Below are 143,466 nucleotides of genomic sequence, written 5' to 3'. Positions count from 1 at the left end.
TCCTGCAAAGAAGTGCCACGAGTCTCTCTTTACATGCTAGAGCTCTGTTCCTATAAACATGTCTATGTCAGAAAAGAATGCCTATTACTTTTCTCCTTTAGTGGATTGGTTACTTTAGTACAGGCTCTCCATGGTAACTGCCTGTGTACTGAAGCTGTTTGTTATTTGCTTCTATTCAAATAGTAAACCTCTTGTTGTCCTTTCTACTTCCATCAGCTCATCCCTGATTAAATTTTAGTAGACCCAACACATTCTTAGATTTGTGCATAACATCCATTGTACATTGTTGCTTAATTGTGACAGACTATTAATGTCCACCTTTTAACTTAAACTTTTTTCACCTTTTTATGTAACCTAATCAACTAAGTTCATCTTCTGGGGTGAAATGTGAATGGACATACTAAATGAGGCTGCACACTTACGAAATGGCCTTTGGATGAGCCTTCCTACTTTGAACCTGAACCAGTTTACATGATCAATTATCTAGTAGGCTAAGGTGTTCTGAGAAGGCCATCACTTGATTAATACCATTAATCATTAACCGCTATGCCGAGCTGACAAACCCCACAATAGCTAGAAGGCCCTTAAAATGACCAGGCCTCTTGAAGTAAACCTGTCAAGATTGTATTATCAAGTTTCTTTCAGGCAGACAAAAAAGTTTCTTTCAGGTACAATAGGGCTAATTCATTATGAAGGCAGACACTAACACAGAGACGTCAAACCCTGGAGGGCTGCAGTGCCTGCAGGTTTTTGTGGTTTCTTTTCAATCAGCTGCTGATTTATGCCTTGGAATCTCTTTTGCCAATCAATGACTTAAATTAGTCACTTAAAGGACCATACCAGTATTTTGGATGTTAAAGCCCATTTTCTACAATTTTCCTATTAACAATCACATCGAGGTTAAAAAGTCATAGATGTTTGAATTTTATTCACAAGTCTTTTCTCCATGAACTATTATCTGGTAGAGAAACATTCTGTTATAAATTTGTTGTGACTAGCAGTTAGCAAAGCGCTACATAATTACAGTGAACGATTGGCTAAAAGTTCTGTCCTGTGTTTATATTTTCATCTTCTTGCCTAGCTACTCCAATCAAGGAGTACTCCTGAGTGAGGATTTATACTGTTCCCTAGCAACGCAATTCCAGAAACATTTTTTAAATGACTTCCCTACTCAGAAGTTAGCCAGACTAGTTTTCATATAAAGCTGTGACAAAAATTAATTTGGAGATCATTTCCATGATGATGGATTACCTATCTCACGCAACTTTCAAGTCTCTGCAAGTTGATTTTCATACTGTACGGAAATGAATGGAAACCAATGGCTGCCTGGAAGGTAAACAAATCGTTAGGGAAAACAAATTCAAAAATCTAAAAAAGCTGTTGCATGATTTCCAGATTGGTTTGCAGCAATGAAAGGCAAACAAAATTTGTAGTAAATGGACTTTTACATCCAAAATACCAATATGGTCCTTTAAGTGATTGAAAATTCCCAAACCGGCTGATGCTCCAAGCGCTCAAGGATGGGGAAGTTTGAGATCCCTGCACTAAGGAGGTAACAGGTAGAAGCATTATCGGGGTCTGTATGACAAACCCAACATAAGAAATTCATACCCACTCCAGGACTTTAGCTTGCAGTTAACAGATACAGTCTCATAGTACACTATAAGCATTTGCTGTTCATGAATTGAAACTCACTTGATTTCCTGAATTGACTGACCTGAAATGGAATTGTTGCTTGCTTCCACACCTCTGTTCCACGGATGAATTCCCCTATTATACTGGGCTTCAGTGCTTCTCAAGGGTCAGGTAAACACAGGCTTTTTTCTGTGTTTCTCTCAGGCTGTGTAAATGTATAGGATGCTCAGAGAAAAGTTACACACGGTCAGAGCCTCTCTCCCATTTCTCATCCTCGTTAAGATGGCTCATTTTCAGCCCAACAACATGAAACATTTCTGCAGAGGCCGATTTTACAAATATGCAAACAAAATGCTTTGCCAGATTACCATCACTGTTTATATAGGGCACTCCTAATCTGGGCCACAGGGGAAATCCCTGTACAGTGTCAAAGTTGTAGATTATGTTACACATTGGGCCCTGCGAATGGTGCACAAAATAAAATACGATCCCACCGGCTCCAGAGGGAGACTAGCCTCTCTCCAGATGGGCTGGCACTGGAACAGACTGGTTTGTTCTCTGCCAGCTCAAGCCTGGCAAATCTACACCAACATCCTTCCTCCGTCCCTGGACATACTTCTGTAATTGCTTGTCTTCAGGTACAAGGTGCTTGCAGGAAGTCATCAATCTTTCGTGAAGCCAGTCTACCATTTCTTAATTCGGGACAATAAAAGCTCGGTGAGGGGCAAGCATACTCGTGCCATTGTGTGCTGCGGAGAGAAGGGGGAAGTTTTAATGGCAGATAAATCGATGGACCGATAGCAGAAAATAATAAACTGGCTGTGCTAAAGAGACTTAAAAGTAACAACGTGGGGGCAGTGGCAGAGACGTGATTTTTTCCACCCTCATTCTTTCTCATTTCCTCCCTCTCTGTTGCTCTCTCTCTCTCTCTCTCTCTCTCTCACACACACACACACACACACACGTGCGTACGTACGCACACACACACATGCACAGGGGGAGGCCAGATGACCTCCTCGACAGAGATGGGGTACTGCAGCTGCTGAAGATGAGCTTGCGGATCCGCGCTGCTCCAGACTGTGCCCCTCGCCCAGGTGCACGGCTCCTCTGTCCAGCTGGGGCTCTCACATGGACAGATGCCTCCAGACAAAGGCCTCCGACACAGACCACCTGTCTCTGTGCAGGGTACACAAGCAGCAACACTTTGTGTTAGGGATGTCAGATAGTTGGTCACCGGATGGCAATAATTTCAGTATCCTCTAGATTTTGAGAGCTTTTCATTAAGTGCCTCTACTACTACAAAAACTGAAATGGCATGAGCATTCTGAGACCTGTGTTTCTGTGGTATTTTTTCAGAGAGGGACGAATTGCAGGGTAGGTGTGCTGAGATCGGTCAGCCAGGTCTACTTGTTTCTTCTACTTCCATCCAGGCTCTGACTACTTCCAGTGAAAGCACACACTACACTTGCTGTAGAGCCACACAAAAGCGTCTTTATCGCACAGGTCCGTCTGAAAGCTTAGCTCTCACAGTCTTATCAAGATCTTCTGCAAGCGTGCTGTGAACTCAATCTCTAATGTAAAGAAAGGGCCCTGGATCTCAACATTCTCTCCTTCTTTCTGCACAAATACGCCTTTTTTTTACTGTTGTTACTGAACACAATGGTATTTTTCCATGGCAAATTTAGATTGTTTTTCAAGCACACCCAAGCAAAGTTAGACCATCTGATGAAAACACTGCAAGCGGGCTATTCAAGCAATTTTTTTGTCAATCATATAAAGTGGAAGGACTCTGAAATAGCCATTCAGATATAAAAAAATGATTTAAAAATCCTGTGAGCCATGTGCCTGCAAGAAAATGTATTCATGTGAAAGCATCATTTGCCAGTATACCTTGGCAGCATTAAACAATAAAGAAACATCTTTCATTGTTGAAGCAAAACAGTATTCTCTAAAAGAGAAGGGAGCTCCTCGCTGGCTAACGGAGGGGATGGAATAGCAGGCGTAATGACACATTTAGCTGTCACACATTTTCCTTTGGAGCCCGAATGGCAGGGGCCGGAGCGGCAGAGACGATCCTGGAGTAAATCACGTGTGGAAAGGTGAGATGTGGCCAGCACGAGGCGATGTAATCCATTCCAGACATGTGTGGAACACTCGGAAAGCAGGTGCAAACAATTGAAGCAGCTGTCAGTAAGCCGCAGTGATCTCCTTTGATATCTTAATTGTTAGTCAGTCCGAGTGCAACTTTGGCAACATCGCTGTCAGGCTAGACTTCCCAGCTTACATCTGTCCGCCCCGTTTTTTTTTCTTCGCTCGCCGACGGTCTCCCCATCTCCGAGTCATGAATCAGCCGGGTTACTGCATCTTGAAGAAAATTGGGCCTGATTGCTGTCATTTCCGTCTCCTCTCGCTGCCCCGGTCAGGTAGCTGACAAACGCCGCTAATTGCCGCAGTTCTACTACTGAAAGGCATCCACGGAAAGCTTCAAAGCGCGCTCATTAGCATAGGCGGGCCGGAGAGCGGAGTGTCTGTCACTCTGAGTAGCGATCTGCCGGATGAGGAACCACAGGCATGCCCCCATTGAGCAGCTCGCAGCAGCGGTGACCGGCCTTTATGTTGCCAGGGGCTCACAACGTGAGCAGCAAAAATAATTCATTTTACAAGACAAGTTATTTTCAGTGACAGTAAATGCCGCCAAAAATTCCCGATTGATAAGAACAAGGATTTAAAACAGTTCTCTTTTATTTTTTATTTTTTTTGTCGTATTATGGCTTTGATTGATTTATGAGTGCGGCGGGCTGGGGCTGTTTGAAGGCGCTGTGCGGAATGAAAGCGTTAGCGCCCAGCGTTGGAAAGGTGAACGCGCAGAGAAATATGAGGTCTCTCAGGCAGGCGGTGCGCTTGGGTTTCCGCTCTTGTTTTGATCTCGGAAGGGGAAGGGAGGATCAGTGGGCCCTGCTGGCGTGAACTCCACAGCTGAACCGCTGCCCTCGGCCATCCATCAGAGGGGTCCTGTGACGGGACAGGGGGGTCTGTGACAGAGGAGGCGGGGTCTGTGACAGAGAAGGGAGGGTCTGTGACAGAGGAAGTGGGTCTGTGACGGGACAGGGGATTCTGTGGCAGAAGAAGGGAGTTTATGACAGAGGAAGGGAGTCTGTAACAGAGGAGGGGAGTCTGTGACAGAGGAAGGGAGTCTGTAACAGAGAAGGGGGGTTTGTGATGTGGCAGGGGAGTCTGTGACAGAGAAGTGGGGTCTCTGACAGAGGAGTGGAGTCTGTGACAGAGGAGGGGGGTCTGTGACAGAGGAAGGGGGTCTGTAACGAGAGGGGATGGCAGGGAGTCTGTAACAGAGGAGGGGAGTCTGTAACAGAGGAGGGGGTCTGTGACAGAGGAGGGGGGTCTGTGACAGAGGAAGGGAGTCTGTGACAGAGGAGGGGAGTCTGTAACAGAGAAGGGGAAGGGGGGTCTGTGAAGGGGTTAACAGAGGAGGGGTCGTGACAGAAGGGTCTGTGAAGGGGGTCTGTGATGGAACAGGAGAGTATCTGACAGGGGTAGGGTGTCTGTGACAGGACAGGGAAGTCTGTGACAGAGAGGCGAGAGTCTGTGATAAAGGAACGAGGCTTGTCACAGGAGCGGAGGGATTATGATAGGCCATAAAGACCAGGAAGGCGTGTCGTTGAAAGTGAAGGGGGTCTGCTAAAAAGGACTGGTCGATCCGTTGTGGCTAGTGCAGCCCCGGAGCCTGCTCCAGCAATGGCAGATCCCACAGAGCACAGCGCTCCGAGAAGAACAATGAAACCAAACACCTCAGATTAAAAATAAAGCATGCTTTTCACACATTCAGACAAGTACTGTATACAGGGGGTTTTGCCTCATGCCTGGGAGTTGAATGCTGATATTGTGGGGGGAGACCTCCCCCTCGGCCCAGCGCTGCAGCTGTTCACTGTGTCTCACTGTCAGGCAGCCCGGAACATCTACTGGCCAATGATGGAGGAGGGTCCCAGTCATATCCACTGTGGAGCCTCTATTTGTGACCCATAGCAAATCAGGAGGTGACTGACCCTCAGGGTCCCGATTTACAATTGCATACGAATGGGAAAAAATACGAATTTGTCTGGGGAAAAAAGAAGCCCGTAAAGTGATTTATTTTTCTCCCTGCTAAAGATGGAATCTTCATAGCTAAAAGTGTAGTTGCAGGGGTGACAGTATGTCTGTCTGACACTCTGTAAAAGGGGGTCACAGCTTTATGTGTGATGAGGGGGGCAGGTTTTAGGCCCTGCTAAAAATCCAGCGCCACAGTGGTTCCTTCAGCTTGCACAGGCAAATCCATGAGCAAGCCAAACCACTGTTTTTAAATAGCAGGTATCTGGTGTCAGTCTACAGGGGCCTGCTCCATCAAGATGTTACTTTGCCCTTGTCTGCTCCCGATATCTTTATCTGGCCAGGCAATGTCCTGTATTTCTCACCTCAGTGGCTTTCGTCTGGGCTCACTTCGGTCCCTGCAGATGGGAATGTGTAGTCCGCCCAAGGCCTTTAAACCCTGAGAAAAATGGAGCTAATTGTAGACACTCCTTATGTCACCCACGACTCTTCTGGAGGTTCACTGCTTTATGAACGCTTAACGGTTTCCCTATACCCTCCTAAATGGTTTGGTGGGTCTAATATCCTGATGTGAACATTGTCGTCCCATGTTTTGGCTGAAATTAGCTTAATTAGTATTTGCTCACTTCCAATCAAAATTAAACGGAACTGCGGGTTTCACTCGGTAAAAATGCCCCGTGTTCGAAGGAAAGTTTGTTTTGTAGCAAAATGCAGGGACAAAGATATTTTGGATATTTTGCGGTGGTCAAAAAAAAATCTACTACAAATATCACATTCAAAATGTGAGATTATCTTGTTTTACTCTTCAAATGCACTAAAACATGCCACTGGCCTTCTCTCCCACACGTTGGAAACAATTATAGAAGTTATCATCATTGTACCAGCAGAAGACTGGGGCAGAGGAGGCCTCTGCACTCTGGATACAATTACTCCACAGCTGTAATCGCCACTCAACCTTTCCTGTAATTTCGAGACGGCAAATGATGAAAATGACAGTGCCACACTCGGTATTTTCCCTTTTTTAAGAATCAAAGGAGGGGGCATCCACTAAATAAAACAAGGCGAACGGCGGAAGAATGGCATGTGGCTGAGGGAGGAAGACGTCTGACGGGGTCAAACGGCGGTTTCGCACGCCCGGCGAGGAAGAAGCTCGCCCGGGGAGATGCGCAGGCCCGCTGGATGACAGGGTCACTGAAGGCTGCAGATGCCCCAGATGGAGCAGGGCTGGCTCTCATTGTCACAAGGAGCAGAAACCTGCCCTAGATTTTATTTTTATTTTATTTTTTTGCACGGCCTGCTTTTGTTGGACGTGAGGCTTTGTGTTCTCCTGGCGTCTGTTGGGGAGAATATTTCTTGAAGTTTTTTTCCCCCTTCTCTCTCTCTTTTTTTTCATTCTATGTGAGTGTACTCAGAGCATGAGTCATGAAGCAGACTGAGGTTTTTAATAGCTGTCAGTTACCTGTTCACATCGGATACTCTTCCAGGCAGCTGAAGCAGATGGCTATCGCTTTCCAGTTGTGAAAATCAAGCTTATATAAACACAGGCCAAGTCATCGTGTCTTTAATATCCTTTTATATATTTGGTTAGTGGTGAATGCAAACGGTGTGGATGGGGGCACCTTCTCTGGCAGTCATGGTCCAGTGGTCCTGTGAAAATCATTAAAAAGGCGCATTAAGCCATCACTTCCTGATAGAGCGCCAGGTGAAAACTTTGACTGAATAAATTGGGATGTGCGTTTCTTTCGTCACCCAGCAACAGAAATGTGGATAAAACGAATTTACATAGTTGTTATAGATGCTATGAAAATACCAGTCAGATGAAAAGGGTTTCAGGCATCGGCGAAAAAAAAGATATATTTGGCATTCACAATTTATTTAATTCATTTTATATAAATTAAGTAGTTTTTTTGGAAAGGTCATTTATTATTTTTTTTAAAATGAATTTTTATGAAGCGATAACTAAACGCAAATATTTAATATAGACATCTGTTGACAGGAAAAACAAAGCTCTGCATTCAAATGCATTGATTAATTTGGAGACAGATAAAGAACATTATGCCAAAATACTAAAACCAAACACAAATTACATCTGGTGCGGACATTTTTCTTTATAATTAATGAGCGATAAAATTATTTAATTAATTGTGGTTTAATTCGTTTTTAAAGGCTTAGACATACTTGTGCTTATTTTAGATATTTTTTAATACATCGTGTCTCTTTGCATCTCGCGGTTATTCTTACCGAATTTGCCGTTATGTGATCTGCTTAGTTTGTCCAGAGTGACTATTGATCATAAGCTAAAATTCTGCTGCAGGAACACTGAAAACGTTGTACATATACACGACTACGAGACCGCAGGGCGGAACATCCTCATAATAAAGTACCAGCGATATATCACTATATATGTTGGAGAAAATCAAAGGATTTATAGAACACATAGTTACATTTATTATATGCAGCAATGATTTATGAAACAAACGGTCACAAAAGAGCATGCGCAATTGTCGTTCTCTTTGGTGGTTGTATATGTTGGCTATGCATAAATTAAATGTCTTTCCATGCACATTAAAGATTCAGAACTGGGTTTATGTTCCGATGTTTTTCTTTTCTTTTTCTTTTCTTTTTTTTTTGAATTACGATAGGCTCATTCGCAGGGCAGAGAATAAACGTAAGCGTGACACTTGAAGTAGTACCGTTAAGACAAAACTGTATTTTAAGGGCTACGTGGCTGAACTTGTTACACGTACTAGGCTATAGCCCATCTTATTGCAGAAATAGGCATATGAAAATGTGTCATTCTTCTTGATGTACACATTTTTTTTTAAATGTATTGAGATAATCTGGTCTTCTAATCAACACCAAGTCCGCTTTGCACAACTAACTAACGTTATAATAGGAAACCGAATGAATTCAAGTCCAGTTGGGAAATAATTCAAATTGAATCTAATCATCATCAAACTTATATGAGAAAAAAAATCAAATCTTCCTGTTCCAATCTAGCAAGAAGGTATGTTACCTGATCCCGTGTCTCTGCAATTAAGTCACTGGCGTGTCGGTGAACTGCTTTTAATCGTACGTGGGACACAGACAGGCCATTTGAGACTGCATCAACGACATGCCAGCCTTATTCTTCTTTATCTATATTCCTCGAACCAATCAATTAACGTCTTGTATTTAAAAATGCCGTAATACTGAGGCTGGAAAATATAAATCATTCATTGAAATGTTCAGAGGACACACGATGGTCTTTACAAAGGCAACCTCTTTTTGCTTCTATTAAACACTGTTCAGTAATACTGGTTTATTTTTCAATGAGCCAAAGAGTAAATTAATACAATTTTGTTCATATGTTTTGTCAGTTCTTGTATTAGCCTATGTTTAGGCATTGCTCAAGATGTGAATTTAGTATGCTACCAAGTATAAAATATTAATCCATAGCTAAAATGCCAGAAACTTTATCATTTCATTTTCCTTATAATGTAACACACATACCTAAAAATCTACTGTAAATGCTGTGTAGTCTCACGTGTCCAGCCATTTAAAAATACAGGAATCAACTTGGTTCAGAATCTCTGTGTGTGTGTGTGTGTGTGTGTGAATCTTAAACATGTGTCCCAGCATTATAGACCTTGATACTGTAAGTATACAAAAACCAAGTATAAAAAATGACTATAAGAATGTATATGCAAATATGAACACTTAAAACGACATATATGGAACTGGAACTCATGTAGAACTCTCAGGACTTTTTTGTCATTTCAGGACAAATAAACATTATTTCAAATGATTCCATTTACACATGAAAGAGTAAGCTTTAAATTGTGCTAAACTGGATGGTTTAAAAGAATGCACCATAGAGGTCCCTTGACTGGTAATTAGCAAGGAGTGGTTATTACTGTAATGAGCCTGTATTGTGTTTCACCGCTTTGTGTTTATAACAAAAGGAGTGAGCTTCAGTTTCACCTCTGCCCACCTTTCATGCAGACGCATCGCCATCTGCTGGAAGTGCACAGAACATCCACAGACATTTTCAGTTCAGTGCTGAGTCCGGGTTTCTACATTTTGACCGAGTATACACAGCAGAACTGGAGTGAAACGGGAAAAGAGCTTCCACCACCAAGCTAAGATATCTCTGGTGCTGTGAACAGTGTTCAACAAAAGTGCGAAAAGCTTGCGAAAAATGTGACTTCTGTGTGTATTTCAAAATGGCTTCTCACGTGAGCTGCGGAGGCACGGTAATCACCAGAGTAACTTCTCACCGCGCGGAGCTCCAGGAAAGGTGGGGTGTATTGGTGTTAGCACGGATTGTGTTTCCTTTGTTTAATGAGCTGAGAGCCATTCATAAAAACGGGGCCACGGAGGATTCCTGGGAACCGTCCCTTTCGGTAATGCCTGCCGCTCTGACCCAAGCTCACCGTGGCGCGGGCTCCTCAAAGCCACATAAATAACTAAGGGGCCCTGAGGGGTCCTCAGGAGTGTGCAGGTGCTGTGGGAGCCTGGGTAATAACGCACCGCCTGTGGGGCTGGGTTACTGCCACGGGAGCCCTGGGGTCCCTGCTTCTAGTACAGGGGAGCGAACGGTGGGCCCGGGGGCGCCATTAATGATGCACGAGCCTCAGGAGGTCCATAATTGATAAATAATAATCATAAATCATACAGCGGCTCTATTAGTGGCATTCTATCGCGGGCTAATTTGTTAATATAGGGGCCCTTGAGAAAACTAACAGGATCCTTGGGACCTGGTGAATAGCAAGTGCTTTATCAACACGAACGAACGTCTGCGAGACTCGGATTCCCTGAGTCAGGGCGCGGCCACGGTGCACAGGCCCTATCAAGGCCTGAACTCAACCCTCTTCTAAGAAATTCCAGGGTTCTGTTTTAAAAATATATATATATATTTTTTGCCTGAACATTAAAGAATCCTGCGTCTGCCTCTTGTCAGAGTGCTGCAGTAAGAGGATGGGGGGGTGGGGGGGTGGGGGTGTCTGGGGCGGTTTGTAGAAGAGTGCGCGCTGACACGTGTGGACAAGCCCCGGAGCTGCTGTCTGCTGCCTGCTGCTGCTTCTCTTGCTCCCCCCGGTGGGTAATGGAGACCAGTAGCTCAGGAGCGGGAGTGTGAACTCGGTGCAGCCGCGCATGCAGCCGCGCATGCGGCAAGGCATGCGGCAGCGCACGCAGCCCGTCTCCAGAAACAGAGCCTTGTGGGTGAAGGCGCCGTCGGGGTCCCGTTGCCTCTCTTCCAATGCCTTCCCTCCCGCGTCCAGCAGTACACATTCAAGCATCTATGTTAAATTACAGCCTGGAACCCTCCGGCATTTGTAACATATGAGCAAAGTCATTTAATCGTGGCCCCTAAACCATCTTTCTTCTGACTGTTATTTTGCTTGGCTGCAGAGGGTTAGCGGTCGACGATTAAATGCCTGTTGCGGGAGAAAAAACACAATATTATTTTGATTGCCCCATATACCGATCATGCTAATAAGGGTACATTTTGGAATTTTTCAAAGAAATGATGTCATCCCAACATTTTATCTTATCATGGATCAATGCCACTACATTTCCTTCAAGGCTGGGGTAATGATTTTAAGTCCAGCTTAATTCTAAACTCTCTGTTATTATAGGAGTCTTCTTTGTGGATTACTGAAGCGGAGCATCTTTGTTGCATTACATTCCTGAATAGCAACGACTTGCAGAAATCCCACTGAGACCCTGCATCGACAGACTCAACTTTCCAAAAGAGCTCAGAATGTAAACCTTGGTGTTTAACGACAGACAGACAGGAAAATACTATTTTTTCATATACGTTCAAAGTTCTAATCCAGCAGACTTTCACTGTCTGTATATTTTTACTTGTAATATGATATGGAGGGCTCTTGTTATATGCATGCTAATATTTGTTTGACATTGACCTGACACCTAAAGCGATCCTTTAGTTGTATTTCTGTTTTAATTTGGTTAAAATTGTACTCTTTCTAATGTTTTTCTTGCACCAAGCCAAATGTCCCTAAAAATATGTAAAGCACTAAAAACATTTTTGATTAGTTTGCAACATAATGTGTAATGGAGAGCAAATCTCCAGGTACACTGCTGAAACTATTATCTCCTCCTGCGATAAGTCACACCCTTGACTCAGAAAACAACGTACACAGAGTGGCGTTTCAGCCCTGTGAAAAAAGGCGGCAGGCCAGCCAGGATGGTGAGAATGTTTCACACTAATGCCACTAATTGTACCAGTCCCCAGGCACCCAAAGTTCTCAAGCACCATGTTCAAGTTTTGAGGATTTGGTCAATCAATTGACTAATCAATCTAATTAATCAACCAAAATTTATTTTGGATATTGCAAGTGATCAGGCCAACTAGACAAAAATCCTTCTCTTACTCTCTCTGCTTGACGAGATCTACATCATTTTTCACCACAACATTCCATTCTGAGAGCAAGAGTGTAATTATGATCACTTATTTTGGGCAATTTTAAAGGCTAACCATTCAAGCAAAACATCACTCATATACACAGACACACACATACACAAAACACTTGGTACATGTTCAGCTGATCAGTTACAACACATGACCTTAAATTTAACAGTCAAAAGGATGAGATTTGATTTCAACATTTGCCATATCAATTGAACACTATCAGTCATAAGCATGATATGTGTATTTAAAATTCAGTTTGTCAAATCATTTTTTCCAACGTTTTATGAAAAATTAACCGATACAATGTTCACTGCATGTCTGAAACCACAATGGAAGTCTGTTAGTGAATGATTACATATCACAGTCAAGATTGTGTCTATTTATTTATAAACCAAAAAGCAGAACTGGTTATTTGTATATCTGAGACATGTACTATAAGAATGTAAACATCAGACTATTGTTTTCTAGCTGTTCTCATACATGTATGCAATGTTTTCATTGCAGTGAAAACAAAAGCCTTGGTAGACGCATGCAGTTAATCAAAAAGCTTCATTGACATTCACATAAAAAGTGAATAAAGCATGCACTGGTTACCTGACACAGGAAACAAAAGGACAGCAGGCTTTTCCCTCCTTTGAAAAACAGATTTTTTTTTTTTTTTAGGAACAGGCATTCCCTGGCGGGACACCGAGGTTTGGGTTTTATGGCCCGATAAAAACCACACCAAGGTAACAGCAGCGCCCGGTCCCCCGTTTCACGCTCTCCGCGGCGCGGGACAAGAGGGAAAATCACACATCTCATTTCTCACACTGCCCCTCTCCCCGCACCAAAACGCATTTTATCCGCCTTTTCCCCCAAATGCAGACGGGTCAGATATTACATCAAAGAGGCTTTAATGTTTCACAGTACTTCTCATGTTTCTCTTAAGTATCAAGTTTAAAACAAGAGCATGGTCCATTTTTACAGTAGATTTAATGGATCACAGTCCATAATCAGATTAGCACTGGCTTAATGTATAACAAATTTCCTCAAACCAACATCAAAGACTGGCTTTATATTGTAATTCTGCATGGCATCTTTTTCATAATTCAATAATTTACTGATATTGAGGCCGGGGAAAGCATTGTGATGTCTTGAATAAGCATAACGCACGGTGAAGATCAGTCAAGGATACAGCAGGCACATCTTTTAAATGCTTCCATGTGTATTGTTTCCTTTGCTGACCTTCAAATGCATTCCTCGCCCCAAAATTTATAATTTCACTCTATTTCATAGATGTTTTCCCTTTGGAGTCAGCCATAATTCAGATGCCCTGCAAATCTTTGGGGAATAATGTCATAAATTAAAGGAGACCAATGTAATGTAATAAAATCCATTTTTAGTGGGCATAAAATCATTTATGGCTTGTTTTACCAGTGTTTAGGTTCATCAGAGATCTCAAAATTTGACACTCCTCATAGCAGGGCTTGATTATTAGCAAACAGTCCTTCTCATTTGCTGAAACCCTGCATTGCTATTAATATGGTTGTTATTTCTTTATGAAAATTGTTATTTAATATTATTTATATGTAAATATGTATAGTGCAGTTCATAAGTATTTTGACAATGACACAACGTTTGTTGTTTTGCCTCTGTATTCAAGCACACTGGATTAGAAATGAAACTGTGCATATGAGATTAAAGTGAAAATTGTAATTTAGGGATATTTGCATTCATATCAAGTGAACATTGTAGGAATTACAGCCCTTTTTATTTATAGTTTTCCCATTTTAGGGCACCAAAATTAACTGGACAGTTGGCTGCCTTGTGTCATTGCATCATTAGTTCATGCACAAGAAAGCTTACAAAGGTCTAGAGTTTATTCTAGGACTGGCATTTACATTCTGTTACTATTGTCTCTCAACATGAGGACAAAATAAAGAAGTGTCAATGCCAGTAAAGTAGGTCATCATAAGGCTGAAAAATAAGAATAAATCAGAGACAGTCAAAATTTTCAGTGTGTCAAAATCAATTGTTAGGAAGCAAGAAATTGCAACTTATTGGTGAACTTAGAAATAGCAAATGACCAGGTAGACCGCGGAAGACCACTGCAGTGGATGACCAAACAATACTTTTAATTATGAATATAAGCCCCTTTTCAACTGTCAAATAGGTCAAGGGCTTATGGACAGATGAGACTAGTGTTAACCAATACCAAAGTCATGGATGGAGAATGAACAGGACTGCTCATGATCCAAAGCACCCCCCCCCCTACCCCCCCAATATGAGAAACTTGGTGGAGGTAGTGTTTTGGCTGCAAATGGGACTGGCTGTCTTGTCCTCATTGATGATGGCAGCAGCAGGATGAATTCTTAAGAGTAGTGAAAAATCAGCTCAGAACCAACCAAATTCCTCAAAACTCATTGGACAGCACTTACAAATACAAATACAATACAGATACAGTTAAAGCAACCAAGGAGTTTTTCTGGGCCAAAAAGTAGAACGTTGCCCAATTATGAATCCAGCTGAACAATCGTTTCACTTATTGAAGACAAGACTGAAGGCAAACCCAATAATGGCACATTAATGTTTTAAAACCACAGGCAATTGGTTCAAGAGCCATTTTATATTGTCAATATAAAGATTATATTTATTTATTTATTTATTTATTTATTTATTTATTTATTTATTTATTTATTTATTTATTTTATAATTTGTATTTATATAACTACAGCATAATAGTCAGCTTTCATCATAGTTATACTTCAGGAATGAATCCAAAATCTGCAGTGTAAATTCAAAACAAAAAGCGTGCAATTTCCACCATTGGAATTCTGGAAACCGTTTGCGACAGAAGAACAAAAAATACCTTGGCCTTAGCAGCCAGGTTAATCAAGCCGAGCTTCCTCTTTTGGGAGATGGAGAGCGTTGTTCACTTGCCAGCCTTTGCTTATCCATAATTTATAATCTTCTTTTGTTGCTGATTGCCTACTTGTGTAGGATTTATGCATGAAATTGTGCCATATCCCTCAGACTAGCCCTAAGGAAAATAAACAAGAATGTTCCACAATCCATCACTCCCTCTGCAGTGAGAGCCTACCCAGCTAACACATGGCTTCTGTTTTCTATCTGTGAGAGGAGACTGGGCAAGACCCTTAAACAGCGGAATGTGTCACATCCACCTGGAGTCGATGTGCGCGTGTTGTCCGCGAGGAAACGCGAAACCCCGCCCCCTCCTTAGTCCAACTGTAAAAGTTTGGTTCTCATTTTACGATGGAATTTTTTCTATTTGTTTTCTTTTGGTGAAATTGCAGCAGTTTTACAGTATTTTGGTTGCTACCAAAATACACATTCCGATGTGATGGCAGACCAATAGTAAGCAAGACAGTGCGAGAGAATTGGCTATAACAAACATTTAAGGGGCTTGCGATAAATCCTAAGAAAAGATTCTTAATTTACTTTTTAAAAATGTTTTCTTCTATATGCCTGTGAGATACTGTGATGGAATTTTATGAACTCATGCGTGGTTGTGTAGCTTGTCTGGTCTGTAATGTGACTGAATGTAAATCATCAGTTGCCCACCTGTTTAATTTCCCAAAACTCTTAAAGGCTTCCCATCATCCTCTGTGGGTTTCATAGTCAGTGCTGCTCTGACGTTGCCACCATAATTCCTTTCCTTGACAGCTCCACCCACGAGAGTTCCTTCCTACCCAATCACGGTCATCTCCATTAGATCACACTCCCACCCCCCTCAAGGGAGGGCTTTTGTTTCTTTAGATTTCCTCGTACAATAAGTGCAAGCTGGGGAAGGATTGAGTTTCATCTCTATTCTGGAGCACACTGTCACGTCTGAGACATCTTCAGCAAGGCAGCCCGGCCAGACATTTCCGCCCCGTTCTGGCTTTTACCCTGCAGCCAGTGCCCTGATACAGACAAAATTATCGCAGGCTTTTACAGGGGTGGAAAATCCCCAGCCCCATGGGAGAGCCACCACTCATGTTTGTAGGCATTTATATGGGAACCATGCACTGACCAAAGGGCTAGTTTGCAGTGGTATTTTGGATTTTAAACATTCTGCTTCCACAAGCTTCAATGTGTGAAAAACCTGAAAACTGGATGAGATAAATGCAACTCTTTTGATATTTGTGAAAAAACAAACAAACAAATTTAAAACAAATTATGTGAATGTCCATCAACTAAAGCATGATAGGATACAACATTGTTATGCCATAGCAATATCAATAATTTAATGATATTAAAATTCTATATTCTACTGTAATTTTTCCCTTTTGGGGTAAGGGGTAATACACAGTAAAATGTTCAGTGTTAATTCAACTCCTACAGAGCACAAATGGTCCCTATTGGACCCAAATGTTAGATCCAAACTAGCACTGGACAATTTACTGTATACCTTGCAGAAAATGTGCTTGTATGTAATGAACAACAGTAAACATAAACATATGCAAGTACACTGCTGTACCCCTACTGCAGTTTTAGGCCATTGACTGGCCTAAATGTGCACAGAAAGACCTTCTGGCCCTATAATTCAAGCTGCAGTCTAGCCAGGACATTGAAGCATAAAATAAACACTTCTTTACAAAATTCTGATAGATTAGTCAATCGCTATGTATAAAGATATTTTTTCATAAACTAAAATAAATATGGAAGAACTAAGTCAAGAGTTTGGCTTTTTGAACAGAGCCTGAGATCAGCCATGGGCAGAATGGGATTGCTTTTTCATTCACTGATTCATTTATTCATAGAAGTCATTAGATTACAAAGTTGATTAATTGATTCATTAGACTACAAAGTGTTACAAAATTTATTATTTAGTAAAATAAAGCTTACAAAAACAAGCTTTGCTTGGTCATTTTATATACAGAATATTTATCATTCGTTATATCATGGTTCTTAATTATCTCTATGCTCTCATTGTCCTGCAAGGGATCCAATGAAAACGTTACTCAGTAGTGCAAAATAATATAGTATTATAGAGTAAGAGTAAATTATGATGTCTGCTATTTCGATGCCCAATGTCTTCATAAAATAAAGGTTGTAAGTAAATAGATTGGACAGAAAGTGTACTCTTCACCAAACCAAAAGATTATTTCCAGAGGAAGGCATGTGAAGTTGTTATACTTCAATTGCCATGGCATGGTTGAGTGCACTCCTGCTATTGAAAAAAATAGATCTTTGCCAAAATAAAACTAAAGTGCTTCAGTACATAATTGCACTGAGGAACTTACCTATTCACTTATTAACCAGATGTTGTCCTTTGAGGCACATGTGAAATGAAATTCATTAATTAATATATAACTTACCAGCCCCGTGTTGTTGTTTGTGTGTCATTTGTGACAGTGACAGCCTTCGTTCATATAATATTTTTAAATAAAATACCCCCACCCCAACCCCCAGTGTATCAATAACAATTACTCTTTGTTAAAGGTTAACTTTAATAAGACATTACTGATATACTGGAAGAGTGCTGAAAATTATATAAGAACTCCTGCAGTCCCTTCAGAAGAAAATTGTGAATTAAAATGTCCACTGATCTCTAATATCCAAAAGCAACAGTAGCACATTTTGAGTCACTGACTCAAGTGGAACAGAAGGAACTCTGTGGGGTGGCTTTGAGCGATGACAGCTGAGATTTTTTCGGGTAAAAAGACTTAAACATAGATGACATCACTGCAGTTAAAGACACCCTGCTCCTTGGACATTGCTTCACAGTGTTCCTTTCTTAGTGTTACATCCTTGTAGAGTAACTGTACACCCGACTATGCTATGCATCTGACTGCAGCCTTGAAAGAGTGCTGACTCGGTTGTACCCTGACAATTCTGAGCACGCAGTAGCCTTTGCGTCTCGCACGCTGTCACTTTCTGAAATGGAATACTCCGGAGCTGAAAAATAGGCTTGGCTTACGCCCTGGGCCAAGTGATAAAAATGGAGAGTGTATCATCAGGGCATCTCGTGGCAAACTGTGAACCATGGAAGGCTTTTCAGAATACAGTAGCTGTGTGAGGCTCCTCCTCCCCGATATTGAGAGAAGAAATAAAAAATAACCTAATCGAGAATGGAATTCAGTGGATTGGAAAGCAGATTTCTTTCTGGTATCAAATAATAGCCCTTGATTTCCCCCACAATGCAGGAAATCTAGAAAATTATGGGAAGAGTAGGCCTATATGTGTAAACTGTTTAATTATTTATAATGAACTGTTAGATTATCTTTTTTCTTAATGACTAAATCAATTTGGCACAATCCATTTGCTTAGATGATGGCAAAACATCAACCGTGGGCTTTGTTAAACCAATTTAGTTTATCTTGGCTACCTGTTTTCTCTACTGGTCTGTTTTCTCTACTGAGATGCACTTCTGTGTTTATAAGGTAGGCTATTTTGATTTGCTTTGTTGTAGCTAAGAGTCCTTTTTGCCATCTTCCTTCCTAGCTAATAGCTGACATTCAAATTTCACCACCAAAACTGGCAGTTGCATCATTCTGCATCATCACATTAGGCTATAAAAACAGACACTTGACATTAACACACAAAGGCATATTTCCCAGCAATGTTTTCATATCAGAAAAGAAACCAATACTGCTGCCAAAGAGAATTGTCTGCCACAGATATTTTAGTTGATTGTAGTGGCAATATATTTTCTCCATGTATTTGACATGTTCGGTGGCTATTGTATGCCACAATAGTTCAGATACTGTGTTCTTCATTTTCTCTCCATATCACATTTGGTTGTGAAAGTCAGACAGTGAAAGTAATAACAGTTTGCCTTTACTATGTCTGTAGTCTGGGGGGAAGGGGCAGGGTTCTGCAGAACAGTGAGAGAGGGTGGAAGGATAAGTAGTTCTTATTTGACCATGCTATTGACTTGATAGCATGCAAATTAGGAGGCCACATACTGAGTATGAAGTGCTGCTTTTGATCATAACTGTTCATTTGTCTGCTGTGAGCTTGCAGTGGGTAATGTGCACCTGGTATGTGGACACTGTTTGATAGGACCTGTTGCATATGAAGGTAACTAAAACAAGAAAGCCACCAAGGAATGCATTAGGAATGCAAGGAGCAGTACCAAGTAAAAACAGGTTTGTTCAGTCACTTGTTTTTCCCCAGTCACTGAAACTAAGAATACATGCACTGCCCTTGTCCACCCAAAGTAATTGCCAGATGATCCTCAGTACCAAATAGCCAGGAACACAGCCAGTTCATAGCAGGGCTCCGGAACTGTCATTATCTCTTTACCCCTGGTTAGTTACAACAGTACACGGTGCAAGGTGGATTTCATTTCTAGTGCTGTAGCTGAGCTAGACAGATTTCTTCCATGCACTGAACCTGTACAAAATGATCAATAGTAGCAGTGCTAATGTCTCTTACACCATGCAGCATGCACTACCACCAAGTTGACAATGCAGTTGAGTTTCATGTGGTGCTAACCAATGCTGTGGAAATTACTGATATGGCGCAAAAGGAAGATGTCAAAAAATACCTAAAAATCACAAACCCTGAAAACAGTTACTGAATTTCTGCTAGGCTATACAACATGTTATGACAACATGTCACCTTTCCTGTTATTCCACCCATAAGCACTAATTTGAGTGTAGTCCTAGTCTTTAATTCTGAATTGCTGCTGGAGGTGAGGCATTCTTTTCAGACATGTTTAAATCCAAATGAAATGGGGGGTGGGGGGTGGGGGGGTGCAGTAAGGCCTTTAAACTTGAATTGGAAAAGTGTACACAGCTAATGATGGTGATGCGTGTCAACAAGGCAACAGTGTCAAGTGACAAATGGCTTCAGAGGAACGTGTCACGTCCTGCTTTATATCCTGAAACCATAATGTTTTTATTGAAATAGAAATTTAACAAACTCAAATGCTGTTTCAACAATGACTCAGATGAAACCACAAAACTATGTGATATGTTTCCAGAAATTAGGAAATATGATGTTTGCTGGTTGAGTAAATGACTATGATGTACTTGCTTATGCACTTAAAGCCAAATGTCAAAAAAGTAAAAGACTGTTGACGTCTGTGTCAAAAGAATATAGAAAATGTTATTCATATTACAGGGCAGTTAATTGCTGGTTTGTTTAATTTCCTCAACATTTAAGTGTGTTATTTAATATGAATTACATATGTAAGGGGGCTTAATAACTGTGCTACATGTATCACTGGTTACCTATCAGAAATAAGCAGTAGAAGTACATTCAAAGCAGACTAAGACGTGCTCCATATTTATTCAACATGAGCCCACGTAATGCATAATTACTTCACTAGATGGAGCTCTAGGCTGAGGTGGATAAACAGACAAAAATGGCGGTTGGAAACATACAGAGCAGCGAGTGCCACAGTACTGAGTCATGTCTATCTTTCTGAATACAATAGTTCCAGTAAAAAAGCAAAAAGAGTGTGTAACAGGTTTATCCACTTGGTGGACAAAGCCCAAATCAATCGCATTTCATTCTCATTTCTAGGAACACCTGCAGCATCAGAGACAAAAACGTGACCATCTGTATACATGACTGTTGACTTTCTCACTGAAAAAAATGGATGCATACTCAGAAACACAAGCTATTGTGTCTTAAGCCATCAATATATTGGTTGCTTGCATGCGTTCATCTCCTGACCTTTCACAATCATTAGACCATGCTATTGACTTTATAGCAATAATACAGCAGTCTTTTATGATTTTATATTCTTACGTCTTGTATTTAAGAACAAGTACTTGTTCAATTGTGTTTTAATTGTAATTTGTGTCACTAATTTGTTAAAATATTCAAGCAAGCTAGCTCTATTTAATATGTCAAGTCTAGACAGAACTCCACAATGACATTTAAAGTGATTAGATCTGCAATAGCAAACGAATGACTGATCAAATGGCTGATATATGTGGTAGAATAAAAAATAAATGCATCAGAGGCCATTGTGTTAGTCAATGGACATGAAATGGATTTACAACAGTAGTGTCACTCCAATTGCATTTTGTAAACAGGAAATTGCTCTTGATATAAAATCTTAATTGCTCTAAAATATTTATCTAGCATATATATGACTGAAAATGAAACTGACTAATGACACTAAGGGACACTTAAAAACAGTGTTCATGCCTGTTTTACAGGCTGGTTATCTGCTTTTGCGTGATTTCTTAGGAATGTTTCTAGAGTCAATCAATAGTAAAATGAATTAATGGCCATCCAATCGACAACATTCATTTAATGAAAAATTCACTTTGATTTTTTAACCATGAGAAAAAATAAACAGCAATAAACTAAAATATGAAAAGACAAATACACTCTGAAACATATGAAAGCTTTTGTGGTTTAACCCTGCTATAGTTGTCACACGCCAGCATGACACCCCTGGGAGGGAGATGCAGCAGTTCCGGGAAACATCGTGGGTTGCCACATAAAGAGAGAGAGAGAGAGAGCGTGCACCCACACAAAAACGAAATAAAATAAACGTCCATCTTCATCCTTCCCCCTCACGGGGTCCAGGCAAAAAGAATAAACTAAAACAACAAACTAAAATAACGAAGACAAAAGAAAGTAAAACGGCGCGGCCACTTTCCAGTATGCCATCCATAGTTGGCCTGCATTCCAGCTGGCGCCAGCTTCTCCAGCTTACCTGTGGATTACTTTCTCTTTTTTTCCTGCTCGAATAAACTCCAAAATAAAACAAAACAAAAATCATAAACGTGCGTGCTCCCGGTCTTGGCCCAAAATTGTAGAGAGCAGCACACCTTTAAGCACCTGGGCTGATTAGTTAACGCAACCCAGGTGCCTGTGCTCTCTCCACCAGCCGGCGCAGCCGAGACCAATCCGGGTCACCGCAGGACCGAATGCCAAAACTTTATAACTCTTCTTTTCTGGTTAATGAACTGGTTTTACATTTTGCTTATTTATCCAGGATGTAATATGTTTCCGATTGAGCATAGCTAGCTGATGCCCAATTGGAAACATATCGTAGTTGTGGTTTATTTTTGATGGAGCGTGTGTTTATTAAGTAGAAACGATATATATTAGTATATTAGACCTAGGCCTACTCCATTTATTGGTCTCAATATTTAATACATTTTTTAATTGGCCCAGTTGCAAATGTTAAGTGTCCAGAGCAAATGCTAAAGTTGAGCACTAAAGTGTGTGTGTGTGTGTGTGTGTGTGTGCCTGCCCGTGTGCCCATGTGTGTGTGCGTGTGTGTGTGTGTGTGTGTGCCCGTGCGCATGTGTGTGTGTGTGTGTGTGTGTGTTCATGTGTGATTGTGTGTATGTGTGTGTGTGTATGCATGTGAGAGTGTGTGTATGTGTGTGTCTGTGTGTGTGTGTGTGTGTGGTGCTGTAACTGTAGACATCTCTGTGAGGATACGTGAATGAAAACCAGGTGGGACTGTGTGGACTGTGTGACACAGCCCACCTCAGTGTTAAAGGCTGCGCCAGCACACTCCCGCGGTGGCCTGGTGTTGTCTCCAAGGGCTCCGCAGCGCACCATTTCTGCCTAATAAAAAAATGGTGATGAAGAATCCCTGTGACGACTGACCCCACAATACTTCAGTTACAGCGTAGATTACCTTTCCTCCCTGTAGGCTCGACAAGTAAGGAGACAGCAGTGGCACATTCCATTATTTTTAAACACAAAAGAACAGTCACGACCGTAATTTTCTGACAGTTCGTACAGGATTGAATACTGTGCAGATCTATTTTTGGCAATGTGCATTTTTCTCGTTTGCAATTAGACGTCTTTCATGGGGGAAAAAATAATAATAAAATCACATTTCTTCCGTCATTGCATGTGGACTTTATTTACAGAACCTCTGGGAAACACGGTGCTGTTCTCTGATCAGTAACAAATGGATTGCATTTAATTAAACTTTACTCACAGGCCAATCTGTCACTGCCAGGGCTCATTTGTTAGCGTGTGTTCTGTGATTAAAGAACCTCCGTGCCCTTCATACCACACCGAATGCACAAGCTCTCTCAATTTGGGAGAAATTCTCCTGCAATGAGGCAAAGCTCTGTGTCAGTGCTTTGCCTACAAGACGTTTACAGATTACTGGTGCCGCTAATGTATCTGAGCCTGTGCCGCTTGAGTCAAGTCATAATAATTAAAGACATGCTGCATCTTAGGCCTTCATTAATCATGGTTTTATATGGACTTTGAAGCAGTAATGAAAAACAGCCACTAAAAAGGCTGGCTGTCCAAGTTATTGTGTCTGTACAAATTGTGATGAGCGTATGCTTGTATGCCCTATTTCTGAGTGGCTTTTACAGCAAACATGATGGGAAATAAGGACTCATTGTTTCATTTAGTACTGCGCAAGCTATGGCTTTATATATTCAGTGAGCTCCATAATGTTTAGTAGAACAACATATTGTTTATTGTTCTTGATTTGGGCCTGTACTCCACAATTTTAGATTTGTAAATAAGCATTCACACGTGGTTAAAGTGCCGGTTCTTAGCTGTTATTAAAGGTTATTTTCACACATTTTGGTTTCACCATGTGAAAATTACAGCACTTTCATTGCATAGCCCTCAATTTCAGGGCAGCATAATGTTTGGGACAAATGACTTCACAGGTGACTCTGAATAGTCAGGTATGTTCGAATTCTTCCTCAGTGTAGGTATAAAAGAGCTTACAATATCTAGCGCCTAGTCTTAATTCTTGGTTTTTGATTACCTTTGGAGATTGTTATTGGTGTTTGTCAACATGAGGACAAGAACTTTGCTAAATAAAGTAAAGGAAGCCATTATGAGGCTGAGAAACAAACAAAGAAAAAAACTGTCAGAGACATAGGTAAAACTTTAGGCTAACCAAAATCAACTGTATAGAACATCATTAAGAAAGACAGCACTGATGAGCTCAGTAACCACAAAGGACCTAGTAGGCCCAGGAAAACCTCTACAGCTGATGATCAAATAATTTTCAACATAATGAAGAACAACAACCAAACACCTGTAAGACAGATCAGAAACTCTTCAGGAGGCAGGCGTGGATGTGTCAGTGACTACTGTCTGCAGAAAACTTCACAAACAGATCTACAGAGGCTACACAGCAAGATAAAAACTACTAGCTAGCCATAAAAATAGGATGGCCAGGATACAGTTTACTTAGAATTACCTAAAATAGCCTATAGAAAAAGGTATTGTGGACAGATGAGGTCATTATTATCATCCTCATCATCATCATCATCACCATTTATCATGATCATTATCAGAATTATTCAGAATTATTCTACAGAATCCATCATCCAGGTGATCTGGGCTCCCCAGCAATTTTGTCATGGTTGAATATCTGCTTGAGCTATATCAAAGTATCAAAGCCGCAAGTCCCAAAGCCAAAGACAGCTCCGCTAACCTCAAAGCTACTGGAATGGTAGGGTGGTCAGCGTGGTCTTTGCGAAGCCTCACAATCTGAAAACTGATGTCCGCTACATTGCATGGTACTGCGGCGGTTCTTCTTTGAGACTTGCTGTTTTATGGAGTGCCTCTGACGGGAGACAACTGTCCTATGAATGTATGAATGTTACATGAATGCTCTTCTAAAGAAATAAGCAAAGAAGCCCCGAACCCAGTCTGAAATTGTCGTGTTTATGTGAAAACCTACTCCTGTTTGAGGAACTTGCGGTTCGTCCGCGTGACTCACAGGTGAGCTCACCAGCCGCCACAGATGTCAGCACAGGAATCGAAGTGTTGAATACTCTCCCTTGGCTCCCACAGCATTTTTATGGTAATCAAAACACAATTTTATTAGTTTACTATCTTCAAATTATCTCAGAAAAGAACCTTCAAATGAATTTTCAGACAATTTCAGTATGTTTTCTCTGGATTCAGTGATCTCTTAGATAAAGTTCAGATGTGTGTATTTAGGCTAATCCGTAATGGTTTTTTGAGAGATTATGTTACTACACGGTGTTAATTCAACTCGAACAATGTTAATTCAACTCTTAACAGATAACATTTGGCCCCACTCTGGAATGTGGGACCAAATGTTAACTGTTGAGAGTTTAATTAACATTGTTAGAGATAAATTAACACCGGACATTTTATGCAATTCAAGCTTGTACGTAGCAAAACAGATTCGAATTGCTTACAGTGTTTATTTCTTCAATAAATAAACATTTATTGTACGGCAAAAACAACATGACCTACAAATAACTGGTCGATGAGTTATGCAGTTTACATTACTGTATTACTGTGCATCTGTACAAATAAAATCATTTTACAGACATGATTTTCGTTTCTTTATACAATGCATTTTGGAAACCAAACATGTAAACTGCTGCATGTATACAGACATCCTACAAAACAAAATATGTATACAGACTTTAGTATTGCACTGAAAAGGCTGTCTCGAACTGAGACTTTAGCAACAGCAGCTAGGATCAACCCGTACATGTCCAATATACACATGGACGAAGTTTTTCAGTGAGGACTTCCGTTATTTAGCATTACTCCATTATCGTTTGCATTTGTTCGGTATGCATAAAATAAATGCATATTACAGCATGTATATCTCTGAGATATAAACGTCCAATTCACGTGATGAAAATTTAGATGGAACAATAGCTCTACCTAGTGGTTCGCTGTGAAATCATTTAAGTGTTCATTATAAATTGAACCACGGAGCAAACAAATATATGCATATTATGTTAGTGTTATTTCTATTATTATTTTTTCCATAGCATATAATACTATACTGTTGCCAATGTTTTTCTCGCGTGTGCTTGAAGCTTAATGCCTTCTTGAATTATTGTGTATGATGTACAGAATATGTTCAGCAAGGCAAGACTACTGTACAAGACTTACAATAGGCAACTACAGTGTTCCTATATGTTTTTGTCCTTTTATGAGTCTGTGTGTTTCAGTGCTGCATAAATGCTTTCATTCGCTTCTCACAACTTCCCATGCCATTGTCCATGCCATTGTCTGGTCCAGTCCACTTTTCCTCCTGACCGTCCACCTCATCAGCTATTTGAGCTGTTCGTTCCTCGCTCCTTTGATTTAAAAATGCATAGAAGACCATAAGGCAGATTAAACCGGCTACTTGGCTTCCTACTATCACCAACGTCACCGGCAAGAAATAGCTTGAAGTGGCAGCACGTGGATTTAATAAGTAAAATAACAAGATAAATGCCAAGTTTTGAGAAGTATACAGTCCATAGTAGACAGTCATTGACGCTCTTGCGTTTTGGCCTTTAATGTTGAAAAAAGAGAAAATTAGTATGATTCCGATGATTCCCCGGTAAAACCATTCCAAACATCGTGACGTGCAGAAATCCGTTTGGAGTTTATGCGCCCACATTGTGCCACACAGCCAGAGAAACAACAAAGCTGAGATGCAGTACAGGTTTAGCACAACCAGGAGACTTAGGCTTAAGATGCGGGAACCTATAGTGAAGAGCTTGTAGAACAAGTATACAGCAGTAGGCAGACCAGAGGGCATCTCTTTTATGTGTGGCGAGGATCTACGAAAACAACGGCGGTACTCAACGGTTGCCCAGGCTATGCTTAAGAATGATCCAGCAATGCACAGATCTGTAGTGAAGAAAAAAGAAAAAAAAATGAGCGTATTAGTTTCTGCCAATCATCTTGAATTGAAAGGGTAAATGCAAGCAAAGTTGGAATATCTCTTTATCACACAAATACACTGTTTCATTGATGGGGTAGCTGTATTCAGACACAAACATGTAATGCCACAGAGAGGTCGTGAGTGCACTTACACTGTACGATGGACCTGTGGTCGCAACCCAGAATGATGTAAAGCTGGAGGAGGAGCTGAGGTGCACTCTCCAGGAACATCTCAAACAATCTGAGCATGCTCAGATCAGTGGTCATGGCAAACACCTCGAAGTCTTCCTCACGTTTGTATTCCTTCTGGAATACACTGGAACCCTTCTTCAGAAGCTGGCAATACCTAAGAAGGACCATCAATCAATCAATCAATCAATCAAATCTTATTTATAAAGTGCATTTTATAAAGGATTTGAAGGTTTACCTCAGCCTAAACCCCCTAAGAGCAAACCAGAGGCAACAGTGGCAAGAAAAAATGCACTGAATGACATGTAAGAAGAAACCTTGCAAGGCACTAAGGTCAGTGGGGGGAGTCAGGAGTGGGGGGTTCAGAAATACAAAATAAAACCAGAATGGTACATAATATATCCACTTGCAATGCCATGGTAGACGTCACTGACTAAACGGCCCTTGCATTTCCCTCTTTCAAAATATTTTAGAAGGCTTTGAATGGACACATCATAGAAAATAAATATGACCTTAAAAATATGGTTGAGGGTGGCCAGGGGGCTTTTCAACAGAGTGGAAGAGCACAATGAGAAGCAATCCAGAGAGGTAAACCAATCAAAGGGGATGAAGGAGTAGAGAATATTAATGGGACAGATTTTGGGCCATCGTGGCTACTCTAGTGGCATTGAATCCAATTGCAAATTTCCAGTTGGGACAGTGAAAAAGAATGAAAATAAAACAGTTAAGCATAATTTACAGTTCAAATGCTTGCTATGTGTTTTCTCTAAGATGCTCACTCATTGGTTTAAAAATCTATTTGCATTACCAACATGCTCTAGGAAATTTTTTTCCCTCAAGCAAAGCATGTTTGTATGTAAGTTCTGAATAAATTATGACAGACAACTCCTAGTATAGTCCAAGATACATTACATTACATTACAGGCATTTAGCAGACGCTCTTATCCAGAGTGACTTACACAACTTTTTACATAGCACTTTACATTGTATCCATTTATACAGCTGGATATATACTGAAGCAATGCAGGTTAAGTACCTTGCTCAAGGGTACAACGGCAGTGTCCTTACCCGGGAATCGAACCTGTGATCTTTCGGTTACAAGCGCAGTTCCTTACCCACTGTGCCACACTCCGTCCTACGGATACAATCGTGCTGAAAGCATTTCTGTTTTCTCCCCCTCTTTCTCTTTTCTCTCTCTCTCTCTCTCTCTCTCTCTATATATATATATACATATACAGTTGAGGCCAAAAGTTTACATACACCTAGGCTAAGGATATTCAAAACAAAAAAACAAAAACAAAAAAAAAAACAGTCTGGAAGATTCCAGAAATTAATGAAATGACTTTTTAGAAGCTACTGATTGGCTAATTGCCATAATTAGGAGTTAATTGGGAGTTAATTGGCACCTGTGGCTGCATTTAAGGGCCTACCTTTAGAGCCACTGCCTTTTTGCCCTTGATACCACGGGAAAATCCAAGCAACTCAGCAAAGACCTCAGAAAAAAAAATTGTGAACCTCCTCAAGTCCAGTTCCTCCTTAGGAGCAATTTACAAACAACTGAAGGTACCACAAGCATCTGTAGAAACGTTCACAAAAGAGTAACAAAATAACTCCTAGGGCTGAATCAACTTTGGTCCGAAAGCTTCACCTGAACCCCAGAACAGCAACATAGGAACTGGTGAAAGTGTTGGAGGCATCAGGTACCAAAGTATCTACATCCACCATTAAGAAAATCCTACATCGCCACGACCTGAAAGGTTGTCACGCAATGAAGAACTCCCTACTCCAAGAAAGGCATAAAAAAGCCAGAATGAAGTTTGCAGGTGATCACCAGGATGAAGACCTAGCCTTTTGGAGGAGTGTTCTTTGGTCAGCACTATGTATGGAGGAAAAAAGGTGAGGCTTTTAATCTGAAGAACGCCATCCCAGCTGTGAAGCTTGGGGGTGGCAGCATCATGTTGTGGCGGTGTTTTGCTGGAAAGGGGATTGGTGCACTTCAGAAAATATATGGCGTCATGACGAGGATCATCTAGAAATACTGAAGCAACACCTCAAGACATCAGCTAGAAAGTTAAAATTTGGTCGCAACTGGGTCTTCCAGCAGGACAATGATCCTAAGCACGTACTTCCAAATTTGTAACAAAATGGCTTAAAGACAACGTGAAAAGTGAAAGTGAAAGTATTGAAGCGGCCATCACAAAGCCTGACTCCAATAGAAAATCTGTGGACTGAACTGAAAAAGCGTGTCCGAGCAAGGAGGCCCACAAACCTGACTGAGATACACCAGTTCTGTCAGGGGGAATGGGCAAAAATTCTGGCAATATTGTGATAAGCTTCTGGAAGGCTACTCCAAGCATTTGATTCAAGTTAAGCCATTCAAAGGCAATGCCAAAAAATACTAACAAAGTGTAAGTAAACTTTTTGCCCACTGAAAATCTGATATAGCACATAAAAGCTGAAATAAATCTGTCTCTTAGCTATTATTTTGAAATTACCTTTTATGGAAATAAAGTAGATACCCTAATTGACTTAACACCAAAAATGTAAAGTAACATGCAACATGTGGAGTTGTGAAAAATATATGTGTGTGTTTATATATGTGTGTGTTTGTGTGTGCATATGTTCATGTGTGCGCACGTGTATTTGCGTGAGATGGCTTAATTAATGTCTGTCATATTATTGTACAAAAAAGAGTATATTAATTTGACATTGGCAACAACAAAATTATGTTGCATTTTCCGCAAGAGAATTACGTGACATTTTTGCTTTTATAAGCACAAACAATAAAATTTATTTTGCCGTAATGAAGACGTCTGTAGGTTGTCTTGGTTGCATACACTGCAACCAACAGTTGCACTGTAATTAACAATCCATCACGACACATTGACCTGGCCAGTTTGTTCTGTCGCTTAAAGAAGGAAGGATGTTTTGCTTCAGCTCTTTCTGAAATTCTTAAAATAATGTTTGTGCTGATTTTTTAAAAAGTCATATGCACTACTATGCAGGTATTTTGCTCTTTGATCAGCAGGTGACTTAAGAGATTGCCATTTCCTGGTTTTGATGGAAACAGGATAAGTTATGTAATATTATGACATCACCTGATCTGAGTCATGTACAGCAACTGGCCAGAGACTGACTTGTGTTATTCAGCACATTGTCAACAGATGGCACTGTGTCAAAGGTATATGAAGACTTTTGTCAGAATCCCTTTTTATGAAATAACTGGTTCCAGCAGGTTATGGTAATAGCGGGCGTTACCCAGGTACTGTATGACAAAATACAGGAAATTGGCTTGGTGTGAGGACTTCTTGTAATACAATGCAGAGAACTCATTACACCTTGCATTGCAGCACCCCTTATTTCAACCAAGAAGCAGTCATGGAATTGTCTTCTAGGATTGGAACCATGGTTGATGCTCTATTTCAGTGAGACTGGATCCTGGATTCAAATTTGTCCTTACCTTTGCTTAAGGCTAAATGTAAATATGCATTTTTGTTTGGCTTCACAAGCACAGTTTGGCGAGTTTTGTGAGTAATTCGAACTTTGTAAACTGAATTTGTGAAGAAAAAAAAAATGTTATGTAAAACTTTAAGTATTAAGTAATCAAGTAATCCGAACCGTATGCTAATTCATAGAATTCCTCTCCATGTTCATTCATCCCATATTAATAGAATTCATTCCAAGTGGGGAGAAAGGACATTTAATATCTGATTGATATAAAGAAAGGAGACATACCTTGTAAATATTCCCAACTGTAGGACGTGCAGAAATATATGCTGGGTCCTGGTTATTCCACTGAAAGATATCTCACTTTCACGGTCATCACTCAACCAGACATAACTAAAAATTTGAGGAACTAATGATCCAGTAAGCACAAACAAAATAGTCAGTGCAAACCAGGCATAGTGTCCACTGTTATAAAATTGCACCGCAACCCACATGTCAGTGCCAACGTCCACCATGTAAAGGAAAAACCCAACCAAGAGGTATAGGTATCGTACTTTTGTGAACTTCGTGTTTACACACAGCATTTCCTTTCCCCTTTAAGTTTTTAGGGTGAACACTAAATCATTTTTGCTGCTTGTGGGGTTGTCTCATATCTCTTCGTGTTGCACAAGTGCCTTTCCTCATTGATTCCATATTTGGTTTTGCTCAGGGCCATTTTCAAAGTATTCCACACAAGAGGGAGCTGATGTTTTCTTTTTTTTCCCTGTTAAGCATGAGTTGATCTGCCTGTGCAAATTAGAAAGACACAGCATTATTAAATGAGAGTAAATTATTTTTTCTGAAATCATTCTGAAACCAAATATTTGAAATATATACTCTTCAATTGGACTGAAATCAGCAGTATTCCTGAGTATGTTACACTACATAAGCATTACATAAATATTTTTCATAAATAGTATTTATTCAGTCATAAATATACTATAAAGACATGATAACTTATGTAGCAAGAGTCCTGCTTGAACTTTGCGAAACACCCATTCACGCATACAGTACTAAAGTCTAGAGCGCTATGAGTAGCCAACATGTTATCAGCCTTAAGTCTTCAACATTTGGATTTTTCTCAATGTTTACCAGACAAATAGTATGACAAAAAACTTACATTTATTACGAACAATCAGTTACAATCAATGTATTCTCCAATCTATGGAAAACCAAATGGCCAGTATGTCCAAACCTGTCCTCATTCTCTGCAGACGATGTTCCAAGTACAGCAACTTCTTTCGGTCTGTATTCCTTCTCTTCTCGGAATTCACCTGACAAAGCCGCTCCCTTTTTTTCTGCAGGGCTGTTACATTTTCCAAAGCCGGCGAAACCAGCTCCCTCTGCCTAACAGTGGAATCCTGCTGCTGACTGCTGTAATGCATAAATACATGCAGCCTCCCACCTTGACTCTACAGTTCACTCTCGACTTCAGCCAAAAACAAATGCATCTCACTCACAGTTCTGTCTCGTAAATATTCTTCAGCTATCGAAGGAGTCAAAGGCCATGAAAATAGCCGAAGACGCAGTACATGCATGAATGCACTTACTGAATGGAATGTAAGTGCATTCTGAACATTGCTAAGATTCTATGCTAGGTGTGCACTACCTTGGAAAATGGTATGAGGGCCAGTTGTGCGTCATATTGTGCACAAAATGGTATGCACTTATTGTACGTCTCTTTGGATAAAAGCATCTGCCAAATAAATGTAATGTAATTGTGCAATGCCACTTGTCATATTTATTTATTTATTTATTTTATTTTGAGTGGGGGGGGGGGGCTCCCTGAACTCAGTAAAGCTAATGAATATCTGTTTTATTTTATACTTAACTTTTTCAACAACTGGTACTCAACAACCTGATGTCTGGCTTATATGAAATATGACTTGGTAATGGAGAGGCCATTTATATTTCAAGGGAGTAAAGCCTTCACAGGATCTACATGTATCCAGCTATCCTAATCTGGATGGGCTGGAATCCAAGAAAACAGCTGTGTACGTGGACTAATGACACTGAATCAAGACATGATGCAAGAAGATCAAAGAACGCCAGCACAGAAAAGAGTGCATGAGGAGAGCTTCACTGGTGTACAGTAATAATTAACTACCATAGGTGATCTTCGACCTGAGGAAATGTGCCAAATGAAAAAAAAAAAAAACCTCATTGGCTTTGGGAGGTCAAACCTGCCTGTTAAGCCCAAGTTCAGTTAAAATGCCTTGAAAATATTTCTATTTTTAAAAAGGCCAACTATTTGGATGATGATAATGATGATTTTTTTTTCTTCCGCTACTTCTTCTTCTTATTATTATTGTTATTATTATTATTATTATTATTATTATTATAGTTTTATTTTTTCTTGTTTATCAGGACAGAAATACCTTCAGTCAATGTCAGGTATTAATCACTTGGTGGCACTATTGCACATACAAGGAGTGTGCTGCTATGTAGCATTTTCTGACAAGCTTTTCAGCAGACTGAGAAGCACGTACCTTTTTCAGTGATAATGATAACCTCACCGGAGTACTATAGATGTTCTGGATAGCTGTGTACACTTCCATTAATTATTTTCAATAATCTCTTGCAAAACAGAGGCCTAGTATTGACATACTTCTTACACAATTCAGTTATTAACAAATCAATTCATAGATCAAACTTTATTTTATAATTGTGCATTTTACAATAAGCTGTGATGTAAGAAGATCTGTGAAAAAGAAACAGAATGTTATTTTATTGATCAACAAATACATTTGCATGAAGCCAGTGACCAGAATTTCAGCAAATTACCTTAAGCATAACACAAAATGTCAGATAAACAGTAATTATAAAACAATATTAATGTCCATATAATCGCAAAATCAAAGAAAACTCTCAATACTAATAATACATGGTACTGGGTGTCTTTGCAATTTGGGTATGTAGAAGAATATGTAGCTGTGTGTTTTATTATAAAATCTTGTAGATTAGATGCATTTGAGATGCATCTTGTGTACCTAGCTCCATCATTAGCCCTTACATTTTAAGGCTTAAAACAAAATTAGTGTGCCCTTTCCATTCACAGTAATAAGTTCAGGAACCGGTGGTGGGAGCGTTACCATACAAACTATGTGATTCCTTTTTAACCTATTTTAATTCAGCCAGCATTTATAGAGACGATCTGTATGGACTGCATTTTTATATAGCGCTTTTATCCAAAGCACTTTACAATTGATGCCTCTCCTTCACCCATTCACACTCACACACCAACGGTGAAAGGCTGCCATGCAAGGTACGAATCAGCTCGTTGGGAGCAATTAGGGGTTAGGTGTTTTGCTCAGGGACAATTCAACACGCCCAGGGCGGGGGATCAAACTGGCAACCCTCCGACTGCCAGACGACCGTTCTTACCTCCTGAGCTATGTCACCCCTGTATCTGTCCTTTGTTTCCATGACAATTATAAATAGGTCAAGTGTACAGTATCAGAAGATAAATTCCAGAATACCCATAGGATCACACAGGAATGGGCCAATCCTTGACGTAATTAAGATTACATTGATTTTTTTTCTTTAACTAGTAAAGCCATTACTCTCACATTTTTTATATATTAAAGAGATCAAATTAGATTCTTAATATCATATTTCTAAAGTGTCATTTATAGTGGTCTAACATCTGTCCTCATTTCTCAGTAGAACTTTCATTTTACTTGTAATATTGGGCTGTTTTATACATTCTAAGCATCACTTGTGATCTGTAAATTAGTTTTTATGTAGATTTTTTATGGCTCATTACATGTAACATACCTGTAATACCTGTAATTTATAACATACCTGTAAACTCTCATACAAAGTTAAATATCCTCAATATGATTTTTCAGTCACAAAATATTATTCTACTATAAATTACATTTAAATAAATTAAAGGGAGAAATGGGTAGGTTTGGCATGAAGACCAACATCACCACTGTTGCAAGTGAGATGCATCAAAATGAATTGCCCAGTTAGGTTGCATGCTACAGTGAGTTATACAGGAGAACTGTTACAATTATCAAAATAATTATAAAGCAAGCCACAGTTTCACTATTTTGTCATGGACTCCTTTCATATCTATGAACACAGCTACTTTGCTAATGGGACTGGTGTTTCATAGGAGGTAGCACCTGAAAAGGTTATATTATACAGTAATGCCCATCACTGAGAGCTTCAGGAGTTCATTCAGCCCATTGACATGTTCATTTGCTTTGAATCTCTATTCAATAAAAGTTATCATTAAAAAACTGTTACATGAAACAGTATAGCAACTTCAGGACAATCAAATTTTTAGTTCTGGTGCACAATAATTTTAATGCATGTGCAATGAAGTATAACCTGCTTGAACCATAATAGTGACATTTATTTAGATTATTGATATCCAGTCGCAGTTTTGTTGAAGCAAAAACAGCAGGCAGCGTTCCATAAATTAGTGTGTTTTCCAATTGTTTATGGATGCTCCTTGCCATGATTTATATGGGATGTTTAGTGCACACTTTGTTGCACCACACAAAAAACATTCTCTAAAGGACAATACTGTCAAATGACAAAGCTGGATTCAGTCTACTTGTAGAAATGCGACATTCCAAAACTACATTGCAGTGCAACGCTGTCAAGGGAAATTATACATTAATATATGTTCACGTGAGACAATCTGCCTGCCCCTGGAATTTCAATAATTTTTCATTGTGTCATTTGTGATAGAAGTTAAGAATTTTCTGATAGAAGTTAAGTAGAAGTTAAGAGATCAACTGAAGATGCTTTCTTTAGCTGCCTTTAGTCCCAGTGCTATGACCTACAACACATCTTCCGTGCGTCCTTGTTCATAACAGGAACAGTTTTGAAGAATCCTGCATTGGACATTGTAACACATGGAAAAGCTCCATAGTTTATGATATCTTAAGGGCTTTAATCATTGATGTCAGACTAATTGCCTGGGTTCAGGTTCATAAATTGCTGTACCTGGATCGACTTGGTGCTACAGGGGGAAGACGCACAGACATATATTAGCGTAATAGTGTTAGGGAGCAAGAGCACTTGGACCTCCAAAGGCACCAGAATTAACAGCATAGACTTGTATTAACTCCATGTAATTGGCTTTTCATGAGCACCAAGCCCAGGTGCAGCATTGCGGAGTCCTCAATAAATACCCCAGAGAAATTAATGTTAAATAAGCACTTATTAAATGGCTGCTTGGAGAGTAGAAGATTCACAAATCACAATGAGATTAATTTGCTGCTAATTCAAGAGAGAAATTAGGACAGGCTTTTTTTTTTCTCATACTGTTGTGTGGTACCATCTGTGTCTATTGAGCTCTCATTCTGAAGCTTTTCATATAAGCTTCTAATGGAAAAAGTATTCTTTTTTCAGTTAAGTGGTACAAATGTTGGAATAAACAATGCATAATAATAATAATAATAATAATAATAATAATAATAATAATAATAATCTTGATATTTCTTCTGTTTATTTGCATCCTAGATCTTGCGTGGGATAATAATTGGATTACTCAAAAATTAAATCAAGCCTTTTTTAAAGATTTTATATGACTAGGCACATGGTTATTTAACCCAAATGCAAAAATAAGTACAACAAATAAATACAGAATACAAGAACAAGTACAAAGCTACTGACATGCTACTTCAGACAAAATCCTAGATTAAAGCATGATCATTTCCAGCTTACATGTGTGGGGGAAATATCTTTGTGTGCCTTGGTTTTAATAATGTAAAAGGTTATTACAACAGGTTTGTTAAATATTTTATTCATTAAACATGGTTTTATTGGAATCATGTTATAGAGCGTATAAACCACCTGGCCACCTTATCTGATGGGGTCCCTTCTCTAATTCGTAAATTTAACCCACGAAAACAGACTTTACGGACTTTCCGGCTGTAAATGAAGCAGTTTTTAAGTGTGTGTGTGTGTGTGTTTTACATATGGTGTGACTGCGTGAATGATACTAGATCAGGTAAGAATTAGAAATTACTATTGAAAATTATTCAGTGACATGGGGGGAAATAGAATTTTGCAAAATGTCTGAATGCATTTCTGTCTAGGATATTTTGGCTACTACACGTGTGCTGCAATCATACGCAGCCAGAATCCCATAACTGCGATTCTTACGTGGCCCGTTTTCTGAACTGTACTGTAAACCCCAAGCCTACAAGGGGCGCTAAGTAAGAAAATAATGCCGTTAAGCATCTTCTATCCCTAGAAGGGTGAAATCTTTGTCAATCGGCGTTTCTGAGCAGTAGGAGGGAGTAGTAGTTTGCTACGTACGTTGGCAGAGGAGCTACGCGCATGCCATATATCTAGACAAGCTTGTAGAATTGGAGACGTGTTCCTCATTTGCAGTTTGAGAGCCGGGGGAAAAGTTCACCCACAAATTGATAAACATGGCTATCCGAAAAAAGAGCAACAAAAACCCACCTGTACTAAGCCACGAGTTTGTCATCCAGAATCATGCAGATATCGTGTCCTGTGTTGCGATGGTGTTCCTTCTTGGGCTGATGTTTGAGGTAAGTTGAAGAAATTATTGATGCATATTTTCAGCAAGCCGACGGTTACCTTACTAGCTAACGTTACACGAAGGCTTATTTCCCGTAGAAGCAGAGTAACGTTACAAAAATATAAATAGGATTGCGGACTGGTTCAAAATGGACCCACTTCCTTTTTTAAAACATTAGCTGTCTTGCTAGATCAATAACTTTTCACAAGCTTTTTCTCCATACAGCTGTTCTAACACAGCCAGCTATCTATGTTTCATATCTATGTATGAAAATAAAGATATTCGGAGCGCTATATATACTTGTTACTTAATTACTAGATATCTAGCTAGCTATATGTTACGAAAGGAAATTGGTAGTCAATGATATAATTTAAACATGGCTAGTATTGTTCACTTAGCTGGCTAGGTTGCTTGCTAGCTAACTTGATGCTCGTTTCAATAAAGCAGACTACTAGCTAATGAGCCGGCCAACTGAGTGACCGAGACTGCGTTGACCCATGTATGCTGAACTATCTAACTAACGTTAGCTACTGCAAACGGAATATTTGCTAGTAACGTAGACAGCTAGCTTTGTGGCTAGTTAGCTATATACTGGAGCTCTCTTTCCAGCTGGATACTTTCGCTCATATCAAAGTGTTACGTGGCATTCACTGAGCGATTGAAGGAGCTGTCATCATATGCCGTTCATTTGAAAACGGAACTAAGACAATGAGACGCACGCCGAGACAGAATATATTTGTTCATTTGTTAATTCTCACACAGTAGTATTTTAGGCTGTTTTTACGATGTGTTGATGTTAAAACCAGCACCAGAACCTAGCGTAAAAAACTAGAGATGATGCATCTCGGGAGTTGGAGTTTCCCAATCCCCAGGAGCTATTAATATACGGTCTGTCAGGCACGTTAGCATAACTGTTTGTAATGTTGCATACTTGGACGTAGCCAGCGAGCCCGCGGGAATTTTTGAAACGTAGCACTAAGTTCGTCTGAACCTATATTTATACAGTCTATGATCTGAACCCAGTATGGCAATATGTATTAAAATCTCTTAAATTCTGATTTTAAAAAATCCGTACGTGTATAGTCGTCTCATTTCTCGTTGTCACATTCAGGGATAACTTAATGAAACTACAGCATTTCACTTTACTATACTTGATGTATATCTCACCATTGGGTCACTTCTGTAATACTTTGTTAATAAAATATTCAGCAAAATATTATATTATCCAACAGCATTGACTGTCATGGGTAGACTGCGTTTCTGTTTGTTATTTGTTTTGTGTTTGTTTGTTTGTTTTTATTTTATTTATTTATTTATTTATTTTGCTTCATCCTAACCACAATCTACCAATATTATGGATTGGATATTATGGTAAATCAACTTGGGTGACACTGTGTTGAAAGTTCATTGCATTTCACCATTCAGGCAAAATATTTAGACTCAGCCTCATGAATGGAATAAAAAGAGACATCCATGGCACTCTTGGACCAAAGGTCTTCTACCTTTGATGTAAAATGCCACACTTAAAATTATAGCTTGATAGTAAAGCCTAAACCAGATTAATCTCATAATTAACCCCGTTACATCTCTTGTGGCACAGGTTACTTCGAAGGTGGCTGTTCTCTTCATCACTGTCCAGTATAATGTTACCATCTCAGCAAATGGTAAGTTTCTGAACAATTGCTGAATAGCGCTCTAAAATTCAATTAAAATATACACACACCCATATATATATATATATATATAGTTTTTGGAGGGCTATTCTTTGTGGACATATTTAAATTAGGCATATTAATTTATATTATGGAATTATATTAACCCTTACCTGAAAGGAGGTGAAATTTTTTTCTAAGGTTACTGGAGTATTTTTCACAGTCAGCCTGAATCAAAGATATTATATTTACAAAGTATTGGTATAAAGTCTTTATTTTTTGGTCTCGGCAATATTCCTTTCAGTGTCCGTGATCCATGCATGACAGTTTTTTAAAGGTAAGATCTGATCACTTGGTAGCTTGAAGCTGAACATGGTACAACCGGTCTCAGTTATTTGACAAAGAATTTTGTGGTATTTGCAGAGGGCAAAAAAAAAAAAAAAATTTAAAAAAATAGAATAGCTAGTTGGCAAGAACAGGGCAGTTATTTATCTGCAGTTCATTTGCTGTTACTTTACAACTACGCAACAGCTTTGGATTTTGAGCTGTTGCCAACTTCAAACCACTACTCTTCATCACTCTTTGGACTGTTCCTCACATTCTTCTTGCATAGCTTATATTATATGTGTGCCAACTTTCCTTTAAATTTAAGGAGCCCCATTTCTAAGGATATTTCCATACCTTAACCCCTTCACACAAAACAGTGGTTGCGAAAACACAGTAGGTAAATGCACATCCAGGCAACTGTCACTGCGCATAAACTCGCTGACAACAACGTGACCATAACACAGTAATACTCAACAGCAGCAAAATGCATAAATGCATTTAGACACCTTCAGAAAACCAGTCAATGTTCCCTAACTTCTGCCCCATGCTGTTTATTTTTGGCAGCGAACTCAGGTCAAGAACAATTGTGTAATATTTCTCCCAGTGGAAGGTGAACTCAGTATTTTGACCAGGATCCATTTGAATTTGTGGGTTCTGTTTTTTTGACCGTTCAAGTGGCAAGCATCACAGCACAGAGTGCACTGGCTTTTTGGCAGCTAGCCTATATGTAGTTTGCCTGATTTTTATTTTTTAAAAGTTGGAGGGGAATAAATAGCTGATGTGTCAATGCCTGCCTCAGAAATCAGGACAGGGTGCAGTACAGGGTGTTTTACTCGGGGGTTTATCAGTGCCACCTAAACTTGCTCTATACATCATCTGTATAATTCATTGTGTAACCATCTTCACAAATGAAGCTGTATTTGAAACTTTGAAAGAACTCAGGGGCTAGGCCATGATTTAATACTAGGAAGTGCCTGTTCTGTCCTCAGACTGTGCCCATACCTAACTGTCTCTCGCTGTTAAGCTTCTCCTTCGCTGCTTGCAGCATAGATAAAGTTCAACATTTGGAATATATGTTAAGTATGGTTCAGAGTTGAATTATGGGTGCCAGTGTAGTATAATGGTTAAAGAACTGGGCTTGAAACGGAAATTGCTGGTTCAACTTGCGGGTGGGGCACTGTCATAGTACGAGTTGCTTAACTCTGAATTGCTTCAGTGTCTAGCGTTAGAAATGGATAGTATGTGAAAATGTTGGTCCGTGTAAGGTACTTTGGGAAATGGTGTTTGCTAATCAGATAAAAAGTGTAGTGTGTACTTAATGATTGCACTCAGTATTAACTTGTAGTGTTTGTTTTTCCGTCAGAGGGCCCAGAGGAGATGCCCGTGAATTACTTCCATCATGGTCTGAAGGACATGGCAACGGTGTTCTTCTACATGCTGGTGGCCATTATCATGCACGCTATCATACAAGAATATGTTCTTGATGTAAGTACAGAAAAAAAAACCACTCAGGTTTCAGTGCTTCTACCTCACCACAGTAATTGCCACCCATTGCGATGAATAATTATGGTTAGTGGAGGTTATGCATGAGCATTAGAACTTGTTGTGTTGGCTGCAGTTTCACCGAAGTGCCCACAGATGATTTGTTTTATTTTGGACCTGCGTCAAGACAAACTTGCATTATTATTAAATGGTGCGACGTAACAGCACGTTGTTATGGCGTGAACTTGTTGAGCTTGCTTTGAGTCTTTACTGAAATGAAACTAAGTGCTGTAGTCACAGCTGAGCCCTCATTAATTATGCAGCTGGATTTCAATCTGTGTGCTAAATGGGGTGCGTCTTTGAATCCGCTATTATTCGTATGGTTAATCTGAACATTAGCGCTTCTGCTAATAACATTTGTAGATTTGTTTTGTAGGGAATACATTTTGACATTGCTTACATTGGCTAACACTGAGTGTCATCAATTATTTTTGCAATGTCTGTTTGCATTTGTTTGTTTCTGCTTATTCGTACATAGAAAATCAACAGGAAGATGCACTTCTCCAAGACCAAGCACAGCAAGTTCAACGAATCTGGTCAGCTCAGTGCCTTCTACCTGTTCTCCTGTGCGTGGGGCGCAAGCATCCTGCTTTCAGTAAGGGGGCTTTTAAAGCATTTTCATTAGCAGTTCTGTATCTTGTGCAAGTAGAATAACCTACCTTTTGTTTGTTCGCCGCCTGATCTTTCTAACTGTAATCATTACGATGATGTTTTCTTGCAGGAAAACTTTCTCTCCAACCCTGTGAGTCTGTGGGAAGGCTACCCACACACTTTAATGCCGTAAGTAGTAGGAGTAACGCCACAGCAGTTGTTTTTAGAGGCATTTCTCCCGCACAATGCACAATGGGAACACACCCACATTGTAACCGAGACCTTTAATATCTGTTTTTAGTTTTGGTTTTCGTGTCAATCGATACGCCTTTCCTTTATGCTGGTGGTGAGTGTCAAGCAAGGCTAAAGAATGACCTCACAGGCCTTAACTCGCGTGGCTTCTGTAGACACAGGCAAACGCAGTTGCCATAGTAGCGAAGTAGCCATGCTGGGAGCAGAATTCTTTGTGCCAATAAAAGCAAATCATTCCATTTATCTGAACCTTGGGTATCCTTCTGCCCTCAGTGGCCGTTGAGGTTTAAGTAGCAACCCATAATAGCCCACTGATTATTGCATTTCACTGCTCGTGTACTAATCTAAATTGATAATTTTTTGTCAATGGCCCACTGTAGTACACTGTGTGTTTTTATGCGTGTGTCTCCAACGGCAGGTTTCAGATGAAGTTTTACTACATCTGCCAGCTGGGGTACTGGCTTCATGCTCTGCCTGAGCTGTATTTCCAGAAGACCAAGAAAGTGAGTTTGCAGTCTTGACATGTGCTCTTAATACAGCTTGTTTTGCGGTGATCAAACACGGGGAAGGTCGACTTCCTGCAATTGTGGCCAGACACGGTTCCTATTCCCAGAGTTGGGTGTTTGTGTCGAACGTTGTTTTCATTTTTATTTTTTTTCCTGGTACATTGTTTTCTTTCTGGAGAACTATCGCTTCAGCAGAGAATTGAACATTAGCGCTGCTAGACAGCCAGAGCCTGCTTGGAAAAAAATATTGTGCAGGAAAGATTAATGCATTTTTCTCTGATTGATAATCTGCCTTAAAGCCAGCACGCTCACAGCTTGTCTTGTTCTTGTCACGCAGGAAGACATTCCACGCCAGCTGGTTTACATCAGCCTCTACCTTGTCCACATCGGTGGAGCCTATGTCCTAAAGTACGACCTTGCCCTGTTTGCTGTCAAGTAGGGATGTGAACAAGGATTCATTTGGAAATTGCATCCTTGCTTTCTCTTCGCGAATAGAGTATTTCAGATACTTGTCGGGGGTGAGGGGTGGTGGTGAGGGTACCTTTATAAGTTGCAGACCCTCTCTGTAATTACCACAAAACACTGGAGGTCACATCTCCTCCTCTGAACTACCAGGGCCAAAGCTGACTGTTGAGATGACAGGACAGTAGGATGCTTTGCTTCCATATGATTGCCTATCCTAGCTGTCCTATGCATACATTTTAATACTTACTGTACAATTAGCAAATTACGTTCTAATTGTTTGTCTGAAATAAATTTGTGATGTACTATGAGGTGATAATATCCGGGCTTCATTCCGGCTAGCAGATAACTAAAGTAAATGTTACCGCCAATAGCCTAGCTTTGCTTACATGGGTTTTGTTAACCTCACCTCGAGCTATTTGTCTACTGTTACTCTCTCTCTTTTCAAACAACCGACACTTTAACAAGCTACAAGATTCAATGGAAATAAGAATTTTGTTGATATTAATGAAATGCGTATCATTCATTTGCATTATCCAAGCTTTACATTTCAAATGAGTACAGGAATATTCATGAATTCATTTACATAACTCCTATTGAATATGTGAGGCAGTTTTGGGGGTATCAGCAGGTATACACGGACGCAGTAATTTCTGATTTTGTGTGTGTGTGTGTGTTTTTTGTGCATGCGTGTGTGTATGTTTTGTGCATGTGTGTTTGCGTGTCTCTTGCAGTCTGAACCGCCTGGGCCTGGTGCTGTTGGTGCTGCATTACTTTGTGGAGCTGCTCTTTCACGTGTCCCGTCTGGTCTACTTCAGCAACGACGACAGGCAGACCGGGTGAGCATGACCTCAGATGGCCTGAGCGCTGGGCCAGGGCGGGGTGGGCCTCTGAGTCCACGCGTACTGTACACGTGCCCTCATTCACAAGGTCATAGCGGAGTTTTCCTGTTTCTCATCTCAGTTAAAACTTTGAAGTCTCAAAGCATCTGTTCTAGCCTGTAGAAAATGACTCCAAAACAGTGTCTTTTAGATATTTCAGTAAATTCTGGGAGTGTAAGTAAGGTTTGCCTCGTCCTTATTAGAGCTCATTTCTGGCCTGTGTAAAGGCAGGAGGCAGGAGGCAGGAGGGAGGGGCTGTTGAAGGCTGCTGAGGTGTAGGGTAATGAGCGCTAACGTGTGCGTTTCTGCGCCGCAGGTTCACGGTGTGGGCCGTCCTCTTCGTCCTGGGCCGCTTGCTCACCCTGTCTCTGTCCGTCCTCACCGTGGGCTTCGGCCTCGCCGGCGCCGAGAAGCAGGGCCTGGACCTGGCCGAGGGGAACTTCAACGTGCTGTTCGTTCGGTAAGCCGCCCGCGCCGGGCCGCCAGCCTTCGTCCGTCAGCGTCGACGAGCGACGGCCGCGCCGCGGTTTTTAGGGCTTCCCTCGCGTCGACAGGAACGGCGGCGCGTTAAAAGCGTAGGCGGGTGAACGGGATTCTCTCTTGTGTCCAGGATCACCGTGCTGGCCACCATCTGCGCGTGCCAGGCCTTCATGATGTGGAAATTCATCAACTTCCAGCTGCGCCGGTGGCGGGAGCACGCGCAGGCCCAGAACCTGAAGAAGAAGCCCGGCCCCGCCAAAAGCAAGTCCAAGAAGGACAAAGGTGGGTCAGAGGGTCCACCGCCGGTGCGGCTGTGCGCGGACACTTCGGTGCCGTTTCCACTGAGAAGTCTGTGTCCACCTTTGCTGAAACAACTGCGTGCTGTTCAGAAATGTGTATTTCAGTGGTGTCAAACTCGTGCCATGGAGGGCCGTGTGTATGCAGGTTTTCATTCCAACCAATTAATGCTGCCTTAATTGAGTCCAATTACTCATTCAGCCATATGCGTTTAACTGCATTGAAGCACAGAATATAAGAAAATTTTTATTTAGACAATGCGGGTCACCATAGACGTCGGGTCACCATTGTGCACAAACCTGCATCCCTAATTCAGCAAGTAATTTAACTAATTATACAATCAAGATCTGAGGCTGGAATGAAAACCTGCATACACACGGCCCTCCATGGCACGAGTTTGACACCACTGGTGTATTTCATTAACTGAAATGTGCATTTCTGATTTGAGTCATTGTGTTCACGTTTTACTGCTGCTCTTGGGTCAAATGGGTCAAATCAAGTGTCAGCCTGGCTTTGCACAAGTCATTTTTCTTTTTTGCAATATTTTTCTTAAAATCCAGGCATATGGGCATATGCTTTTAAGTGTAGTCGTGAAATACAGAAATTATATCACGTTCACTTGTGTAAAAATTTTATTTGATTTTTTGGAAATTCATTCATTCAAAACCAATTTTAAAGTAGCCTCTTGTTTGGTTACCATTACGGTGTATAAGAGACAGGTGCTAAAAAAAACTGGCTGCAATTATTGAGGCTATACTCATTGCAGTTGTATTACATTTACTGCCATTTGCTTGATTATCACTATGTAATTGAACCCGATGAAGTCACAAACTGTGACACAGTAGATGTGTGGTGAATATACACTGCAGTGAATATGTGGTGAATATACACTGCAGTGAATGAGGAAGTGCAGTGATTATTAGATCCATGCACAATAGAATGTCTGCATTCTTTTGTAACCACTGTGTGCCATGCAATCTTGTGCACCTAGACATTGTCTGTAAAACTGATTTCGTGATACTCTCATATAATCTCCTGCAGGTATACTGTACGTTTCAAGCTAACAGTCTGAGCCATTTATTTGGCTATCTAGGTACATGGCATGTTCCATTCTTTGTCTAGTTAGCTAGTCTCAGCCTCAGACACTCCATCTCTTATGTTGGAAAAGAAAACTGCAGTCTGTAAGATTTGTTTCCTGCACTATGATTGGTTCTAAAAGTTTTTAGCCAACACTTGTTATAGGTAAGTGGCTGAGTTGGCATAGGTTATCATTAATCAGAAGTGACTGGCTATTGGTTTATGGGCAATGCACATCCCCAGTGGTAACCTGGTCAGTCTCAAAGCACCATAAGTGTGCTTATGAGCGGTGACAATTGAGGCTATTATTTGGTCAATAATAAGACATTAAAGCTTTAGCACGGTGTTGTTAATTCACGAATACATGGAAAACATGATTTACATACCAAGTATGCTATGCCTTATACATTCCAATGTATGTTTATATTAGAGATATTAGAGGGCCATTTTACAATTTTTTTATAGACAATTATAAGTTGATTTATCCTTGCTTTTAATTAGGTTTTATGCTTAAAGCCCCTTTTTACTGTGGCAGACCCCTGATTGCAGACCACTTTGACTTACTATGGCAGTCATTTATTAAAAGATGCCAACTGTGTGTGTTTGTGTGCATATACATATATATGTGTGTGTGTGTGTGTGCGTACATGCGTGTGTATATATAAAAGATTTCTAGTTACATTCTCTTCTAAACGTTTAAGAATGTGCTGGCCAGTAAATGGTTTACTCCAGTACACGGTCCCACCCGTAACGTGCATTGAATGAATGAACTGCTATAATGACATTTTCAGAATAATTTCTCATTGGCTGTGTTTCTTTTTTCTGTGGTGATTGCAGCTAATGGTGTGAATGGAGCACTGAGCTCCAACGGAGCTGATTCGCCAAGAGCCAGAAAAGAGAAGTCGTCATAATCCCCCCGACGCCCCCCCCCCACAGCTGTCCAGACCTCGGCCAAGCCTGCCATTCCAAAAGTCATCCGTGGTGTTTCTGTTGGCAAACCCAACTCATTTGGCGTCCTTTATTCTTCAATTCTGTTATTCTGAAAGTCATGACAGAATCGTGCCATTACAGAAGGTGAAAATGTATTTAAAAGTGCCTAACAATACCTATGCTGTACTTGTGCAGATGCTGAAGACGTTTCTCTTTCAGGAATAACATTGTGAGTGTTTTAAAAACCATTTCAGATCATGTGTAAAGTTATGCTTTGTTTTTTTGCCCCGTTACATTTTTGATTCTCCTCCGTTTGGCTGTCTGGGACCATTTCTTTTTTTTTAATCTTTAAGATTAATACTACCAGGAATTCTTTCACATGCCCTCTCCCACTTTCCCTGGCTTACAATCTGTTATGTCATTTATATTACTTTAAAAATGTTGAAGTCAACCAGATCCGAGAGTAGCATGCCAAATGTGTCATTAGCCAAAGTTTATGCTCTCTTGAACATATTTCCCATTGACAGAGCGTAACATAACGTTTCTCTTGATTCAATGAGTTATTCAACATTGAATGGCCTGGCACCGTTGATATAGCTTAATGACTCCTGATCAACCCTTGGTCATGCAAGCTGCTCATGCTTGTCAAGAATTCTGCCTAAATTGCATTCCAATGCAGTACATTTGCCTTATTTGTGACTCATTGCAACCTTCTGTGACAAATATTCCAATAAATCCAATTTGTCTGATAATGAACTAGAGAAAGTGCAAGATTTCCCATCTGAGGACGTTAAGGCATCGAATGATCACCTTTACCGTTTATTTACATTTACCAGGATTAATCATTTTCAAAAGCCCTGCCTGGTTGATGCATTAGTTTTATGAATGTATATGGCTTTAGAGAGTGGTTAACAGAAACTGGAGTGTTTTTTTTTTTTTTTTTCTGGAAAGAAATAGCAGTGGATATTTCATGAAGTTGGTAATGCAACCCCTTGAATGATAAATAAGTAAATGTATAGAACTATAGGGCTGAATCTTAAAGTTTTGCTTTCATCTTAGTCTTCAGCAATCTAAAGGGAATTTCATGCGCTGTCAAGCATGCATAAGCAGACCGACAGTTTCAGTATCATCTTCATAAATGCAAGGCTTAAAATTTGTTATACAGGGATCTTCGCTTTTAAAGAAACGTCAATGAGTAATGCACATCTTGCAAAAGTACGGTTAAATTATAAATACTAAACTTACTCAAGCTATTTGTTCTTTGTATGCATATTTTGATTGCTTGTTTAAAATACTTTATTTTTTATCAATTAAATATATTGATCACTCAAAAGTAATGGCTGCTTAATATTTAGACCGTTGCATAAGATTTATGCCGGGCCCAATCTAACACAAACTTTTATTTTGCTAAATAAAAATACATATAATTTGAGGGCAGCTTTGTGCTTGCATTGCGGCAACAATCTACTCAAACTGCTTCATAAATCTGCCCATCCAGAAGGAAATGTCATTTTACATAAATGCTGTTTTGAATGTGACCGGTATAAGTGTTACTCTCAGGAATGGGGTAGAGTGGACCTGGACCATTTAGAACAGGACTGATTCAGCTGCCCTAGGGGTAAACTTCAAGCAGTGTACATGGTAGTTGCTATTTTCTAGGTGTTCTTGACTGGTCTTCGTCTAAAATGTCCCCTGTAATATAATGGAAAACTATAAAACGAACATATGGTTTGTAATTTGGAAGGTGGTGTTTTCGTATTCTTTTTTTTTTTGTTTTGTTTTAATAGCCTGTACCAGAGGGATCACAAGGGGATCTTTTCTTGAAATCCCATTAGCCTGCATCTGTCGTTTCCTCTTTTGATCCAGGACAGTTATTGCCATTAAAATCAGTTCCATCTGGAAGCAGTTAGGGTGGAGTATTTAGTTTTCATTAAATGTAATTGACCAATCCCCTGACAAATTCAAGCAGACTTTATCTATTTTTTAGGTTGATTGTAAATATTTGTTTCTCTGAATTGAGTGGCTAGATATAAAGTGAATTGAGTTTAGTTTTGTGTCATGGGGCATCTGTAATTTTGTTAAATTAATACACAAGATAAAAATGAAACAACCTTTTTGACTTCAGTATTCAGTGATCTGTTCCACCAAGCCAGCTTATTGTAAAAATAAGTTGTTTCAAGCCTGAATCAATGAATACATGCTGTGCTGTTTTTTAAATTTTAATATGTATATGTGTATATCATTCTACCAATGAGAGGAACATGCTTTACCTTATACTCCAATGCCTGGACATATTTTCAGATAGAGATCTTTATATTTATACAATCTTGAAAATAATGTTTTCTCTATACAGCTGTATGCTCACTTTAAAATATATAAATATTTTCTGTTGCCAAACATCTATACTTGTACATTCATTCTGAGAAAAAGTGATGTTTAAAATCCAAGTTCTTACATGATTTCAGACAGCAGTTGGTGAATTCTCCCCTCACTGTGGGCCTTGGGGGATGGGGGATACAAGTTACAATGCCTTCATTTGCTGACCAGCAATCCAACAACAGAAATGTTGACCCTCAGAACAGAGATGTAAATGAGAAGTTTATCAATAAAGTTCCTTTATTCATAGTTTTGTGGTATGAAGCATGTTTTGCTACACTGGATTTACATTGAAATTAAAAGATTGCTGTAGTCTGTGCCAACTGAGTGCAAGCATTACTCGTTAGCATTATAGGTTGCTTGTGTCTTGGCCAGCTACAAGCCTATTGGCATCCTTTTGCTACTTTTTACCTTCTAATTATAGATTCTGTTTTATTCTGGACGTTCAGTAGGCTATAAAGCAGGTGCTGATAGACTAAAAAGCTGATAGCCTACCTACTTAAAAGAATATTAGGAGCACCTGTCAGCTATGAATGAAATGACCTGGCAACTTTTTGTTTATTTTTTAGTTTACTTCAAAGGTAGGTGGTTTAATATAGCCTGTGTCAGACATTCGTAGAATCCAGGAAGCTCATCTCAGTGACAACGCAGCTGTAACGTTCAACATGACTGATATCCTGTTAGTTTGCTATTAGTTACTCAATTAAATTATCATATCCTCTATTTTCATCAGTGATGGACAAATTAATGAGATTATACAAGGCGATACAACTGAAATTATGATGATCCCCTTTTAAGAGCTGAAACATTTCTTCTAACGTAGTGTCACAACCTGAGCCATTTGGTGGCGCTATGTGATCGATTTGTTATCATGCTGACCATAGTAAATACACTTCTGAGCTCTGTTTATCCTTTCATTTATTTTAGGCTTGTTTAGTAAGTGTGACTTTTATTGATGTTGAGGTGCATACATTTTTATCAGAAAGAAAAATAAAAGTAGAATAAAGAAACGCGACCAGGAAAGAAATCACAGTATAGCTTAATCGCGTATGTCCATGGAAGTCCTCCAGACGAACTCTTCATGGCCGCGTTGAACGCAACCTAAATCTTGATTCTTGCGTGCTGCAAAAGCATAGGTTATGCGTTCGAGTGGTTAGTGCGCGGTTATAAAAATAATAATGAAATAAAACTACTACGCACAATTATCTATCGAAAATCAAAGTTCTATCGGATTCATCTTAATGGACCCTTACAAATAACATCTCTCGGCGTGGTCATTAGGCTAGGGTTGGTTGTCCTATCGTACGAAATGGTGAACGTTCTACTTCGTGGAATTCCAGATGAAGGTTTCCTTTAACTTTAGTGTTTTGACAGAACGTGGGAGAAAATAACTGCGAAGTAACCAAGGTAGGTTTACGTGTACATTTTATGTTTGCCACATGGAATAAATCAGCTTGTCGCGCGTCGGTTTAATACAATGGTTTATTGACATTTAATCGTTCCATAATATGCGGAGATGTCTGACGCTAATAAATTTTTCGTTGTGTTTGCGGAATGCTGTAACAGAACATTATAGATGTGTAAATAAAAAGTGTTGAAACACGAAGTTACACCGTGCCATAGAACTGGTCAGTTTAAATGGACTGTTTCTGCTTCGCTGACAGTCTAGACACCGAAAGGGATTGTTAAATAACATGCAGATCTTCGAGTTTGTTTTTCAAATTAACGTTGTAGATTTGTTGTAGAAGTGTAATGTCACGGTGAGAAAGCTTTTGATGTCTATCGGCAGATCCTTTTCCATTATAAATACAAACGTACACAGTGTGACCTACATAATGAATTGTGAACCATTGTTGATTCAGTGGTTGAAAATTTTAAGTCCCCATTTCCTACAATCACTACACCTTTTTTAATGTCACGTGAATAATGCAAAAGGTAAATACCTTTTGGATAGCACCAGAAGGTAAATACCTTCTGGATTACAAATAGTTTTGTAATCCTGGGTTCTTTAAAACCCAACGATGTAGACTTATTCATAATACAGGTGTGTCCCAGTTGTTCAAGTTGTAACATATTGGTGCAGTACTTGTGATTGATAGTTGGTCAAATTTATCATTTGTACCATCACTTTCTGGACAAAATATGAAAATAAGTTTTCAGTGCTCAGTGGTTATTCCTCTCCAGAAAACCCCCCATATTGCTTCTCTTTAATGCTTATATCTGTTGGTCAGTTGACCAATTACTATTTTGAACTTTGGTTTATAGACATAGTTTAGGTTAAGATGTGGGAAGATGGGAGAGGGTCTTTGCAGTGCAGCAGGACATGTGATGGGATGTTCTGATCTTTTCTGATGTGGAATCAAAAGTGCTTATTCCATTAGGTCATATTTGGTCTTTTCTGAGGAAATTATATTGTATCAAATCAACTGCCAGTTTGGAAGCTAGAAGTAGGCCATCTGAATGCAAAAATATTGTGTAGCTACATCATTGTAGATCTGCGTGTTATTTCCAAGGTGCATCTTTTACTTAGTGGTCTCATCAAGTGACTTACTCTGATTGCTACTTCCATCGGCTTCCAATACCTATTCTATGCCTTGTCAACTTCATGACTTATGATTTTTTGTGTAAACTTAAAATCAAAATAAATCAAATTGAAGTTGAACAGCATTCTGATTTGGCTATTACCTATGATAAGGAAAAAAAGTTTGCAGATGATCTGAACTTTGCTTAGTTAGATTATAATATCTCATGTGCGATCGTGGTTGATGCAGAAGCCGCTTTTCAGCTGTTGCGGTCATCCGACATGCCCCTCAGATTATGATATTGGTCTTATAACCTCAGTTATATGTCAGTCAAACTACTAATAAATTGATAACTGTGTGCTTGTCCATGATAATTGATGCAATGGTACGCATTTATGCTGAAACCCTTTTTCCCTAACGGAAATGGTTTGTGACACCCACATTTGCCTACTTCTCCATTATCTTATTTATTTGCCATTTATGTCCTTTCCCACTTCTTCATTTGCCACTGTTTGAGGATAGGACATTCTGGGTTATTTTGCTTTCACTATCAAATGAGAAAAGGAGGGTGTTTTATTTTGTCTATACTCAAGGTCTGCTTGGCTCTGCTAAGACGTTTGTACTTTATCAGTGAGATTTTTATTATTTAATTCTCATGCTTCATGTGCAGCTTCCTATTTAGGTTATGTTCAGGGTAGGTCATGTGTTCATTGCATGAATATCCAGCATAATTTGTAGCATTATTTGAATTCTGGTAACGTGTGTAAGATGGAAACAAGTTTGAGTGTATTTGTTTTACCCAACAGAAGTGTTGGATTCAATGAAAAGGGCATTGGGATAGAGGGTTATATTGGTTTACTAAGACTGTCCCTATTTGCATGAGTGGCTTCCTGCTACAGCAGGCAATCAGAAACCACACACAGTCTCTCTGGCACAGATTCATGAGTGAGGTTCCAGAATGTTCTGCTGGAGAATTTTGCATTCCTCCTTATTCTTTCTTTTGTTAATTTGGAGGAAAGGCATTTTTAATATTCTTTACCTTGTCTGCATTACATTTAGGCATTTCTGCGCATTGACTGACATTCATTTTATTAATACAATTGCAATTTGTTTAATGACATCTACTTCATGAATAATAAACTAATATGGGATATATAACTAGCTTTTCTGTCCCATACGATGTAAGTTTGTTGGTTTTGACTTTTTTTTTTTTAATGTTAAAGCCAAGAATCTTGAGCCAACCTGAAATTCTACAGTTCTATCCAACAGATTATATAAAGTGCAATTGGCTGTATGAATGCACATTCTCCAAAGTAGGGGGCTAAATATCTGCAAGCATTTATGTATGGCCGTATAGCTTTATAGAAGACAATGTATTTGCAAAAGGATCCGACTAAAGGAGTTATTCCTTCCTTTCTTCAGAAATAAACACCTAGCTTCATCATTGCTACCAAAGCTTCAGCTTTTGGCTTGCTAACGCAACAGAGGCGACTGCAGCACTGCTGTACAGTAGAGTGTCAATGCCCCTGGAGGGTTTTGCATTTAATATAATTTCATGCAGACACACAAGCTGCAGATATACCTATAGGTTTAACTGGGGACAGTGTAGTATTGAAATATGGTATGCATTTTATTGTAAACTACTGAGACGAGAAATAATAACTATCCCAACATCTGCATCTATATGGATGGTGACTTTGCAAATATTCTGTTTGTTTTCAAAATGTTGTATTATTTATGCATATATGGGTAAAGTGTCTGCGCGTCGGGGGGTGTAGTAATTTAAATAATGCATTGTTTTATATGGGGGGAAATACTTTTAAAACTCCCTTGTATAGTGCCTTCAGGTTCAGGATTGTTTTTCATTTTCCTAGATACTAGGAGGCTGTAGTCATGGTGACCGGTAGATTGATCCTATATATAGCAACTGACACCACAGCCACTTTGTTTGTCTGTTTTTCCCAGTGCTGTGTACAGAATTATACAGGAAATACGGTGGCCTATGCATACCCCATACCAGCCAAAACAGCGCAATTTGAAGAAGGGGAAGGGGCTGTATGCATCGCTTGATGGAAGTCGTTGTTCATGCTTTTGAGTGGTTAGTCTATTATCACATGCAACTTTCAAAAGTGTGAAGCCTGTATTTGATGACCATGTGAATTAAAGCAGTATTATTTGCGCAGGGTTTCGTGCGCTCAACACCGCGCTGACTAGCTACTGCCCATTTGGTATGTCCTAATTTAAGAGATGAAATAGCGATTCGATTGTGGCAGCTTTCAACCATTCACTGTTATTTGTGCACGAAGCCAGTTTCCAAGTTCGTCACCAATTGGCTAAATGTGACATGTTAGTAATGTGTGCTACATTGGAGAAGTAGCCTGAAAATACGATAGCCTATATCGTTTTGACACCGATGGAGAGTTGGTAATAGGTGCTGTTAAAACATCACAAGACCAACAACTTCTGACAGCCTTTATCAAAAAGAGAGGAAAAGCCGAAGATTACATTAATTTATTCTGTAGATATAAAAGTACTATTTATAATATGTCTAATAGTAGTCATCACGATAGTCAGGTTTTTAATGAGAATTTGTTTTATGTTTGCGATTTGACTAAGTAGCAGCACTGGATTTTTATTTATTTATTGTTTTTCAATTCCATACCATGTATTGTAACATTTGACGTGTACAATTGAATAAAACTAATTAAAAACATGCCTGCTTTGATACGTTTCCATCCACTGCTGACTATTATGCGAGGTGTCCTCTCCCTGATAATGCTTGCTGTATCATCAGTTTGCCTGTTTGCTCGCCGCAAGCTTGCTGTAGTAAATGAGTAGATAGACTGGTGCCCTGCGTGTGGGGGAGGATTGCTGGCGAGATAAACAAGCAGAGCCAGTCATCACCAGGCATCAGGCAGTAGGAACATGGCGGCGGCACAGTTAGCAATAGTGCTGTTTCAGAAATCCGAAGGTCAGAGCCGGACGTAGCACACTGGATTTACGAGAATACAAGTCACAGTAAGTTTTTTAATGCAACTTTTAGTGTACTCTTTCACGACGTGGATTCCTTCTGATATCTTTTTGCCATGCAATTTTCTGTAAAATCTACGAGTGGTCCTATCCGTTGTGTGGCGACAGTGTCGCTGTGCGTCTGCGTTAGCTCGCCAGCTAGCTAGGTTGCTAGTTATTTTTTTTTCCCTGTGTCACTTAGGTTTCGGAGTTAGTCATGCTAACACAGTATGGGAAATTCTGTATAATTGTACTGACAGTACGGAACCCAAAGCTTTGCGCTGACATATTAAATAACAATAACACCTGCTTTGTAATACTTTAGGTTATGTTCGCATTTATATAGCTTTCGGGAGATACATAACTTTAATTGGGTTAGCTGTGCTTGTGATTTGACTAAGCATGATTTAGGTATTTAGAGGAACACTGCAAGTACTGCAGTATTTCCATTGTGCAACACCAAAGGGGAGCAAAAAAAAAAATTCGTGAGGAGTACAGTGGAATAAAAACAGCATGTGATCATGTAGCCTAAATGGACTGTGGTCGGTGAAACCAACAGCACCGCGTCGAGCAAGTCACACAGCATTGTTCTCTGATCAATGAGTTTAACTAGAAAGCTACATTGTCGTTTCGCTGGCCAAATCTGTGGCTAGTAGGCTACTAGTGTTATATCAGTTGCTGTGCCAGTTTATCAGTCTCACCGAAAAAGTTACAAAGTAGCTAGCTACTGTGCAGTCCTGCAGCCTTTAGACTCGTGATATCATTTCAACCCCCTAACTTACTCATCAACCTTTACGGGTGACGTGAAGCTGTTTTTATTTTTTCAAAGAGAAGAAAATGACAGGAAGAAGTTGGCTCTTGATGGACGGATTTACTGTCCACTCTCTGTCGAGTTGCTATGTGATGACGCGCTTAGCGATGTTCAGTTGCTGTTTACATAAAATACAGATCTCGATCTCGGCATTTTTACGGGATGTATGCTGTTCAATATTGTAGTCATAGCCTAGAACCGACCAAGATTTCCTCACCTGTTTGTGTCACTCAGGTGGAATATATTTTGTCGACACCACTTAACCAAATTCGAAGTGGTCTTTATGGAGGAAAAACCTGCATTTGATTAATTTAACAAATATTAATTGCGTATCCTAAATTAAGGGTGTCGGAAAAATATTATAACATTCGTTGTTTTTGTAACATTTGTCTATATATTCAATTCGCTTTAACTTTCTTTGGCTAACAACTTTGGCTAAATGAATGTGTCATTTTTTGGGAAATGGCGATAAGACCCGATTTAACGCAGCACTGATTATTATTTCTGGCTCTGTTTGTTTGTCATAAATAAAATAAAAATGAATGTCTGTGCCCGAAACGATTGCGTTGTAAAATAATGGTAACGTCAACTGACCATATTGCCTCATTTGCTCCTCCCACTGCTTTGTCACTGTAGTGTGTTTTCATTTCGATGACTCCACATATGATTCAGCTGGATAAATAATGCAGTTGCTTTGAAAGTGAAGTAAGCAACAGCCAAAGGACGTTATGTGCCGATAAGACCTTTCCCTGGTGTTTACCAAATACATCTAGGCACGTTAATTTAAATCTAAGGTATTTCTTGTACATTTTAATTTAATTGTGATTATAAACCTACTTCATTTGCGGTGTTACCTAAAATGTTATTGTAAAATGTTATATAAGTTAGTCTTAATTTGTGATTCTAAATTAATGTCACCATTGGAGCCATCTCGAAAAGGCAAATATAAAACAAAATCTCTAAACAGAAGAGGGTCCAATCTGTGTAGGCACTATGTTCATATTTTTGTTTTTGTCCTAACTTTTCTTCGCTTGCCTTTGTTAATGCATGAAGAATAAGGTTATGCTGATGGCATTTAAGTGCCGTGTTTATTTTATGCAGAAGTTGAATAATGGAGTCTTACGTTTTTGAATTGAAATATAATAAGTTTTTTTATGTTTTGAGTCAAAAAAGGCACATTACTCCCTTCATAGAGGTGATCATACAAAGTGAAAGTTGTTTCTCTGCGGAAGATTAGAAGTGGCCTTCTTAATGGATTGTTTTAGGAAGGAATGGTTTGATTCGACAACGGATACACATCAGGTCACCACTGGATATGTAATGTGTACAACGCATAGCCGCTGAAAAAAGCACAGATGGTCAAAATGGAGCACATTGGATTTAGCTGGGTTAAATCTCTTGAGTATGAAGGAGGAAGCTTTTTGAAAAGGCGAGACTAAAGTATTTGCAAGAAGAACAAATCAATATGCATTTCAATGTGGCTTAAAACCATTGGAAGGTTTGACACCTGGTTGTTGAATTCTTTATTTTTATATCAATCAGCTGAACAGGCCTGAGTCAATCAGCGGGATACAATTGCTACTTGACTAGACTGCGACTCTGACAATCACCAGTGATCTGCACAATGCAGTATTTTCTTGGTTTTCATTTTCTGTTGTGTTTCTCCTCCCAATAACTTGCCACGGACAGCCAGCTGTTGTTCACCTCAGATTTGCATCCATGCTATTGTAAGATTATGTAATTGAAAATAGCCTGTTAGACCAGTAGTGTAGTTTCGTGAGAAGTTTGTGGGAGGATGTGTGGCGACATTCTAAAGTTCAGATGAGTTTTCTTGAATACTAATGTAGGGTAGCACAGCTAGATGCACAGCTATCATGGACTGTTACATTAATCATATATAATTTTTTAGTAGGGAGGTAACTCTTTGTGTATCACAGGCTTGGACAAATCACGTGAGAAAAAAAGTTATAATGCCAAGCATGAAATATCAATGGTAAAGCTTATAATGGAGTAATGAAAAAGAAACAGCTCTCAACATAATTGTAACATTATAGGTAATTTGTAAAACAAATCTTATGTGATTTCAGACCGTTCTACCAGCAACATAATGACTATTTATGACTCACTTTGTATCTCAGTATGATTAGGCTTGCCTTAAAAGTCTTTCACAGTAATGTATTGAACAATTTATGATTAAGAACAGATCATCCAAATTATTTGTGTCCAAGTAGACAAGTAGCAAGATGTTAATGAATGAAAATTGAGTGTCAGACTGGTTAAAAAACAATTGATGTCTTCTTGGACTACAATCCTGCTTTTGGCAAATTTCTCCCTGTGTCAGACATTAGCACCATCCCTTTACCCCTTTGTTGGAAACGCGTGAGACCTGGATGATTTAAGTACAGTGCCACAGACGTGTCTGTGAAAAGTAGCCTGTATTCCCCGGTGCAGAGGAATGTGTTCACTTATATGCGGTGTTCTCTGAAATGCAGACTAACCTTGGACCTAACTGAAATGTGCATATTGCGCAGCAACAGAAGCTCTTTTTTATCTTCATATTATAGCAGAAGAAACAGTGCTGGCTGAGTGCCTTGAGCTTTGCTCACATTCTGCTGTATGGTCTGTGTGCTGAGCAGGATCTGACCTTCGGATCCACTCTGGTATTTGCATTAGATTGGATTGCTCAAGCAAAATTGAGTAATGCTCTACTGTATATTGCTCAGCTCATGAAGATGCTGCTCCAGTCCCCTCTGTAAAATCTGACGGTCAACTTTTTCTCATTTTTAATTGAGATTGATGACTGTATTAACAACGCTAGCTGAGCATGTGAATGCTACAGGGGTTTAGAAGAGTTCAGACGTGTCCCTAAATCATCAGGTTATTAAGTAATCCAGAGTTTGTAAATATTACACTTTACTATATCCTCATTAACTTTGAGGACCTCCCTGAAAGAGATGCAGTGCAATTTTCAAGAGGAGACCTGTCACTGAAAACCTGAGGTGTTCTGTCAGAATATAATCTAGGCTGCCGTTAGTGCTGGGGGTTTGTGCTTTTATTTTGTGGAATTTGCGTTTCAGATCGTAATAAAAAAAAAAAACAAGGATTTTATGAGGAAACAAAGAGAAAGCACTCTGTTACGCCTGCTTTGTTGTAATGAGGCTGTGACGCCGTCGACGATATAGTCCGAGTCAGCAAAACACTCGGGGAATGGCCACAGAAACGGGAAGGTGGGTTCTGTAGTACTTTTCATTAGTGTGCTGCGTGATGAAACTGAAACATTCAAACAAAGGACAAAGATGAAAAAATTCTAGATTCAAAATTTCAAAAATTTCCATTCTGGAGTGGGCAGATTAGTGATGTAATGCAGATTCTGCGGTGATGGTGATCTGTTAATCAGTGATGTAATGCAGATTCTGTGGTGTTTCGCAGCCCTGTGATGTCACTTTCCTTTCACTGGTACCTCTGTGAGACCTTGTGAAAGACCAGCTGCAACTGTCTTGCTGAAGAGTTAGCTTGCCTGCTTCAGAAATGTTTCCCGCTTTTATAACTAGGCCTGTATTTTAACTGTTCTGATAAGATTTCATAATACCATTCAAAATACAGGAGAAAAACAGGTGTCACTCAAGAATGCTTTAGTAAATGTCAATATATTGTTAGCAAATAATTACGGATTGGAGTTCCTATGAAATTAAGTATGTTCCGGCTTCCAGGCTTCAGGCTTCTAGCATGCCGAAATGTCTTCTGGAGAACGGCATAACCCATATTAAATGAGCCATATGCTCATGCAACGCAGTGTCAGTAATGCCTGTGAAGGTTCTCCAATCCAGCTCCACCCTGCCTAATGCAGTAAGCCAAACATCCACTTTGTGGATTTCAGGGTCGGTACCTACCTGCAAATTGGTGCATAATTGCATAAGAAGTTTTATTAATTTTCTGAGACACTCGGGTAGAGCATGGGGTAGCCTGCATTTCTTCCCCGTTTTCATGAAAATGTCTTCTGTGTGATTGTGATGCACATTCTAAAGTCGTGCTGAGGAATGTCAGTGGAACTAGAGATGCCGCCGCTAGCGAAGGACGCGCTAATAATCTGGAAAGCATGCTGCATGCGTCATGAGAGCGGCGTACTGCAACAGCTTGGCACCTGCCGTGTTTACCCTCGCTTCCTCGTGCGGCTTGATATGGGGAGCGGCGACCAGCGGCGAAGCGCCCTGTCCTGCCAGCTGTCTAACTGCGAGGCAGGTTTCTGTGGCTTAGACAGGAGGATCTAAATATGGTAAATCCTCCAGTGGTTTCCATTGTCACATGACTGGGCTATTTCTCCCCGTTCCTATCAGACGAAATGGTGAGTTCAGGATTCAGAGCAAGTCAGGGAGTTGTGTGCATTTTTTGATTGCTGTAGTCGGCCTTATTTTCATGTACCTTTTTATCTACGTTCAACTTATACAGTTGCTCATTTGATAGGGACTTTTGTGTGTGTGTTTATGTGTGTGTGTGCGTGTGTGTGTGTTCTGACGAATAATTCTGAATGTTTCATTTCTCTTTCATGTTCATGGCATGAATTAGAATGGAAAGGCTAAAAAAAAACAGTCAAGTATTTCAGAAATTCTCCATCAATCTGAAAGAGAGTCTAAAGACTATGCATTAGATATAATTCATTTTCCTGCCTGAAAGTGTGAGTGAATGCAGATCTCATTGCAATGAGTCATTATTTGCACACAATGCTGGAGTTTCATATAGTAATGATGTACAGAGAGAATTAATACCATTTGCTCATTCAAGCTGCATACTTTGTGAATAACGCGTTTATTGAAATGTACACAGTGTACAAATGCACAATATTTTATGAATTTGCAGTTTTTAAAAATCTGTTCACAAACCATTTTTGCTGTGCTGTTTTTTTTTAATTTAAATACAGAACACTTTCCTACTGCTCTTCCCCTTCCAGTGACACTCTTGTTCTCCACCAGTTGCTTCTTGTGAAGAAATGCCTACCAGTAAAATACAGTTCAGCTGATAGCATCCCTGCTGTGTAGCACCAGCTGCGGTTTATTGACAGTTTTTCGTAAAGATAGCAGGTGTTGTAAAGAGGATCAAGTGTTACTAGATTGCGCTGTAATAATATTGGAGACGGCGTTTTAAGTGACAATCCGATGTGTGGCACTTATAAAATTGGTCAGATTGTTTTGGGAAATTTATTTATTTATTTTTTTGCTTTAATGCAGATCCTTGAACGTGAACTAGCCTAATTATAATGAGTTTCTGTGTGAAATTAGCCTGTTATTCACCGAAGGATCATGCTTGATTCTATATTTTTTATAAAGGCCTTGCTGTGATAATTACCTATTTATTGCAAATCATTTAACAAGAATAGCTAAGATACTGTCAGGGGGAATATTGAGTTGGCTGTGGAACCCCCCTTAAAGCACAAGAGTGAAATCTGGTAGGACAAGCCAAGTTCTTCACTGTCATAGGCATCTCAGAACTGCAGCCTGTCCCGTGATAGTGCTTCTGTGAAATGTGTAAGTTATGTCATCATTAGATAAGAATTATAGGAAATGTTGTCAGGGGCAACAGCTGGCGTTTTCACTCTTGTCTAAATGGAATCTCCCTCCCATGGACACTCACACTAGTGCACCCCCCCTAAAGGCTAGTCAGCTCAACATTTTCATGGGGAAACACTGTTTATTGCACCCTGCCTACCAGTTCCAGTAACAAGAGAGCTCTGGTTTTACGATGACATCATGTGGAAATTTGAAAGTTTTAATTACTCTTCAGCGTTGTGCTGCAGCGAGCTGGTTGAGGATCATTTTAACAAAATTAACTTGAGTAATGGAAGTGAAAGGAGAGAAGGATGACATTCTTGTCTGAAGCGGTTTGCTTTGTATGATATTGATTATGAACATGCACAGCCAGGGTGGTCTGTTTAGTGTTCACAAGGACTCATTAACCTCTCATGGCTGTAGAGGATACTTGTCAGCAAGACAATTAAAACCTGGACAGTTTTTAATCATACAAATTGTCTGCTGCTAAAAAAATAATCCAGGTAGAAATAAAAAGGTCCAGGTCCTAAAAAAAGTAAAATAAAATAAAATAAATTGACTGATGATAAAAATCCAAATGTAATTATTCTGCATATTACCCTCTTACATTTCACTTCCCTTCAAAAAAAAGAAACATTTTGGAGAGTTCATGATCATTAATGAAGAAAGAGATGGCGATCACAATAGGACTGTTTCCTGAATAAATAAAGACTAAATAAAATCAAATTTACAACATTTACGATTACTGCTGATGGCCACTTAAACACCTAATAGAGACGTAAAACGCAGCCCTGCTTGCGATCAGCGGTCTGTGCGGGGTATTCGTTGTGCTATCTGCGGCGGATTTGGCGGCCTGGAATTGGAGCAGGAGGTTCGGCGGGAGGAAACTCGAGTTTGGGAGTTGTTATGGAAACAGCGGCTTGACAGATCTCCGGTCTCGGTGACTGATGAGGCGTACTGTAATGACCAGACCCGACCCGGCGATAAGGAACTGGTAGTTGTGGCGTTTCTGCCGAAGCGCGACGTCCTTCTGCCGCGAGTGAAGTACGCCCCAGTGCTTCTGGCCTCTCCGAGCCTGTGGGCCGTCCGCCATTTCTGGCCCTGTCTGTCGGGCCTCTTTATGTAAATAAGCGTGTATTTAGTCAAGAGAAAGCAGAGCTCCCGTTAGGCTGTGGTTACAGTGAAGAGCTCTCTGAGTTCATTTACGCTGGTCGGATGTGTTTTTTTGTGTATGTGGGTGTGTGCGTGTGTGTGTGTGATATATCAGTGAGTGAGAAGTGCGTAAATACTGTGCAGGATTGATTGCCTCAAATCTATATCGGATATCCCCCTGTAAGATTCAGAAGTTTTCTGCATAGCAGGGTTTTTCCTATTATCGATTCATAATGCTCTAATCCTTACCGTGCTATTTTGAATTCCCTGTGCGCTGCCATTAAGGCTGATAATGATACTGGATATTATTGTGAGATTTCACAAAGGGTTGGAATTAGGGCTGTCAAATTTACATTCAGTATTTGAATATTCCTCAAATAGGAAATAATATTTTTTGGAACTGCTTTGAATGTGTAATTGTTTTGTGAGTGCTGAAAACCGAATACATTCCGTGTTTCAAAATGTTACCTCTTGCTTCTGAATCGCCCCCCCACCCCATGGGTGTGCATTTTTTTTTTAAACAAAACAAACAAAAACAAATTGATTAATGTTCAGCAGGAAGACATGATGTATGGAAAGTATGCACCGCTACCATTTGACCACAATCCTCTTGTGTGGTAGAAAGCCATTGCACAGCTAGCATAGAAATACCTGAGCGTTCCAGACACTTCTGTTCAAGCCCAACAGAGCGTGTTTTTGCCTCAGCAGGCAACGCTGTGCTACTCGAGTATGCTAATGCAGACTGCCAAACTGAAATTGAGATCTTTTTCATTGCCTTTACATCACAATGTGGCTTTGTTGCTCTGGTCAGTCTTACAGAATTACAATATTGTGGTCAATAAGGGTTTAATTGTTAGATTTAAATAAATGGTCTTGACTGTTATCAACTGTTATACATTATCTTGAAGAGAATGATGTGATAGTCTAGATTTTTGATCCCTTCATGTCATTGATACAAACAGTAATATTGTAAGTTATTTTCCAGATAGAAAATAAGGGTTAACCAAACCTGCTTTTACTTTCATGCCTTATATATAGTATTGATGTGGAATTGTTAAGTGGAACGTTACTCTCATTTACCTTTGTGCCCATCTTGGACCCCTTTATGGGCATAAAACGATGGGTATCCTTTACATTTTATGGCACTGCAATAGCTGTGCATATTTTACAGGAAATATTGAAATATTGGCCTCATGGAATGGCAGAACACTTAAAATGGTACAGGAACGTGATTGGGATCATATTGCTATTTTGATCTTAAACGGCACCGTACGCTAATGGAAATAAACATCAGATTCCGCAAGCTGAGACATTGCAAATGTTTCCAGTGATGAATTGGGGTGAAGTGCAGTCCTGGACCTTACCCACGTGATCTCTGTGAGTGCTGCAGCACAAGTGTGGCTGCGTTCTGCTGAGGCTCTCTCTCTCTCTCTCTCTCTCCACATGTTCACGCTTTTATCCCTCTCCAAAGTTGGCCCCGATTTAAAGAACAACAGCACATAATCAGATCTTTCACTCACGATTTCAAAAGCAGTTAAACAGATGAAATTGGCTTGTAAATTATATTGGGAGCGGGCCTAATGCGTCCCGTCCCTCTGCCGGAGAGAGAGTGCGAGCATGCTGGGATTTCCTGTGCAGCGTGTGTGGTGAGTGTGTGTGACAGTGGCAGGGCCGGGGAAAGGGGGTTGGGGGGTGTAAAGTGCTGCTCTGTGCTGCAGAGGGGGTCTAGCAGGGGTCTGGCTGCAGAGGGGGTCTGAGCGCCAGCTGCAGGGGGGTCTGAGCGCCCGGCTGCAGAGGGGGTCTGAGCGCCAGGCTGCAGAGGGGGTCTGAGCGCCCGGCTGCAGAGGGGGTCTAAGCGCCAGGCTGCAGAGGGGGTCTGAGCGCCCGGCTGCAGAGGGGGTCTAGCGCCAGGCTGCAGAGGGGGTCTGAGCGCCAGGCTGCAGAGGGGTCTGAGCGCCAGGCTGCAGGGGGTCTGAGCGCCAGGCTGCAGAGGGGGTCTGAGCGCCAGGCTGTAGAGGGGTCTGAGCACCAGGCTGCAGAGGGGTCTGAGCGCCAGGCTGCAGAGGGGTCTGAGTGCCAGGCTGCAGAGGGGGTCTGAGCGCCAGGCTGCAGGGGGTCTGACGCCGGCTGCAGAGGGGGTCTGAGCGCCAGGCTGTAAGGAGCTGGGCCAGGCTGCGAGGGGCCTGAGCGCCAGGCTCAGAGGGTCTGGCGCCAGCTCAGAGGGGTCTGAGCGCCAGGCTGCAGAGGGGGTCTGAGCGCCAGGCTGCAGAGGGGGTCTGAGCGCCAGGCTGTAGAGGGGGTCTGAGCACCAGGCTGCAGAGGGGGTCTGAGCGCCAGGCTGCAGAGGGGGTCTGAGTGCCAGGCTGCAGAGAGGGGGTCTGAGCGCCAGGCTGCAGAGGGGGTCTGAGCGCCAGGCTGCAGAGGGGGTCTGAGCGCCAGGCTGTAGAGGGGGTCTGAGCGCCAGGCTGCAGAGGGGGTCTGAGCGCCAGGCTGCAGAGGGGGTCTGAGCGCCAGGCTGCAGAGGGGGTCTGAGCGCCAGGCTGCAGAGGGGGTCTGAGCGCCAGGCTGCAGAGGGGGTCTGAGCACCAGGCTGCAGAGGGGGTCTGAGCGCCAGGCTGCAGAGGGGGTCTGAGCACCAGGCTGCAGAGGGGGTCTAAGCGCCAGGCTGCAGAGGGGGTCTGAGCACCAGGCTGCAGAGGGGGTCTACACGCCCGGCTGACTGCGGCAGTGTAGCCGTTAAGGAGCGCCTCATGCCGCTGTCTCTCATACCAGGAGCTGGGATCCTAGCGTGGGCTTGGCCGCGGGCCGAGTGTATGATCCCTGGCACAGACGGCTGGCTCCAGCTCAGAACCCTCTCTCGTATAGCAGGGGTCCGGCTCGCGGGCGCTGATCGGGGGGTGGGGGGTGGGGGGGTGGGGGGGGGAGGGAGGGGGAGGGAGGAAGGCCCGCGTGGCCGCAGCTTTAGCTGCAGGTTGGGCAGCCGAGCGAAGGTGCTGAGACTCCCTTTCACATCCTGAACGCTGCTGGAATGCGTGCGTTTGTTAGTGATTCCTGTCTGCTCCCTCGTGAGGCTCGGAGTTTGTACAGCAGACATGCAGCTCCAAGTGCACTGTGTGCAATGCCAAGGCCTGAAAGGCTAGCTGTGTACATTTAGCCTACTGCATTTGCTCGGTTTATATTTTTCACCCAAGTGTATCCACTTCAGGCTTTAGGCTGCTTGTTTAGTTTTCTTTACTTACAAAATCAATTTTTTTTTACCACTCTGTATTGTACAGGGTAGTGTGCAGAAGTGTACAGTCTTGGAAGGAAATATTTGCCATATTCCCCCATTTTGGAATGAATGCGCTGCTGTTCTGTGATGCCACCAGCACATGCAGCACTGTCTCGAGGGGCAGCAGTCCTCTGATATTCCTCCTCTCGAGCCACATAGCATGCAGCAGGATAGCTAGTGCTGATCAGGGGAGCCCTGATGAGTCCTTCAAAAAAATAATGTACCCGCTATATCCGTTAGGCCTAGATGGCCAGTGATCACCTACAGCGCATTCCCCCCCTCAAGTGTGCTTGATCACCTGATTTGTAACTTAGACTCTGAATTATACATTTTGAGCGCATATGTATGTGTGCCATTGGCTACTAGCTTTAAAATGTCTCTTTTTTATTTTTTATTGAATTATTTACGTTGTTAAATTGAATATAAAAACATAAAATTGTATTAAATGAAGTTTTAATTAAAAAAGTATTGTCTCTTATTTGTCTGATGAAACTTTGAGGAAGGCTATTGCCACTGTCCATGTGAAGGTTAAAATGGGAACTCCTCTCTGATTTTGAGATGCCATATGTACTAATGTAAGGCATGGACAAGGTTCTGCTGTGCTAACATTGCAAAATGATGATTGTATCCCTGTACGAGAACTTTTTTCTCCTGGTTCACACACAGCTCAGCTTCTGAGATCTTAGCTGCACCAAACAGAGATTTGAACAAAGTGAATTGTGAATTGATCTTGAACCGTGACTTACCCCTGTAGGCAAGTGCCAAAGGCATTATAGTTGAACCTTGCATAACCTGACCAACTTAAGCCCACCTACTCCAGTGGGACAAATCCAATTAGGTTTTGTCACTGTCAACTCCCAGTCATAGTCCACTAATGACATGGTTGAGGCCCGTACAAGTGATGGGTAGGCCGTTGAGCCAGTTGCCCTAGCGGCATTCATTTTGAGTGTGGGAGAAGTGACCACTTCCTGTGATGACCTAATAGTTTTGTAAAAAGATATTGTGCTATCACGTGTATACACTTTTCTTTTGCGCACCTAACACGAAAAGAGGTTGTAATGTGTAACCCGAGTGAATGTTTGGTTTCTTGCTCTATCCCAAGGTGTCGATTTGCAGATTCTAGCCAGGGCAGCTTGAGCAGAAATCAACCCACTCACTACGCCGTAGGTGGCGGTGCTCACAACCCTGCTATAAATCCATCAAAGGCATCACAGATGCTGGGTGACCACACTTCCTCAGTACCAGTACCCCTTGCTTCCTCCGCTCATTTGCACAACACTAATGTGTTTATATCGCCATCACAAAAATCTCTGTTGAGATTTGTGCTTGGGGGGGAAAAAGGCAGTCGCTCGAATTTTTTTCGCTTGTGTGATCTGCACAGTATGAACCAATTCATAAAAAAGCGTGTGTAATTAATATCGAATTACATTTCCCCAAAAAACGCCTTGAGTTTTAACTCTAGCGGTATTTAACCATAGAGGCCAGGCACATAGAGTAGAGGATGTACACGGTGTGATTCATAGTCTCATCACTGCCGTGTCCTCTGTGAGCCTTGCAGAGTGTAAATAAGCGCTCTCTCTCTCTGAAGCCTGTCCCGCCAGCCAGCCTCTCCTTTCCATTCAGCCCATCGGCAGCCATTACACCAGAGGTTGTGTGCTGTAGTGTAGCGTACAGGCAGAGAGCAGCGACCAGACGAACCCGAGCAGCTGCTCTTGCCCAGTGAGACGAGGACAGACCCGCTGACTGTAGCCCTCTCCCGGCGGGTTAAACTATCAGCTTAGCACCTCTCGAACAGGTTGCCAGCCTTGCTGAAGCAGTCAGGTTTCATTGCCGTACTGCCACACTGCGCTGAAAAGCAGTGTTTTAGCACTACGGTTCAGTCAGCAGCCCTGCTTTCTGTGTCAGAACTGTATCAAAATAATCCACTTGACTCTAGTGATCTGATTGCCTCCGTGTGACGGTGAAGTTGTATTACATTATGGAACAATTCCCAGTGTCATTTTGGCATGTTGTGAGCTGTGGTTCAAATAAGGAAAATCGTGCCGCTGCGTAGCTCTATTAAAGCAGCCAAATATGTTTTAACCCATTTGAATCCAAGCCAGATTCTCATTGACACATCAGAACATAACGGGCTAAATCAAATCCCAATTGTGAGAGGGCTCATAAACGCAGAAATTGATTGCGCCTCTATTTGTGCTCGCTTTATGAATACACTGAAGCTAATGTGAAGCCCAATAGAAGCGCAGCGTATTCAATAGCCTTGAGGTGGTGGATTTGCAAAAAAAAAAATTTTGAAGACCCTTCTGGCCACATGCTCTCTTCACTCCTTACAACCTAACTGCTTAGTTACACTTAGTTAAGGTTGTATGAAATTAATATGTAATAATATATCATTTTTGTGTCCTAAGTTAATTATGCTTCGAGTATAAAATAGTCAGACATGGTTAATTTATTTATTTATTTTCTCGGTTTTAATGTAGGCCCATGTTTTTAGTCGTCCCAGACGTATTTTTGTGTGGGATGACGGCTGTTTTAGAAGCTTAAAGAAGTTTCCGGTGACCTGCTGGCTTTGTACTGGCTGGCATAGGGGCTTTCACAAGTTTGTGAAGAAAATGAACTACAAGCAACTGAAAAGCAGCGTGGACAGAAATGTTTCCAGAGGCTATTCATATAAACACATAAATGCTGTAGTGTTAATTAACATTTCTAAACTTACAGTAAATATTTGGTTCATGTTGTGCCACTGGAAATGGTTCCAAAAATAAGTTTAAACATTAATAAATAGTAATAGATAAGGTCATATACACATGTACAAACCCCTGGAGGTGTAACATTGCTGTACACACTGCTATGGAGTTCCTTCTAGTGCATTGTTTTGCTTTCAAACACAAACAAGAGCCCCTGTATCACTGATTTTAAAGCCAGCGGGTGGCATGGAACCTCCTTAAGAATCAGAAAAACTGAAAAACTTGGGTGTTTGTTACGTCCATAGACCAAGATGTTTAGTAAGCTTGTTGTGGAAAGAAGGTAAGGAGAACAACGTACTATTGATTCTTTCACTATCAAGATCAGATGATCGAGGCTCCAGACAGTCCTGAACTCTCAGTTTTGAACTTGATCTTCCTGCCGACTTCACCGACCTCTTTTTTAGGTTAATGCATTAGATTTACTGGCCGTTTTAAGCCAGAACACGACGAAACTAAACAGGTTAGTTTATCTGTGAGTCATTTTTGTGATATGGAATGACTGAAGGAATGTTACACTGCCCAGATGGATAAAACGTGCTGTATTACAATTCTGCTTTCCCCTGCCTGTCTCTCCTGTGGATTTACAGGAAGTTGTGTGGATGTATTGCTAATTTCATCACCAATTAGGCTTGGTTATTTCAAAAATCTAATTATGCCATGTAGAGCTGCAGCACGTGGAGTATCATACCATGCAAGTGTGATTTTATGTAGGGCACTTGTTCTTGTCAGGAAATCTTTTTGTTTCTTACGTCTAGATGGATTCATTCCATCTTTGAAAATGTATTTGCAATAAAATGTAATCTGATATTGATACTCGTAAATGAAGGTCATAAAGTGGGTTTTCACATATTGATAATGGGCCGATGCATATTTTAGCTGCAAATCTTGTCGAAAGACATCACACGTTGTATTTTTTTTTTTTTAAACTTTTGACAGTTAAATTTTATACACAGAATAACTGAACATGGCTTTCACATATGTCCTCACTTTGATTCATTTCCATATGTAATGAAGGCCTACTGATGGGTCGGATAGGAAACTGCAGATTTGATGTGACCTAATTATAAAATGCGATGCTCTGACTAATACGGGGTCCTCAAATGCTCCCGTGTAGCAGTTCCTCACGTTTCAGACCTTCTTCCGCCGAGACTGGAATTTTCCATTGGGCGCTCGAGGTCTCCTCTGATGGCGTGGTCCACAGCTTGAGAGGCTTCCATTCTGCTGCAGATTGAACGATTTATTACCCATTTAGCTAACATGCTAAACTGGCCCGCTAATTAAATTACTCTTTTGTGCAGCGCGGTCTGCGACGGGAGAGAGATGCGGGGGAGGGCCCCACGCGTCCGCCGCCGCACGTTCGCCCCCGTACGTCCGCCCCCGCACACGCCCCACGCGCGTCCGCCCCCGCACACCCGGTTACACCTGAGCTTGAGCTCCAGTGGCCTGCGCACGCTGTGCTGCCATTTTAATTGCATGTTTTCATGCGCTTTCTTCTTTCGCTCTCTACAATGGCAACATGTAATCCGTTTTTTAACATTTTTATTTATTTTTGTGATTGAGCTGCGAGTATTGTGTGGTTGCTTGTAAGTTTTGGGACTTTAAATGGTTGTTTGGTGAAATGGTGACTACTAGACCTACGTATCTCTTAAATTTGATGTATTTGTGTATACATTATAAAGCTTTGCCTCTTTTACTTGTTGGATTCCCAGAGTCATATACATTGCAGAAAATAAATAGTTGGCTGTTTTTCCAATAATGCCCAGCTGTGGCTGACAGTTCTGTGGTAGTTGGAGCGTTCTGCACTCTGTTTATTTGAGTATGAGTCATTAGGAGATCTTGGCTTCCCTTCACAGTCTATCATTTCAGTGCTTACAAACAGATCAAATATCTAGCCAGTGCCACTGCAACTCATGGTATATTTCAAGCAAATTGGGCTTAATGACAGTCCTCAGTACCATAGCAATCAGAACAAACCCAGTTTCTACAAATAGAATCTGTCTGGATCACCTCCCCATATGGTTAGAGTTCCAGAGTGTTTGCCTGGAGGTTATAGCTGTGGATATTCATGCAGCAATAAACAAAAAGATTATTAGCAGTCTAGTAGTCATAGGTCTTAATGCGGTCTTCACTGCGACTGGAAGGTAGCATATTTGCAGACACGTGCTATTTGGACCATTTACAGTGCATCATATTGGAAGGCGCTAACTGCACTGAAACTTGTACATTTCTGTTATTTTTTGAAAGGTTAATGATTTTACGGTACGCTTGTCTATTATCGGCATGAAGCGAAGTTGAAAATGTGTTGGAGAGCCAGTCGCAGTACAGAAGAGCCGCCCTGGGGTTTTTTGCGTCGACTGAATATGGAGCGTGTAGCAGCAGAGCGCAGATAAGGAAGAAAGTCCCTGCTCAGTGCTTTGTGCGGGAGGGAATTTCCACCCCAGCAGAAAGGTAGGCGCCGCGTTGCAGCCGCGGGCCGCGGAGAGACGGCTGCGTCTCTCGGAGACCGAAGCCGCCGTCTCCGCGTCGCTCGCCTCGGCATTCCGAGCGCGCTCGCCCCGCTCTCCTCCGGCGTGTCCGATGAGCCGCGCCGCGCCGGGAGGTCACCGGATCGCGAGCCGTTTTCCCCTCCGGCCTCTCCTCGTCTTGCCCGCTCTGCCAACGCCCGCGGTTTTGGCACCTGGAATTATAGGTCGTCAAAACAAACCCGCCACTCGTTCCCGTCTGGCGCGATAATAAAAAACAAGCGCGCGCGCGGCGGAGAGGAAGAGAGAGAGAGGGGCCCGCAGGATCGCCTTGTGCGCTCGCCAGGGCCTCCGCCTCTCCATTTCATGAATCAACACCGTTTAAGTACAATCTGGCACTTTCATCTCATTTGCCATTAAATTGTGCTGATACACAATGGAGCTGCTGCAAGGTCCAATGGGCACAGTTCGGCTTAATAATCTAAAACGGTCTGAGAAATATGTTGGGGGGGCTTTTCTTTTTTCTTTTTTTTTTTTTTTTTGTCCTGCCGTTTGTTTCCAGCACGATTTCCTGTAGGCTGGAAAATCCCCAAATCAAATGATGACTCCTGTTTCTCTTGTGCCCCCCCATCCCACCACCCCCCCCCCAACCCGGTGGGAGGGGGAGAGAGCAGAGCAGTACTGTATGTGTGCACGCACATGTGTGCTTGCGCCTCTGGCGTGAGCTAATGTTGCTGCTACACAACGGCACAGTCAGCATTCCCTTAGGTCAACAGGCGATCCGGCGCGGAGGGGGAAGCACATCTTTCCGTTTGACCATCGGCTGTGCTCTGTCAGCGCGCCTCCCGGCGCACGTTGTGTTTCTCATTACGCCTCCTGCAGCTGTGGACCTGCCTCGGGCGATTCTCTCACGCACAGCTTCAATCGTCATTTCGTTCTGGAGTCGACCTCCACGCAGGGTTAAATGGTTCTGTTCTCATCGTAAGCGGTGAACTTAGTTCTGTTGATTAAAACGGTTCTATGTGGCATTGTGTCGTTAAATGAAGTTGGGTTGAGTTTTTAAGTTTGGTACATTCGTAAAACGGCAAATGCACGCACGTCTAAATAAAATGGTGTCATCAAATTACAATGTAATGTAATTTCAATTTTCATTTTTGAAACAGCATTATGCTGAGGGAACTTGAGCAGTGATTTTTAGACAGAGAGGGGACTCCATGTGATTTGCAGTTGTCCGGTTAAACGAAAGCTGGAGGCGAAGTCGGTATTTCGGTGGTCATCTGACGTCCGATTTGAAGTGCCACGCAAAGCTAGCTTTAAATCGCCGGAGTTTCTCCGGGGACGCTTTGGAGCTTCTCAACGTCTCGTCCAATTACGAGTGTTCCGGGAGACGCCGGCGCGCTCCTAATGAGGTAATGCAGGATTTACAGTTATCCCCTGAACCTGTGCCACAGGCGAACTGCTCGGTCCAGCTTTCGCATGGAGAGCAAGGCTCCTCCCCCCCCCCCTCCTTTTCACCGGCGCCTTAAATTAGTCAGCTTCTCCCTGCCAGAGGCGCCATGGCCGACCCCGTGGGCCACGGTGGGGGAAAATAATCAGATACGGAGTTTCGGCGTGGAGCCGAGAGTGAGAGCCGTGCTTGTCCGAAACGCAGAAGGAGGTTTGAGCTGCCCACGGCAGGCTGTGGATTTGAGGGACCCTGTTTAGTCGACCCCCTGTAGATGCTGAGCGATGTCTTCCTGTCCCCCAAGCAACACACTGCAGCATTAGCCTGAGGAGACCACTGAATCCCACACGTGTGTGTCTGCGAAGGCCGGGCGGAGCGAGGACGTTCCGCGTGGGTTTTTTAAAACGTGCGCTCGTTTCGTACGGCTCTGCGTTGTGACCAGAGGAAGGAAAACAGGGTCACATGGTTACCCGGAGGGTTTTTTGTTTATGGTCCAAGACAGCTGAACTGGAATGTTCCTTTGTGCCATTGAGATGCAGTTTTTCAGTGGCAGACGTTTGATTTATTTGAAAACTGGAGCCGCAGCTTGCATTCAGTTTTATATAAGGCTAGACAGGGTAAAATAACGGCAAATATACCATTTATTTTTCTTTTTTCTTTTTTTTCTTTTTGAAGTCAAGTGTGCTTCAGTCCCGATCGATCCACCTGCACACTAGAGCTTAGAGAACAGATTTCTTAGAGGTCTGGTGCACCCTAGGCCAGAGCAAAGTCCAAGGTTGCATAACATATTTGTTTGTTTATTTATATATTTTCTGAATTTCCCGCATGGGCAGCCACTTATAGAAGTAAGTAAGCAGGTGGAATTGTGGGCAGTGGCCATTTTGTTCTTTTCGGGGTCGGAGCTGGCCTTCGTCCTCAGAAAGCCGCGCTGTCCCGTGTGCCGAGGGCGGCGGCGCGACGGCGTTCGCGTGGGACGGTCACGTGACGCTAACGCCCCTCGGCTCCGCTCGCTAAGGCGATTGTGACAGAGGCAGGGCCGAAGCTAAAGCTACGGGCTCAAGTCAGCCACAGCGCGGCTCCACCAGAGGGGACGGCCCCTTACAGGGAGTCAGGGCGCTCGAGCGTTGAAACCCGCGCTTGCTAGCGCTAGCGCTCTTCCGTTGCGCGGCGGCCCTTCCGCTGGGGCGGCGTACTTTTTGGGGCCTCTGGGAAGCGTTTTTCACTCTCACCCCCCCACCCCCCCCATCCCCCCACCCCCCTTTACCGGTTGCACGTGAAATCACAAGACCGGCTGTGTGACTTTTCTTTAATGAAGGATGTTCCAGAGGTGAAGGAGTCACACTTCACTCTGAACCTCATGTCATGCTTGAGCTGTTCAGTGCTTCTGAGTTTCAGTCACCGGTGCAGTGACGTTTGGTTTCTGTGAGAAATAATTGATCAAGTTGAGTCATCTTGCTATGACTTCGCAGTTTGATTTTTGCATGCTTGGTGGGGCACATTCAGTCAGTGTCTAATTATTTCACGTCACATATTAAAAATTTCACGTTGACTTTTAGTTTCAGTTTGTGTAAAAACCATCGGACATGTCACAGAAAAGGTATTAATTATACGCCGTGTTTGGGTTGTAAGTACATTTTACAACATTCTCACACACAGACAATCTTGCTATCATGTTCAAGTTTGCTTGTGTCATAATCGGCTAACCTGTCAAAACCTTCTGCTGTGAATCAATGTGATATCAATCAACTGTGGAGAGCAGCAAATGAATTTTACTCTCTTTCTAAACATTCAGTAATTTGCCGTTGATTGATAAAGAAAATCAATATTCAGTGGAATCCACATGAAAAATCATCTAGTTGGCCTAAATGCTGAAGAAATGCTCAACAGCTCGCCAGATGCTCAGCTCTGTTGCTAGCTGGGAATAGAAGTAAAAGAATACTGGACTGGTCTCACAAACCCGCCCACTTTATGGGAGCTATCCCGTTATGCAGTGAAAAAAATGTAATTTCTACACCGTGACCATCATTTTGTGTGAATCAGTGACTGTTATGCGCAATTGGAAATGGTCATTTTTATGGTCAGAAATTGCTGTCATCATCTGACCAGACTGTGGGTGTGAGCCCGACCTGCTGTATTGCAGCTGTGGAGCTGCGGCGCTCAGCGAGCCAATGTTAACTCTTCCTTTAACAATCATTACCACTACCGTCTCCCCCGGCAATTTGGCCTGAATCTGTGTCCTTACGTTTCGTGAACTGCTTCTGTGAACTCCTGCACAGAGCTTGCTTGAGAGAGAGAGAGAGAGAGAGAGAGAGAGAGTGTGCGTGTGTGTGTGCGCGTGTGTCGCTGGGAGAGCTGTGCTAACACCCCGGCCTCTCTGTGTAACCAGCAGGGTTGCTTAGTAACATACATTAATCATAGTCTGCGTGCAGGCCTCCCTATGGCCGGGAGTGTGTCTGTGAAATAATAATGTGGGCAGAGCGCTTGGAGAGAGCCGTGGCGCGTGATTCAGGGCTCAGGTATGCACTGAAGCCGTGTAAATACGGACACAGAGGCAGAAAGGGCCAGCAGCGGGCGGGCAAGCGCACAGGAGATATGGGTTACTGGCCTGGGTGAAAATGTTGACAAGTCACTAGAATTTAGGTATTACTCGTGAGAGTAGTCTGATATCAGTGGTGCACATTCTCAGCTTGCATGCTTGTCGAGTTAATAAAGACAAAAAAAAACAAAAAAAACCGGCAAAGAAACCCTCGTCTCTGTGACTGACCTGGTGATTTTTATCCAGTTCCACGGTGTTAAATGATTGGTTGGAAGGTATAATTTGGGTCCCTGAGAAGTGATGTCATTAACTCTTAATGTCTCTTATCCATTAGCTTCATACTTTGACAAGCCCTTAGACAAGCTTGTGAGAGGGAACAGCGCCTGCCTACATTGTTAAGGGTGTAGTAGACCTGTAGCGTAAATACTGAAAGCTCAGGCTCTGCATTTAGGCTATTTTAGCTGTAGCTATGCTACCCGTTCCATTTGTATAGTGAATTGAGTTGAAAACTCGAAAGCTGTTCGAGGCACCTGTTTGGCTTTGTTTTCACTGAGGGGCTGAACAGCAATTCGATGTCCGAGTTTCATTTCCCCAAAACTCCAGGACTCAATTCGCCAGTCTCATCGTCACGAAACTTCCAACTGTTGAACCAGATGCTCTCTTGCCTTAGAGCTGCTATATTTAGCGTTGTTTAAAAGCCCTGTACCGTTCAGGTTCCTGGATATTGCTTGTATTTCTGCACCCTGGGCTTTTTAAATGGCCGTTGAGAGGGCTTTATTATTGTCTGTACTGCTCTCTCTGAACTCTCCTGTTTTGTGAAAGGAATTGTCAATAAATTGGCATGGGATGAAAAAATCCTCCAGTAGCAAGTGTTGGATCTCGTGCGAAATATGGGATTATACAAATGGGTTGCGGAAATGCTTTGAATATGACATTGCAAGCAAAGAAGATAAGCAAATTTAAGTGAAGAATTTTTTCAGTGGTTCAGTCTTGAGCATAAAAAATATATATTTTTTTTGTCATATAATTTCTGGTTGGGAATAATATAATGAGTACTTTGGTTTTCAAGGCACAAAAAATATCATGGCTACAACAAAACTGTTAAAATGTGCTTTGAGAGTAACATGAAGTTTGCCTGCTGCCAGAGGCGCGATTCGATTGGCAGGGTGCGAGGGGGAAACACTGTAAACTTTTGACCCTGTTACTGCGGCAGTGGCCAGTAGAACTTTGCAGAGCGCCTACAGATGGCAGGATTTCAAGGCCCCTCCCCCTGCCCCTCCCCCTGCGCCGTGGCGCTGATCGAGTTACACCATGAGGACCCAGGAGGGAAGTGCTGCTGCTCTTAAGGAGCGGAAACATTGAGGAGGATGCAGGCCGGCCCGGCCGTGTGTGTGTGTGTGTGTGTGTGCTGTGCGTGCATGTGTGTGTGTGTGCGCGCGTGTGTGTGCGTGAGTGTGTGTGTGCGCATGTGTGTGTGCGCGTGCTCCTGCGCACACACACTGTTTCTCTACATGCGTGAAAATGTACGTGTGTGTGTGTGTGTGTGTGTATCTGTGCGTGTGCATGCTCCTGTGCATGCACACTGTGTGTTTATCTTCAGGCGTGAAAATGTACGTGTGTGTGTGTGTGTGTGTGTGTGGATGTGTGCAAGACAAGTTTATATGTTTGTACTGTGATCTGTGTGCATAAATGTGCATTTGTGTAAATACCGTGCATAGTCTGTGTCTGTTTTGTTTAACATTTTTAATCCTCATGAAAAAATGCTATTGTCTTGTGGTGTCACTAGTAGCTACAGAGAACATATGTTGTCACCAAACAAAAACAAAAATGAAATTGAGTTTTTTTTAATCTGGTAGAGAATCGGAGGCACCCTCAGCTTACTCATAGAGACACACTCGTCACAACGGCCCTGTTACTCCCCGGAGGTGGTCTTGTGTGACTCATTTGGAGTTGCTGTCCACAGAAGTAGTTGAAATGCTGTAAAATTGACGTGTCGCCGGCTTCCGCAGTGAAGTCAGGCGGTAACACGCTTCAGAGAGCCGGGGGGACGAAACTGCAGCCGAAACGCTGGCTTTCGCTGCAGAAAGGGGAAGTTTTCTTGACAGATCAGACGCGGAGCTAAAGAGTTCAATATCCCTGCAGCCTCCAGTCTGGTGGGCAGGCTGACTGGGCAAAAGAACCCTTGTGACTCAGCAAAAAAAGCTGCAAATGAACCTATCCTGAACAAGCAGAGGGGTAAGAAAGGCTCTGATTGGTGTGAGTGGTGGGATGTGCAGTCGCATTTTCACCATAGACGGATTGTGACATCCTCGCCGTTTGTTTGCCATTGAGTAGTATGCAAATGCACGAGATCTGTTCTAAACCTGCATTATGCTTCAGTTAGAAATCTGTTAAAGATTGGAGGCAAAAGATTTGTTCAGTTTCTGTCCAATTTTGATGGTTAAAAATGGCTACTTTTGTAAGTTTCAGACTAGGGGGCAAATGTTATCCAATTAAAGGATTTGCATGTAAATTCTCTTATTCTTCAAGTTGACGTTCCGTGGCGATTTAGCTGGATTTTATGCATTTATCCTGGTATAGTCTGCCGTTCCTTCAGGTCTTGGAAGAGCACCATGTTTAATCCTGGGATCAGGCAGATGAGCAGGAGTTTTTTATCCCCTCTAATTAGGCTACTTGCTGAACGTAATTAAAAAGGCGTACCTCATGCTCTTATCTAATAAGTTTGAAAACTATCCCAGGAGGCAGTGGGGCCTGGAGGCCGGGAGCGCGTGATTGAACGCCTCACCGTACCAGGTTTGATCGACATTCCTCTTTTTTTTTCTTTCTTCTTATCTTTCATCTGTTTTTTTTATTTTTATCATTTCAGTCTCAATTTGTGCTTATTAACGTCTTGAGGAAAGTTTAGTAAAAATGTTTTCAGCGTGTGCATTCGCCCTCAGCCGGTCATGAGGGGCCGTGAGCCCGGCTTAGCGTGGGAGGATTTGCGCTGCTCCTGAATTGCGTTAACGGGACGGATTACTTGTGCAACACCGCCCGGCCTCGCGCTAGCCCCTCAAACACTGTTTGATGTCGCTCTGGCGGCGAAGGGCCCGCTGTCCCGGCTGCCGACCCTCCAGACGTACGCCGGGAGGCCGAGCGTGAAGCGTTCTCGCCGCTTGAGTGCCCAGCCCCGTATGCTTCTTCATCACCGCGGCCCGCCCCCCCAAAATCTCCCCTTTGCCTCTGTGGGCTTTTCCCTTCTGTGCGGCGGGAATTCAGAATCGCACGATTACACCGGTGGTGACGCGCACGGAATGAAATGTATTTGGTCAGGCTGATTAAGGGGGAGGGGGAGGGGTGTTGACCCCTGGGACTTTCACACATGCGGAAGCCAGGGGGCGCTGTTCTGGCCGGAGCTGTGCTTCCCGTTTCAGGTGACATTGCCAGTTCCAGCCAATGCTGTTAAGCTCTTTTCAGTGGAACCTGCATTTTATTCACGTCTTGGAAGTTGTGGAGTTTGTTTTCAATTTGTTCTTCATTCTTTTGGAATGGTAGCCTAAATCTCAGAAGAAATGGATTTTTTGGACAGCGATGTCAGCATACTGAATAAATAGTGAAAGTTTAGGCCTTCCATATTGTTGGATGTAGTGTAGACATTACAGCTGTCTTGTTTGGACTTTCTTGTAGGCCTGAGGCTAGCAGTTTTTCCTTTTTCTGATAAAGTTTGTCTTTACATATTCTCCCACAGCCTTGAAGTCCACGTGGAGAATCAGACATGGCTGTTTTTAAATGGGGTATAAAGGTGTCTAGATGCAGTCTCCTTACAAAAGAGAGTCTGTCCCTACAACACGACCTTGTCATTTAAAATGTATGTCAGTTTGACCTACAGCATGTCAGGTCTCCAAGAATCAAGGACTACCAATGAATACAATATGTTAATACAGTTTTTCTCAAAACCACAGGGCAGTTCAAGTGCTACTAGAAATGCAAAATGAAATTTCTTTCTTATAAAACAGGTGGTATTACATTTAGAGAAAGTTCATGGGGAAGTGGTCTGTATTTTAGTGCAGGTTTTACTTTAGTGTGAGTAGTTTTACTGACTCACACCTGTTAGTTTTAGTGAGTGTACTTTGACTTTTGACATGGGCTTCAAGGCTCTCCGCAACCACACAAACAGATTTTGACCCGTCCACATTTTACAGAAATACCACCAAAATGTATTTAGTAGAAGTGAAGTGTAGGGCTTTTTGAAGTGAATTTACTCTCATTAAAAAGGGATGGTTGGAGAATTTGCTGGTGACCTGTAACGTTTTTACCAACTTCAGCCTTCTTATCCTCACTACAGTTAGTGTGGATCTTTTAAGGCATTTTATCTACACACTTCAGTTTTTGAACTAAACAGAAAGTGAAAGTAAATTTTAAAGAATGTCATATTTGCAATACTCTCCGTGGTTTAGCCTAGTCGTAATGGTGAATTTTTAATTAACTTTTACCATAGAATATGAAGATGTACTCAAGATAAGAGGTTAGGCTGTCACATTTTATGAAATAATGCAAAATGTTTTAGTAGAAAGATGATAGTCTAGGGCTTTTTGCAGTGAATTTATCTCATTAAAAAGAATGGTTTGGATCTGCTGCCGTGACCTGTAATGGTTTTACCAACTTTCAGCCAATCTTTTCCTCACTACAGGTTAGTGTGGATCTTTAAGGCATTTATCTACACACTTCAGTTTTTGAACTAAACAGAAAGTGAAAGTAAATTTTAAAGAATGTCATATTTGCAATACTCTCCGTGGTTTAGCCTAGTCGTAATGGTGAATTTTTAATTAACTTTTACCATAGAATATGAAGATGTACTCAAGATAAGAGGTTAGGCTATGTCAAAAGCAGCCTTTTATGTGTCAATTAATAGGTCTGAAAATGGTGTACGACGGGAGAAAAATGAGAACAGAACAGTGATTTAGTCTCAGGAAGACCACCAGTTAATTTGCTTTAGTTAATTTGCGGATACCATATAAAATCGTACACATGGTTTTTGTCTGATGCTCGTCGACCTCTTGAGTAATGGTTATTCACCACCATCATGTGATCAGAGCTACAAGCTCACCTTTTCCGCACCCTAAACTGGATTTACCTGTTATGCAGTACATTTGAAATGTGCATTTCTTCAGGCCTTGGCATTAAACCTGACAATATAAAATGTTTTTATCATAAACGAAGGCCTCGTGGCTTTGGCGGTGTTCAGTATTTACATGTCAGTGCTGAAAGGCTTTAACAGGGCGTTTTTAACGGCAGTCGCGAGCGCTCGCGCTTCCTCTGACATCACTTCCACCGCTGCGGCAGCTGCTGCCGTGTCCCCCGCGCCCTGGGGGAGCCACAGAGGGTGGGGTGGGGTGGGGTGAGCTCTGCTCCAGCTGCGCGACGAGAGCCAGAGAGCGAGCGGGCCGACCGACCGAGCGGGCCGGGCGAGCAGGTGTCACCGCGAAGCAGCCGCCCGAGCGTCGGCTTGGTTTCGCTCCGGTAGTCAATCCGGTGGTCTTGAGAGCGGAGGCTCCTCGGCCTGCGCGGAGCTGCTCAGCTGCTGCCCTCAGCTCCGACCCCTCTGGCCTCCTGGCAGACAGGTGCGCCGGGATTCAGGAAACACACCCGGTATCGGAGGCCAAGATGGCCGCCCTTCACAAACGGTCCTCTTTGCGGGAAACGCAGGCACATGCCGCTGACAGTCATTTCCGAAACCAAACAAAAAGAGAATTCTCACGCCCGCCACCTCCCACAATTTGTGTGGAACGCGTAGTAAATCGAGCGCGAGTACAAAGAATTTTTCTGAGTTGCGCTTTTTCATAAACAGAATTTCGCTTAAGGGGGTTTTCGTAGAAATGAAAGTACAAAGCGGCGTTTTGAGTCAGGTAATATTCAGCCTGCTCTCTGAAAGCCCTGGCGTGTGTTGCCGAAGCGCTGCTTGGATGTAGGTGTTCTGTCACATCATGGCTACGTTTTCATTAGCGCGATAAGCAGCGCCGCCGAAGCGCGACTGCATTTTTATTTTCCTTTTTTTTTTTCCGTGATCGGTGATCTGACTTTTATATAGCCTGTATATAGATGATGAAACCATTCAAAAGAAGGTAAATGATAAAAGTCAGATAACAAGGAGGGGGGGAGGGAAACAAAGAAACACAGGAACTGAAGCCAGCCGGGGTCTTGGGCCTTGAGGAACGCGCCGTAACGCTGAGGGTCTCCTCTCTCCGACAGAGCGCAGCGGACGATGCCCGAAGAGAGCCGCCTGTTCCCCCGCAGCCGACATGCCTTAGGGGTGCTTCTGGACTAACGCCAAGGTGAGCTGCTCCTCCGCGTTCGCTCCGCTCCCTTCCTCCCCGCGCTCCTCCGGCAGCATCGCCGTGGCGATGTGTTGTGCAACAGTTTCCCAAACTCTTCCCCCCCCCCACCCTGGGCACAGGGTCCGGGGAGGGCCAGGTGGGCCGTGGGGGCCTGGCTCACACCACACCGTGCTTCTCAGTCCGGCCGGCACTATTGTTTTTCCACACATTACTGACATGACCTTTTACGTTCAGTTCCGGTAGTTTGATACTTATAAACACTGCGACCGAGTCTGTTTTACTTCTTTTTTTTTTTTTTGTGATTGAGCCAATTCGAGGAAAGTTTTTGTGTAATTTTGCTACATGATACAACTGGAAATACGTTTTAATGTAAGCTTGCACAGTTGTAATAAGTAAAAGTGTTCTTATATGGGATTTGGTCATTCTAGAACTTTATGTCTGAAAATTATGGTATCTGACTGCTGTAATTTTAAGCTCTCATCTACCATAGATTTTCATTAATTTGTTCAAGATCTCAACATGGAATTACTGCCTATTTGTCTAATGTTAGATGTGTTTGCAAGTATTCTTAATTAGCCTCATACATTGAAAGTTTGCCATAGGAACCGATTGATCGCCTGGTCATTTAAATGGGAAAAAGCGGTCCTCTGCAGAGAACTGTGTGTTGAATGAAGGTCTTACTTGATGTGGTTTACGTGGGAGGTCTGACATCACAGCCTTGTGGCATCTCACTAGAAAAAGATGAAAGGGGAATCTTTTTTCTTTAGAACAGGTGCGGATATCCGTGAATCTTTATCACAATGATTTTTTTCCCATTTTTTTTGCTGGTGCAAAAATGAGCGTTGGTTAACTAATTTGAAAAGTGGCATTTTTCTGATTTGAAACATGACATTTTTAAAAGGGGAACCAAGGAAGCCAAGATAACTGCCTTTTATCACCTGGTATCACGAAGAGTAGAAGTAAAGGGTAAACCCCTAGAGTGAGGTTTGTGAACAGAAACCTGTGTGCGCGTGTGTCTTTGTCTGAGTGTGCGCTACGCTACAACTGTTGCTATGAGGCAGCCTATTGTTGCCTCTGTGCCATGTGACAAAAGCGCAAGCCATTATCTTGGTTAAAAGGAAGCCACCTTTCTGAGCTAAGCGTCAGAAGCTAGAGGAATTTTCGAGTGCTCTGGTATGCTGGATTTTCCGGGGGGGGTGGTGGTTGGGCGGCCAGGGGAGGTGGGGGGGTTGTTGGGGGTGGGTGGGGGGTTTGGGGGGGGGAGGTGTGCGGGTTGTTTGGTTCTATCTCATCAGCAGCTCAAAAAGGATTTACATTGGTAGTTTGTCAGCTGTCATTAGGAGCAGATGACAGAGGAGATAAGCCGCGGTTTGCGCACGTCCTCTCCTGGCGTGCGCTGCAGTTCACACCTCCTCCGTGCGCTCCCCACCTTTCTGACGCGGCGCGCTCCCTCCCTCCCAACCGCGGACTGGGCGGGGACCCCAGGAAGCGGTCGCAGAGGAGCGTGCTCACAAAACGCTCAGCGGAAAACAGAATGCCTCTTTCTTTACACCGTGGAGGAGCTCCCCTTGGTTTTTGGGCGGCAGTGTAGTGTAATGCGTAAAGAGTTGGTCTTGTGACCTAAAGGTTGCAGGTTCGAGTCCCCGCTAGGACACTGCCATTGTACCCCTGAGCGAGGTACTTAACCTGCATTGCTTCGGTATATATCCAGCTGTATAAATGGATGCAATGCTATGTAAATAGCAAACAGTAAGTCGCTCTGGATAAGCGCGTCTGCTAAATGCCTGTAATGTAATGTGATGCTTTGGCTCCTTGTTGGCTTTGTGCAGGGTGCCTCGGAAGGTTCACCGGGCTCTGCGCTTGTGGAGCTGAAGGCCACGGAGTCGGCCGCGATGACGCACGCATTCCTGAAGAGCAGGGTGCAGTTCCCCCTTTCCGCCTGCTCCCCGGCCCTCGGCGCTGTGGAGCCGGCTGTCTTTAAAGGGCCCGTGACGGGGCAGGGGCAGGGGCGGGGCTTCCCTGCAGCCTGGGGCTTAGCGCCGAGGTTCCTCTCAGTGCCGGGTGGCAGCCTGGCCCTGCTTGTTGCTTCAGAGCGGGCCCAAAGCCTGGTTTTCTGGTTTAAAATATAACCGTGTCAGACTGAGGTCGCGGCCCCCACATCGAATAGCGGGCTTATAGTATGGGGTCGTGTGGTTGAAGCAGTTTGCTTTTCCTCCTTTGATTTTGTTTAAAAAAAAAACAAATGTTTTGTGACTGTGAAATGGGAAACGCAGGTCCTGATAACGTAATGAAGCTCGGTGCCGTACCGGTTGGACATGTTATGAATGTGCGTCTCTGCCGTGATGCAACTGAAGGATTTTCAGTGAAAGCGCTGCCGAGCTGTGATCTATAGGCTGGCAGAACGGGTGCAGTTTGTCACAGGTTGAGTTCAGCCCACAAACATTTCGTTAAGGTCGGAAGCGTTCAGGCGCCCGAGTGCTACCGCGTTTCGTCGAGGGTGTTCAGGCGGCGCTCGTTGCAGGTGGAATCGCGTCGACTGGGAACTGCGCATTCCGTGCTGCTTCTCCATTTGTTATGGCTATTGGTTGTTTAAGCCTTGTGCAGTTTGTCCCTCAGACCACACAGAAAAATGGCCGTGTAGCCTTCAGGAGCAAAACGAGGTTCACACAGATCCCCAGCACGAGTTCGGATAGCGGGTCTGTTTTGTGCATCAGAAACCCTGCTTCGTTTCTCTGGGACTCCCGTAGCGCGGGCTGCCCGGATGTAGCGTCTCTGCGTTTCGGTGGGTGAGACTGAAACGCACGGTGCATTATCTCTGGGTATATGAACTCAGACTGTAGCCTCTGTGACTCTGTGCTGCGGTTCACTGTGGGATCCATGGAAAATGCTTTGGTGTCTTGCTGAAATGCGCATTTGAATTTACATTAACCGATTGAAACATTAAAATTGTGCAGAGTAGCCAGCTCAAATAAATAAATAAATAAATAAAAATAATATATATATTTAAATCTTGTTCAGTTTGTTGTGCTATTATTACGGATGCTTGGAAATAGTGCTGAGAACAAGTTCCTTTTGTCGTACACACACACACACACACACACACACACACACACTCCCTGCAGCTGAGTATGAGAGCAGGAGAGCGGTATGGATGCGCACACTGTCTGTGTTTGATCCTGACTTTCTCACTGCTCGTTATGGAGTGCTTAGACCGACAGGGCTGGAACATTTCGCTCGGTTATTGAAACTGTTGTTTTTTCAGGTGGCTGCCGGTAATGAATGCACTTGGGGTTTTTTACTGTTCATTTGCATTGAAAGCCTGATGGTTAAAGTGAGACATTCTCCACGGGGCTCAAACTGCACTCTCGCTGCTTAGCAAACAGCGGAGGATCACAGGCGGCGCATTCCAGCACGTCCGCGTCACAAACATTTAGGGAATTAGACAAACGGGGGGAAAGCGGCGTCTGGTCTCCTTCGGTAAGGAAGAGGACGCAGCGCCAGGGAAGTTCTGCGGTGCTGCGCGCGTTAGTGAGCGAATTGACTTTTTGGAGACTTGAGAGTTCGGAGAGTTTTGCCAGAAACCTGTCGTCCGAGGGCCGGTCCAGGAGCCCGAGACTTCCACAGTCGTCCCCGCGTGCGGTTCCCCAGCACAAAAGGCTGCTCGGGGGTGCGGGCCCAAGGCCTTTGTGGTGGGCTCTTTTGTTCAGGACCGTGGCTGGCGGTGCATTTCACATGGGCCCGGCGCTTTGTGAAAGGCCGCTCTGGCCTTTAATGGCAGCGGAGAGCATATGGAAGGGGAGGCTGTGTAATATGGCTAAGGCTGGAAGGGCCCCCCCTGATTCAATTTAACCCGGAGAGCCGGGCCCTGATAATGGGCGTCTCCAGTGTGCTCACTTATCGCCTCGTGGCATCGAGGGTTTCCAGTCCGTAGCCGTAGTCAGGCTGGTTCTATACATCTCTCTGCCTGAAAAGACAGGAACAGGCTTTGGCTTTGTGTAGGTTTTAGAGTGAGAGGTTCCCCTTTTATGACGCACCGTTCTTAAAAGTCACAGCTAGTGTCTCTAGGCTGTTTGTGTAGTGTTTTCGCCTTGTGTTTTTTTTGTGTCCCATGCATACTGATTGACTCAATAGTAAGTCGTATGACTTAATAGTAAACTTGATGTGATACCAGGTTCTTTCCGCAGTCATGGTTATTCTTATGCCGTGTTCTTCAAAGGGGAAATTATAAACTTTTTATCTGAATGAATTGCTTTTTCACACAGTAAACCTTTCAGATTCATTTTGCTTTTATATCCACAGGAGTGCTATATACAGAGCGTGTATAGCCTCACAAAAACGTGCACTCTGTTTGAGAACCAGGTTTAAAAATATCTTGCTTCTAGGAAAAAAGTGAAAAAAATTCATATTTGCTGTGCACTTCATCTCTCGTGTGACCAAACTGCAGCACAAGTTCCTCATTTCTAAAGCAAATATCTGGTTAAACAAAACAAAACAAAACGTGACTGCTTTTATTTAAGCGAGAAAAATGTTGATTGCATCATGCAATGTAAGACAGGTCCCACTGAGATTATACGTCATTTGTATGCCATTTTTGGTTCTTTATTTTTCTGTGTCCCTCTTGGCAGATTGCTTCTTCCTGATTGTGAGCTTGGCTAGGTAGAAACTGATGAAAAGGCAGACTGGACTTGGCCCGATTCACACGTTTTATTTTATTAATGAGATTTACTTTTACTGTCAATCAAGTCAGACCCAACTATGTGTGAAGGAATATGTGCACAGAAATAATGACCATAAGTAAAAGTTAACTGACTGAGAAGTTGTATAAAATGCTTTTGTACTCAAACCGCAAACATGCAGCATGTCTGTGTTGGAGGTGCTGGTATGGTGTTGGTAAACTTCTCTTCGGGACCCTGGGACCTCTTCCCATTTCTTTTCTGTAATACATACAGTAAGTGGATCCCTATATCCTTATGACCGGGACTAATTAAAGCTATTTTTCAAACCTTATGAATATATATCTAATAAAAACTAGTCCTGCACATAACTAATCTGTCGTAATGAGCCAGAAACGCTTTAACGTTCTTCGTGAGTGCATTTTCAAAACGGATGTGATTTTGTTCATCGCGTAGTCGGAATACGTGTCCTGTGGCACCGTGGATGAGTTTTGGCGCTGGGGTGAATTTTATAGAAATAAATGCGTTTTTCGAGCCTCTCCGCTGGCCCCTCACGGCTTGTGCCGAGTAGCCCTGATCCGCCATTTGCAGCTTAATGTGTTTATTATACAGTTCTTCCCAGTGGCATCTCAAAGTGGCTGTCAGTTTAAAAGATTCATGAATGTGATCAGCTTTCGGTAAATGGACGTGGGCTTTCCGCTGCTGTCTGACGCTGGCACTTTAAAGCCATTACGTCCTGGTAATTGTAGAAAGAGCTCATGAACAGGAGCCCGTCTCTCTCTCTCCGCAGAGCTGCCTCGCCATCTGGGACAGTGGCTGGAGACCAGGCCTGCAGCTTGGTAGGGGAGAACACCTCCCTCTCTCTTTCTCTGTCTCTCTCTCACTCTATCATGCTCTCTCTCTCTCTCTCTGTCTCGTGGTCACTCTCGTTCTCTCTCGCTCGGTCTCTCTTGCTCTCTCGTTCTCAGGCTTGCACTCTCTTTCTTGTGCTCTCTTGCTCTTTCTCATTCCTCTTTCACTCGTTCTGCCTCCCTCGTTTTTGCTCGACCATTCATGTTCCTAAAGCAGTGATGCAGATGCACGCAGATGATATAATGAGCAAAAGCCTCCGTCCAGAAATAACAAAAACCCCAAAAAATGAGAAGTAACTGGCCTCTGTTTCTACTGTAATCACACAGCTGTTTAGCTGTAGTTTACTGTAAATGCCAGGTTTTCTGTGGTTACCTGTTTCAGTAGCAAGGCTGTGGGCCCTGAGACTGTAAATTGTGTATGTGATATGTTTCTGATAGATATTTATTAATGTTGAAACCAGAATTGTCTGCTTTTTCTGTAGAGCAGGAAAGGGAAGTAGCTCACTGTGCCCTCTGCGCCTTCTGTAGGCAGCTTGTGTGAACGTGCATGTGAACATCCCTCCTTCCCTTCCATTTTTCTTCCTCTTCCCGTCTCTGTGTTTAATCCCATCCCCCACTGGGCTCTTTCTCTTTCTGTTTTTCCTGTTCTCTCGCAGCGGACGTGGACGGAGCAGTTTTTCGCTCTGTCAGTTATCGAAGTTTAGTACCAGGTGTTTTTTTTTGGTAACATGGAGTGGCTGGAGGTTTTTTGACTGGCATTTTCTCTTGAGAATTTTTAGATATCAAATTTCCTTTTGTAGAACTTGTATTCATTGAATTTGATCCTCTGTTGTAATCGATAATATCAATTTGATAGTACAGTTTATGAGGACGGGGGAGTGGCTGCTGGAATCTTGCCGTGCCCACGCGCGTATTGTTGTGGTTTTCAGGATGTGTTTTGCTTGTAACTATTGGAAACATTTTTACTTGAAACATGGGGAGGACCAATCCTTGCTTTGAATGCCTCGAAAGTCATTACTGAAATTTGGCTACGTGGGTACGTGTGCCAGCTTGCATGCACTTGCCCAGACCCACAACAAGGGCTTATGACCAGCCCTTTTCCTTGTTCAGGAGGCTTCCGCCGCTCTGGCCAGGACATAGTTCTGTGCCACACAGATCTTCTAAAAGCTGCCTGCTCTGGCTACTCGTTCAGGAACGGCCCCGGAGTCGATTGGCACGCTCGCTGGTTGGCACGGTCGCGCCCGAGCTGTGTGTCGGCACCCCATAAACACCGTGGCGCGTCACCAGCGGCTGCCGTTTCCAGCCCACAGGATTACAGCAGTGGCAACGAGCGCTAATGGCAACAAACCCGCTTCCCCAGGGTCCCTCTGCATGGGGCCAGGAGGGGGAAGGTGGGGGGGGGGGGAGGCGCGGCAGATAAGGATCGCGGGTAGTGACTTATCAGCCCCCCCTGTGGGATCCCTGCCCTCCTGGTTGCGGAGTTTGCATTCTGATGCACCCAGACTGAGCGGCTCCTTCCATTCCACAGGAAGCGTGCTCCTGTTTCACCCCCACAGTAAACAGGAGCACGCGCATACACACGGCCTTCACACACACACACACACACGCGCACACACACACACACACACACACACACACACACCGCGGCCCTCAATGTCCATTGATTTCATCATCTTGGAAAATGTAACTTTTTAATTTTTTTTGGGTGTGAAGTAGAGAAGCGTTATTGTGTCCCTGAGCACGAGCACACCTGAATATCTGTCCGTCCCATTCCCTTTAATTAACAGAATGTCGGTGCAGTGACGTTTTTAAAGGCGCTTGGCGAAACGTTTTCTGTGGAGGGACCTCCCAGTCGGTTCCCGTTTTTCAGAGATCTCCTGATTTCAATTCGACAGAGCACCCTCTAATAAGAGACCATCACCCTCGGAGAAACGTGAGGCGGGCAGGCTCGAGCACGGAGGCTGCGCCGGGTAATTAGCTGCCAGATGATTAGCTCACGGAGGCGGGTCCGAACTGTCGTCGCTGGAGGGCGAAGACTCGCTTTGCGCGAGAGTGCGGTTTCGATGTCAAGGGGTTGACTGTTCTTAAAAATAATGCAACAGCTGAGATGTGGCTTCCCAGGCAGTGACTGAGGAGTGGACGTGGAGCAGACCTGATAATTGGCCTCACGTCTGTTCCAGCATAGCGTCTGGCGGTTTCATTACCCACTCACCCTCCAGGGCTGGTCAGCAGGGTACAATGCATTTGAGGGACAGACAGCAGAAACCACTGCTAACACTGAACTAGCTCAGCTGAGCTTTCTGCTATTTTTCACCTGTAAGTTAGATTGTTCGCTTCTCTTCTTTCATAGATTTCTTTTTTTTTTTTTTGGTTTGAAAAAGTCCTTTTTAGCATATTTTACAATCTTGAAAACACCCTTCCTGCTGCTCTTGCGCAAATGTCACATGTTCTGTCGGGAATTACTGTGCCTCTTCAGTCAGTGTGCATACTTTGCGAGCATTTACTTTGCGATTTTTAAAGGACGCGAAATATATGAGATTCTACGCTACAGCTTGACTTTAATGTCACTTTAGATGGGGAATGTGCTCAGTTGCTCGTGGAATGTATTGTTACATCGTGGTTCCATGTGGAAGTAGAAAGGCACATCCTCTGAGAATTACGTTGTGGCTAATATTGCAGAGAAAAAGATAATTCTTCAACTGTCTGTAATTTGGCTCTAGATTGATGATAAGGTTTTTTGTGAGAAGGCTGGAACTATATCTTCCCTCTTGGGAACAATTTATTTGCTTTACAAAAATCCTGTATTATCAAGCTGACATTGAAATTTCATTTGAGGAAAATCGCTGAGAAAATTAAGATCACAAATCACCAAAGAGGTATAAGGGGAAGTGCTTTTCATCTCTGAGTTGAGCTGTTCCTTGTTTTTTGTTCTGAAAGTAAATTGAGGGAAGACAGGATTAATGAACGACCAAACTGACAAAGACCAAGCAGCCTTGCCTAATTAATTTGGAGTGAATATCCAGCAGTTTAGATGCACAAATCAATTTGCAGACTAATTAATTTATGGCTCAGTTGACCTGTGAACCCTCCTCCTCTGTCCTCTGGATTTTCTTTTCCAAATTGTTCTACTTTGCAAGACATTGGACAGTACTAATTGTATTACCACTGAATTACAAGAATGGCCAGGCTTTCAAGGTAGCTTTTATGGGATACTTCATTGGTGTTAATTTATTAAAAGCATATGCCTACCGTTCACATTTAGGGCTAAGGGTTTAGCCATCTGTGCTTTTTCTAATTGAGTAATGTCATCATTTCAGGTCCTAAAATGGTCCCAGGGTTCCTGCAAGGCATTCACCACTGAAACGGTGGTGCATTTAGGCTTATGAAAGTGGTCCGGTCTTAAAATTCCTGCCGTCCATGTTACCTGAGGGATCCTGAAAACCTCTCAATGAGTGGTGTGAGAGGCCATTTGCTTGGCAACGGAAGGCGAATGCTCTTCGTACGATTCTGTGATTGAGCCACAACTCTTCATCTGCCCAAAGCTACCGGAATATTTTATTTACGGTGTCCTCTAAGTGTCTGACTGACATATTTTGAATTTATCGCTTTTCATTTTCACTGTGAAAAGCAACATGGCCTCCCTCTCTCTCCCTCTCTCTTTCATTCCTCCTCTCTTGCTGGCCAACATTTTCTTTGAGCATACTGTCCATGCTCAGCTCCCTCAGGAGCAGTCTGGGCTTTGGGGGCCTGCGTGTGGAAAGAGGTGGCCCACACAGTGCCTGCCTGGACTGTTCTCCACTCATCATCAATAATTAATAGTCCATATCATCACATCCTCTGCCTCGCTGTCTGTTCATACTCTGCTTAGAAATGGAGGCTCTGCTGGTTGGTTTACACATGGAATCAAGTCTGAAATTGAGCAGAATGATCACTGATTGGGGGGCTTCTGTTGAGGTGCAACCTGCTGTAAATGTAGATGTTTCTTCTTTTGTATTTTCAGTCTGCAGTTGAAATTGTGTTTGTTTTTGCGAGTAATGAATTTATATTCTGGTTACTCTGTGCATAAAAGGCAGGTAGCTCTAATCTCTGAGAGGCATTAAATAGCTGCCATGGAAAGGCTCAGTGTGTCACACTGCGCTTATTGCAGTGGTGCTCGCTCACAGTCCCTCATCCTGTGTTGTTAGACTGAGGGAATTATCTCACGGTTTAAATGCAGTCATATAAATGTCTTTTCCACAAGGGATCAGCGACTGAAATTACATTTAGGTTGCATCAGTGAGCCATTCGTAATTAGGGATTTATACATTGATATTGACTGCAGGACGTACCTTGGCTATCATACACCGGGTTTCTGATGAGCACTCGACATTGATGCGCATCCAGCGTCGTAAGAGAGAGAGTGGTAGTAACCTTGACCTGACCTGAAAGGAAAAGCAGCACTGAGGTTGTGGGATTCACAGGCTCCAAGGAGCTGGCCTAAATCCACAATTTCATCACACCAAAGGGCTGCTGAAATTGCACTGCCAGGTTTATTGAGCTGTGCAGAAATGGGTTTCCCCCCAGCCGAAGCCGTACTGCAGCTAGCGCTGCTTTCCCATGCCCAGCTTCCGTTAGCATGGCACGTACGCTCTGTTTTCTGCTATTACCCAAGACACTCTTTCCCCTTTTTTTTAAGTACTGTTATTATTGGAATGTGAACTACTTTAGAAATAGCTTAGTTTTGTTATGTCTACTGTACTGTATGTAGACGCTTGTTTACATTGAGACAGTTGTATTGCTGTACGTCTGGGTTGGTGATAAATGCGGACTTTTGTCAGCGATCTGAAAATCCCAGTTTTGAAGGCAAATCTCGGATCCGTTAAGCGGCCTTTTTGGGAAGGGGTAGCAGGCGCTGTCGAAAATTAAAGTGCGTTGTCGTAGCGGTGTGGCTCATTACTGGCACATTCCACTCTGGGAATTTTTAGCCTGCGGGTGAACAGTGCCCGTGCGGGTGGGGAGGGGAGTGCTCTTGACTCATGGTAAACACCAGTACACTTAATATCTCACTACTCTGCTCTTTTTCACAAGTCTGTTAAAGGCATCATGCAGTCTGCCCATTCTGGCTTCAGACCTGGAATCCTGTTCCCATTGTGTGTTAACTGCACAGGCCATGCGTTCTTTTTGGCAAGGAGAGTAGCAAAGGCTGAGCCCAGTAACCCTGCAACACTGCAAAAATGGAGTGCGGGATTTTTCGTAAAGCTGTTGTGGAACGGGCAATGTGGATGCTGTTTTCTTTTAAAATAGGTCAGGGCATTTCTCTTCACTCATTCACTCATCACTTGACACAGGAAACACGGTGATACTGTCTGACACAGCGATCAACAGCTACCCCTTACAATGATAATGTCCGTTACAGCTGCTGCTAAGGACCCCGTGGGCCAGGGGGCATGCGTCATTGGCCCTTTGACTTGTTCCCGCCTTTTTCCACCGCTGTCATAACTATGCTGTTGTGACTGTTTTTTTTTTTTTTGATTGACACTTCAAATTCATTAGCATTTACGTGCTCTGTTTAAAAAGTGTATTATACCCTGGAATAATGTATGTAATATTTTTAGGCTTTGGTGAGCTTTTATTGAACTAGCCAGCTGACTTGACAGTAATCATGTTTCTTTTCTGTGACGTCATCCTGCCTTCAAAGTGCATCCCACATTCATTGCCTTTCGAGGTTCCTTTTCAGTTAGGACGCTGTCTTCAGAGGGAGCTCACTTCTAAGGATGCAGGCAGTGAGGCAGTTACCTTCCGTTTCAGACCCAGCCATTGTGTGTGTAATCCATACTACTCAGAATACAAGGACATGGTTTTCAGATCTGTATTTTACTACTAGAGCACATTACAGTGGGTTCTCTAATAATAAGGGGGGAATATTCATTTATTGATTTACTTATATTTGGAGCAATCTGTGATGTTTAGATTTTTAGGTATTGGGAAAGTCTTTATCCTTCCTGCATTATTTATATTTCACATTTTTCCCTGCTTCACACATTTTGAAACTGTACATGTCCCCTTTCCTTTATGACAAACAGTCTTCAGCCAATCCTGCTGAAGTGAGCGGAAGCAGACACCGTTTCTTTCTCATTGAACAGCTGCCTGCTGCTTCCTGTCTGTAATTGCCATCCAATTATCTGCTCGGCGTCTTGGATTTTTACGTATCCTTTTCATTTGATCGTTTTCATTTCTGTGTTTCCGTTTATTTCTGTGATAATCCCGTGAACGTCTGCCGTTGTTTCTCGATAACAGATTTAAGCAAATGGCGTGTTGGTTTTTGACGCCTCCAGTCAGTTATAAATACACTACTCTAATGAAAGATGCAGAGTGTTGTTTCTGTGCTGTGGGAGCTAGCGCCTAACAGTCAGACATTCATCTGTTTGTCATTGAGACGTGTATGACATCAAGGTGGTTTGGTGGCTCTTATTGCAGGCGCCATTTTCTCAAGGTGACGGTGCGGGCAGCGGCAGCCAATCGGATTCAACACCTCGTAATAACTGCCTTGCATTTGCTTCATGGTTCGCTTCTCCAAAGGACTAGTGTCACAGAAACCGTAATCCCAGTATACAACACGGCTTTCCTAAGGTCATTATGACCTCCATCATGCTCCCAACCCACAGAATCGCTTGGTTCTCTTTTCTTGAAATCACGTAAAAAGCAGGCAAGAACTTTCCTCAAATGGAAAGTATACTGTACCCAATAACTGTACCCAAATGCTTCCTATAAATTGGTATCAGTCTTACACATTGCTGTGGAGGACTTTTAGACCACTCTTTCTTGCAGAACTACTTTAATTCAGACAAATTATGTTTTTGAGCATGACCTGCTCATTTCAAAGAGTCCCCATACCATCACATTACCACCATCGTGTATGTTGGTATGATGTTCTTATGCTGTATTTGCTTTTTGCCAGACCTAATGGGACCAGTGTCATCTAAAAAGTTCAGCTTTTGACTTCTCTGTCCATAGAACATTAAAAGGCTTGGGGATCATCCAGGTGCTTTTTTGCAAATAGGCAACGATGTTTCTCTTCGTTAGCAGTAGTTTCCGCATTGCTGCTCTCCCATGAATCCCATTTTTTCTCAGTTTCTTTCTTATTGCATAGTTGTGAACACTGACCATAGCTGAGGATTGGATGGTCTTCTGGGATCTTTTGTGACTTCCTGGTTGAGTTGTCGCTGCGCCCTTGGAGAAATTTTGGTAGGCTGGCCACTCCTGGGGAGATTCACTAATATTCCAAGTGTTCTCCATTTGGGGATAAAGGTTCTCACTGTGGTTTGATGCAGTCCAAGAGCCTTAGAAATGGCTTTGTAACGCTGTCTAGACTGATATGTTTCAACAGCTTTTTTTTTTTTAGAATATTATTTTGATTGTGGCATGGTGTGCTCATAGAAACTTTGGGTTGACTACTTCACTCTGGTTTAGATTCAATAGGGCTGGCTGTAGTCAAGCCTGCCAGCTGAATCTGTCAAATATATTAGGTTAATTGGCTGATTGAGTAACTAAGAGGGAAATTACTTCCTCACCTGGGTGATGTGGATGTTTGATAATGTTTTTCATGAAATGCATAATAATTTGTGTTTTCCGTTTTTTTTTTTCTAATTACATTTTGTCTAAAGATCTGAAACCATTCAGTGTGACAAATATTCAATAATAGAGGAAATCATGAAGAGGGCAAATGCTCTTTCACTGCACTGCATGTGTCTAGCCTGTACGACAGATAAGTGCATACATATTTTACTGGAACAGATTCCTTCCAGAGAGAATTAGTTAATGAAATGAATGCACCCATCCAATCTAGTGTGTTTCACTTCAGATTGAAGTGTGTCATTAGCTCAATATTTGAATCTACTTTACATAACCAACATTTTTGATTCAGGACGGCGTTTGGTATTTTTGATGAGGTACCATCTCCTCACTGCAGTGCATATTCAAGGAAACCATGGTTGCAGCATTTATCATCTTTACTTCCAGCGAAACCATGCTTTTGACATCAGTTCACTCTTTTGTCTGGCCCGATCCTTTTAGGAAGTAAATGTCAGTCATTTCCGATGCTACTGAACAGACCATAAAGTGAAACACAAATTTAGAAGCCTCGGGTATATAAAGCTTGTCTCAGGATTCGTTTTTTGCCATGTTTCATCTATCAGACCTAAAATGGAGGATTAGAACCAGCAGTCAATCTCCATCAGAGGGTAAATTAAATAGCCTGTGGAGCGTCGATCGTTAAATATGTTTGCTTTATTTATTTATTTGTTTCCCCCCGCAGCCTCGGCTGCCTTTGATTTGCGCCGCCTTGCCGGTCGGGGCTTAAATAGGCCACAGCAATCCAGCGGGGATCCCGGCCGCCGCCTCGCTGAAACGCGGTGGCGAAAGGAGGCCGCTCCGCGTTGCGTAACGCGGGACGCCGCGGCCGCCCGTCCGGCGCAACGTGCCGAAGGGAAAAACGCGGCGAGGACACGGGCGCTTAATTATCGCGCCGACGACACGACGTCACCGAACCAGCTGACGGGTCGGAACAAGACGCGGGGGCGGAGGTGACGCAGCACACGGCTGTGGCTCCCGCCCGCTCCGCGTAACGCAACGCTGCTGGAACACAGCGGCATTGTGGGAACTCACGGATGATTGTCTCTAGAAATTACGCCTTTTTTTGCCTCCTGCAGTTTTTTTTGAACCGTAAATCTTTTTTTCTAGTGGTTATTAGATGGGCTGGGCAGGGGTTGACATTGCAAAGCACGAGGAACATTTCAGCGTTTAATATCATGGAGAAAGCAAAATGGATTGTGGGGGAGTCTTTCATCTGCGTGCAGATTCCGTTAGAGGCCTCTCGTGTCCTCTGTGTTGTTTTCCTTGGAATGTCAGCTTTGCGATGTGCTCCTGCGAAGATGGATTTCACATTATAGACAGGAATGTCATTCCCTTAACTGCACTGTCCTGTCCAAAATGCAGCACGATGGATAAATAAAATAAATTTCATTTATAATGATCTGCTCAAAGCCCATTACCCATTACGCCAGTGCCTGCAGAGGGCTCCTTTTACCTTGGTGTCAATTATTAAAAAGCCATTTCCTTTGCATTAATTGATTATTGTTAATTTAATGCAGTGGAAGGTCGGCTCCCCCTGACGTGAGGGTCTTGATGATGGGTCTGCTGGGTAGCAGCGTATCCTGGGCCACTGTGGGGAATACTGTGCCGTGGCACGTGAAGAGTTATCGCTCACCCTTTCCAGCGAGGTCAAAGGTCATGCATCTCAGTCTGAAAAGGAAACTGAAAAATTGAATAATTGACAGACGTGTCTCTGGACTGTAGCATGAAACTGCTTGCTCAGCTGTTCTTTACTCAATTTGTGCTTGACGAGTGATATAAATATACGGATAAAATCTTTCAGAGAAAAGTATGTATGTCTGTGGAACTGGACACACAATCTGGGTAGCATGGAAAATGTTCACTCAGTGTATTTATTGCAGTGTAACTTGCGTGTGTCGTCTGGTATGTTCTTGTGCAGGGAGCGTTGCGAGTTGGATCTGGCCTGCTGTGCCCTCATTTCGTCCTCTCTGGAGGCCCCGTCTATCACAGAAAATAATTGAATTCTTTCCTCTGCTCCGTTTTCAGATGCCTCGTCCCCTAAATCTTACGTTTATATTTCCTGATAATGACCCTTGATGGTTTACTGAAATAACTTTCTGTGGAATCTTGCGAATGTTAAACCGCTCGCAATGAAGATTGCAGTTCAGGTCTGAACCAGGGCGACCACTGGACTGTTCCCAAAGACCAAAACGTGAAGTGTATCCGGTACATCTACACCATGTTTATTTTTATTTACACTTTCCGGTGTGCTCTGAGTGAGTAGTCCTTATAAAAGCTGTGTGTTTTCCTGTTTCCTGCAGTTGCTGATATGCGTTGAAGATGAGTGGCGTGGGTGAAAATACCTCTGACCCCGCCAGGGCGGAGTCTCGGAAGCGCAAAGAATGTCCCTCAGATCTCCTGGGACCCAGGTGAGGAGCTGCATCCTGTTCTGCAGTATAGCAGCGGCTTTGGTCTAAGGTCCAGGTCATGGCTTAGGACAGTGATCTTCATTCCTGGTCCTGGAGAGGTGTGGTCTGCTGGTTTTTGTTTTCGCCGTAATATCCCCAACCGATTCAGACCCGAGAATCGGGGTGAGGTGAGTTAACTGTGTAGTCAACTGCTTTCATTGATCAATTAAGCTCTGAGTAGAAACAGAACCAGCCGACCCTGCAGCCGACCCCCGTCGGGACCAGGAACAAAGATCACTGGCTTAGGAGATGACTGCATTCAGGCATCCCAGAGCAGGATTAGGTCTTTATTATATTATTAAGTAAGAGGGAAAAAAACAGGTAACATCGGTGTCTCTATTTGTTGAGTTAATAAATCCAAACAGAAACGCATCCATAAAGCAGTCGTCGTGTCAACAGCCACTGGCTTTAGTCGACTCGGCTTAAAAAGTGTTTGAAAGTCATTGACTAAAGCGTTGGGTACACCATGTGCAGAGCGCTGTGAGGAACATTTCTAAATAAAGCCCTCTACTTGATCACCTCGTAGGCTAGCCTAGGGACTGGAACGCCTTTGAATCGGAAAGTTTTGCGCGTCGTCCGTATCGACGCCGCTCCCCGCGAGTGCTGAGGTAGCGAGAACGAAAATGCGAGGGCGACCTTGATCCGGCAAGACCTGCAGGTGGAACCCCTTGTCCGCCTGTGTCAAGGTGACATGGCGGCACCCAGAGCCCCGTTAAATAGGTGGAGCTTGATGTAGTTCATCGGCGTCCTACCTTTTTAGGGCTCGGATACTTTCCATAAGCACGTAACGTGAATCTGAATAGTCTCACAAGGTGGGGTTCTCGCATTCAACAGCAACTCCTCATCTACATCTGATCTGCTGTCACTTGTCCTCTTTGATTGGACCTACTTACACATATAAAGCAAGAGGTTATACGCCTTGAAAATATGACATCCTGGAAGTTATATGCCTTGAAAATATGACAACCTAAAAACTGTGAAAGAATTTTACTTACCACAATATTAAGTGTGCTATTCAGAACCACCTCCTTTGCTGTATCCATGAAGTGTGTGATATATCAGTTTGCTGAGGCTAAAGAGATTGTGTCTCAAACTATGAAATGAGTAAACTCGTTTTTATGATCTTAAAATATATTGGTGCCTGTTGCCCTTGTTTTGACTTTGAGCCGCAAAACGAAGAGCGTGAAACAAGCAATCATTTTAATGGGGTACCAGCCACATGTGCCCCAGCGTCGTCTTACACAGTGATTTCCTCTGTCTCCACAGCCCTAAACGAAGCACTGAGAAACGAAACCGCGAGCATGAAAATAAATACATAGAAGAACTTGCCGAGTTGATCTTCGCAAACTTCAACGATATTGACAACTTCAATGTCAAGCCTGACAAATGTGCAATCTTAAAAGAAACTGTGAAACAGATTCGTCAAATAAAAGAGCAAGGTAAGTGCGCGCCCCCCCCCCCCCCGCCCCTTTATTTTATTTAACATGTTCTGGATCTGATCGTTTAAGCTTGCGTTGTCCTGTGACAGTGACAGAAGCGGAACACCACTTCAGTCGCTGGCTATCTGTAGTTTGGCGGTCTGAGAAACGGGCGCTCGCTCGGGTGTGGCTGGAGTCCTTTCACGAGCGCGACCCGCGACGTGACCCCGTCTCCCGCCGTCTTTCGGCCAGGTCACGGGCAGGGAGGCCTGGAAAAGGCGCTCCGCCGGTCCTCAGACCCGGGCTACATCTGAGCCTGTAAATAAAGGCCAGGACAGGCAGCGTAGCGTAGTGGGCTGCTCCGAGCCGCGGGGGCGCTGTGTTGTGTAACGCGCGGGCTCCGGTACGCCACGTTCCGCTACGCGCACGCCCCTCTCTGCGACTGCCCTTTACAGACACAGGTCACTCCTCCCGCCTTCACAGACGCTGCTGTAACAACATTCCCATTCGCCGCGGCTTTTGGCTGAGGGAAGCGTGGCTGTTGTCGTTTTGTTTGTTGTTGTTTTTTTTTCCCCCCAGCCCTTTTTGATTTCATTTGCAGTGACTCGGCGAGAACGGTAGCGTCTTCCTAGGTTTAAAATTTCCCATGAGGTGGACGTGGGGGTGGGGTGGGGTGGGGGGGGGGGTATTGGGTTTGATGTCGGCTTGCCTGGAGGCAGGGACTTGGAACACAGACGTTAAGAGATGAGTCAGGCCGGTGATGTAGGTTGTTTGTGATTCACTGGACAGGGGTTATGTAATGGTGAGCAATGCGATTCGCAGCGCGCGGAGTAGTGGCTGCTGTCTGTCGCTCGGCGACGGAGGAATTACACCCCCCCCCCCCCCCCGGCTATCCTCCGCCTCGCGCTACGCATCCGGGTGCCGTTCGGAGATCGGCATAATTGTGTTTGTACATCGACCAACTTTGGGTAAATAGGTTTGTTTGTGTGTTGTCGAACGTGACCCGTAGTGTGAATTCCACAGGGCTTGTTTATCCTCTGAAAGCTGCAAGCACATCTTGTTCCTTTCAGAAGGAGAGTCTTCAGACCATGGAGAGGACACAGACATTGTACTCTCATGCACAATAAAGGCCCTTTTTTAAGTTGATTTTGTGCCAAACATCATGATTTCAGTCGGTTTTTAATCTACAGATTTATTGTTAGTGGATCTCTGTTAATCTTGAAAGCTGTGACCGGTAATAATATGTTCGTACTGAAGGTAATTCTGGGCTTTTTCCCAAATGAATTCAGTTTCTCTGTCATACGCACATACCTTGTATGCAAACATTTAGCTTTTCCAAGTCTTGGCTGCATTATGTATGTTAATATATGAACAGTAACCTCATCTCTGCTTTAATGTCAGTGACAAGCATCTTTACATGCAGTGGAAGGTCTTATCTTCCACATTTGACCCCAATCTCATAAATATAGGATTACTTCAGACATATATCCTGAAATACAATATGTCCTGAAACTAGAGTGTTCAGCATCCTGAGCAAATTATTCTAAATACAAATGAGTTGAATGCCATTTCAGATAGCGGAGATAGACTAATTAGCACATGCAGACTCTGCATGCATATTTAAGCTGCTGAAGATGTGAAAAATTGGATGGGTGTTGTAATGAAAGGGTAGCGTTGCATATTGTAGGGAGTGTAACTGTGAATTTTAGTAAATGGCTGCACATGAGTCAGAAAGCGGTGCGCAGGAAGGCTAAATGCACTCAGTGCGTACGGGCTCGGGCCGGATTGGCTGGGAGCCGCGGCACTAGCGGGGACACGGGGCTGAGTTAGGGCTGTGTGTCGGGGGCGAGGGTGGAGGTGGGGGGGGGGGGCGGAGACATGACTCCCTGGCTCAGTGTGGGAGCAGCAGGCCTGTGCTCTCTCTCCCTCCCTCTCTCTCTGTCTCTCTCCCTCCCTCTCTCTCTTTCTCTCTCTCTCTTTCTGTGTGTGTCTCTCTCTCTCTCCCCCTCCCCCTCTCTCTCTCTCCCTCTCTCTTCCCCTTTCTCTCTCTCTCTCTCCCTCAGTCTCTCTATCTCTCAAATTCAAATTCAAATGCTTTATTGGCATGACATATTTAAAAATACATATTGCTAAAGCGTAGTGATAACAATAATCAACCACAGTAGATCTCTCTCTCTCTCTCTCTCTCTCTCTCTCTGAGCGGGTCGTGAGTGATCATGCTTATGAGAGCGCAGCTGTGCTGGTTTACCATGCGCTGCTGGAGACGGCAGAAGCCTGGTGATAAGTACAACATTAATGTTAAAAAGAAACACATTTGCAGAGCAGAGGAAGGGGCTGACCCCCTCCTTTCATACAGTCTGCACCCTGCACACACACACACACACACACACACACACACACGCAGGAGAAGGAGTGTGAGCACGCACACACACACACACAGGCGCAGATCGTGTCCTAATGAAGCGGACTGTGCCGCGCGCTCCACGCCGCGGAAGGGCCAACCTTTCCGTTGTAGCGCGGTGCGACGTGTTAGCATCGCGCCTGCGTTTCGCTCCTGCGTTTCGCTCCATCCCACAGTCTCCGGCGCATTTCACACTACCTGCTGGCACCGGGGCCCGGCTGCTCCGTGCGTACGAGTCTGTTAATTAACAAAGCACCGCTGGAGAAAGCGGCTGTCTGCTCCACTGTTTGCGGAATATATTTAGAGAATGTTGAGGTCTAGCCGTGCAAAGTGAGAACAACGCCGTTGACTGCTGTGCGAAAATTGTCTTTCTCGTGAGTCGTGACTAAGGGTTTACTAATGCATGTGACTGTTCACCCAAGTTATAAAATTATCAAAAGCAGATTGCTGTTTATTTTTATTTTACAAAAATTTCGAAAGTGTGGAGGCGTACTGATTACATACTACGCTTTTGTCACATGAAGACCAGTCCACTGTGAGCTGATGAGCTGTTTTTCCTGCCTGGGCAGATGATAGAATGACTGTTGGTCGTGTGAAGAGTCTGGTAGGGAACACAGGGTCAGGGTGGGCCCTGGCTAGAGGCCTTACGGCAGACTGCTTTCTTACAGTAGCCTCTTCCTCACCCTCCTACCACACGCCGCAAGTCCCGCAGTCAGAGGGGTGAAAGAGGACCTGCCAGAGTCCTCTGCACTATGCCTTACCCAACGGCCTTGTCATTTTATAGAATGCATTTACAAATCGCTTCCAGCCGTTTGCTTCACTTGCTTGTGGGTCTGAGGTACTGAAATGGAGTTTCCAGAAAGTTCCAAAGTGTGACTGGTCTGCTGTCCTCACGTGGGGACCGTCCCCGTGGCGACGGCGCCGTCCATCTCGCGGCCGCTGCAGGCAGGGCGGCGGTTTCGGACGGGCTCGTTCGGGGTGACCTTTCACATTGCCCGTTGCTAAGTTCTTGGGTGCGCGCCATAGCAACGCATCTTAACAATTCACAATAGAGGAGGCTTTGTCACTCAGACCCATGAAAGGAGGGAGTTTACTGCGGTGTCTTCTTACTACTATGAATACGTAGACAGTGTTTTGATTGCTGAAAATGAGTAATCTAAAATAAATCATTTGATCGGAGTAGTTTTCTGAAAGCGCTGGATTAGAAATTTAAATCATTTTTGCTGTGTGCCTATGCGATCATTATTCTTACTCAAGGACTGTGTGCCCTGCTCAAGGTAATTAAGTTAATTACATCCATTGTAGCCCTTATTTGTGTTCTTCACCATGTTAACCCTTTACCCAGTGTTTCTGTGTTCATCTAGCGAATTGGAATAAATTACCCTGGGAATTGGAGGAAGCAGTTTATTATTATTTTTATTTTTTTACTTCAGCACGTTTCTCAGCCTGTTCATCTCTGCCTCATGCGTTTGTCACGGCTGCCATTTTAATATTTTGGGAAAAGCAGCACGTCAGACGTGTGTCTACTGTTTTCGCGCAGAGAAAGCTGCTGCAGCCAATGAAGAGGAGGTGCAGAAGGCTGACGTCTCGTCGACAGGCCAAAGCGTGATTGACAAAGATGCCCTCGGACCGATGATGCTTGAGGTGGGTGCTGCTGCGTCACGGTCCTGCACTGGTGCAGCTGTAACGTGTTCTAGAAAGAGTGTGAGACAGGTACAGGCATGCACACACACACACACACATACACACACATGCACAGGGTGGACGGGGGAATCCATGCATTGCGTCCACTAGAGTCGGTTCCACGTGTGTTCTAGTGTATGTGTGTCCACATTTTCAGTGTTATTTAATTATGGAATGTGTTTGCATTCCTTCTTGGCCGCAACGTGATTCCAGATCCTTTATGAATGGAAGAGCAAACTCGACTGAAAACAATGTCGACAATGATTCATTCAAAATAGAAAAAAAAAACCCCCGTCAGGAGAATTCCGGCTAAGTTGCGCTTTGACTGCACAGGCAGTTTTCTCACTCATTCCTTTGAACTGAAAGCAGCATTTCATGCATGCTCCATTCCCCGGGAGTTAACTAAATATGGGGTGGGGGGGGTGGGGGGGGAACTCCAATTAAGGGGCGTTTGCATAATAAAACATCAAAACTGTTTATTTGCGCGGAGTGGTTGTAAATCAGAGCGCCGCGCGCTGGCTTTGTTGTTTCATTGAGGGGAAATGAAGTGCCGGCGGCTAACGGAGGCGCGGGGAGCCGAGGCCGCGGGACGAGTCCAGCCTTTCAGTCCCCGGCTCGCCGCGCTCCGCCCGTCCGCTGTCTACTCCGTCTTGTCACTGAATATTTATAGCTTCTTCAGAGGCCGACGTCACCGCGTGGACACGCAGCAGATTCTAAATATAACCCGAGTCTCGCGATTTCTTATCTCTCTGAAAATGTGAAAGGGGGGGTGGGGGGGTGGGGGGCGTCAGTTTGCGTCGCGCGCAGAAAGGCGGCGGAAGTGCTAATCTAAAAAACATTTTTTTTAAAAAGCGTCTGTAACAAAAGGCCACTACGAAGAAATGTGCCCGTCTGCCCTTTGGCCCTTTGGCTCCGGGCCTCCGTAAGCCGTCTGCTAAGTGGCCCTTTCGCAGCCGCTGAGCGGGCGAACGGACAGCCGCCGTCAAACCCCTCGTCTAAACGGCACACGGCCGCTGGCGGTGAAGAAGCCCGTTGTTTAGCCGCGCCGGAGCGGTGACGCCGGGGGGGAGCGGTTCGAGCGCGCGCGTTTGGCGCGGAGAATAACGACCTCGCCCCAGCACACTGCAATGGGGACGCCCAGGTGCCAGATAAAGTTACACTTCCTAACCGTCTGTGGACTCGGGGCCCAGCGTAACCGCGAGTGTGCGGTCCAGCCCGCGTTAATTCGTGCGGCGGTGCACGTGGGGAAGATCAGCCGGGCTTAAAGGGGGCCGCGGCGGCTAACGCCACAGCGTAAGCGCCGCTAACCAAAGGTCCGCTCGCCACGCGTGATTTCTGCCTTCGTCGCGTGCGCCTCGATTCGCCCCAGCGGATCTCCTGCGGAGAACGTTCCAGAATCCAGAGCTCGCTCCGCGCGTTTCAGGCGGCCTTCGCCCCTCCGTTTGCACTCGGGTTTCATTTCACGGAGGAGATCCGGAGAGGGTCTGTGCCTCTTAGCGGGCCGCTGCGGTATCCGGTGAGACCGGAGAGAGAGAGAGCGGGGCTTCCTTAACTCGCTTTTGGTGCCAGTTTTCGAGGCGAGTCCCCGTAACCGATACACTCTCGTTCCCTCTCGTCCCGGCGAAGGAGAGCGATTTTGGCACAAACAGCCGTGTCTTAAAACATATGTAGGCTTTTTATTGTGATTGAAAGGCCCGCAGGGAGCGGCGCCATTTGATGAGCTAATTGGCACCATCTTGTACGTAATGGCTGACTTGGGGCTGTATGCTTTCAATTAAGACTCGCAAATATTGCCCTTGTCACACGCAACCAAGCGGCGCTCTCGTAGACCAGGGTCTGTCGCGCCGCGGCGGACGGGAGACGCGGAGCTACCCAGATTTTTTACAGATACCGCTCCCGCGGTCTCTCATCTGCATTTGGAACGAGGGTGAGCAGCTGTTCCAGTTCGCCTGGCTGTCACACTAAGCAGCGGTGTTCAGCGGAGCGCTTTTTAATAGGCTGCTAACAGGCTGCGATGAGACCGCTCCTTTTCCCTTTTTTTTTTTCTTTTCCTTTTTCCTGGCGCTAATTAGTTCATGGCGGATGATGGGAACCGAGGAGTAAATTTACTGAATTGTAGTTCAAATGGAAAATAAATCGTGGCAATATAGTGGATGGGGTTTGTTCAAAAGCTTTGGAATTCAAGTGCTGTAAAAACACTTAGATAAATAAAATAAATAAAAAAGAGTATCCTTACCCTAGGTATAAGTGTCTAATGAAAGCATGATTTTATTCTGCTCTCCCTTGATTCCGTCCTCTCGCTCGTCTCTGCGGTCCCCCACGCAGGCCTTGGACGGGTTCTTCTTCGTGGTGAACATGGAGGGGAACATCGTTTTCGTGTCGGAGAACGTGACGCAGTACCTGCGGTACAACCAGGAGGAGCTGATGAACACCAGCGTGTACAGCGTCCTGCACGTGGGTGACCACGCCGAGTTCATCAAGAACCTGCTGCCCAAGTCGCTGGGTGAGACCCAACACTCCACCGATAAAGCCCCCGTGCCCACCCCCACCCTACCCTCCACCCCACCCCCCAGTCTCCACCCTCACTGTTCCCTCCTGCAGCCTCTCACCCCTCCGCCCACCTGCCGCTAACGCGTGACATGGAAAGTTCCTCCTGAGCGCGCTGTGTAGAATCGGCGAGTTCAAATTGAGGCTGTTTGTCTATCTGTCTGAAAAGCCTCTGTGGAAATAATTAGCGGGGCCCGTGTCCTAGATATGGAGGCTTATCAATGAGGAATGATGCGGCTTCTCTAGGTGGGGCGAGGGGGGGGCTGCAGGGAGAGGCCATGCTGGCGAGGGCGTTTTAAAAGGAGCTTCTCCCAGACGCCAACTGCAGCGGGTCGCAGGGAGGGATTCGGGTAAGGGGCGGGCGTTTCCCCTGTGCCGGGTCGTTTGGGCTGAAGCTCCGCCTCCCCTCTCCCTGTGCCTCCAGTGAACGGCGTGCCCTGGTCCAGCGAGAACCCCCGGCGGAACAGCCACACGTTCAACTGCCGCATGCTGGTGAACCCGCACGGCGAGGCGGACGAGGAGGCGCACGACCACGAGGCCCAGCAGAAGTACGAGACCATGCAGTGCTTCGCCGTGTCAGAACCAAAGTCCATCAAGGAAGAGGGAGAAGGTGAGGTGATACCAGGAAGTAACCGCGAGACTCCGACCCACACGAGCGGCGGTAGTGTGCCACACACAGTTGAGGCAGGGCCATATGTGAAGGTCAGAGCTAATGAGTTTACTCGCTAGTTCGGTAGGTATTAATCAAAGGTTGACCAAAGACACATGCAGTACAGGTGTGCACTTTTCTCAGGTGGTAATTGCCTTGGGTTGGTATTCATTAACATACACTTATGCATCAAGCCAAATTTTTTTTTTTTACATCTGATAGCTGGCTACCTTTTGAAGAGTACAGGACAATGGACAAATAGACATTACAACATGTATTTAGAATCCCGGTTTTCCTTGTATTTTGAATAAAGCCACTCTCAGACAATCCAACAGACAATGGAGATGTAAGCCTTACTTTTAATGGTTAAGAAATGTTTGTCAAAATTTTCATAAAAAGTAAAATAAAGAATATAGAATAAAACTTCATGCAAAGTCATTCATTTTGACTTGGACTGAAAGGCACACCAATGTCTGTTCAGTTTCACCTCTCAGTGTTGATACATCAAGCAGACTTTTTGGTTTCACGTGTCCATTAATCCCAAGTCAAAATGAATGACTTGTGGTATCTGAGAGCACAAGAGCATCAGTGTGAATGTTTGGTGTCACGGTTAAAAAAAAGTTCTGGTACGTTTTCGTTCTGGTTATCGGGAGAGAGAAAACACAAACAGGCCTTTTGTGTTAAAGCCACATTAGTGCGCCCGCTGCCCTGAAAACTGTTTCTGAACTCCGGAAGCTTCCGTCCGTCTGCGTTTCCCCAGGTCAGTGTCCTTACTCGTGTCACAGAGAGTTCAGCTGCCTAATTTTAGGACCGCTCTGCCAATGGATGGAGTTGGATTGTGACTGCGCCTTGGCGGCAGCCGCCGTGCTGTCAGACAGCCAAGGATGAGGGTGAGGACGTGGCACGGAGACCGGGCCCTCAGGTCACGTGTCCAGGTTCCCCCTCCGTCCGTCTCCCCGCCGTCCTCCGACAAGGCAGCACGTTAGCGTTCTACGAGCCTCGGTACCGGCAGAGAAAATCATTTAATGGCAGCCGGTCATTATGCCCCCCCCCCCCCTCCCCCTCTCCCCGTCACTCTGGTAGCGTAACCGAAAAAAAGACGCGGGAGTAAAGTTCTCCCTCTCTGGCCCGTCCCGCCTGTCCGCGTGCCAGGTACTCTCCCGGCCCCCGCGCCTGCCTTTGAAGCCGTTTAGGAAGAGGGCCAAGCGTCAGAGTGCTGCGATCGTGCTGACAGGCATATGGCGATCGAGCGTGGAGCGAGATTAAAAAAGGCTGCGGAAAGAGCCTCGCCTCGCGCCGGCGGGCGGGTTCGAGGCGCGGGCGGGCCGCCCGGGGGACCCAGCGTAGGTTCGCGGGAGAAGCGTGTTTCTCCGTGAGTAGGCCTCCAGGGAGAGGAGGCCTTGCGGGCTCCCAGAGTAGCCCTGGGCTTGCGCTGGGTCACATGGTGCGAGTCCCCCTGTCAGGGATGAAGGATTATCACTGTCAACCTGGGGCCTGGGATCACTCACCAGGTGAGGGGCACCGCAGGAAGTATTAGCGCTGTAACCACACCCGTTTAAGAAGGAGCCTTCCATCATCTGTCCTTCACGCCTTTGTTTTAGCTGCCTGGGGGCTAAAAGTTGGGACACCTACTGAAACTGTGCCAGTCTGAAATGACTTTTCCCCCCACAGTTGATACATGTGTGTCTTTGAATTCCCCCCTCCCGATGATCCCTGCACATCCGTAATTATCTTTTATTCATTTTTTTTTTTTTTACCAAAGTCACAATGCATACATGTACACCACTGTACATGCACTCCAGACATAAACATGAAGACTGGAGCCTATACCTACCTTTCACATTTCTCAGAAATAAATAAATAGAAAAAAAATGAAGAATAAAACAAGCACAGATGCTTAATCCCTCTAGCCTAATATAATTAATTCTCCATGAATGAGCATAGAGGTATGGAGATTTTCCAGAATTTTAAAGATTTTCGCCTTGGATGAAATGTTAGCTTTTCTAAAGGTAAAATGGGAGAAGCTTGTGTGAGCCGCATATTGACAGTAGGTACCACTAGCCTAGACCACAGAAGCAATATGCATTTTGTGATCCATGTATATGTGAGTCTGCTCTTGACCCTGCATGATCCAATGTGTGAATCCACCCCCCTTGTACCCCAGATTTCCAGTCCTGTTTGATCTGCGTGGCGCGGAGAGTTCCCATGAAAGAGAGGCCCATGCTCCCGGCCCACGAGAGCTTCACCACCAGGCAGGATCTGCAAGGTAAGGGTCGCACTGCGGTCACGTCCCGTCTCCATCTCCTTCTCCTGTTCATCCCTGGAGATTAAACTGGCCGGGGCATTTCAGAGCCTTCAGCAAGTTGCCGTTTCTGGTTAAACTTAGTTCAGAAGTAGGGAACTTCTGAAACATAAATCACCTGGCGCTATAATGTCACACGTTCATGGCGCACATTATGTCTTAGTCAGACCCCCCCGCCCCCCCTTGGATGTAGCACTTTGTGCTTTCTCTGAGGTATAAAAGCATGTTCAAAGAGCTGGCGTGCTGTGTGCTTTTCCACTGGAATGCAGCTGAACAGAAACTCGCAGGTCTGTTTGTTAACCGGGCTTTGACGCTCCGCGTGAACACAGAGGCGCTGTTTGCGCTTGAGCTCAGAGAGAATTTATCCTTTTCTCGTGTGCCATGACACCTCGTGGAGCCGTGCCAGGCCTGTGTCTGTTCAACTCCTTACGCAGGGTTTGTGCCCCACCGTTACTGTCAACGTTAGGCGGTCATGAGAGGATAGGCTTACTGCTGGCGACGACACCTCAGAGGTCTCAGCAGGGGAAAAGGGGGCGGGTCCGCGTCGTTCTCTCCGCCCACTTGTGTACGTGTCACCGTAGGCAAGATCACCTCGCTGGACACCAGCCTGCTGAGAGCCTCCATGAAGCCGGGCTGGGAGGACCTGGTGCGGAGGTGCATCCAGAGGTTCCACCTCCAGAACGACGGCGAAATGTCCTTCGCCAAGAGGCATCAGCAGGAAGGTGAGACCCGAAAAGCTTCCCAAGGCGGGGGCTGCTTCCAAGAGATGATACAGCTCCAGATAAACCTGGAAACCTCTGGGCTTTTGGAGTGTGAATGAGTGAACTTCTGCTGTAGTCAGAGTAGCATGTTTGCTCTGAGTAAATTCCATGGGAATGGAGCAATAGAGAAATATTGCATTTGGGTTTCGCTTATTGTCCGTGAGCAGTTTGTTAAATTATGGCCTGTTCAGCAGTGGAAAGAGACACACATGAGCATGTGAACTCAGGGTAGGAGTGCGATGCTCGGGAGCATGTGCTGTTTTTCTTAGGGTCTGTGCAGGTCATGCCAAATAAAGTGTGTTTTTAAAACCCTTTCACCCCGTCCTCCCCCCCCCCCCCCCCGTCCTCCCCCATCCACAGTTCTGAGGCTGGGCCAAGCCTACAGCCCCATCTACCGCTTCTCCCTGTCCGACGGCACCATCGTGTCGGCCCACACCAAGAGCAAGCTGGTGCGGTCTCCGGCCACCAACGAGCCGCAGCTGTACATGTCCCTGCACATCCTGCAGAGGTACGACGCGCGCGTTTCGCCTGCGCGAGCCTGCGCACAGCGGCGCAGGTCGCACGCGTTCACCTTCGTGCATCCGCATGCGTCCGTCACTCTTATTTGCCTGTGTTCCTTCGTGTGCACGTATACGCCTGTTTGCCTGTGTGTGCACTCCTGTGCGTGTGGGTGTCCACATTTCCTCAGCTCTTATTAATTGCCCCATGCATACTGTGCGTTATTAATTGCCCCGTACGTACAGAGCGTTATTAATTGCCCCGTACGTACAGAGCGTTATTAATTGCCCCGCGCGTACAGGGCGCCACATGCAGGCGGCACGCACAGATGAACGCATGAGCGCGCTCAGAATGCGTCTCCAGGGGAAAGGAGGAACGGGGCCGGCCTCCGTAGGACACAATGAGGGGACTGTTGGGGAAGGGAGCGCAGGGAAGTGGATAAACAGCGAGCGGCGAGCCGGTTCACTGGGGGCCCGGGTCCCGGGGCCCGCCCGTTTCTCAAAGAATAATCACACCCATTCCCTCGCTCATTGCGCACAATCGCAGCCTTTGTTTGTGGGTTTCTTTGATGCCGCCCAAGCCTCGCTTTTTTCCGGACAGCTACGCCGCGAGTCAAGTCAACGACGTCGACGTGCCGAGCGGAGAGCTTGTTCGCGCCGCTGGGGTCAGCTGGCCAAAGTTAAAATGGGGGGACCCTGAGCTTTCAGGTCGTCCTGAGATAACGGTGATCTCTAACCCAGCGTGATTTCACTTTGCCGCAGGAACGTCTGAAACGGAACGACGGCGTTCTTTTATTCAGACTGTGTACTTGTATTACCTGTGTAAACATGTGGCTTAATTCAGCTACAGGTAGCTGTCAGCAGGGTCAAACGCGTGAAAGATTTACTGCCAGGATTAGTGAAGTTTGCCAAGAAACAACCGCTCTGGTGAAAGAGAGGCCAGAACCTTAATTTGGAAACAAAGATTCAGCAGGCTGCAGCCTTCAGCTCATGTTAAGACAGCCCACACTCTCTCTCAGGGTTTGTTAGTCAGCAGTACACTGGTGTAATGCAGGGGGGCCTTAATTGTTTTTCCTTTAGATTTTCCCTTTACTGGCTGTCATTGCCTCTGGAAGGCAGGGAAGAGGAAATGGCAGCAACTTGAGTTTCTCTGCTTTGCATCGTAGCTAACAAGTCTTTGTCCAGTCGGCCCACAGTCCTGCAAATCTCTCGAGCTGATGTGTGCTAACGCCTCAGTGTGTGTGTCTGTGTGCGTGTGATTGGGCTCTCCCCAGGGAGCAGACGGTCGGCGGGATGAACCAGGAAATGGCCGGCCAGGCGATGGGGAAGCCGCTGAACGCGGTCATGTCGATGACCCCGCCCACCCAGGGCGGCATGCCCACGGGGGTCCAGGGCCAGGACACGACCGTCAGCAGCAACACCAGCTTCCCTGCCGCGGCCGGCCCCAAGGAGCCGCCGGCGGGGGTGGGCCAGGCGCAGGGCTACAGGTTCGGGTGCCAGGGGCCCATGAACCACGCCCCCGGCATGCAGCCGGCCACTCCTCAGGGTAGCAACTATGCACTCAAGATGAACAGCCCGTCTCAGAGCGGCCCGGGCCAGCCGGGCTCCATGCTGTCGCCGCGGCACCGCGTGAGCCCCGGCATGGCCGGCAGCCCGCGGGTGCCCCCGGCCCAGTTCTCCCCGGCAGGAAGCCTGCACTCCCCCGCGGGGGGCATGTGCGGCAGCACAGGAAACAGCCATACTTACACCAGCAGCTCGCTCAACGCGCTCCAGGCCCTCAGCGAGTGCCACAGAGTCACCCTGGGCCCGTCCCTGGGCTCCCCCGACAGGAAGATGATGGGCTCCCCCGGGAACGTGGCGGCCATGGCCAAGATGAACAGCTCAACAGACTTCAAGGAGTCCCTGGGGCCCTACGGGGACCAGGCGGCCCCCGAGCAGGCCCAGGACGAGGCCTGCGGGGACCAGAAGGAGGACAAGGAGAACAGCCTGGGCCAGTTCGGCGGGGGGGACCCCGGCGAGGCCCAGAGCCGCCTCCACGACAGCAAGGGCCACACCAAGCTCCTGCAGCTGCTCACCACCAAGTCGGAGCAGATGGAGCCGTCCTCGCCCGCGGCCGCCCCCGGGGGGGACCCCGGGTGCAAGGACCCGGCGGCGGCGGCGGGCGGGGCGGCGCCCAACCAGGGCCCCGGGGGGCCCGGGAGCCAGGCCACGTCGCTGAAGGAGAAGCATAAGATCTTGCACAGACTGCTGCAGAACAGCACCTCCCCGGTGGACCTGGCCAAGCTGACCGCCGAAGCCACGGGCAAGGACCCGGCCCAGGACGCGCCGGGCGGCATGACCGCCGTCGCCGAGCTGGCCGCCAAGCAGGAGCCCGCCAGCCCCAAAAAGAAGGACAACGCCCTGCTGCGCTACCTCCTGGACAAGGACGACACCAGCCTGCAGGACAAGGGCATCAAGATGGAGCCGGCGGAAAGCAAGATTGACGGCTCGAAGCTGGCCACGGTGAAGACGGAGAAGCAGGACAGCGGCTACGACAGATCGGAGCAGGTGAGCGCAAAATCCAGCTTCTCTGAATTTGTAGCAGAGGCAAGATGAGCTATGAATGTGAGTGAGAAGATGCCATATTCTAGAACTGCTCAGTACTCAAAATGAACACTTGGAAATGGATCTCACTGGAAAGATTGGTTAGTTTCTTTGTCAAATAAGAGTAAGTAGCCAAATTCCAGTTGACTACACATATCCCAAATCCCTAAATTGCTCCATTAATCGGTGCAAAGTAGCTTTGGAGCACAGCTTATTGTTGGCTTGGCTACCAAAAATGTTTTGAAGACATGATACGTTTAAATCTGTGAATGATGTCTCAATGGTTTTCTCACAATTTGCTCTATTGTTATGCAGTAATTTTCAAAAACTAGCTTGAGGACTCAACTCTTTGTTGCAGAAATTTGAAAAGAATATTTCCTGCAGAATTCTGCATTGTTTTCAGTGTGATAGTATTTTTTTTTAGCGGTTGAGTTTGGACCGGAACTCAAACTCAGATTAATATTCTGACAATTTCTCTGACTTTCTAAAAAAAAAAGGGATAGGAATTTCAGCGCGACCGCTCTCATTTAGAACATGTTTCAACAGGATCGCGGCTGTTGCGATGAGCGAATTCTGCAGTCGGTGAGACGCAGTGTAAAAAGGCTCTTAATGATTACTGAGAAACGGTCTCCAGGACACGTTGTTCCCACAGTCGGCACAGCCTTCAACTTGCTTCATAATTGCCTTTGTTACCTTCCTGTAGCTCGGGTGTTAATGAAATCATTGGCTGCTTCAGCCTCGAACCATCTGGCCAGTCAGAACTTGACAGGCAATCCAGGCCCCCTGCACTGGTCAGACCTTTTTTTTTTTTGGTGGGCTGTAATGGAGAACATTGAGACCTCTGATGTGCATAGAAATTTAGAAATGCTGTGCGTATAGAAAGCATGCATAGGGCATAGAGGATATCTGATCTCAAATGCACTGCCCAGCTTGACTATCCAGGTTTGGCACAGAGCTCAAATCAGGTCTGGCAGGAAGAGCGCATTTGGAGAACTTTGAAATTGCCAGGTAATACAAGAGTGAAGCACACCCATGTCTGAAGGACAGTGTTGGCAGATGTTGGCAGATTTTGGAATCGACCGTGCTAACACCAACAATGCTCTGGAATGAAAGAAGCTGTCTCCAGTATTGCGAGAGGCACTGGAGCAGCCTTAGAGGACAAATATTATTAAACTGTAATCAGGCTTTGTGCAGGGCGTTTAAAAACCTAGCCAAGGGCCATTTAAAAAATCTCTAGCAGCTAAAATATTGACATGATACCGAAAATGTAAATAAAGTGTAAACTGTACATATGCAACTGCAAATTACAGTTTATTGGGGTTTGTTATAAATGCATCTTTATTCAACACCAATTCCTGCTGTATTAATTATTTTATACAAATAATTAAGCAAGTTTTAAATATAGGGATATTTTTATTTTTCCAAAGCTACATTTACTAGTAAAGATTCTGTCTGTCATCAACAGAGACTTCCAAAGGACAAGCCAAATAAAACCTTTGTGTATGTCTTAAATATTTTCTGATGAATATCAAATAGTTGATCCCCTCCAACATGCTCTGATGCAGTTTGTTAACTGTTGCATAAAACCTTCATAGCTGAGGTAGCCAGTAAAAACCACTTAATCGGTTTTCATATTCAGTACTTTGCTCCCAAAACTCTTTTGTCTTCCAAAAACACGTTTGGTTATTGCATTCTGTTTAGTTATTTTCTTTCTCCAAAGTAGAACTGGCATTTGTAGCTATGAAAGCTATTCATTATTAGTATTATTATTAATCGTTTTTGATTATATTTTTATTTATTTTTAGAAAAGTGTCAAAGTTGTCAAAAATGGATATTTATTCAGTTGCCAAAATTGTGCCCCAAAAACTGCCAGTTGATGCCAAATGTTGAAACTCAGTAGAAATGCCTACAGTCAACAAATTCAGACAGTCGAGGTTTCCCTATCCAGTGCTGGGCTGGTGTTTGTTGTGGTTACCTGGGAAAAGCCAGGTCAGTGTGCCTCAATGCTAACCCACATTTCGCATGGTTGATTCTTTGTCTTGGCACTGTCAAAAGGACTGCCTGAGCTACCACTGTGGTTGGAGGTGGTGATGATGTCAGTGTTTACATAACATTTACATAACTGTTTTTGCTACACCGTTTACCTAGGAAAAAACTCCTCTCCAACGTCTAAAGGTTCTGCAGGTGGTGATACTGAATATTAAAGAAATGAGAGTCTGGAAGCAGATCTGTGCATGCCTGGCCTGGGTTTTAAGCAGGCTGAAACAGGCCATGATTAAAAAGGAAGCCCTGAACACAGCAGGGCGATGCACACTCTGTAGTCATGCAAAAATCATGAGCCATATGCCACCGCCACTGTCACCAGCACCACATGTCCACCGCTGCCAGAGCACAGGAATCTGCAATGGAGGAATGGGGACTTGAGTAGTCCAGTATAAGGGCTGAGTGCAGGGGGTTGTGGGTAGTGGATTTAGGGGCTAGAAGCCAGGAGTTGTTGACAGTATGGGACCTGGGCAGAGAGCAGGGGGTTGTGGGTAGTTGAGTATAAGTGATGAAAGTGGAGGCTTGAGTAGAGGCATGTGGTAGTGCAAGAACGAGCAGAACGATCAAATAAGCGCACGTTTTACTCCGCTTGCTATGCTTTAATTATACTAATATACTAAAAGCGGGATGTCAGGTTCTACTCTTGGATAAAGATTAAAGCATTCAAATATTTTAAGTAATGAGGCATTTACTGATACTGTTTTTAATGGCAGTGAAATGTTCCTTAAATTATCTAAATATGCTCATTTTCGCTCTGCTGCCAAAGTGGACACTAGTGAACCATTAAGTAAGCCTTAACTTAATAATAAGTGCCTTTGAAGTAGTAGGCCCTACGGACCGGCTTCGTTTTCCGGTTGTGAAATCTCTCGTTGGCGTAGTGTAAAATCCCTTGGTCGGTTTCAATTCTGCTCTTCCCTCTTTGTTTTAAGGCTGAATTATTGATAGTTTAAACAGAAATAAATGAGAAATCAAAGTGCAGCGAAAGACGCGGTCCTGGTGCGCACAGGCCCACGACTGTACCTCAGGGAGCCTGTAGTAGCAGTCTGTAAGTTTTATTAAAGACAGCAGGGCACGATCCCCACATCAGAGGCAGGGGCCGGTCGGCCGCGCCACAGCTCTTTAATAACCGCGTTTTCTCCATTCCTGGAATCCTTCTCTCCGCGGTGGCAGGGACAGGTGCGCCAGCGCGAGCAGCGTTTCATTAACGGGAAGACCTTTCCCTGTTTACCCAGCCAGCCTCCCAATTTAAGGATATTTTATTGAGCCCCCCGGTGGCTTGCAGGAATTAACGGGCCAGTAGGCTATTGAGTCAGATTGCATAGCATAGGCCTACGATAATTTGTCACTCTGCCGGAGTAACAAAAATGCAGTACAAACCTTAATTCGTATGCACAGCCAAAATAGCCTTTGCCTTCCTCAGAGGCGCGCTAAATTCCATATTTTAAGCGCTTCCAGCTTTGAAGCAATAACCAACAACCCTTAAACTGACCGCAAATGGCAGACAGTAGCTGGCAATGTTCAATTTAAAAACCTGAAGTAAATGAAATTGCTCACCCTCAAAAAGCATGAGAAATTGCACCCGATTGAAAAACGGCGGGGAATTTGCGAGACGGTCGCCCGTGTATTGGCCCACGTAGCCCGCTGGGGAAGACGAGGCCAGTTTCACTCCCTCCTTGTTTCCCAGCATTCCGCTGCTGGGCCGGGTTGAACTCTCGCTTCAGCCGGCCGGCGAATGGCTATAGTTTCCTTAGCCGCTCTTCAATTGGACAACTTTCCCCGCACAGGAAAAGTGACGCGCCGCAGGCCTGAAATAGGAGAGAGGAGCAGTAAATAATCAGCAGCAGGTCTCCCTGGCAGAGCACAGAGAGACAGACGGTGCGAGCGCTTTGTAGCCTTACATCATCCATGACCTCATTAGTGTTGTTTTCCCATTATTCATATTGCGCGTATGAACAGCGTTTCCTTACTTTTTAATCGGCATGAAAACAAACTAACAACTGAAATTTACCACTAGATACCGAAGCGTGCAGACGACGATTTTACTGAAAATGTTTTATTCTTGTTGGGTTAAATCAAGTTGGTTTAAAATGTTCTGGTTTGCATGTTAATGGTAAGGAATGTTATTCTCTAATTAATTAAAAAGGAAAAAGCTCCTAGTATGCTCCATAAGCGGTGCCCTTATTAATCCTACCCGTAATATTGCAGCATGTTGTTTTTGTTCATTTGCAACAACCCCTCTGCTGTGATCTGATACTATTGCGCAGTGTAATAGATACATCTAGTGTGCTGCCCTCCTGTGGTTGTTATCAGAATAGCCGTATTCCTACGTTTTTCCTTCGTCCCCAAGGTCTGGTTTATTCTAAGAAATTACGTAAACGTATGTAAATGTTTACTCGTGGTATAAAAGTATTGCCTTGTCAAAGGCTATTTCATTTTTATCTGGTTTAGACTCAGTAAGTACTGTTTCAAAATGGTTATCTCGTTGGATGTCACACTGAATGCGCATTTACTAATAGAAATGTATTGGAATTTGGATTCGATCTCACAAATAGGCCTACATCTCTTGATAGCGTTAATGCAAGTGCGGGCTTATTTTCGTTTCAAGTTGCAATTCTTGCTACTGCTCGTCTATACTTCGATAAGTAGATAACTACTTTTGACCTATCCATATTTGATACAAATAGGCCTATTTGTTGCAACAGAAAATGCATGGTGGCTACTGGCTTATAAGCAAGTCCCCTACATACTATTCAGTAACAGCTTTTGTTTATGTGTGCCTGACTCAAAGTGTTACAAATGAAACATGAAATCACTTGGGAATTCTATAACATTTAGTCAGGTGTATTTATCCCACATTGTGCTCACTCTGCAGAGTGCTTCTCTCAAATGTCAGGCAAAGCCTCCCAGAGATAAAGTTTCAGCTGTCCTCTGTTTCTTTAACCGGAGACCAATTCACTGAAAATGGGGAGTTCTTCTGATAACCTCCTTTTTCTCTGTGTGAAACCTGGCCTAGTTTCCGAGATTCCGTTTCTGAGAACGTGGCGCACTTCTGCGTTAAGCCGTAGAGTGCGTTAGCTGCGCAGTTATCAGAAACGTCACCCACGTGTACTGGGGTCCTTCCTACGCTGTGCGATGCGTGTGTGGTGCGCAGTCTCAAATCGCTCACCTCCGGGCTCAGGTTAAAGTCTGTCTCTGTTTGAAGAGTGCTGTTTGAGGTTGATGTCAATGATTTAACTGATTGTATTCCTATAAATTGGGAGCTGACTCTTACCGATGGTCGGTACGGGGGTGAAGACAGCCTTGCTGTGAAGTTTAGCGTAACTGGGCGGGGCTGCCGCATTGCGCATCCTGTTAAGGCGCTGTGCGAGCGCATGGACGCGTTCCATGCTCCGGTTTAGAATCTGGACCCTGCCAGTGCCCACTGCCCACACTCGCATCGCCAGGGAAGAGAGGGTTTCATTTTGCTGGGGTCATATCATTTCACTGCTTCCTAGCAACCACTGCTAGTTGATCGGGGCCTGTATGTCTGCCTGTTGAGCTGCACACGGGCAGTCCTCCTCCTCCTCAGGTCTCTCTGAGCCTGACTCGCAAACTGCAGAGTGATGAAGAGTGATGGCTGATGTCTTATACTTTGTAGGAGGGCACATGGGTGTTTGCTGTCCCCCAAATTCATGGGGGGGGGGGGGGGCTGCAGCAATGAGCTATGCTCTGCCAGTGAGTGCAGATGGGCATTCAGAAGTGTGAAAAAGAGGTGAAAAGGCATTAAAAATAACTGTGTTTGTGTCTGTGTATGTGTGCGTGCGTGTGTGTGCGCATGTGCTTGTACGCGCGTGTGTGTGTGTGTGTGTGTGTGTGTGTGTTTGTACGTGTGTGTGTGTATGTGTGTCTGTCTGTCTGTCTGTCTGTCTGTGTGTGGCTGTCTGTCTGTCTGTCTGTCTGTCTGTCTGTGTGTGTGTCTGTGTGTGTATGTGTGTGTATGTGTGTGTGTGTGTGTGTGTGTGTACAGTCCAGCGAGCTGGATGACATCCTGGACGACCTGCAGAACAGCCAGCCGCAGCTCTTCTCTCAGACGCGGCCCGTGTCGCTGCCGGCCGCCGTGGACAAGCAGTCCATCATCAACGACATCCTGCAGATGACGGGCGAGGGCGGGCCCAGCGCCGCCTCCCTGGGCTCGCAGAAGGGCTTTCCTGGGATGGGCCCTGGCAGTGAGTCCCCACGCCCAAAACCTGCACCCTTACACAAGCCATCTACACCACCCCAAACCCACACCCTTACACAAGCCATCTACACCACCCCAAACCCACACCTTACCCACACGCCAATCGATAACACATCACCACCCCAAACCGCACCCTTACACAGCCATCTACACCACCCCAAACCCACCACCACCACCTTACACAAGCCATCTACACCACCCCACACCTGCACCCTTACACAAGCTATCTACACCACCCCAAACCTGCACCCTTACACAAGCCATCTACACCACCCCAAACCTGCACCCTTACACACGCCATCTACACCACCCCAAACCTGCACCCTTACACAAGCCATCTACACCACCCCAAACCTGCACCCTTACACAAGCCATCTACAACACCCCAAACCTGCACCCTTACACAAGCTATCTACACCACCCTGCACCCACACCCTTACACATGTTATCTGCACCACCCCAAACCTGCACCCTTACACAAGCCATCTACACCACCCCAAACCTGCACCCTTACACAAGCCATCTACACCACCCCAAACCCACACCTTTACACACGTCATCTGCACCACCCCAAACCCTAAACCCACACCTTTACACACGTCATCTGCACCACCCCAAACCCTAAACCCACACCTTTACACATGACTCTGCAGACACTTGGTCTAAAGCAGATGAGGTGCTGGTAATCCCCCCGCGTCAGCATTACGTCACTCACACATATCTCTGCTGTCCATCAGGGGATACGGGGAGGGGAGAACTTTCCAGACCCTTGTCAAGGGAACTTCTCACTCATCGTTCTCCCCCAGTTTAATATTGTTGTGACTCATCGTTGCATCATTATTAGAACTGTGATGTGGTAGTCATATACTCGCATGATAAGATCATTTCCTCAAGTTCTGGTTTCAAAAAAAACAATATTTTCAATTTTTTTCACATTTTACAGCTGATTTGCTTGAGAATATTTACATGTAAGCGCATGTAGAAATGCTCTGCTCAAGAAAATAAGTGTGTTATATTGAGCACCCTTTCCTTTGTACATGTATGTAGTTGCATGGTGAGTTCCTCTTGAAAAACATTAGATGTCTGTGTGTGACTGTGGACACAAACATGGATGTGTCTGTGAAGGAGGTCTGTGTGTGGCTGTGAACACAAACATGAGCGTGTCTGTGAATGAGATCTGTGTGTGTCTGTGAAGGAGACCGGTGTGTGACTGGACACAAACATGGACGTGTCTGTGAAGGTGTACTGTGTGTGACTGGACACAAACATGGGTGCGTCTGTGAAGGAGATCTGTGTGTGTCTGTGAAGGAGGTCTGTGTGTGCCTGTGAAGGAGATCTTTGTGTGTCTGTGAGGGAGATCTGTGTGTGTCTGTGAAGGAGTGTGTGTGTGTCTGTGAAGGAGGTCTGTGTGTGACTGTGAAGGAGGTCTGAGTGTGTGTGTGTCTGTGAAGGAAGTCTGTGTGTGTGTCTGTGAAGGAGGTCTGTGTGTGTGTGTGTCTGTGAAGGAGTCTGTGAAGGAGGTCTGTGTGTGTGTCTGTGAAGGAGGTCTGTGTGTGTCTGTGAAGGAGGTCTGTGTGTGTGTGACTGTGAAGGAGGTCTGTGTGTGTGTGCCTGTGAAGGAGGTCTGTGTGTGACTGTGAAGGAGGTCTGTGTGTGTGTGTCTGTGAAGGAGGTCTGTGTGTGTGTCTGTGAAGGAGGTCTGTGTGTGTGACTGTGAAGGAGGCCTGTGTGTGTGTGACTGTGAAGGAGATCTGTGTGTGTGTGTGTCTGTGAAGGAGGTCTGTGTGTGTGTGTCTGTGAAGGAGGTCTGTGTGTGACTGCTGCGCTTGGTGCTCCAGACTTCAGCGGGCCCAGGCCGGGGCAGCCAGGCAGAGGGCCGCCGGCGCGGAGCGTGTCCCTGGACATGAACATGTCGTCCCAGGCCTCCCCTGGAGCCTTCCCCACGCTGAGGAACAACGGCCCCTACTCCGTCATGCAGCAGCAAGGCATGATGGGAAACCACGGCATGATGGCCAACCAGGCCAACCTCGTCGGCGCAGGTAAGCGGACGCCGCCGGGAACGACATCACCGCCACAGAGAAACGGTCACACGGACCGTCTGTGAGCCCGGTCTCTGTCTGTGTTCCTGTGTGCCCATAACTCTCCATCGTTTTGTGTCTGTTGCTTTCATTTGTGCCATCGCGTGTCATTTCCGCTGATTTGGGAACGCCGCGGGCCTGGAGAGGATCTGGCTACGGGATTTTTCACGCTTCTGAAAATGCTTTTCCTCCCCGGTGCCTGTGCAGTTCGAGCGCAGCCCGAATCCACTTAAGGAATAACAGGCGGGAGCAGCCATGTGAGAAATGAAATACAGATAAATGGGATTTCGGTCGGTTCCTTTGAAGTCTGACACATTGTGTCAGTAATGGTTGTGCGTTTAAGGAGTGAGAAGGGTGGGGGGCGGGGTCATTTGAGCTTGTAGCCCCTTTCGGCGTTGGTCATAATCTCTGGTATTGATCACCGATAATGACCTCAGGACGGGCGTCGCCGTGCGCACAGCGGGGCAAATTGAAACCTAATAGCCGGGCTCTCGCGATTCCCGGCTTCTTGGTGGAGAGGACCCGAGTGTTCGAGAGGGCGGTTCGAGTGGAGATTTTATTTTTTCCGTGGTTTTAACGGGCGAGACTGAAGAGGAGGAGGAGTTTCCGCTGGCGGGGCTTCGTCTGACACAGTCGCTGGAAAGTTCCGCTGAGTAATCTCTCTACCCGCGCCCCGGCGCTCACCCCAGCCGAGCCGCCGGCCGTCGCCGGGGTAAACAAACAGAGACGCGAACCGAAAGCGCGTACAGTCTTATCGCTGCGCTTTTACTGTCAGAGTAAACGAGCTGCAGGTAGGCGTGCGGCGCTGTAGCGCGTCGGCGCCCGTCCTTCTGAGAAAAGCGGAGTGTAGCACAGTGGGTAGGGAACTAGACTTGTACCACGCAGGTTCGATCCCGGAGCACTGCCGTTGTACCCTTGGCAAGTACTTAACCGCATTGCTTCAGTATAATCAGTGTATAAATGGATCAATGAAAGCTGTAAGTTGTGAAAGTCGCTCTGATAGGCGTGCAAATCCTGTAATGTATGTGAATAAAGCGGACGAACATGCGCGCCGCTGCAGGATTGCCTCACTTCCTGTGGAAGGAAGGTGAGGGATGAGCGTCAGGGTGGCCTCCTGGGCCCCCCCGCCACCCCGCCCCGCCCCGCCCAGCCCCGCCCCGCCCCGCCCGCTCTCAGGTGTGACGTCTCTCCCCCCCAGGCATGCGGGGAGGCGGCGGCCCGCGGTCGGGCCCGCAGCCCGAGGCCTGGGCCTCCCACGCCAGCCAGGCCCTGCCGCAGGGAGCGGGGCCCGGACGCATGGGGCCCGCGGCGGCCCCCGGGGGCCCCGCCCGGCCCGCCGCTCAGCAGGGACCCAGGCAGATGCTGCCGGCGCAGATGATGGGAAGTGGTGAGTCCCCGCCTCTCCCCGGCGGGGCGACGCCCAAACGCCCCTCCTATCCCCGCTCCCTCCCTCCCAGCTCCGGAGCACAGTATTAGTGCAACCAATGGGTGTTGTGTATTTGCTCTTACGTGCTCCGCCCAGGCATCAGGTAGATGATGCAGTCAGATGTGTACATATTCCCTAAGTGATTCCATGCACACACATTGTTTGTTCGTTGTTTTCACTCATGCTTTTTGTTTCGCTCATGTTATGGCGTTTGTGTGGGACTCTGTGTTCGCTGCTCCTGATTAGTGTTGCACGTTCAGTCAATGAGCCAGTCGTGCCCTCGCTACAGCAGAGGTTCACACTAGCAGCACGCCAACGATCGGCGCTAATTGTCAACCGTAATTACGTTGCCCCTGAGTTCACCGAGCGGCTAACCAACGGCTTTGTTCTGTCCTCCCGAAAAACCAGCGCAATCGGACCTGGACCTGGGCATGGCCGGCCCCCAGTTCTCCCAGCAGCAGGCCCCGCCCAATCAGACGGCTCCGTGGCCCGACAGCATGATGCCCATCGAGCAGGGCCCCTTCGGCAACCAGAACAGGTAAACCCCGCCCGCGGGCTCTTCATCGCCACGCCCGCAGCGGGCCGTTGCCTAGCGCCTCCCGGACGAGAGAGAGAGAGAGAGAGAGAGAGTCGCAGAAACCTGTGAAACTAAGTAGGTCAGCCCGCTGTTCTCTCTCTCTCCGGCGGGAGGACCGCGCGTGGCGGAGATTTAGCCGCAGCGTAAGAATCGCTCGCGAGACGCCGTGGCGAGACCGCCGCGTCGCCGCGATGCGTCCGTTTCCGTCCGCGATGCTCGGTTTCAGCCTGCCGGTCTGGGTTCCCGAGGAAACGCCTCCTGCCGTCGCCGTGACTGTAAGAGGACATGGCGGGCGTGACAGAGGCTCCTGGGGCTGCCCGTGGAGCAGCGGTTCCTGAGGTCCAAGCTGGGCTTCAGGTTCAGGGGTTTGAGTCCAAGGTGTGAAACCCTGGATGTAAAGCACTTAATCTGACCTGCTGCTGCTGCTGCTGCTGCATGTGTTGTGTAAAAAGATTTCAGTTGTTAAAGGGTGTAAAGTGAAAGTTAAAAGGTGAAAAGTTGTACCCATTGTATGTCTGGATATCACAGTGGTACAGTGCATGTTTTTTGGGTTCTGAGACCGAGAAGCAGTGAAGATTCATACAGCAGCCCCAGGTGGAGCTTGTTTAGTTTCTTTTTCTGGTATTTGCTTCATCGACATACGCTTCTTACCCGAGAAATGCTGAAGAACGCAACGGTTCCCTCGGTCCTCGTAGCTTCAGTCTGAAATGGAAAAGGCTCTGTGGTGCTGCGTTAAACGTAGCGAGCGCTAAAAGAAACCTATCGCCCCATTCATGATTCATACTAGAAAAATAAAGCGTGCAGATTTTTTGGAAATGCTTTCCCATGAAGGCCTGCTGGGACCGACTACCTCCCACACTTCGCAGAAGGGTATGAAATGATTCACTTCAGTCCTGAGCGTCGCAGGGACGCCTCGCCGGGGGGCGTTCTGAAGCGCCGCTTTCTTTGGAAAAACAGCGAAAGGTACTTCTGCCGAACACGTCGGGTCGGGGGACTGCGGACGCTAACCGCCCCTCTGAAGCGCGGTGAGGGGGGCGCGTCGGCTAGCCGCGACCGCTAAAGCTCAGAACCTGGCGTCTCTCTCCCCCCCCAGGGCCGCGTACGGAAACCCCCAGGAGGAGGCGCTGTGTCCGCCCGCGGCCGCCGACGGGCCGGCCGACGAGGGCGCCCTGCTCAGCCAGCTCTACACCGTGCTCAAGGACTTTGACGGGCTGGAGGAGATTGACCGGGCCCTGGGCATCCCCGCGTTGGTCAGTCAGGTAAACCTGTGTGAACCACAAGCAAGCCTGCGTGCTCTCCAGAAACACGCGCACTAGCCTAGCGGGACTACCCCCCAGCGAAATTTCACGCGCGTCACCGCTGCGTTTGGCAGCTTCCTCTAGGAAAGGCGTTTCAGAACCTGCTGTGTCCCAAACCTCAGAGGTTAACACAACAGACACCCCCAGTCGAGGGCTTTAAGAAGTTCTCTGTTGGGTAACCTGACTTCCTCTCAAAAGCACTTTTACACGTCGAGGCAGGTCCACTGTTCCCTCCTGGTCTAATCGGCCTGGTTTAATCGTGGGTTAGCCAGCTCCGACTCCCCCGTGCACACACCCAGCGCGCCGGGCCCTTTGCCTGTAAGTGTAAGGCAGTACGGGAAAGAGCGTGATTCAGTACAAGGAGAAAGGCTTGTTTCATTCGGCATACACACACACATACACACACACACACAAAGACCTCTGAGTGTGTTTTCAATGAAGGTACAAGTGTTGAGTCAACCTGCACACCTCTAAAGCATTAATTCATCACTCAGGGCCAGAGGAAAGCACAGACACCCATGGAGTGTAATTGTGGGTGTATGTGGCCAGTGTGGAGTGTGTGTGTGTGTGTGTGTGCTGGGCGGGAGGAAAGCACACACACCCATGGAGTGTAATTGTGGGTGTATATGGCCAGTATGGAGTGTGTGTGTGTGTGTGGTCTGGGCTGGAGGGAAGCACACACACCCATGGAGTGTAATTGTGGGTGTATATGGCCAGTATAGAGTGTGTGTGTGTGTGTGTGTGTGTGTGTGTGCTGGGCTGGAGGGAAGCACACACTCATGGAGTGTAATTGTGGGTGTATATGGCCAGTGTAGAGTGTGTGTACGTGTGTGTGTGTGTGTGTGTGCATATGTGTGTGTGCAGGGTCAGAGGGAAACACACACAGTGTAATGGTGGGTGTATGTGGCCGGTGTTGAGCGTGTGTGTGTGTGTGTGTGTGTGTGTGTCTGTGCAGGGCCAGCCCGTGGAGCAGGACCAGTTCCCCGGCCAGGACCCCAGCATGATGCTGGAGCAGAAGCCCCCCATGTACGGGCAGCAGTACGCGCCCCCCGCCCACATGGCGCAGGGCGGCTACGCCCCCATGCAGGACGCCAGCTTTCACGCCATGGCGGCCCAGATGGGCCAGCGGCCGGGCTACCCCATGCTAAGGCTGCAGCCCCGCCCTGGGCTGAGGCCCGCCGGTGTGGTGCCCAACCAGCCCAACACGCTGCGGCTGCAGCTGCAGCACCGGCTCCAGGCTCAGCAGGTACCAACCACGGCCCCCGCTGACCCAACTCTGCCTCAGACACACACACTGCCTCAGACTAGCCCTCTCCCTCACACACACACACACACACACACACACATTGCCTCAGACTAGCCTTCTCCCTCACACACACACACACACACACACTGCCCAAGACTGGCCCTCTCCCTCACACACACACACACACACACACTGCCCCAGACTGGCCCTCTCCCTCACACACACACACACACACACACACACACACACTGCCCCAGACTAGCCCTGTCCCTCACACATGCACACACACTGCCCCAGACTGGCCCTGCTGCATTCTGACTAGTGCTTCTATTACATGTACTCCAATGATTCCTGACCAACTAGCCTTCCACGTCTGTTTCACCCCTTACCAGAACTTGAGTCCCACTAACTCTTAGATAGTGTTACTGCTAGTAGTATTCAGCTCCTCCCAGGTCTTCACTCATATTCTGAGACTAGCCATTCACAGCTTGCCTCATTTACATATTTAGCTGCACATATACCAGTACTGCTATTTAGCTGGCTGGTGCTTGAGCAAGTGCAAATAGCCAAGAAAATTAGGACCAGAACAGTGCAAATAGTAACACTATAGAATTTTTGTATAGTCGAATGCAAAGCTAATCAGACTCAGCCACTGCACAAGTTAAAGTAATCTCAAAGGCTTACATGAACCACAGTGTACTGAGCTTGTTGGTTGTAGCACTTCATTTGTTTTCTCGTGTTATATGACCACTCATCCACATGTACTGTATGTAGGCACACGCACACGCCCACGCACACTGGCACATACACTGGTATACATTTATTCCTGCAAAATGCTATGCAAGACTCATATACTATTTTACACTTTATGTGGAAACCTTTGTCTGAATCTACATACATACCGAGAGGTCAGACATAACAACTGAAGTACAGTTTTGTGGTTGAGTGCCCCACCTTCTGGAAGCAAATGGAATAGCTCTGGTCTTCCTGTGTGCATCCCTTTCTGAATTAGGTCACTGTCTTCACTCTAGTTTTGATACCCATAAAGCCGTGGGAGAAAATGTGTATAGTGTGTGTGCTTGGCCTGTTTTTAATTGTTGTCTTTTTGTTGAAATTTTTTTTCCGGTCAGAATCGCCAGCCCATGATGAACCAGCTCAGCGGGGTGTCTAATTTGAACCTACCTCTAAGGCCGAACGTACCCAGCCAGGTGAGCTGTACTGCCGAACCCATGCAGAACAGAGATCCCAATAGTACTGTTTTCTGTGCTGAAGCTACTTTGATGTGGCGCCTGCATGTTTAGACAAGTTGGTCGTGCTTTCTGATATTTACTTATAACAGCTTTGTTAATTGCTTGGCAGTGATTGCTGGCTGGTCCAGAGACAAGTGCGCCAGTCCGCTAAAATTAGCACCGTCGGCTACAACAAAGCGTCGCAGTTTTGTGAACACAATGAAAAGCTCGCACTGTGGGAGTGCGTGGAATTGGCTCTTTCTGGAGTGTTTATTTTTATCACGCTGAAGCATGCCATCCTCATCACACATCATGACTCAGTATGAATCTCAGTAAAACACAGCCTCCAGTTAAACACGTTCGTCAAGCGCTAGGTGTAGGAACTCGTTTTCACTACGAAGTCGTGCCGTTCAGTCTGCACCCATGACGAAATGTAAAGGGAGAAAGGACGACTCTTTACGACTGTTGCCGGTGTTCATTTTTTGCCCGAGCAAGCGCTGTTTTAAGAAAGGTTTGTGCAGTTACCGCTGATTCGGGGGCATTGATTTCTCCATTGAACTGGTTTTGAGCAGACTGGTCCCTGAAGCTGGTCTACCCACGGGCACAAATCGAGCAGCAGGGATGAACAGTGTGTGTTTCTCCCTCCCTCCCTCTTGTCCCTCTCTCTTACACACCCCTCCCTTCCTTCTTGCATTTCCCTATTCCTGCTCCTCCGCTCTCTCTTTGTCCTCTTTTTTTCTTCATCTTCCACCCCAACCTTTCTCTCTCTCTCTCTCCATCTATTCTTCTCTCTCTGCCTCTCCCTCCATCTCACTCTCTCTCTCTCTTTCCCTTCTCACTCTCTCTGTCTCTCCATCCCTCCCTCTCTCTCTCCCTCTCTCAATCCTACTCTCTCTCCCTCCCTTACTCTCTCTCTGTCTCTCCCTCTCTCCCCCTCTCTCTATCCCTCGCTCCCTCCTTCCCTCTCTCTCTCTTTTCCCTTGTTCTCCCTCTCTCGCTTTCTCTATCCCCCTCTCTCTTTCCCTCCCTCTCTCCCTCTCTGTCCCTCTCTCTCTCCCCCTTTCTCCCTCGCTCCCTCTCGCAGGGAACCATTAATGCTCAGATGATGGCGCAGAGGCAGAGGGAGATCCTGAGTAACCACCTGCGGCAGAGGCAGCTGGAGCAGCAGCGGCAGCAGCAGCAGGCGCAGCAGCGGAGTCTGCTGATGCGCGCGCAGGGCCTCAGCCTCCCGCCCAGCATGGCCGCCGCCGCCGCCGCAGCGTCCGCAGGCATGCCGGGCGCCATGAGCAACGCGCGGATCCCCCAGGCTAACCCCCAGCAGTTCCCCTACCCGCCCAACTACGGTACCGGACTCGCGTCCCCTCCGCCCTCCACCAGCCCCTTCTCCCCAGTGTCCCCCAGCCTCCCCGGGTCACAGCTCCACTCCCACACCTCCTTGCATGGCTCCCAGATGAGTCTGGCTAACCAGGGAATGATGGGAAATATGGGCGCGCAGTTTGGGCCTGTAATGAGTCCCCAAATGCAGCACAGTGCCTTCCAGTTTCCCAGCTCAGGTACTGCCTTTTGTCCGGAGTGCTTTGTGTTAACTGTTCCCCAGTGACGTTGTCAGAGCAGGCTTAACAGTGTCGCTTCATTCCTGAAAATAAAAATACGAAAATAAATGGCAAACACTTGCTACGATTTTATCTTGATTGTATGTGCAGTCATATCAACGTGAACAACGCATGTGATATCAGTATGTCCTCAGCTGTTTAGTGTCCTGGCCTTCACAAGGTAATCCTGGAGGGTGCTGCAGGGACAGCTTTCATCCACAAGAGGGCAGTAGATGCACAGATCTTGCGCACGACTTCAGCGCTCGAGCTGCAGATTAATGGGACATTCTGCTGCTGTAAATTTACATGAGGAAATTGAATAGTTGCCATTTTGGCACATGAGGGGAGAATTATTAACAACATTCCCTCCTGCGGCTGTTGCTGGGAGTCGCAGTCGTTTCAAATGAAAACCGTATTTTGGATCATTAAATTGATTTACAATAAGGTTTTTTTGAAAAGTGAGATAATCTGATAAGCCTGCCGAAACTGGTGTACCGTGTCGGTCCTGTTGTGTGTCTAATGTACTACACCTAGATTCATTGGCTGATGCTTTTTGGTGGGTGCGGAGCTGTTGATTTTAATAGTAACCTTTTGACCTCAGTTTTCCCCACTCCCTTCTCCCTTTGCACGGCAACTCTTTGCTTGCATGCGGTGTTTGGTCTGTAGTGCCTGCGAATAATCAAACGTCTTAACTCTACATTTGTAACCTGTTTTGCATTTACTTTGTGTGATTGGGTTGTTTTGGCCAAACAACAGAGTGATTTTGCCGTAACAATTAATAAAAAGAATCACATCCCATGATTCCAAGTTAGAAAGATCTGGAGCCAGCTCTGGACGCCATATGTGTCGATGAGCTTGCTCTGGATTTTTCAGTTTGGCTAGCATATAAAAAGCAGTGTTAATTATATAATTTTTTTAAAGGCTATTTTGTATGACATCAGACTGATAATAATCAGCTAATTATTTTAGCTGTCTTTCTGAAAGCTGTATGGGTTTCATTCCTGCTATGTTCTCATCAGTCCCCACAAAGCGTGAGTGTTTGTAACTTTGTGTGCATACAAGTGCGTGTTTAGAGACCGCAGGACTGATGGAGTCATCTCTCTGCTCCACCCCTGGGTCTGTGGCCCCTAGCAGCCCGCTCACAGGTGTCTCCGGGCCCCGCAGGTATGAATCAGCAGCCTGACGCGGGGTTCGGAGGAGCCACCACCCCCCAGAGCCCCCTGATGTCCCCCAGGATGGGCCACGCCCAGAGCCCCATGATCCAGCAGCCGCAGGCCAACGCTAACTTCCAGTCCTCGTCCGACATGAACGGCTGGCCCCAAGGGAACATGAGCGGGAACATGAACGCCAACATGAGCGGGAACATGAGCGGGAACAGGTGAGACTGCAAAGCAAGGGCGGCTGTTCTGTGTGTGTGAAATATTTGACTGTGCCGATATAAATCCAAGTTGCGTCAGCCCAAGATCCGTGACTTTCACTAGTCCTCCCTCCTCTAACAGCCTGCCTGTACAGTGTGTGTAAATCGTAGCTTGTGCTAAAAGTCTGTCTGTAAAGCCTTTTCTATCGCAGGTATTGGAATGCACGCCTGTTATTTAACACTTCTGTCAGGATTTGTAAAGAGGGGCCTGGGTTTAGAAGGGAAGTTCAGATTTTACCTCTGAAAGTAGGCCTGCCCTTTAACTGTGCTCCTTCTGTTGTTCTGCTTGGGACAGCATGTTCACACAACAGTCGCCGCCTCAGTTTGCTCAGCAGCCCAACGCCAGCAACATGTACAGCAGCAACGGCATGAGCATCAACGTGTCCATGGCCGCCAACTCCAGCAGCATGAACAATATGAACCAGATGCCGGGGCAGATGAGCGTGACCTCTATGACCTCTGTGCCTACATCAGGGCTGTCCTCAATGGGCCCTGAGCAGGTGAGAGACTGCCCACTGCCCTGTCACTCAAGACGCCACGGTCCAATCGGCTCACTCGGTTCACCCAGTGATCCTGAACACTTGACCAGTCGCACCATAGAGATTTCCAAACAAGCGTATTTTAGATAATTTCGATATTTAGCCTTTTGTCAGTAAACTTAGTCAAACCTCCGTAATAGTATCCTGATACAGGTAAACGATATTACCATGAGAGGGGGTAACCTGTTTCCAAGCCAGTTGCTTGTGATGGCCATGATACAACAAGAGGCTGAGCCTTCTCGAGTGAGTAACGTTGGAGCAAGATGGCTCCTCGGTGTCTCTCCCCCACACAAAACTCTGTCAGATGAAATACCGCTCGCCAAGTTGTAGGTACACTGGTAAGAGGTTCAATCTTTATTATCGGGGAAGACGCTTCGCTAAACATTCACAAAATGGAACTCGCGGGAGTTTAGTAAAGAAGTCGAGTGCTCCTTCCTGATTTATGGAATGCATTTCTTTACTTAACCCATTACAAGTGGAAGGCCTTACTATAAGGCCTTAAGTGTCTGGGCACACTTAATTGAGCACTTTTCAGGACAACAAGGTTGTGAATAATTTACCGTAATTACCTTATGTAATTCTGAAAGAGAGTTATTGTGCTAGACTGACTTAGCCTTAGGCCCTGAAGCCAGTGATGTAATTAGTACTGTGCACTTAGTGCAAGACTGATTTGTACTCTTGGAGGCAATATTTTAAAGGGAAGGTCCTTGTAGGCTTTAAGATGTAGGCTGTATTGTTGAAGACTACAGTATATAGCAGATGTAAACAAAGTCTCAGATGCTGGTGAGTCCTCCAGCCCGCACAAAGCATCCCAAATCTCTCTCCTGTACTCCCTCCATAGGAATTACAATATATTGCTGCCATCTCTGCCATTTTATATTGAAATTCCATACAGAACGATTGTATCCCATTTTTTAGCACAGTTTTGCAAAAACTATGCCTCCTGTTGCTTTTTCAAGTCATATCTAGACGCACTGTCAGCATTGCTGGTGCTTTGGTCATTCTTTTCTCTCTCGATTTGCATTGGAAATTCTCCATTGAACAAATTAAAGTAACTTTAAGATGATGTTTCCAGAGTTTCATATTTTCTCACTGGTATAGGGACTGTATATTTAATACAGTTTAAATTATAAAGCTTTTAGGCCTTGTAAAAAGGTATGAATTTTTAAACACATTGCAGCATTTATTTAACTATAAGAATGTTGGACCTGGTATAAAGAATGTTGGTATAAGGCCAAAGGCCATGAAAGTTTCGTCACCTCGATTTATTTTCACGGAGTGCTGTTATAACTGTCCGCTGTAAATAATTTAGCACTCTCCCATTAGCGTTGCTGTTAGAGGAAAATTGTTGTAATTGTATTTTTTTAAGACTGAAACTCTGAAGTCATCCTGATTTACAGACTTTTAAAAACAACGTAAAGTGTCTGGTGATTACTTGCTTTGTTATCGGGCTGAATGTGCTGTCTTTAAACTCTTGTTGTTCATTTGCAGAAGTATTGTTGACTGGGGTCACTGGTGGAACATCAGCTCTGCAACATGGGGCAGGAGGTCTGTGTCTGTCCGACGGAAAAACTCGAACCCGACGGTCTGCGGTCGGAGGAGACCAGCTCCACCGCATGTCCGGACCTCCTGCGCCTCCTCCTCTCCCAGGGAGGCGCTGGGAGGCGATGGCCCAGACTCGAACCCCCCGCACTCACCTTCACATCCCCGAAAGCCAGACAGTCTGTTAATCGCATTCACCGTAGTGTGGCTTAGGTCTGCCCCCGAATGACAGAAGCTTGGTCGTGGCCCTGGGACCCTCGTCAAATGAATGTATTCCTTTCTGGGGACGATGGCCACACGCTCTGTCTCATCTGAAAATCTGAACAGTTTCTGCTTTTATCCCGTTTTTTTTTCTTCTGTTCCATATTAGGGGTGAAGACGAGAAAATACATTTGAATTCTTTGACAGTGTTCCAAATTGTATCAATTTTTTTTGCCTTTAGTGTGAAATTAAGATATTAGAATGAAGTTGAAATGGTTCCTAAATTAATCATGAGAGAAACAAAAATGGTTTAAAGAGCATAAACAAATTTGTAAAGTTGTTCTAATAGTTTGTACTATAAGACTAAACTAGTCTAAAGAGAGGCTTATAGTGTATTAAATTAAGTTTTATTCTTATGTATAGTTTTCTCTTCATTTTGTAAACCATTACTTTATGAAATTGTCACTGGTGAAAAATAAAACATTATGAATTGGCAGGGGTGCTCAAGAAAGTACTGTTGTGTTTTGAACCCTAGAATGGTTCTTTTGGAAATGTGCTAATATTGTAATGGAAATTAATATTTTTATTTTTTGTTTTGTTTTGTTTTTTTGGTCCAGTAGATTCAGAAACGGTTTTAAACTTATCTTATGGTTAGAAACATGAAATATTGATAGGCTGTACATACCAATTAATTTTTTTTTCTTTTTTTTTTCTGGTCTGGTCTTAAACTGGTTCTGAAATAAGAATGCTGTTTCACAAGTTGGAGGTGGTGAGAGGCTGAACTCTCATGGTTGCTTCTGTTTCCAATGGTACTGGTGGGTGGGTGGGATGGTGGGGTGAAGATTTATTCACAAAAGACTATTTTTATTGGGGAGGGGTATGCAGTGTACACAGTGTATAGATTATCGCTTGCTTCTAAGCCTTTAGCATAGAAACCATGAAAGAAAGGAAAAACACAACACAGCCATAACCCAATACTGAAGTGTGCTTTTTTGTCATTTGGAGTGAAGTGCTAGATACAAGCTGCTAGGTACAAACTGTTCTGGTGTGTGTAACCAAGCAATAACTATTACTTGAGAATCTTTTGTTTTATAATTTTTGTACAGTTTTCTGGAGGTGCATTTTGCTCCTTTGTTTGATTCAGTATTAAATCTCTTGACACTTTTTTATTGCAGTTTGTATTAAAAAAGTCCAAATCGACACGTACCTCTGTCATTACGAGCAGCATTTTTGGGGGACAGTGCTAGGAGTTACATAGCCAACTTCTGGGTATTACCGGTATTTTGTAGTCAAGACGTTTGCCCTACCATGTTCACTCTCAACTCAAGCCCTGAATCCCTGAGCAATTGGGTCTCCCAAGAGAGGCTGAACCAGGTTTACTACAATTCCCAGAGCTGCCTCAACAGGCCGTTCATCACACTCTAAGACCCGAAACGGTCGTGCTCATTTCATCTCAGCCTATTGCCGTTCCCTCCTTCCTGTCGGCGTACCCACTTCCTGTGTCCCAGCGCCGTGCCAGCAGTTTGACTTCAGCTTTGCAGTTCCCCCAAAGATGTTCTGACAAGCCAACCAAATTTCCCGCCCCTTTTGTTTTAATTATTCAAATTTGGGCGAATCAGTTTTCAAGCTTTCCAGCCCTGTCATGGCTAATATGAAGGATCCTTACTATATATATATATTTATTTGCTTTCCAGGTAAGATATTCGGCCCAATACCTTCTATGCTCTCTGCCTCTAAAAATCATGCAGTGTTTTTATTTTTCTGTCTAAATGGAGAAGTGCAGTGGCAAAATGTTAAAAGTCCCTGTGGTCTTGAGTGAATGGATGAACTGGAGTGAATGTGGAGGCTCGCCCAACACATTATGTTTGCTGGAGATACTGTGATTGTCAGAATATACCTGATCTAGTAGGTATAGCTTTAGCCGCCCTTTATGAATAATGGACACTACTTGCAATCTTCAAAGCTAAGGTTCTTACATGGAATTTCATGAGTGGTTAACTTTTTCCACAAGTGACAAGCTTTATCTTGCAAAAATATAATTGGAGATATTTTGTCATGCAGTTGATTAATTACCTTTTTTTTACAATCTTTGGGTGTTCTGAATTAGTAAGTAAAAATGAATGAAAATACACATCTTGGAACAGCCAATTTTAGCAAAGTGAGTGTAACGCTCCCCGTGCAAAATCCAAAGAATTGCATCAGTTTTGAAAATAAACATAAGCCATGACATGTTCGTGTGGTTCAATAACCTTTTCTAGTGTTTGTATCTGGGCAATTGTGACTTAGAAAAACTGCCTCCAACAACAACAAAAAAAAATATCATACAGGCTTTGATTAAAATCAACAAACTTTTGTCTCTACTTTTGGTTTTCATTTTGGAAATTTTAAAATTTCTTTCTTTTGTATAGTCTGCCAATTTCTTAGAGCTAAATGCAAGAACCTTGAAATGCTGAAACCTAGCATAATGCCTTAGATCTGATTTTCTGTCTTGTATATTACTATAAAGTTGTCAGTTGTATTATATTTGTATAGTGAATTGCGTACAATACCGGACAAGTGCATCATCAATCAAACTTGTATTTGTTGCTGGATACAGATTTAAGGGCCTGCTCTATGGCAGATTCAGCTCCTTATCACTGCTCATTCTCCATGTATTATTTGTGATCAGTTTGTGGGTTATATTATTTGTACAATTGTTTCTCATTTACTGTTTGTGAGGTTTGTATGAAAAAGATGATGCAATGGTAAATCTAAGCAATATGTAAAATATCTGGACTTTCTGGAGAAAGCTTACAGTGTTTGCAGGCTCTGAGATGTATTTTTCCAGCCGTGTTGTTCACATTAAACATCACCTCGTTCACCTGCATCGATGTTTGTAATCTTAGTGTGAGCATTTTATGCAAAGTTAGATATACTGAGAGAAATTTAAACACATTTATGCAAGTTGTTGACTAATATTGCTTTGCTGATGCTATTTGCTATTTGATGTTAAATAATACCATTGTAAATAAAGAATTCTGTTATTGCAACCTTTAATTGAATGTAATTGAATGTCCTGACTGCTATTTTTGGCTAGGTGAGGGGGAGGGGGTTGGGCATTGAGAATGGGAGTTCTCTAGCATTATTACATTTCCAGTTACATTACCTTGGACCCCCACAACTAAATGAAAACAAGTTCATGGTGAGGGCTCACATGTACAAATCAGTTTGGACAGAATAAAATGAATAGTGCATGGGTCGTGATAAACAGCTGTATATTTTCATGTATTTACTTTTTGATAGACAGGAGACAGATTGGCTGTTGCCCTGTGCTGTAAGTAAAAAAAAACATTGCAAAGTCCCACCTTAAATTCAGCATAGAAAGTTTACCCCATATCGAGCTGTGCATTTAAAGTTGAGCAGTCATACTTCATAGTCTATGTTTTCAGAAGCACATAAAGACCAGTTTGAAACATAATGGCTCAGTTTTTTTTGACCCACTTAATTTTAACGATTCTAACTGACCCTGCTATCACTGAGTTCTGCTTAATTCAAGGCAACTCCTGAGAATGAATGCAGTAGGAAGGGAAGACATGCATGCATTGTATAACTATGCAGACAAACGACTAGACAGCTTTGCATAATGATACATTTCATTGTACCGTATGTCTTTGTTCGATTCAGTCAGTTCTGATAAATGTGCTTTTTATTTTAGATTTACTGTAAGAAAAGCTTTGAAAGCTAGTCAATTAAAATTAATTTTGTTTGACAGAAGAATATTTGATTCAACACAGGTAACGTTCTTCTAACTATAATGAGAGTCCTCGTAATATAGGCTACTACTATCTACAGCCCCACAGTTAAAAGCCAAAGTCAAGCATACCACCTGTAACGTACTATTGGTTTAGTATTGCAAAATATACTTAATATACGATTGTGTGTTCCTTTATTCCATAATTGTCATCACCCGTGGTACTGCCATCGTCAGCTCTTTTGTATCTTAGTTAACCTTAGGGGTGGTAGTGCTGTCACTTGTTTGTCCACGAAAAGGAACACTGTTTGGTTTAAGCGCGTGAGCGAGCAATAAAACAATAAATCTAAGAGTGGATAACTCCTCCTGCACGTGTCCCGTTTGTGACGTGTTCTCTGTATTATACATGTCCACGAGATTTTTTCCGTATTTAAATAAATGTTTGTCATTTGATCCTTCGGTGACAAATAATGAAACAGTATACATGTACATATCGATGAAGAAGTTAACTTATTAGCTTATAACTTAGTCAAATTATTAGTATTAGTATTAGTATTATCTTGGTAGTAGCAGTAGCCTAGTATTAGTAATGTTATTCATGTTATAGTCGATGTGTGTTTAATAGTTAAAACAATTATGTATAGGTCCATTTATTTTTATGGCATCTTTAGTGCATCTCACTATGTACCAAGCATTATATCTATATATGTATTTGAGTTCAAATGAAAACATAATTGTTAAAATTTGCGTCGTTTCTATTTTATTATGATTGTCTATGATTGCATAGGCTTACAGATATTGCGAGAACTCATCAAGAAAATTCTAAAGCACTTGTGATTGATTAAAATGGCGCAGTCGGTTTTGTACTTGTTGAGCAGTTCAGTCTGGTAATATATCAAACTGAAAATTCTATTCAAATATGAACATATCTGTAAATATGAATTAGGTATTTTGACGATTATAGTACACATAACCACATCATTATGCACCTTTCCGTCTTTATTTTTTTCTGCAGAACTAATGGGCCGAATGTTGGTAACTTTCGTCAAATGTTTAGTTAACACTTCGTAGTTTATTTTGTTTAGTAGCCTAGATTTCCTGTCCTCACTTCTAGGCTACCATGCCATGATTTAATCCAATACTCCAACAGCAGAAAGAATATTCATTGTTTCACTTTAAATACTTTTAAGAAAGACTTTGAGGGACCTGATTTTCCTATGGGTTAATGTAAGAATGTCCAATGATGACAGCAAAGTGATTTTCCTAATTCAGGATGTCATAACACGATTAGAACGCGGCAATTACATAAAAATGCTTGTTTGCAGTGGCTATAAAGCACATCTTATCTGAAAACGGTTCTTTAAAATTTAAATAGGCTAATTGTTTTGAGATATTAACGATATGCGCACAGATTCTGACTCGTGCAAAATGTCTTAATCCTAATTTTCTGTAAGTAAAATAAATATAGACAGCACTTTATTAAATGCATTATGGAAAAAATAAAAAAGGAATACCAACGCAATATACTTGTGATTGTATCCAAATATCATAATTTGAACAACAGTATAAATATATGAAACATTGTCATTGTCATCTAGAATTAATCCACATTGCAACAATATCGAACAATAATAGCCATGTGAAAAAAAAGAATACAAAATTATTCATTTGTATTAGTAAAGTGTTTAAGCGGTGTTTCACGTTCTTGCCAATTCCCATGGATGTGATAGATATTTTATATAAATAATGCATAGATTCGCTTGCATTCCCTGATAATATGCATTCTATTGCATTGGTAATTGAATGGTATCCATATTGTTGTAAAATTGATATTATTACAGGTTGTGTACTGTGCTATGCAGAGCGGCGTCGGGGACAGATTGAAATATCCTTGTGATTTCACCCGGTGCACTGCAAATAGCCTACGTGAAGAACTGATGTATAAAATAGCAAAGAAGGGAGAGATCAAAGCAGAGCTAGTTCGTGCAAAGATAACAAGTTAACGCACAGTCTCTCTGGGTTTATGTTGATGCTCTGTGTGGTCTGGTTTCTGACCAATGGCAGCGAAGAAGGGGGAATGGCATCTTCCCCGGTCCTGACTCCGCACAATCCACTCCTCGACACTGTCCGGTGTCAGTCCTACGAGAAGCCACAAACATACAACAAGCTGCTCAACAGTTCTTAGTGTCTGTCAGTACCCTACAGACCGCTGACGAGCGATTGCCTCAGCATTTTCTATTTCTTGTTATCAAAAATTTGCCAGAACGTTGCCAATTAAGGAGGAATGGATTGCATACCCCCCGTTTAATGTCTGTGAAGAAATTATTCAATGGTAAGTTTCTTTATTATAATTTCAGCTATTGGATGCTTTGAGTAAATTGTTAGTGACACGCCATTTCTTTGTGATTTTTTTGTCATGTGTAAAGGTCCAAATGTATGCGTTTTTGCATTTCATTTGATAAATTGTTTACGGGCATTTATCAGGACTAGGCTATTGAGGTTTTGTCATTTCTGGTGAATGCCCGTACGAAGCTATTTAACGCGCGGTAGTTAATGCGTTTTGAAAGAGTTTTGATGGCTTCATTATTGCTGACCTTTTCGCTGACCTGGTGTTCTTTCATTTAAATGTCACGACCCTGATTTGTCTCAGTCATTGGCTTCCATCGATTCATGTTGTTATATAAAATACTCCTTTAAGTACGCCTAGATATTTACTCAGTCTCAACAAATTAAATAATATTGTATGTTACGTAAATGGTTACTAAAAAGATAAATTAATACTAGCTCATATATTTAAGTTAAATATTTACACAATCAAAGGCTCAAATTAGAGCATTGTTGAACGGATTTTCCTCTTGGAATTCGTTTCCGTTTATTAAACTATTTCACACTTTATAGCTATAGTTTCCTAAAACAATCATGCCCTGCATTCTATTGCCAAACAGCTTTTACCAATTCAATTATATCAGTAGGAATTTGCTGCGGGCTGTGAATCTATCTAGTCGTCAACCTTTTCGTTACTGAGGTGGACGATTTCTAATAGGAGCCAATTGTTAAGAGCCTGTCCTGAACCATTTAACTTCTGGTTAGAAAGCTAAGGAATTAGCATGCGAAGAAATGAGAAATTTCGCTATGTATTGTTTTGGAAATGCATGGTAGATTAGCCGATTCCATTTGCAAGACATGCCACATTGTTTTGCATTGTGTCCTTTGTTTAACCGGTGAGAAAAAAGGGCTATGTGTTTTAATATTGTAATAGTTGGATTCTTTAATGCTAATATATTAATTAAAACGTTAACGGTTTCTCTGGTGAAGATTTTTAATTTAGATGTAGCCTATTGCAGTAGCTATATAATAGATAAATGTAACCTCTTTAAGATATTTTTTAAGTCTTATTAAATTGTGACATTATTAATTATTGACACATACACCATTCAAATAATGATTAAACTAATCTGCATGCGTTTTTCGTTCATTTGAACAGATGTTTTTTCTGGGGATGGTTTTCTCGTTTTCTTCTTCTTCTTCTTCTTCTTCTTATTATTATTATTATTATTATTATGGTTGTTGTTGTTGTTGTTGTTGTTGTTGTTGTTATATTAATGAAATTCGCTTCAATTTAATAACTGTTTTCTTCCAGGTGGAATAGCAACCAGAGCTACAGTTCATTCAATTCCAATCCTGATCTATTGCCTGCAACGATGTCGTTGTCTGTGTCAACCAACCCCACGGCGAGGGATCGGAGTTACCATTTAGAACCTGTTAAAAGCAATCCTGGCAGAGTATCCAGTTACTACCCAAGTACGGTGCCCAACTCGCAGTTCATGGATGTGTTCAGGAGCGCACAGAGTATCTTCCATCCTCTCAAGTCCCTCGGACGGCTGGTCACGGACACTCAAGCAGTTATGCCTTTCAGCTTCAATGGAGTCCCGTCCTTTTTCAATCACAATAGCCACCAGACATCTGTCCTTCAAGAGCAAGTCTATAACGTGTCAAGCATTCCGTATTTCAACAGAATGCCGCCTACCCAACATACCGTGTACTCCAAGCACGAGGAAGTAGTCACCAGAGCTGCCGGACGCATAGCTGGATCACTGTCGGAATTCAGCAGTCCATCGAGCGAGAAATCGTCTTCTCCTTCGAAGGACAGTTTCTTCTATCTGCGCAACTCCAATTCAATCATTGAGAAAACGAACACTTTTTGTTTCAGTGAAGAAGATCTCTTCACAGTTCTCTACGGTTATTCTAAGAAGCAGGAGCAAAACACGGGCCATGCCATATCTGGCTTGGTCTTCCCTGGAAACACAGGTAATATTTTCTTTGTAATAGCCTACATATAAAATAATAACTGGTGTTTGTTCATAAAGACACATTTTTCAATAAATTATCATTTTAATCCCAAGCATTTTACAGTCTATTTCACGGGGGGAAAATATATAAACTACCATTTAGAACTGTACGTTTATCCTGGATACCTTCTCTGGCGTTTTCACGATTTTTGACGTGAGGAAATGTCAGAGATACTGAGTGCACGAACATATTAATATTAATATTCATTGTGAGTTTTTTTCCTTCATATTTTTATTTTCATAGTGCCTGAAAATCACTTTCAGCTCCTGGATACAGAAGCACTCGAACTACCTGAGGGTAAGTTTTCTAACTTGTTGTGTGTACTTTATTCAGTGACGGCACGTAAAATTGAAATCGCCGCATAGAAACCACCGTATATGATCCATGTCTTTTTTTTTTTAAATCAAGGATTATGTATACTTCAGACAAAGTATGGAGATGTTCCGCACTATGGGGTTTTTGCAAACAAAAGCGCCATTCCAAAAGGGACAAGGTTTGGCCCTTTCCAAGGGAAGTTAGTGAATACCAGCGAGATCAAGACGTATGATGACAATACATTGATGTGGGAGGTAAGAAATGCTCGGTTCTGGACATATTTTGATGCTGTAACAGCAACTATAACAACGAAAGCAATGTTACTTCTGCTACTACTACTACCTCCTACTACTACTGCAAAAAAATATATAATAATAATAATAATAATAATAATAATAATGACGTGGAATGATAATGAAAACTTTCCCTTGATTTAGATCTTTGAGAATGGGCGCTTGAGTCACTTTGTGGACGGCAGGGGATCTTCGGGGAACTGGATGTCTCTCGTAAAGTGCGCCCGATTTCCAGAGGAGCAGAACCTCATAGCCATTCAAAGCCAGAGTCAGATCTTTTACGAGACCTGTAAGGAAATTCGACCACAGCAAGAGCTGCTTGTCTGGTATGGTGACTGTTATGTGCAATTTCTTGGAATCCCACTGACACTGAAGGAAATGATCAACGAGCGAAACACACTTCTTTCATCAGAAGGTCAGTTTTATTGTGACATATGTTGTATGTAAATATATATATATATATAGCCTAAATACGCAACATATTTGATAATCACTTTTATAGTATTACAAATATAAGCAGTCTGTGACTTGCTAAGGCCTATGTTTGCATGACAAAATATGAGAGAGAGAGAGAGAGAGAGGTTGTAACGTGTCTTTTTTTTGTTTTCGTAGATTCAGAGGGTTTCAAATGCGATCGATGCGGGAAGGTCTTCGCCTATAAATACTACAGAGATAAACATTTAAAATACACACGGTGCGTGGATCAGGGAGACAGGAAGTTCCCCTGTCATCTTTGTGACCGGTCATTCGAAAAGCGAGATCGACTCAGGATTCACATTTTGCACGTTCACGAGAAACACAGGCCTCACAAGGTAATTAAAAAAAAAAAAATTGTAATTCATGTCGACGACTGTGCGTGTGTGTGTGTGTGTGTGTGTTGTATTGGTCAGGAGTTTTCTAAACCATGTGTTGTTGGTGACTTGGTTTTCTTGCAGGTCTTATACTGGAAGTCAGCATTCGGTCATTCAATTGTGCACATTGTAGTGCTGAAAGAACAGCTCCCATTTAACAAAGTAGTGGGACTACCGTGCAGTGCTGAAATGTAGTTTCAGTAAATATTATATTATTGTTTTATGTACCCTAGTTTATATAATTTCTTGTTTCCTTATTTTAATTCCTCTTTGTTCTGTATTGTACTGCCTGCTGATGAAGCTCTAAACATTTAAACCCCACACCTCTCTCTTTCTCTCTTGTTCTCGCTCTCTCTCTCACTTTAACTCACAGCCACATATGCTTTTTCATGAAAAGATAACTTGTGTTGCTAATATAATTAGATGCACATGATATAAGAGGAAAACCCTCATCCCAAAAGTAAAAAACAGGACTTTAGGGATGTGTTTTTCCCTCAGTATGAGTAGGCCTACTTGAGGAAGACTAGAAGTAACTGGCCTCTGTCTAAGCTCACACAACCTGCCAGCTGTAGTTTACTCTAAATAGCAGGTCTTTTGTGGTGAACTTTTACAATAGCATATATATATATATATACATATATATATATATACACACACACATATATATATACACACACACATATATATATATATATATATATATACACACATATATATATATATATATTATGGTTTATGTAACTTATATATGTATAGTTATTTCTTATTAGTTCATTTAGATATTCCAAGGGCCAGGTGCACATACATAGATTAAGCGCAGTCTTAGGCTAAATTCATTTTTGAATAGAGGTTCTCCATACAAAACTCAATTTAGTCCCGGACTAAACTTAATCGGTGTCTGTAAAATTGGCCCCTAAAATTCTAAATACTAAATACTACTCTCTCTCTCTCTCTCTCTCTCTCTCTCTCATGCATATGTATTCAAGATACGTTATGCTATTTAATGTACTGATTTCGTTATTCTATTTGCTTTGCAGTGTTCTGTGTGTGGAAAAAGTTTCTCTCAGTCTTCCAGCCTGAACAAACACATGCGCGTGCACTCAGGAGAGCGACCATACAAGTGTGTTTACTGTAACAAGGTAAGTCTATACATTTGAATCACAAGGAAAGGTCTCCATTTAGTATTTTCTAATCAAATGGCGATTTATGGAGCGAGTACTTATTTTGCCCCTTAACAAGGGCACACTCTGAGGTGGCACATGCTAATTAATGCCAGATGTACAGCAATTCTTTCTTTTGGCAGCCACTGCGCCTTGACTCCATGGCATTCAAACAAACGATGTTCTTCGTTTGTTTGTTTGTTTGTTTGTTTTTCTATGTGTATCTAATTTACTTACTTTATTATTTGTTCAAATCACTTTATTAAGATGAATATTCGAAGCAAACGTCTGAACCCCTAATTCAAATATTCATTTCTTAACTTTTTTGCTTAAGCCTAATTACGTGTTGTAAATTATTAAATATTTGAAGCGTTTACTGTTCAGTGTCGCACTTAAAACACAGCATCTAAAAAGAATAACCATACATGTAACCTTCGACTGTTTTGTCAGGCATTCACGGCCTCAAGCATCCTACGGACGCATATAAGGCAGCATTCTGGTGAGAAGCCTTTCAAATGCAAGCATTGCGGGAAAGCCTTCGCCTCTCACGCTGCTCACGATAGTCACGTGAGGCGAACCCATGCCAAAGAGAAACCACACGCTTGTGAAGTATGTGGAAATGCATTCCAGGAAGTACAAGAACTCAAATATCACATGCAAAGTCATAAAGGTAGGTCGATTTCTAATGTATGTAAAACGCAATCAGAAGTTCAATTTCGTTTTTGTTTATGGAAATATGTTCACCTTCAATTAACCATACCCCATTGTCATGCTGAGAAGAACTGTTTAACAATGTAATCGTATATTCGTTTGCAGTGATGTTTACATTTACGGTTGCATTCTGATGCGTTATTTCAAAATATCCTGAATCCTGACAGATTGATATGTTTACAATTGAATATTCCGCTGATAACTGAAGGATTAAGGCTGATATTGTAATGACAAATGATTTTGAAATGACTTCTGCAGATCCTTAAGGAAATTATGTTATTTAATTACATTTATTCCAAATATTTTTCCTTCTGTTAGCGGAGCGACCACTTTTAGATGCTACCCTTCCGTCACCGATTTCGCCAAAGCACTCTTCAGAAGATGTTGATTTGTTTTCCATAAGCAAAGAATGCTCTAGGACACTAAATCAACTGGCTGAAAATTACTCATACACTGGACTTACTTCACTAAACCCAGAATACCGACCGTGGAATTAATCGTGAGGACAAGACTGACCTCACATTCAGTACGATTAAATCTGCTGCTACAGATTTTTCTTCTTTTTTTTTTACAAAAATAAAATAGCTCGATGTTCTTATTTAATAATTGTTAAAATATATATATTTAATATCTAAAACATTTGTGCAAGATGCAGTAAATTGTTGCTTTGCCAAAACTATTTATTTGTGTTGATGCGTGTCTATTAAATGTGTGATGTAGCCTAATGTTTTATATATCTGTGTGTGGGTGAGAGGAGTGTGTCTGTATTTATGTCAGTTTCATGCTTAGCTAAGAGCTACCTCTCTTACATTTCTACGTGTACAAACAGTTTTCTCGTCAATGTAGCGATGAAAGCCTCTGGCCATAAAAATACAGAAATATAGTTTGAATTACTTTACGCAGTACCCCCTTTTCTATTTTTTTTTTTTCAAGTTTAAAGAAACATGGAACCAATTCCGTTTTGTCAATAAATGTTACGTGAATAAAACTGAATACACTGTGCTAATTAATTTACTGCCGTACATTCAGAGTTCTACATGTGTATTGTAAACTTAGGCAACAATATTTTTCTCCAAGTATGGCTTTGAGGTTTTTTTTTTTCTTTTCATTTTTGTATATGTTTTTACGGAATCGGATCCCGGTCATATAAAAAAAGATTCCAGGTGGTTGTTGCATTTAATTAAGCGGGAATACCAACAAATTGATTTTATTTATCATCACGGGTATGCACCTTTAAGCAAACATTTATAAAATGTATGAACTTTGAAGTTCACCTTTACCAAGCTTTTTGTTCCCCTGACCAACCTATTAAAAAGATGCCAGATTCTATGCAATTTAGGCCTACTGTTGTTGTTCATGCCATACAGTATGTACAGTATGTCTATTCTGTAAATGTTCGTGTAAAGTTGTTACCTACAGGCTGAAAAAGCAGTACAAGTGTTTGTGTGTGAAAGATAATGCTTATTAATAGATATAACTTAAAAAATAAAACCAAGTGGCATGAAAACAGCCTTACTCTAGTTTTTAATTGATATGACTCCCAACGGCAAAATATGTTACCAGAACCATATTTATTATTATTTACATTAAAGCAATTCAGTTGAAACAATTATAAAGGATTACCCACAAAGTGATCATGACAGAAAGCACCATATTAATAATGATACATGCGATGAAACATAACCGTCTCATGGTAATGTTAAAATAAAACAATTAAATTAATTTGATTAAAGTTTTACACATAGCACCAAGACACTGTAGACACACAATGCATAACTCTATCGGTATTTCTACAGTTATTTCAAACAAATCAAGAAAAAAACAAGTGTCGCACACTGACTATTCATAATTTCTATCAATTAAATTATATTGATAAATATATTGTGCACCAGAATTGCTGCAAAGGTTATACTTGTTCCCAAGAAAACAGTTTAAACAAGAAAATTAACGGTAACGTTACTCATGATAAATTGAGCTCTGGTTGCTATGGAAATAGTATGGTTATTTATTTATTTATTTATTTATTTACCGACATTGACTGTAAAGCGACTGGAAAGCCGGACGATCTGCTTATGCCATTAGACGAGTCAAAGTAATTAGTATAATTAACCTAGAGAAAAAAGGAGAGAGCCGCAATGTCTTTAATCAAATGGTCTTT

The 143,466-nt window shown here is 43.8% G+C and overlaps 4 protein-coding genes and 1 long non-coding RNA gene across 16 annotated transcripts; 3 read left to right on the top strand and 2 right to left on the bottom strand.

Moving 5' to 3' along the window:
- Nucleotides 1-25,207: 25,207 nt before the first annotated feature.
- xkr9 (XK, Kell blood group complex subunit-related family, member 9) lies at nt 25,208-32,111 on the bottom strand. 3 transcript variants are annotated; one of them, XM_064333064.1, is made up of 4 exons: nt 31,494-32,111; nt 30,623-31,120; nt 26,851-27,044; nt 25,208-26,665 (listed from the first exon to the last, which is right to left on the bottom strand). In XM_064333064.1, exons 2-4 carry the CDS (start codon nt 30,916-30,918, stop codon nt 25,992-25,994), a joined length of 1,164 nt encoding a protein of 387 aa, XP_064189134.1. In that variant the 5' UTR covers nt 30,919-31,120; nt 31,494-32,111; the 3' UTR covers nt 25,208-25,991. The 3 variants fall into 3 exon arrangements, with proteins under 3 accessions (XP_064189134.1, XP_064189136.1, XP_064189135.1); XM_064333066.1 differs by having other exon boundaries at nt 31,507-32,111; XM_064333065.1 differs by having other exon boundaries at nt 31,569-32,111.
- A 4,500-nt stretch (nt 32,112-36,611) lies between these two features.
- tram1 (translocation associated membrane protein 1) lies at nt 36,612-48,509 on the top strand. The gene is made up of 11 exons (XM_064333063.1): nt 36,612-36,897; nt 38,488-38,551; nt 40,230-40,351; nt 40,887-41,003; nt 41,130-41,188; nt 41,670-41,754; nt 42,095-42,165; nt 42,954-43,058; nt 43,417-43,560; nt 43,711-43,862; nt 45,792-48,509. Exons 1-11 carry the CDS (start codon nt 36,775-36,777, stop codon nt 45,863-45,865), a joined length of 1,116 nt encoding a protein of 371 aa, XP_064189133.1. The 5' UTR covers nt 36,612-36,774; the 3' UTR covers nt 45,866-48,509.
- A 688-nt stretch (nt 48,510-49,197) lies between these two features.
- On the top strand, nt 49,198-132,934 carry ncoa2 (nuclear receptor coactivator 2). Of its 10 annotated transcripts, none has more exons than XM_064333054.1 (23): nt 49,198-49,667; nt 79,983-80,065; nt 85,532-85,580; nt 95,504-95,611; nt 96,917-97,089; nt 101,010-101,113; nt 103,478-103,655; nt 104,124-104,309; nt 106,513-106,614; nt 107,232-107,372; nt 107,772-107,919; nt 109,183-110,455; nt 116,541-116,739; nt 118,592-118,792; nt 120,030-120,218; nt 120,666-120,795; nt 121,928-122,093; nt 123,088-123,378; nt 124,509-124,586; nt 125,692-126,160; nt 127,334-127,577; nt 127,912-128,116; nt 129,647-132,934. In XM_064333054.1, exons 4-23 carry the CDS (start codon nt 95,523-95,525, stop codon nt 129,656-129,658), a joined length of 4,578 nt encoding a protein of 1,525 aa, XP_064189124.1. In that variant the 5' UTR covers nt 49,198-49,667; nt 79,983-80,065; nt 85,532-85,580; nt 95,504-95,522; the 3' UTR covers nt 129,659-132,934. The 10 variants fall into 10 exon arrangements, with proteins under 10 accessions (XP_064189124.1, XP_064189122.1, XP_064189123.1 ...); XM_064333053.1 differs by lacking the exon at nt 49,198-49,667 and adding an exon at nt 53,618-53,800; XM_064333052.1 differs by lacking the exon at nt 85,532-85,580 and having other exon boundaries at nt 49,199-49,667.
- Nucleotides 101,025-114,379, bottom strand: LOC135253586 (uncharacterized). Its single transcript, XR_010329657.1, has 3 exons — nt 114,089-114,379; nt 103,389-103,552; nt 101,025-101,162 (listed from the first exon to the last, which is right to left on the bottom strand). It is a non-coding gene; the product is annotated as an uncharacterized LOC135253586 (long non-coding RNA).
- A 2,771-nt stretch (nt 132,935-135,705) lies between the features above and the next one.
- prdm14 (PR domain containing 14) lies at nt 135,706-142,802 on the top strand. Its single transcript, XM_064334430.1, has 9 exons — nt 135,706-135,960; nt 137,269-137,936; nt 138,222-138,275; nt 138,387-138,547; nt 138,731-139,001; nt 139,199-139,398; nt 140,475-140,576; nt 141,048-141,267; nt 141,627-142,802. Exons 2-9 carry the CDS (start codon nt 137,330-137,332, stop codon nt 141,803-141,805), a joined length of 1,794 nt encoding a protein of 597 aa, XP_064190500.1. The 5' UTR covers nt 135,706-135,960; nt 137,269-137,329; the 3' UTR covers nt 141,806-142,802.
- The last annotated feature ends 664 nt before the right edge of the window (nt 142,803-143,466 follow it).

The sequence above is a fragment of the Anguilla rostrata genome, chromosome 4 (assembly GCF_018555375.3).
Source record: "Anguilla rostrata isolate EN2019 chromosome 4, ASM1855537v3, whole genome shotgun sequence".
Lineage (NCBI taxonomy): Eukaryota > Metazoa > Chordata > Actinopteri > Anguilliformes > Anguillidae > Anguilla > Anguilla rostrata.
The sequence above is the reverse complement of the archived record's forward strand: the minus strand, read 5'-3'. Positions and strand labels throughout refer to the sequence as shown.

What these genes read in the sequence shown, in the direction of transcription:
- prdm14 (XM_064334430.1), top strand. Translation starts at nt 137,330, where the DNA reads ATGTCGTTGTCTGTGTCAACCAACCCCACGGCGAGGGATCGGAGTTAC. An exon ending in GGTCTTCCCTGGAAACACAG is followed by an intron (nt 137,937 to 138,221) that starts GTAATATTTTCT and finishes TTATTTTCATAG; the next exon opens with TGCCTGAAAATCACTTTCAG. An exon ending in TCACATGCAAAGTCATAAAG is followed by an intron (nt 141,268 to 141,626) that starts GTAGGTCGATTT and finishes TCCTTCTGTTAG; the next exon opens with CGGAGCGACCACTTTTAGAT.
- tram1 (XM_064333063.1), top strand. Translation starts at nt 36,775, where the DNA reads ATGGCTATCCGAAAAAAGAGCAACAAAAACCCACCTGTACTAAGCCAC. An exon ending in TTCTTGGGCTGATGTTTGAG is followed by an intron (nt 36,898 to 38,487) that starts GTAAGTTGAAGA and finishes CTTGTGGCACAG; the next exon opens with GTTACTTCGAAGGTGGCTGT. An exon ending in GCGCAAGCATCCTGCTTTCA is followed by an intron (nt 41,004 to 41,129) that starts GTAAGGGGGCTT and finishes GTTTTCTTGCAG; the next exon opens with GAAAACTTTCTCTCCAACCC.
- ncoa2 (XM_064333054.1), top strand. Translation starts at nt 95,523, where the DNA reads ATGAGTGGCGTGGGTGAAAATACCTCTGACCCCGCCAGGGCGGAGTCT. An exon ending in GCTACGACAGATCGGAGCAG is followed by an intron (nt 110,456 to 116,540) that starts GTGAGCGCAAAA and finishes GTGTGTGTACAG; the next exon opens with TCCAGCGAGCTGGATGACAT. An exon ending in CTTCCAGTTTCCCAGCTCAG is followed by an intron (nt 126,161 to 127,333) that starts GTACTGCCTTTT and finishes GGCCCCTAGCAG; the next exon opens with CCCGCTCACAGGTGTCTCCG.
- xkr9 (XM_064333064.1), bottom strand. Translation starts at nt 30,918, where the DNA reads ATGCTGTGTGTAAACACGAAGTTCACAAAAGTACGATACCTATACCTC. An exon ending in CAGTTGGGAATATTTACAAG is followed by an intron (nt 27,045 to 30,622) that starts GTATGTCTCCTT and finishes GGTCCTTCTTAG; the next exon opens with GTATTGCCAGCTTCTGAAGA. An exon ending in CCACAGGTCCATCGTACAGT is followed by an intron (nt 26,666 to 26,850) that starts GTAAGTGCACTC and finishes TCTTCACTACAG; the next exon opens with ATCTGTGCATTGCTGGATCA.